A 144,179-nucleotide genomic window follows, 5' to 3' on the forward strand; every position below is an offset into this window, starting at 1 on the left:
GTCCATGATTGTGGAGAAAACACATGCTATGAAAGAAAATTTGTTAGCTTGTTCTTCATGAAAGTGCATTATAAACTGAACTGTAAGGAAGAAATTTTTGGTTTCGGACCTTCTTTTCTCCTTGCTCAAGAAAAAAGAATTTTGTAATCATAGTTACCCATATTGTGATCCTTAGCAAGGCATTTATACCAGTTTCAGGACTTCCTTACAGCTTCTTGAAATACATCCCCAGTGGATCCACATCATCAGGGCATCCAAAGTAACCACAGCCTTTGAAACTATCATGTTAATGTGAAATGCCCAGACGAAAATCGTGCAGCTGTGTCTGCCTTTTTTCTTCATTAATTTTAGAAGGATGGCAAATATTGAGGTGCCTTCCTGGTTCCCCCCATGTCTTTAATTCTTATGCTCTCTTACTTTGTGGATCTAAAGTCCACAGTGTCTTTAAAGTTTCTTTTTGACAGAAAGAGCATATTGCCTGGTGACACTTCCCCTCTCTGATGGAGGCAAACTCCCCTCTGCAGGCTGCATAAGGACAAACTGTTTAGGAAGAGCTAGAATCCCCTGCTCCAATAGTGTAACTCCCTTGACTTCAGTGACAGCAAAGAATTTGGCTACAGATCATTTTGTGTAGTGTAGTGGTTAAAATCCCTGTTGCAGTTATTATCATATGAAGAAATCAGTTAAAAACACTTTTATTCTTTGGCAAAGTCCTAAGCCCTCTGGATCTGATATTTCTAGGGCTTAGTATGTGGGCTGGTTACCATGCAACTGAAATTTTTGTTTGTTTTGGAAATAAAAGATTTCTTTTTTCAGTGCAAGGATTGGATGAAATTGCCAAGTGCAATAAAGAAAATCTGAAACAATAAACAAAAAATTATCCCTGCACATAATTTCCTTTTATGAGCTTGAAATTACTGATCCATTTCTCCATATCTAATTGTTAAAGGATGTGCATGTTTTAAAAAAAGGAAGCTATTCAAACTGAAAAAAAAAAAAACAAACCCAAAATAAAACAACACATCATAATATGAAATAGAAAATGAAAAGAAAGGTGAAATAAAGGTATAAAATGGAAGATAACTGTGGACATTGCTGCACTAGGAGAATCTCCTTACTTTCACCTCCTCTGCAGAAAACATGAATTAATAGAATAAGTTTCCTATTATTCTACCATCTTAATTATCTTTGCTTTCAGAAACTGGTATATTCAGAATAAGTCCAATGTTATTGTTTAACAACACCTTGACAGCGAGCTGTTACTTCTTCACCTAGTATATACTATTAAGGCATTCACGAAAATGTTAACGTTGTATGCATGAAATAAATATGGCAGACAATGCATCTTGGTGATCTCTGTGTAAAACCCCATTCAAAGAAAGACATATGTTGTAACAGGCAGTAATGTGTCACTTAAAATCTAGACTCCTTGGAGCATGGGTGGAAAACACATCAGCTGCTCACCCGTGGGAGAGAAGGGTGCCGATAGTGGCAGGTTTGCTCTTCCAGCTGGAGAGAGAAATGTATCTGAAAAAATGTGCATCTCTCTCTGTGTTGAGCTTTGACATCCAGTGTGTACGTACAGTTGATGTTTGCTCCTCGGTTAAGCCAGAATGCAGACCCTTGCTATCTCTGTTGATTTGTGAGCAGGCACAAAATCAAGTGTTTTACTGCCAATAACTGGAACAGAAGAAAGCCCTTCTTAGCTTAAGGGAGCTAAACTCAGATCTCCTCTACTCTAAGAGGATAACCATCAGCTTATAAGTACATTCACCATTCCTCAGGCAGTTCACATGGTAACCACAGTCCAGCTAACAAGTGTGGGACCAAAAATACAGAAAGTAAGACAAGGTTGAATAACATTTTCTGTTCTGCTACTGTGAATTCGTTCTGCATTTTAATTTAAACAGATAAACACATAAAAAGAAATGAAGTACAGAGCAGAACCATTTCTGCCCTCTCCCAACAGTGCTTAAATCACCGGACTACAAAATTATGATTCGTCTTAACTGTTCTTTCTCTAGTCACATAGCTCTTACTTCCTTTGCTGCAGAGTTGCCCATTTTCAAAAGTAAGGGGTAAAAACAGAGCTGTAGTTTCCAGTATGAAATTTGAAACTATACACATTCTATTCCCTATGGAAAATCTCTAATGAATAAACTGCTCTGGCACCTCTTTTTGTTGTGTTTCACAGCAGAAGTCATTGTGACTTATATTTTATTCTGAACTCCGTGCTCTTAGAAGGGTTAAGTCTGACTTAAAGGGTACAACATACTTAAGAGACTTCCAACATCTAAACAGATTCAGGGCTTTAGATTAGACTGCATTCCTGAATTTAGGGTCTATATTCTATTTCACAAACACAAATTGTATTTTGGAACTTTCCCTAGATACTCATTTTCAAACGGTGACTTATAGGTATGAAACTACACGTTATGGCATAAATATATTATCCTGGTTTTGGCGAAGCTGAGGATCTTCTCCGAGGTGTTATTAGAATATTCTGCCACATTGCACCTCAGAAAAAGACATTATTTTTCATTTAGCTCTTAATTGAAATTTTAGGATTTTAATGAACAGAATATAAAATGGACATTTTGGCCTCCAAGCCCCTCATGCCCAAATGCTTAGCTAGTGTCAGTGATGATTTACACCAGCTGACACTCTGGCTCCAGATAGACAGCTCATTGCTTTGGGAACTTAAAGTGACCATTTAGGCATTTAACCTTAGACATACAACTTTGCAGTTCAGGTCTTAACTGCTTGGTTCTCATCTCCGTAAAAGAAACACCTCCCGTAGGAAGATTTCACATGTTATCAGGTCTGTTTTTCATTTAATCAACAAGTAGCATAGCAACTGCCTTGTCTCTTATTAGCTGTGAGAGCCTAAGTAGATACTTCAAAGCCCCTCTTGAAATTATAATGAAAAACAATTTCTAGCTGAGAACAGTAGAATCATTTGCTTTATGTTCCCACGGCACCAGAGAAGAGAGAAGAGCACAACGAAGCTGAAGAGTAATGTGTTGACAGAGAGAGAGGCTGAAGGCTATAAAGACATGTAAAACAATAAACATTGTCTGTCATGCCATCAAAATATTTCAGAGGGCAAAGCAGTTCAGGAAAACAGTCTGCTTTTGCAGCCTTACAGTTTATTGTTTTCAGATTCTATTTATTACAGTAAAACTATACTGGATGCCCCTTAACTTTCCATTGTAAGGAACGGACAGCAATCAAGCTGTACTGTTACCACAGAGTCTATCAGAAATGGTTATTTAGATATTGAAAAGTATTTTTGCAAAAGAACCTTTGTCACTGCAGGTGTGAGTTCTTTCACTTTGCATGCCCATTCATATTTTATGCACTCTGCAAGAATTGCTTTGTTTCAGGACGTGCTCAAAATTTTCTTATTTCCTTCTCCTTATTCCTGTCTACATTTATTGTGGTACTGCAGAAACCCCGAGGGAAAAGACTGCCTAAAGCTGAGCTTGTGAGTTCCTCTCTCTAAAGCTGAGTCTCCACTCTAAATGCAGGGTGGAGAGGAGAATGAGGTCCCAAACATGTAATCCAACTTCTTGCTCTGCCGCTCCGTATACATGGCTTGGCCTGTTGTGTCATTTCTCACAGTTAAAGTGGGTTTATGCCCATTCCTCTAACTAGGCCTCACTGGGTACCAGGTCAGGCCATGGCAGAGGTGACTGCAGCACTTCAGGCAGCAAATCCGGTCATAACCTAAGGAGAAGCTGGGCTGACAGAAAAGAAGACCCGATGACACTAACGCGCCTCTGAAAAGGCTGAGGAAAGAGTCATCCGGGATCCATTGAGTCATCCAGGATCCATTTACTGAGCACATCAATGCTGCAGGTTACTACTGAATGAAGCCCTGAAGATGTAGCAATGACCAACCTACATTCATGAGACATCTGTGGCAGAACGCTCCACTCACTGGGGAAAATGGTGTTGAGTCCTTCCTGTCCGAACAGAACTGGCATATTCTACATTTCATATATTCCTGGCATATTCTGCCTTTCAGCTTTATTTGTTCATGAGTCTACACTCCACCTTTCTCCTGGGTTCTTCACTTCTCCAAGTAGCAGGGAAACTTTCTGCATTATTGTACCTCTCAAAATTTTATTTTTCTACGACTGAGGAAATGGAGGAAAAAAGAGCTTCTACATATTTTTACATAACTTATAAAGATTTACAAACTGTGTGTAGAAAGAAGCAAGACTATATGACTTTCCTCTCAGCCTTTGAGCACGCAATGCACGGGCTGATCCTCCACCTCTGTTCACCGGCTAATTCCTTCTCCTGTGAAGAACTAAGTTGCTTAAGCACATCACAAACTGATGCAATTGTACAGCTGCAAACTGAGGCAACCCCTCTGCACGGGCTGCACAGTCCCCATGTAGATATGCCACGTTATTGAGATTTAGAACGAGTCTCTGCATTTCCCAAACAAACAGAACCAAACAAGCCATCAATTAATCAGCAAGTATATTTAATACTCACTAACACTCATTTCAGTATCCTTGATGATGTAAATCTGGAAAGGTTATTAATTTTTCACCTCTTGGACCAGGAATTTATGCGGGCCTCATTATTTATTTATTTAATGGCTGCTACTTTCTAAATTCTTAACTTTAGCACATTCCAAACCCAGACAAAAGTTTTTTTCTCCCCTTCCGTGTCCTACCACTTTTGATGCATTATTTCGTTATTTCTATATTCCACTCATAAAAGTCTATAAAAAACCTCATTAGCACATTTCTTTCTTCCTTCTCTATTTCACATACTCAGTTGCTGAAGCATTCATTCCTGGGCTGACAACTGGGCAAGCTGTTCCCAGGTCTGGAGCCAATCTGTAGGTCAGCCAGTTGGAGCAGTGACAGAAATACTGACCTGTGTATCATCCCCCAGAGGCCAGCAGCTCTCCTCTCAAAACGTGTTAATTCTTTTCTCATGTTCAGCTGGCCAATGGACTCCTACTTGATGTCCAATCCTTCATCTTCCAACCTGGCAGTTATCTTTTGGTTTCGCAATGACTATGTCTGAGTACCAAAGCCCTAAGCCTACGCTGAAAACACAAATGTTCTATGACAAGATCTTACTACTGTGCTTAGACTTATGCTTAATAAATACTAAGTGATTCAACAGCATAACTTTTAGTAAAGTTTAAAAATTAAAGGACTGTTGAAGTCTGCAGATGTCAGAAAACTCAGAGTTGAAGCCTCTTCTCTTTTTACTTGAGTATTACACCAAAGGGACCTCATAAGTTCAAAGACTTCTATAAAGCTGTGTGATGCAGACAGTTGGAGAAATAGAGGAAAAGCTGTCATTCTGCAGTTTCAACACCTTTGGCTTTTAATGGTTCAAGTTAAAAATTCAGGGTTAATTCTTGCCTGAGGCAAGACAGCAGCATAACACACAGTGTTGTATTCAGCGCACTATGGCTACAATTCAAGGCAATGAGGAAGTGCTGGTATAGAGGTGTTTAGATGAGGTTTGCTAGCGTAGACACAAGAATATGCCGATATTGTGCACTTGTGTAACTGAATCTGTACGTGAGGTTCTGCCAGAATAACTCCTCAGAAAGTTATAGCAATATAAACTTTTGCTTATAGTAAAACATGAGTCGTGTTCCAACAGATTTGTTAAGGAAGATATTTTAGGTAACCTCTGTGAAGAGCAGCCGAGTGGTAAATTCAATCCACACTGCAGAGGACTGAGAAATACATTTACTGGATGTGTCCTGAGTCAGCTTAAAGGATTCCCTTCGGGGCCTGCCGTTGGTGAGCCAACACCAGTTTCTTAAAGCAAAGAGTAATTTAACCTCTACATAAGTAACACAGTGTAACAAGGGAAAGGGTTAATATAACATAAGTCTAGAAGAATGCTTCTATCTTCTACATGAGGTCTTTTGCGTATTCCTCTCTTTTGATATATTAGGCTCTAGGTTTTGGTTTACTTGAGCAAAAGCAATGCATCTCTCCCTTCAGAGACACTATTTAAATTCCTCTCCTCCACCATTATCAGTTTGATCTCCTCCATCTGTGTTTATTATCCTGGGGAAGACTGTCCGGTGAGCCCACAAAGGAGCAGAAGTAATCCACCACAGTCGCTGGGGTGTGGCTATTTCGGCTGCTGTCCATCCTTCTGATCATCCAGCTGTGGAGTTTGGATAGTAAACGCATAACCTTCTTAACATTTCTCATCAAGCAGTGCCCACAGATTTTTACAAACTGCTTCAAGCCTGTTGACACAGAGTCATTTATTGAGTACCATTAGTGTGGCTGGAACTGCAGAGTAAACGATAGATGTGGATATCGTCCCAAAGGGAGAATGCGTGTGATGTCCGTTAGAGAAAGCACCACGGACACAAGCTGCTGCTGTGCTGCCCTTGGTCTCAGGACAAAACACCAACGCCATCTTTGCGAGCTGAGTTTGAAAACTGATTTGCATGCCGTATGTTAACTGTTAAAGCGAGATTCTCACCTTGTGTATAAATAGCTGCTAATGGAAGGACAAGTGATTCAGCGTTCTCGTGGCAATTCCCACGCATCTCACTGTTTGCACTGCGTCTGTTGCTTTCTGCTACCTCCTGTCTTTCGCTTCAGGTTTGTCTTTTAAGATCCTTAAAACTGGGTCAGGCACAATCTTTTCATTGTGTGTTTGCATCGCATGCAGCTCAAGAGAGACTCCATGAAGCACCGTGGTGTCTGCACCGCACGATGGAGCAGCTCGAGATCAAGCCTGGGCCTGAGCCAAGCATACCTATACCAGGTGTATGGCTACAGCTCCTGCGTAAGCCGGGGCCCCTGCCTAGAGAACTGCTCCGCTTGCTCAGGATGAGCTGGACCACCAAGGAGTTTGGGCTCCAGTGCAGAATAACCCGACAAAAGAGACTTCAGGGGAGGTTTCACAGCCGCTTTGAGCTAATCTACACTTGTGCTGACGGGCTAATCCTGATCTCACCATACTCTGACTTCTTCTTCCCACCTAATCCCTCACGCCAGTGTAAGTGCCTTTATGATATCAAGTACAAAATGTAAAAAAGTCTTTTCAATTTCTTAGTCTTTGCGAATTCAAACCCATGGAGCCAAATACAGTATTCTCGACTGACACCACTATGGTGGATAGCCAGGGGGAGAAGAAAGGGCCTGCAGTATTACTATTTTTCGGTCAAGCCTTTCTTATTTAAATTGATTTAATGTGGTCAAATTCTACATTTCTTTAGGTTGTGCAATTTCAGGGTCTCTGGCTGGGGTTTGTACGATATAATTTAAGTAGACTGTGTAAATCATTGTTTTACACTAGTAACAGTTCAGATATATCCCAAAGCAGCTGTAGCTGAACTCTTAATACTTACATTATTTTATCTAGAAAGATGGAGGATATCTCTTCTAACATTTCTTGTATTCAACTTTGAAAATCATTAATGGGAGAGCATTAGTCTACATCCCAAAATAATTCATAACGGAAAATGAACACTGCCTGAGGTAGGCTCCCCTCGTTAGCCCAGTTTATGGTAATATTCCCTAAATGAATTTGTACCAAAGACATATATAGTGCAAACATACACCAACTAAAAAATACTGAAAAAGGTGGGATTTTTAAGGTCCTTTTACCATGAAAATATTTCAATATCATTCTTTAATTGCAAACTACTGTGGTTTTCCAAATCAATACCCTTTAATTTAAAGATCCTTAAGTATACTCTCCTCAGATAGGATAAGTGATTCTACGGGAACTGGAGTCCTGAAGTTTTATTGTTTCAGCAGGACAGAAGGAGGGTTATAGGCAGGTTAGAGTACTGACTGCAGAATCCTCCCATAAATCTGAATTTTAAAGAGCATATTCCCGAATAAGGAGCCTTGTCTATGCTGAGAAGTTCACTCACTTGTAATTGATCTCATTGTTCTGCTGCGCTTGAAATACAACCTGTTCAGCACTTCCACACTAGCCGGGCTGAATCAGGGTCAGGACGCTCTTTAATCCTTGACCCAAACTAGCTTACAAGCACACAGATTTAGTTGCAGTGCCTTCTGGTTTTGTAGCCTGTAGCCTCTGAGAAAACAGCACATTTGGGGAATTTTGAGGATTCTTCTGGAAGGGTCACACATTCACAGGTTGTACGAGAAGCTGCTATTATTTCTCTGAGGTGCCTGGGTTAGGGGGGCATTCAGTTGGATTAGAGGCCATTGACGTTGCTGCAGCAAGGACATTTTTTATACCTGTGAGCTTAACATTACTGGCATTTCATTTTCCTCTTAATCAGCTTTCAGCGGAGTTGATCTTGACTTAAGATAGGGGATGACCTCTCAAGGTCATACCCTTTCTGTCATCTGAAAAGCATTAACCACGGGCCATTCTAGTACGTTTTTTTTTCCAACTGGAAGGCTTGTTGCCCGAGAGCAGAGTTTCAGATTTGACTTGTTAGTACTTTTTATTATGAATGTTCTGTTGCTTTGCAAATTCTTCTGTACACATGATATTCTTCTGCCTGTGAGTATGGGATTTAAACTTCATCCAGTCTGAAATCAGTGTTAGCCAGCTGATCATTATGAGCAGTAAACAAAAATTACTACCAGGTTACTGCTGTTAAAAGCAATAGGAAGAGAGTTACACAGTGTTTTTCACCTAGGTCTTATGCAAAGCCACCCCCTTTCACAAAATTATATGCTTCCAAAGGCACAGAGCTGACTAAAACTGGAAGTTCCCCTGATAACTTCTTCCAGTGATGTGCATATAGCAACTATAATACATTTTAACTCAAATGTGCATGTCTTCAACTTCCAGCCGTTGGTTCTTGTTACTTCCTTCCTCATAGATTGAAGGGTTATTTAATACCATTATGTTCTCCCTGTGAAAGTACTGTGACTGTGATCAAGGGCAAAGCTACATCATGCTGGCAGAGGCATCCAAGGCATCTGAGCTGTCTCAGTTTATACTAACCAGCAGAAAAGTGTAGAAAAGTGCAGAACAGAGACACCGGAGCTGATTGTACGCTGAAGAGCCTACATCCAGAGAACAGTGTAGTTGCATTTGCAGGCAGGCTACAATTAGAGCTAATTATCAGAACTTTTACCATGCTGAGACCTCCCATTAGGTTGCTCCTTCACTTTGATCCGTAGGTCTTTTTCAGAGCCCTGTTTATGAAAAGATCCAGATCATCCTGCCTCATTGCCTTATCCTTATTTACTATTTTACCAAGGGCTTTTTTTTTTTTTTTTTCCTTTTTAATTGCAAATGTTATCATAAGTGATTTATTATTTACTTTCAAAAATAATCAGTGCAGTCGTTGAATGGTATCAGGTCTGCTACTGATCCCCATGAAACTCCATTATAAGTATGTTCAGCTGTTGATAATTTCCTGGAGACAATCTCTTTTTAAGATCTATCACTTAACCAGTTCTTAATTCATAAAACATTTGCTTTATTAATAGTATATGATGCCGATGTTTAAATCAGATCATCCTGTGCTGCTAAATTCAAATATTTTACAAAAATCAGATTACTCAAACAAGCTTGCAATTTCATCAAAGAATAAAGTGAAATTTCTTTGACATGATCTGCTTTTCATAAAACCATGTTGTCTGGAATTAATTTTATTTCCATCCTTTAATTATTTCTCAGCTGATTCTCTTCCCAGCTTTTCTGTAATATTTTCTGGAACAGATGTCAGACTAATTGACCTACACTTACTCCAGTCATCTTGTCAGACTTTTTGGAATATTGGCACACTGTAAGTTCACTTTTAGTCTTCTGGAATTTTCTTGGTATTCCAGAATTTGTTAAAAATGAGAATTAAAGATTTCCTACGGCAATTTCTGTAGAAACCATCTGTGTTCACTAAATTAAAAGTGTTTAATTATACTTAAAGTTGCTTTATATTTCCCTCAGATCATGACAAGCCAGAAAGAAATTTACTATTCTTGTATGGTAGGAGTACATAATCTGTATTTTGTTTCTAGAAATCCAGCTGTTTTATGAATTTTAACTATTCTATGTCTTCTAATAAGAATTTGATGATTTTCTTCCAACATCAGGACAATTCTATATTAAGACATACTTTCCTTCCAGTATACACTAAAAAAGCACATTTTATCATGCTAAAATTTCCCCTCAATACTTTTAGCTTCTCACATTCTCTTTTCAGTATTTTTTTAACCTCCAAGTTACAGGCATAGGTATTTCTACATATTGTATATCATTGTGGAGTTTCTTCCTAGCTGTCGCCTTACTTCTTAATGTAACCAGGCTTTTTTTTACTAAACAATTTAGAGACTTGGATGTGAATTGCCAGAAGGTTTAGGTATGTAGCAAATATATGTTAAAGCAAAACACATTATCAGCATAAATTTCCTGTCCAATCCCTCTTCTCCATCAGGTTCTCCAAACCGTTTTTGCTTTAGTAAATTGAATCCTCTGAAGACACTCTGAAGTAATTAATAAATACAAATTAAATAATATTTGAGGTTTACTTTCTGTTTTCTCACCCTAAATATAGACAAATTGCAATCGATGGTATTTAGGCAGCATGTTTCCAGTCTAACGCCACTCTTACCTTTATGCATCACTTAACCCATTCTGTTACACTGCTGTGGAAGCTTGAAAGCTTGGAAAGAAGCTCCACTTGTTCCTGAAGAATTTATCGGCAATGCTGACTTTTATGATCACAGAGGTGTCTGCCCTGAAGAATAAAATGAAGTTATTCCCACTTCAGTAGAAATGTCCCTCCTAGTTTCCCTACTAACTGTTCTAGAAATGAAATCTCTTTGCAAACATGTTTGCTATGACTGACTACACAGGAAAAAAAGGGCCAATTTGGAAAAGGTATAGCAACTTCACACATAAAGAACCATTGAACGAGCATCAGCAGAGAAAGAAAAACCTGATTCCTCATCGAAAACACCAGCCTGCATGCAAAGGCAGGCTTCCCACTGAGCATCTTTCAGGTTTCAGCTGAAGCCAATGGGTAGGGTAATTTGCAAAATATTACAGTAGTTCGTAAGACATTTAAATGAACTCGTTACCTCTTATCAGAGCATGTCATGAGCTTTACAACACTCCTGCAAGACAGATTTTTTTCTGTCTTTTACTGTAGTTTTTGGCTAGTGGGAAACTGAGGTTCACGTGAATTGTTTGGGATCATACACAAAATGTGCGGCAGGGCAGGGATTTGAATGCTGTTTTCTAAAAGCCTGGAGACATTAACTCATGGACTGAAGCCCCCTTTCTGTAAAAGCTACAGCTGTTCTGTGACTGAACAAGGAATTTACTTCCTGTGCAGTCAATTCACCTCCCAACAGCTCTCAGATTTACTTTCTTCCAGTTCTGTTATACAGCTTGTTTGCTTCTAAATCTGAACAGCACATAGAGAAATGGGCACCTCTGGAATGAAGCTTGTGACTAAATGAGTTAGAACAATGTTGATAGCCCACTAAACCGTTATCAGTCCACAATGACAATAAGCTTACAATAATCAATATTGCCATCTTCATCTTTCATTGTTCTAGTTAGTTTGTTTGTTTAAGCTTCTTAACCTAATTAGTGAAATTCATTGTTCTCATTAGTGCCATTTGTTACCAAAAAAGAAAAAAAAAAAGGTTTTCCTGCCAGAGTTGGAAAACTCCCAAAGAATGCGGTTGGCTCCAACACTTCCTTCATTCTCGCAAGCTTAGGCCAGCACAGAACATCTTTGTTTTGCAGTTGTCAAGGCTCTAAGCAGTTGTTGGGGTCTCTGCACACTGCACATTTGCCATCACTTACAGACGATATAAAATATATTGACAGCAACATGGGTATAATTCCCAGATGAGATTGCTAAAGGTAATTTTTCAGGAAATGGAAGTGCTGCAAATTGATGCTAGTGTAAGGATTTACAGGAAGAGAACACAAACAAATAGACTTTCTTGTGGCAAATCTCATTCTTGTCTTGTGATAAACTTATACCTAGATGCTGCCAAAGGACTTTGCAGGAATTACAGTTTGCATTCCTGGCCACCTCATTCCAGTTCAATGGCCAGACTCCTTTTCCCACAGTGCATCTCTATTCATGACTGCCTTTTTGTACAAAGTTAAGTTCATCTGAGACGCTCATCCTCTACTTAATTGAAAATATGGGAAAAGTGAGGATCCGTGTTAGCATGTCTTCAGCACCATCCTCCAGCTCCAGTGTTTAACTTTTGAGTAGCAAGCCAACTTTTACTACAGAATGTGGACATGGTCAGATAAAATTTCAGTTGGAAGTGCAATTTTTATTTGCATAACAGGTGCACTGAAAATATGTGGTGTAAACCCTTGGAAATGAGATTGCAGTGCATGTCATTTTTTGTGTGTGACATGACTGAAAAAATGTACACTTGTTCTTGTATACACTTTGAGAACTTCCTTGTAAAAAAATCTGATTTTTCAGGATGATATTAAAGTTTTCTAACCTTGCTGAATTTCAAGAGCTTAAAGACACATGCATTTAGGCATCCAAACTATATGTGAAAACCTGTTTCTAAAATACAGAGTTGCTATGTCCCCCCTATTTGTATACACAAAAGGCCTGGAATCCCCATTTAACAAGTCTATGTTCTTCAAGTTATTTTTCTGAAGCTACGTTTTGTCTTCTTAGCTTTGTCCATATATTTGGTGTGCATTGAAAAGAGCGTGGCCAGCAGGTGGAGGGAAGTCATCCTCCCCCTCTACTCTGCCCTGGTGAGGCCACACCTAGAGTACTGTCTCCAGTTCTGGGCTCCCCAGTTCAAGAAAGACAAGGAACTACTGCAGAGAGTCCAGTGGAGGGCTACAAAGATGATCAAGGGAATGGAGCATCTCTCTTATGAGGAAAGGCTGAGAGACCTGGGTCTGTTTAGCGTGGAAAAGAGAAGACTGAGAGGGGATCTCATCAATGCTTATAAGCATCTAAAGAGCAGGTGTCAAGAGGATGAGGCCAGGCTCTTTTCAGTGGTGCCCAGCAACAGGACAAAGGGCAACAGGCACAAACTGGAACACAGGAAATTCCATCTGAACATGAGGAAAAACTTCTTTCCTTTGAGGGTGCCAGAGCACTGGAACAGGCTGCCCAGAGAGATTGTGGAGTCTCCTTCTCTGGGGATATTAAAGACCTGCCTGGACATGATCCTGTCCAACCTGCTCCAGGTGAACCTGCTTTGGCAGTAGGGTTGGACTTGATGATCTCTGGAGGTCCCTTCCAATCCCTACCATTTTGTGATTCTGTGATTAATAAAAACATTGCATCTTATACACAAGCAGAAATAACCACTCAAAATAAATTATCTACATAAAATTATATAATGGTTGAGTCAAAGCTTATTTTATTAGGTTTAAGGAGTCAGTTTGGATAGGAAGTAATTTTCTAAGTAAAACTTTCAACTTAAGCCAATAAGGAGGCAAGGAAAGGGAAAAAGGAGGGAAAAGAAAGATATAGAAATTTTTTGTAATTTCTGTTTCTTTTTATACTTCTGCTCACTACCACTGAACAAGCAAAGCGTGGGATTAAGAGTCAGAAAACCAGGTTTAATCCCCAGTCTTTCCAATTTGCTGTTGTCTGCCCATAGGCAAGTTACTTCAGCTTCAGCTGTTTCTTCCTCTGTTATTTGTCCATCTAAGTTATGGACACTGCTTTCTTCAGCAGTGTTTGACACAGAATTAGTGCTGAGTCCTGCTCAATAGCATCATGACATCCAGTGGGTCATGTGTATGTTATTTAATGTTCCGTATGAAAAATGACACTGTGATTTTGTCTCAAAAAGGAAAGGTTCCTGTGCCAGTTATTCCACACTAGTAGATTGTACATAAAATGCCATTTCTTATGAGATGTCCAGCATCAAAGCATCTAGAAATGTAAATATGCACTGAAAATATGCAGCAAATTAGCTTTCTACCTCTCCTCCTCTTCCTCCCTTCCCTCCACCTCCACCTTGAGCTTAGTAGTAGAAATAGTCTCTTACTTTCTACTCCTCAAACCTTCTCTTCTTCAGATCACGGGTCATAAACACACATTTCTTAAATGAATATTTTTTTTTCCTTCTACTATAGTGAATGACCTGACCAGTTCTAACAGGGACATTCTTTCCTGACACCGTGATGAATCACAAATCGCTTAGATACAAATGAGATGACTGAGTCAATTTAGGAGGGAGAATCCAGATAATCTAATAGTTTATTTCATTTTCTAAACAAGGTCAGCTCTTTCAGCATTTAAATAAAATATATTTCAAAAATCAATTAGTAACCAGTTTCAATTACGTATGCCAGTAGAATGTTCTTTTATTTCCTTTGTGGGGGAAAAAAAAAGCATTGAGTACATTACCACCAAAGTATGTTGCTGAACTATTATTTCAAAGAGTTAAAGCTGAGAGATATGGAGGTAGATTTCTTCAATATTATGGACTGAACTACTAACTTCAGTGGATCAAGGGGACGGTGGCATTTATTTCAGTGGCACTGAGATTTCACCTTCTGCAGCAAACTCAGCAATTCTCTTTGCTCGCAAAGTGCTTGGATCAGGCCCCTAGGACATTGCAAAGACCAAAGCATTTTCCTCTTCAGAAGCTTTTCAGAAAGCCCTAGAAATAAAAGCTGCCTTTTGATTTGGAAGTGTCTGTAGGGTGGATTCCACCAGGGCAGGAAGGGTCACCTCTGCCTTCCTGGAGCTCAGGGGGTATGTGAAAACGAGGATCCCCTGAGCACATGCAAGTCTCCGTCAGTAATGAACCACATGCTTGTTGCTAAGTGTTATATCCACGTGCAGCTTTTTATATCTGAATTAACTGAATAGTATGAACTTATTGTTTGATTAATTTTGCGGCATGTACGTATGTGTGTATAGATAGCTATACAATTTCAATTCTTTGGGCTAGTCTTCCTGAGTTCCAGTATTTTATGTTGAACAGTTATTTGTTGCAACACAGAAACAGTGTCTGCACTAGTAAAATAATTGTGGCCCATATCGTTCTCTGTCACTGAGGTCAAATGACACAGTAAAACCTGCATCGAGAACGTTGCACTCAATGTGAATGCCCAAATGGCTTTCACCCAAAGTGCCTACTGGAAATGGCATTTGTCCCATGATACCTTCCAAACATTTCTGAGGCATTGGGGATAGGGAGGTTGGCCTCAGCTAAAGACGTGCCAAGGATCTTCCTAACAATTTAACAGCAGAGATAAGGAAGTTCCAGTCCCTGGGGATGTTCAGTGGAGCTATTCAATGTATAGTAATACACGACACAGTTGAATAACTGCAGGATAAGGACTCAGAGCTCACCCCCAGTGAAGACATCCAACAATACTCTTGCCTATGTTCTCTGCAGGATTTGAAGGTGCTAGGACACTTGGAGGAGGGTAATAGAGTACCTATGACAGATGCACCACTAAAGCCAGTAAAATGACTAATTTAAGCGATTCTATGATTGAATAAGGAGTTGACAGCTGATCTCTGTCAAATGGGATGCAGTGTATTTAGCACGGAGCTAATTTCATAGTTGAACCAAGCAGAAGCAAATCCCCTGTCATTCTCTTTTCTGAGCTAATCCCCTGACCCTTGATTAATAAGGCTTGGTGGATATTAAACAAGCTTAGAGCATCAACACAAACTGAAAATGCATTCTAGTCTCAAATCATGTGAATCAGCACCTTATCTACAACATTTCCTGCCTTTTACAAGTACCGCTACTTAGATTACCACAGTGACTTCAGAGTGTCAGTATATTTCACAATTCAATTAGTCATTCCCAAGTGAAGTATTGTAATTGATTCTTTTTTGGTCTCCACTGGTGATAAAGGTAATGGATGTTTTTGTCAAGCAAATGGACTTCCTCTAAATATCTGCTTCTCCTTGTCACTGCCTCCTAAGTAAAAGATGAGGTATATTTCTATAAATAGACAAGTAGCTGGCAAGAGGGGAAAAAAAAGAGAAGGGAAAAAAAGAGTGGAGAACCACATATTTGCTGATATTGCAACTTTCATGATGGTTTAATTACCGCAAACGTACATTGTTGAACCACTCTTATCTTAGGGAGCACTGCAGGAAGCATAGAATAATTTGGATGTTAACAGATACTGCCTAAAATGCAAAAGCAAAATGAATCAAATGCCCCTGTACAGTGTCAGTGGTTTCAGTTTGGGGGAACTGATGTTCTCAGAAAAGGCTGAAGTAGCACCTCAGTACGAAGAGCTGTGGCTTACAGCAAGAATTGACATACCCGCAGCTGGTCTGCACTTTAAAAACCGAGTAAGCAAAGCCTGAGAAAAGCAATCAGCTGCATTTGTCACAACTCTATGAAATCCTCAGTTATGGGTATCGTCAACTGAATACAGTTTCCCTGCATGCAGTGAGGGGCAATGCGTCAAGAGCAGGGGTAGAGTCACCTCAAAAAACACCCCGAATGCCAGGTTTCAGGGCCTTCCTCTTCATAACGCTTCCTTTTGCCACCTAGAAAAGACTCACTGACCTAAGAAACATCCTGGATCCTATTAAAAACCCATCACATCTGAACTCTCTGGGAAGAATTTTTTCCTGGCGGAAACCAAAATTGCTGATTCCTTGGCTTTTTGCCAGTGCTGCGATGTAACAGAAGAGAAACGCCTGGAACTTTGCCAAGGCCGTGCACATGATTTTGAGAGGTACACAAGACACCATCGGAGGTAGAAAAATATTATCCTTTATCTGCCAGTAGTGGTCCTTTCCTTCTTGGCGTTCACATGAAGATGTTAGAAGGAGAAATTCTGGTATTCTGAGATTTTCGGAAAAATAAAAGATAATAGGTATATTCCTGGATAGCTCCTGAAGGATTCCAGGAGGGCTGCCGTGGTAGCTCTTGTTCCACCTTTCCATTTAGCTGATATTATGAAAGAAGAGCATGCATCACAGACAACGGAATATGTTCCACGATATTCACCAATCCTGTCAGATCTATAAATTAAATCAGGACTCCTAGAACTGTATCTAGAGGAGAAATCTTTCAGAAAGAACTGATGATGCTTTCCTAAATTGTGTTAAAGCCCTCCATGCTGTTGCCCTTGGGTGACATAAAAATGTGACCAAGGTCTTTCAATATCCCAAGGGATATTTTCAAAACCAAAAGATATTAATCTGCAGCCAGACTTGTTTGGGGATAGTCTTCTGAAATTCCTCAGCAATCTCAGTACGTTATAGCTTTTCTCCTATAGCCTGCCTCAAAATCTAGAGTGGTGCTGCTGGACACTTGTAATATACTGCAGAACTTTATATTAAAGATGGATAAAGAGGTCCATATTTTTTATAATAATTAGGGAAATAATCTGAATCAAAAAGCCTTATATGTCAATATAAAATAGGATTTATTATAATTAGAGATGTAAAGGATCGATTAGATATAACTTTGAAAAAACATTAACTGTTGTGTTTCCATTTCTTTGTACTTTATATAAAGTGCCGGAGCATTTGGAGGATTTTAAGAACTTACTAGTTCAAGTAGCACATCTGATTCGAACCTAAGGACAACAGATTAAAGGTTTCCCTTCTTCCACAGGTAAAGAGCGTTACAAATTAAATGTGAAGGGCCAGCTAACATCCCTGTGAGCCCATGGTCATCGTGTGGGATTTTATCTTGTTGCCCACTCTTGGCAAAGAAAATGCAGAGTTCCCATCTGGGGTGGAAACGTGCTGACTTCACTGGCATCCCGTCCGTTTGACCTGGGGATAGAACAGCCCTTAACTGACAAAACACAGATTTTAGAAGTTTTTTTCCTCTCTAATATGCTAAGCTTCACAAGACTTTTGTGTGTCAGCACTTCTTTCTCTGCTGGTGAGGGAGATGGGCATAGAGAAAGTGTGGCAACTTGCTTGGCTCTTCCCAAGAGCACAACTGCCTCCTTGGCATTTTCTATTTAGTGAAAATAAAATAATGTTATTTTAAGTCCACATCCTTAGCTCCTGTTTCATTAATGTGATTTTATTGATTTTGATGGCTGCTGATGCCAGTTTATTTCAAATGAGGATTGGGCTGTCATCAAAAAATCACTTAACTTCCAAATCTCCTTTCCCAATTGGGTACTATGTTGTGCTTTATGTTATGTTCAGGATAGGTTATAGTCCATATATTTTGAATGAGATTTTGTAGCACATTTTCAACCATGTTCAAGTTTAGATATCTAATCTGATCTACTTATTTAGACCCCTGTCTGTATCAGTAAAACTTACAGGCACTGCCAAAGAGCGCCTATAAAATGTTCTAAAAAATAGCTGGCGTGAACGTGTCTCTTCAGAGATGCCTGCCTTTCTCTGTAGAGGGTTATCCTCTAGGCAAGTCACAAAGACAGGAAAAATCTGGGCTTTCTAGAGACAGGAAAAACACTTTACTGATAAAAGGAGGTTGTTCAGACGACTGGAGTTAGTTTAGGAATGAAACACGTTTGTTCCAAAACCAACTCACTGGCTCCATTAGCCAACAGTGGGAAACTGGAGGTGGACTGTTTGGAAAAAAGATGACAAATAAAGAAGTTGCAGACATTTTTTCCCCTCATAAATGTAAGAGGTCTCTCTGCGAAACCTTCACTGATCCACAGCTGGATTTTGATAGCCCAAAGTACTCAGAGATTAGAAAGGGAGTGGATGGGGAGGAATGGTGCAGCACAGCACTAGCACTGAAATGAGTTCACCAAGCAGCAGTCAGGGACCTCATACATCTGTTCCTCGGAGCTCAGCAGGCCAGCTGCAACGGGGACAGATTAGCTCAAATGAAATGGGAGATGAAAAGTCTGGTGAAATTGCCACAAATAAGGTAAAGAGTAGTTCCTGGAGAGACAAGCAGCTCCATCTGCAGCAGAGCTAATGAAGCTTGGGTTTTTTTATGGACTTGTGTCTTGTGGTTGGGTTCTCTGGTGTGAGTACCAATTAAAACTTTTCCTGCGGTTGGGGCAGCCATAATAGCTGTCTTCTGTGTGAATTTTCCAGTGGGTGGAGAGCATGCTGCAACCTTGTGATCAGAGGAGGTCTGACTCGATTAGACCACTAATGACATCTCTCTTTTCTGCTCAGCCACCTATTCCTACAAAATTGCGTATTTAATTCCTGCTAACTTCTGTCATACTGGGTTGAAACTAGTTAAGTGATTCCGAAGTTATTGAGGTGTAAATGAAAATGATGTGCAGACCTATGTGCACAGATTCCTGCATATGCACAAACGCAGTGTAATCTCATAGAGCTCACTCCACGGGGAAGATCGTATGCTGCGAATGTACATATATGGACCTCTGATATTATCTCCTGGGTGATGTTGGCTTGTGAGTTAAATAATAAAAGCTGAAACATGCCTTCGGTCATGGTGATGGTATTTACTGAGATGACAGCAAGTACAGAAGTGTTCTTGAAGACACATGCTTTTTGGCTTAAAAAAGGTCAGTACAGGCTAGCAGGTAGATCACTGTGTGGGACAAAGGAAACATAAAACCTAGCTATATGGGGTAATTTTGGAAAACCGACTTCAGCTACAACTACAAGATAGGAAAATAGCAATCCCTTCCATCCACATTCTTATCCTCTTCATTAATTTCATATGACACTTTCATGGAGTGATCCCGCTTCAGCTGGGAAATGCTCACCTTTTACAATGATGATGGCAATGACTGTTGATTGTTGGGGATCTCCCCTGCGTGAGCAGGGAGCAGCTATTTCAGGTGACAGCACTGTCATTTTTGGGAAGCAGAAGTCTCCTTCAAGGGAAAGTCCACCGCTGTAATGTATAGGTCTGCAAAATTTGAATGAATTTTCTTGACGCTCAGTTCTTCTTCACACTGGAACAAGTGGACCAGTTCTCTGAGCTACTTACTTAATTCCTATTTTTAGTAAACTTCAGGAGTGGCAATAAGATAGGAAAGATATTCTTATATTTGGCACTACCCTGGCTTCAGTTCCTGACTTGGGCGCAGCCTTTCTGTGTGACTCGAAATCTTGTACCATTTTCTCACCCTGTAAAATTCTTCACTGTCTAACAAGGTCATTGTAAACTACTACTCCTTTATCTTTTTAGATATAAAGGTATTAAAGCACAAAAGTCTATATGCATCCATATAAATATTAAGTTAACATTAACACAGTTCTGGAGCTACTCAGTAACTTATAGGTTTAGGATAAACAACTGAATTCAGAAAAAAAGGCTAACTTCTTGTAGAGTACAGAAAAGTATTTGCAGAATTCTTAATTTGTTCCATAATTTTAACAAAAGCAAAAAAATAAAAGTTGGTTTGTTTTTTTTTTTCTCCCCAAATATCTTCCCCTAGCTAGAGACTTAAACACTAAACACAACACTTTTATTAGGGCATTTATTCCACATTGTGTCCGATGATTATATTAATTATAATGCATTGCTCCAGAACTGTTAGCCCAGACTCATTGCTATGGATTTTGGTGTAATAAGACCATTCCTATGATCCAGTCAAAATGGTGATCCCATCTGCTTGCTGTCAGAGTTAGAACATAGACTAAACCCAACTTTTCCCAGATGTCAGCAGAGAATTGCCATATATTTGTGGATCTCACTCTTGAGAAATGTTATGCCAAGAACACCCCCACCTGGTCAAGGAAAGAAATGGAGTCAGAACAGATTAACACATCTGAAACATATTGCATAAAAAGCTACTATTCTGTGGGGTTTTTTTGGAAAATTGCTGTCCATTAATGTCAGTGTGAATGAAATTTTACAGGTCATGGAGGGAGAAAAAAATATATAAATGACAATTTTTAACGTTTTGGAATTGTTCATCAAAAATTTGTTACACAATCCATGTGTTTTATTTTGTAGTGTAAATACTCAAGCTAACTTGCCTGGCATCAGCAGTCAGGCCTCTACAACATCAGCCTAAGCAAAACTAATTCCGTTTGTTGATACCAAAGAACAACAGTTTTCTTGAATAATCCCAGCTCTAGATACGCAATTCCTGTGCTTACAGGGACTACACCATACTATACACATTTATCATTGAATTCTTTACATATGGCTGTTTATGTCACCGTTTTTGAATTCACAATGAAATCTTATTTTCCAGTCTAACAAAAAGCACAGTATACCTAAACTGTTTCAATCCTCATTGAAATTCCCTGTGAGTTTTTCAGCGTGACTTTGGTGATGCTTGGACTGTGGCTTGGTCAGATCCCATTGGGAAGTTAAAGCTAACAGCCTGCTATAGAATTCAAAGAACTGAAAAAGCAGTGGAAATGAAACATAAAACCAGACTTGCAATCTCATACAGGATTCATATTGTAATTTTTCTACCACTCCTTTCAGAAGACCTTTTAAGTTACAGCTGGGTAAAGCAATGGTGTTTCTACCCTGACTCCTGAGAAATGAACCCAGGCACATTCACTGACAGAATTTTGTGAATTTTAGCATGCATTTTTTAAAAATTTGTTTCTTTTTTTTTTTTTTAATCAAGAAGATTTGTACAGTGTTGAACACTCACAAAGAGCGGCCACCTACATGCAGCACTGCACAAAACACAACATCAACACAAGCGTTTTTCCTGCAGTCTCTCTCAACTTTCCAAGAAAAGCAGAAAAGAAAATCAAGAAGGCATATTTTATTTACTGTAGACAATCAACTTATAATCATCCCTAATTAGGCTTCCAACAAGATGTTTGGTTCCAGTCCAGAAGTTCTTAATTAGTCTATATAGCCATCGATTTCAAGAGGAGTTTTATCTGAGTCAGGATTTTGGATGAGGTCACGAGGAGTGAGCCTCGAGGAAGAAAACGGAGCCTCACCCTTGCCCAGGTGTGTGGGTGAAGTTGCAAGAAGCTTCTCCAGTCTCTGTAATCTTTTTGGTCCCCTGTAGGGAAAAGGCTGTATTTTTAGTGTGGTACTGCAGGAATTTAGAAGCAATCCAGACAGGGTTAAATGTGCTTTAGAAAAGGAAGAGATCCCAGTAAAACCAAGAAAAAAATATAGAGAAAACGCGTTCAGGAACAGCAAAGCTTCAGAAATATGAAATGAGGGTTTGAACTCAACACTGGGTTTCTGTGGAGTAAAAAAAAAAAAAAAAAAAGCAGCTTGCAGCAGGAGACTGGGAGAAAAATGTGAGCAGGATGTGAAGAACAGTACCAGTCCGGAGCTGAGACTGGATGGAGAATCAGAGATCAAACCAGCTGCCTGGGAGGGTGCTTTGGGAGGTCTCTGGCCAAACCTCCTGCTCAGGCACAAAAAAAAGCAGCTTGGCCTGAGAACTGGTGAGTCTGTAAAAGTGCAGAGAATGAAATGAGAAAAGGGAATGACTTTACAGGGAGAATGGGGTGACATGTGGTGCCGCTGTGGGAAGATGAGGACTGAGATGCTGTAAAAGGCGCAGTCCCTCCCTGACAAATGGAAAGCCCTGTGGCATCTGGGTAATTGGATTGCTTAAAGTAAGTCACCTCTGTAACATGAACAAAATCATATACTTTTCTCAAAAGTGATATATCAGTTTTCTGAAACAGCTGAAGAATCTTGGACAAAATTTTCTGTGCACATGCACAGAATTCCACATGAAGCTGATGCTTGGCTTAAATAGCCCTGAAAATAGGGGAAATTCTAAACCGCTGAAAATGGACTCCTGTACTCAGCAATGCCTTTAACCTTAATAAGATCCAGGTCCCTCTCTAAGATTTTAAAATATGAATTGAAAGATTTAGCAGACTGTGTGTGCATGTAACAGTAGGTAGATGATGAAGTCCAGTAAATGTAATTGTAGAAATCAATAGGTATGTATTGGCTTTGTAATTACTTTCTTATTAAAGCTAAATTAGCTAAGGTATATTTCAGGCATTCGTTATAATTTAAAGGATTGTCAATAATTCTTATCGTATTGAAAAAAAGATTACTCTTTATTGGAAAGGCCATAAAGCAAACCCGAAAATCTTTATCCATGGAGTTTGTCTCACAGCCCACGGTGTCATCAATAAAACAACTCATGGACTGCTCACTGCTGCTGCGCAGAACTGAGGACTATCAAAAGTAGTAGGTATTGATCATTTTTTTGTCCTAACACACCCTAACACATGTTTTAATATTGGCACTGCTCTTGGATCCTGTCTCACTCCTTTAGAACATGTCAGTTCAGCACCCAGCTGACCTATCCGGCATTCCTGGCATGCCTTCAGTCCAGCCCCACCAGCTGATATCCATAAAAAGCCACTTTAGCTGACAGAAAGGGTACAACACCCTGGTTTTAAATGCCTGCTTTTAAAAACTTGCTTTGTAAACCTTATTTTTGCCCGGGCCACCCAGCTCTGTCGTTCTTCTATGCTGCAAGGAGCAACTTGCACCTTTCCCCCCAGTCGTTATCAAACAGGCTGAGGGGGGAGAAGGCAGCGGTTAAATGTCTCACAACCCCCATGTTAACTCTCACAAATCACCTGTGGGGGGAAAAGTCTGTCTTTGCACGTCCCTCGTAAGTATTCTGTGCATGCTACAGCTCCTCTCCTGTGTGGCCCAGGCAGTTGTCTCAGGATTGTGCGCTTTACATTCTGCACAGGTCTATGTGATCCATACCTCTCAGCTGGAGTCATTTTTACAGATTTACTATACCGGCCAGAGGCCAGGGCAGGATTTGAGTTTGTTTCTTACTTAAATGTGATTCACAACAGACACTCAAGGGCAGAACGTCCTTCAGCTGCTACGGGCCTAAACTCCTGGGAAAATCATACCTGTGCAGGGTAGAAAGTCCTTCCCAAGGCATAATCCCTGCCTAAGACTTTTTAAAGGAGCTAAAGAAAACTGAGGGCTCTGACATGCGATCAAGGTATTGAATATTAATGAGTTACCACAAATCAGCTGAACCACAGCAGCTCGCTGCATACTTAATCGCAGCCCATTGCTACTGCCAAGTATAACATAAGAGCATTACCTTCTTCACTGAGGTCTGGTGTGACTCATTTTATCTCCGTTTGCTACGAACGCAGAGCCAGCTCCTGCCACTCAGCTGACGAGTGGTAACTCATGAAACTAGGATCACAGGGGATATAGGGAAATCAGTAGTCGGGTTCATCAAAGTTGCTCATGCACTTCTGAAATGCCATGTCAAATGTCAGTACGGTAGAAAGAGCACTAGCAAATATCTCTTGACTTAGAAAAGACATCCTTCAACTGTCAGGAGAACAGCCATAGTGATATGCTGAGCACTACCTTGACTTTGCCTATGCAGTGGCTCTGTTCCTAAACTCTCCCTCCACCTAGGAACTTCTACCTCTCCCCAAAAGAGCTTCTTTCTCACCAGAACTCCTTTGCATGGCCACCGTGCTCTTGACAAGAGGATGAAGAGATCTTGTGCAGCCCAGTGCAGCCCCATCTCGGTAAGATGTTTCAATCAGGTTCTCTCCTATTCAGTATGCAGCACAGCTTAGCTTTTAAATAATATACTTTTTTTAAGTTTATGCACACACACAAGCCTTGTAGGTTATTGAGAAAAGTGGCCTTTCTGGATTTTGGAGGTGTTTTTTTATTGTTGTTGGTTTGGGGTTTTTTTTTTGCTACTGCAGAAAATGGTGCATGGGATCTATCCACAAGAACTGTTTGCTTTTAGATAATACCAGCCAGATGGGGCAGGGCATAAGAACACCAGTAGGTAATTGGTATTTTTGGTGATCTCAGGAGGCAGAAGCCACTGAACACTCTTAAAATGGTACTGCTAAGGAAATCAGGTAAATACGCTACGCTACAGTGATCATCAAAAGCTTATGAACACAGATTCTAGGACAGAAGTTGCTATGGGCCACCAGGTGTTGCAGTGTAAGACACACTGGATCATTGCTTTCAAAATTCTTTCCCTGAAATAAATGCTTCACGTGCAGCACTTCGACATGACTCAGAGTTGTTTATGTTTGTTCCTATTTTGACATTGTGCCATTCATTTAATGCAATTCAGCCTCAGTATTCTAAGGGAATTGAGTATTCTTACGGGCCTGCACCCAAGAGAGATAAAATCTCATCTTGAGCTGCTTAATTCCAGCCAGCAGCATGCAAATACAACAGTGCAGTGCACGTGTCTCTGTGACATCTGTGCATCTAGACCTCTTCTGCACTAATCCCCAAAATTTCCTTTGGTAGAGTTCGTTTGTGCTGTGATAACTCGTAGTGTAGAAATCTCTTTGCAAGTCCATTCTCCCTACTTCTTGTAAAACTGATTTAAAAAAAAAAAAAAGTCATATTCCCTTCCTATATATGTATTACTAGCATTCTGTCAACCTTATTGGTTGTTTCCTATGCAAATCTGAATTTTCCAATAGTTTCTAAATGGACATGCTAAGGTGGGATTTCAAAAAGCATGTCATTAAGCAAATTTTGCACAAACCAAAGTCACTGGAAAAACTCCAGGAAGAACAGAGTTACTGCAAAGCTAGCAGATTTTCAGAACAAAATAAAATAAAAAAAAACAATCCAAAGAATCAGCAGCCAAGAACTCCTTTGCTGCTGTTACTGCAAAATGACATCACTAAGTGAGACAGGACTACTCTGTTTTGACTTGTGAAGAAATAATATTGAAAAGCTAATGTCAATGTGAAAAATACATTTGCTACTTTTCATACCATTTAAATTCCAGTTGTGTTACCATACCATACTGATTATATGTAGGAGTAATATCTATTGAAAACACGATTTTAGTTTATTTCCAGAACTTTAGCCCTCTGAGAACTTTATCTCTTTCCATTTAAGACAGTTCAAGACCTTATATGAAGGCACAATTTTTGCAAATAGCCTTCACTTTTTGTACTTTACTATGTCAAGGGACTTCTTGCAGCCTCTCTTTCTGTACCCTGCTCATGTCTGTTTCTTGGAGCCGTGAATCCCAGGAGCATGAAGGAGCCCTGTGACGGTCATGCAGTGGTCACGCTTGACAGGCAGTTTTAAGGACATGTCCCTAGTGGCTGCTTCTGGGCAGAAACACCGACCATGCTCACAGCACATGGTGTCATGCCCATCGCCCTTACATCTCATCAGGGATGTCTAACTCCGTCTGTGAACTACATATGGAATAGAAACACACGGGTTTTCTGAGACCAGAGGACCTAAAATCCTGTGCCTTTTTTTTTTTTCTCTTTCGCACTATACTTAGAAATTAAAACACTCCAAAGCCCGCTCACTGGGCTCCCACGTCAACTGGCAGGAGTTGACCATGTTCACAGTACTAAGGTCTTACAATCATAGAATCATAGAACTATTTGGGTTGGAAGGGACACCCAAAGGTCATCTACTCCAACCCCCCTGCAATGAGCAGGGAAATCTTCCACTAGATCAGGTTGCTCAGAGCCCTGTCCAACCTGACCTTGAATGTTTCCAGGGCACGTTTCCAGGGACGGTGCATCTACCACCTCTCTGAGAAACCTGTGCCAGTGTTTTACCACCCTCATCATAAAAAAATTCTTCCTTATATCTAGTCTGAATTTACCCTCTTTTAGTTTAAAGCTGTTACCCCTTGTCCTATCGCAACAGGCTCTGCTAAAATGTTTGTCCCGATCTTTCCTGTAGGCCCCCTTTAAGTACTGAAAGGCCGCAACAAGATCTCCCCAGAGCCGCCTCTTCTCAAGGCTGAACAACCCCAACTCTCTCAGTCTGTCCTCATAGGAGAGGTGCTCCAGCCCTCTGATCACTTTTGTGGCCCTCCTCTGGACCCACTCCAACAGGTCCATGTCCTTCCTGTGCTGAAGGCTCCAGAGCTGTATGCAGTACTCCAGGCGGGGTCTCATGAGAGGAGAGTAGAGGGGCAGAATCACCTCCCTGGACCTGCTCGCCACACTTCTTTTGATGCAGCCCAGGATACGGTTGGTTTTCTGGGCTGTGAGCACACATTGCTGGATCATGCCCAGCTTTCCATCCACCGGTACCCCCAAGTCCTTCTTGGCAGGACTACTCTCAATCCCTTCATCCTCCAGCCTATGTTGATACTGGGGGTTGCCTCAACCCATGTTCAGAACTTTGCACTTGGCCTTGTTGAACCTCATGAAGTGTACACAGGCCCACTTCTTGAGCCTGTCCAGGACCCTCTGGATGGCATCCCATCCCTCAGGCATGTCAACAGCAACACTCAGCTAGGTGTCATCTTCAAACTTGCTGAGGGTGCACTTGATCCCACTGTCTATGTCACTGATGAAGATACTAAAAAGCACTGGGCTGAACACAGACCCCTGAGGGATGCCACTTGTCTCCACTCTTGGTGTTTCCAAAACAGATTGCCTGTGTTCAAACTGCAACTGGGACAAGCTGTTCCTGCAGAATTGTTTGGAAGGTGCCTTCAAGAGACTCAGGCCTAACAGTACAGATGACTGAACTTCAGTGTTCAGATACAGCTCCTGACACTTTACTAGTATATGCCTAATGGATCATTTTGAAGTTTATTATCTGATTGACAGATAACAAAAAAATAGCTCATAGCTAAATTGGTTACCGAGACAGAAGTCAGCATTTCTGCAACTACAACTTCTCCATAACACTGAGCTTTGATTTTCCAAGGTTGAGAGATTATTTCTATTTTTTAATTAAGATTGCCAAGATAAAGATAAACATGAAGTTGCCAAGCTTTTAGTGTTAAACACCAGGTAAGGAAGGAAATTGCATGCCCTAGGAAAAAACTGATGATGTGAGGCAGAGTGGGTTTTTCTTTTTTAAATAAGCATGATAAAAGTGTTGAATAAAAGTAATAAATGTAAAGAGGAGAATAATAAATGTAAAGAGGGAAACTACATGGATCATGTAGCGAGGACATGACACTCGTTGCTCAGCTATGCCTGCTCAGAAAGGGACTGTTTGCTGTAGGTTTAGAGACTTAAAAGACGCCCCCTCCTAACCTTGCAGGAAGTTATGTGTAGCTTTTCACAGTCCGTAACGTCAGTGATCCCGCAGAGGGGTGGAGGGCTGCGGGCTCATGTGAGCGAGTCCTCGGAGCCCCGTCACCGACGGGAAAAAGATTAGCACAGCTTGCAAAGACAGAGCGCAACACGGTAGGGAAGATAACTCCATGGAGCGTCTACCCCAAAATGATTTTTCACTAAATTGCCGGCGTGTTGGCCTGACAGCCCCCCCAGTTCACTGGGATTAACATCAAGGCTCCAGCGCGGGAACGGTTCCAGAGTGACCGGCGAGAGAGACAATAGACAAAGCTAGGCTCTTTCATCTCGGGGCTGCTGGAGCAGAGCCCTGACAGGTGATGGATGAGCAGAAACCGACTCGGCTTCCCCATGTCCTCCCCAACACTGTGCGGTTTATGGCCCGACACACAGTGCCCATTATCCCGGCCATGGCCCCCGCCTCTCTCCCCCGGCCGCCCCGCCGCCCCCTCGCCCGGCTGTGATGGGGCAGGGGAGTGGGGAGGCGGCTGGACCACATGGAGGGGACAGACGGACAGCCACTGAGTGGCACAGGCCAGCGGGGAGTGGGCAGGCAGTGGGTGACCATGAGTGGGTGGCATGGATGGGCGGGTGTTGCGCTGCTGGATGCGTGTTGCATTGCTACTTACCGCACTGCTGTGCGTCTGTGTGGCACTGCTCTGTGTGTATGTGACATTGCCGTCTGGGTACCACATTGCTCTGTGCGTGTGTGGCAAGGGGACCCGAGCCTGCAGACCTTTCAGTGATCCGTGTCCTTTGCTGCCATCACCCCCATCATGCTTTTAGCCACTTAAGGCACTGAACGCCCTATTCAGTCCTGTTGCTTTGTGGTCATAATTGCCGTCAGATGTGACCATTGCACGAACGTTACAGAATATATCCCTCAAGGGTCCCGGAGGGAGACATTTAGAGACGAACAGGAACACAAGAGGTGGATTCCTCCAGCTCCATCCTTCACTGGACAGCTGAATTCAGCCTTTCACAAGGGTCAGCCCAGGAGGATTTTAGCCTGTGCACATGGTGCTTGTCCAAAAAGATCTATCATCTAACCTGCTTGGCAGGTCAAGACTTTTCAGTCTAATTGCTTCTATATGAGGAAATATCCATTAAGCACCTTTACAGCAGCTCTTTTATAAACATTTAACTCTGTGATTCAATCACTTCCCTGAAAATTGTGTAAGGTCTAAGATGCTCTAAAGTATCTGAAGTCCTCTTGGATATGTGCTTCAAATTCATACTTACTAACTAAGAAAAAAATCAAGCTTTAAAATTCCTGGTAGCACAGCAGTAGTGCCACTTTGTAAACTAAAAAGAGATTTCTGATTAGACAGCAGGAAATTCCCTGCAGTTTAACCTGGATTTGTTCACTCACTTTCTATTATATTTCAGATAATGAGACAAGAAGGATCATGAAGGATTAAGTACAAATATTATAAAAGAGATAATAGTGTAATTAATTTGGCTTGGGAGGGGATAAAGACTGAATGAAGAATGAGTGATCTTTAAAAAGAGCTGAATTTAATGGAGGGTTATGTGTACAGTATTTAGAATATTTATATCTGTCATCATTAACACAGGTATAGAAATATCACATCCGTGGCCTTTTTTATGCATCAGCATAAGGGTGTGCGTTCCCTGCAAATGCAATTATTGAGAACAGCTAATTTTGGGGGGTTTTTTTGTGCTTCAGTGATAAATCACAGAGAGGACTAAATGTTTTGTCTTTGATGTGCACATATGGTGGAGTCATTGCACCTGTAGCTGGTGATTCGGAGACATAAAAAGAATCATAGAATCATAGAATTGCTGAGGTTGGAAGGGACCTTTAAGATCATCAAGTCCAACCATTAACCTACCCTGACAAAACCACTTCTAAATCATGTCCTCAAGTACCACATCGACCCTGTTTTTAAACACCTCCAGGGACGGTGAATCCACCACCTCCCTGGGCAGCCTATTCCAATGTTTAATAACCCTTTCAGTGAAAAAATTTTTCCTGATATCTAATCCAAATCTCGTCTGACATTACTTGAACCCATTTCCTCTCGTCCTATCACTTGTCACCAGGGAGAAGAGGTCAGTCCCCACCTCTCTACAACCTCCTTTCAGGTAGTTGTAGAGAGTGATAAGGTCTCCCCTCAGCCTCCTCTTCTCCAGGCTGAACAACCCCAGTTCCCTCGGTCATTCCTCATCAGACTTGTAAGAAGCAACGAGAAACTGTCTGATCTTGTTCCCGGTAGACCTTGATTGATGCGCCATATTCCCTGTGTTACTTGCCAACACACAAAAACTAATACTTCAGCGAAACACAGCAAAACCGATTAATACAGAGGCCTTTGAGTCCACAGTGCTACACAGCTGACAGTTTTACAAATTCAGACTTGAGGTGAGCAATGAAGAGTGCATGCCATTAAGCTGAATAATAATACCATAAGGCTGAACAAGAAAGCATTAATATAAATGATAGCTGGATGGACTGGAAAAGCAACAAGACAGAAAGTTGAGGTGAACTGCTGTGGCTTTTAAAGGTAAAAAGGTAAACCAGATTATCAGCTTTTGGATTGTTTTGCTTCTTAAGACCAGCAATTTCCTGACCTCACAAAACACACAGACCTGTTCTTGCTAATTTCATGAAGGACATCATATTGCTGATGAACAAATTTTATTTAGATTTTGTCAGCACGTAGACAGGTCATTTTAAAAGCAGTGCAGTAAAGCCATTTTAGTCAGTGATGCTATCATTTTAAATCACAAAAAATGAAATTTGATACAACATTAGAGAGACCTTTAAAAATTCAAGCTCTGGTTGGCATTGCATACCAAATGTTACCCTTCTCATTGAATAGTCCAGCTGCAAGCCATATGGATTTATCTAAGATAAAATAAAACAAAACAAAAAAAACCCAAACAATTCCTTTATTTCTATAACTTGGAATATTCAGATTGCCAGTAAGGCTTGTGCCCTTTCTCAAACCATTGCTGGCATTTCCAGATGCATTTTGTTGATGCAAACACTCTCTTCTGCTGTGTTTAAGGCGTGAACTGATGGTATTTAAATTTTTTTTTCTGTGATACTTTGCAGAAAGTGGGAATAGTTCTAATCTAATTAATAAAAGGTTTAAACATTTTGTATTTTATGGTGATTAGCAAATAAAGTACATTTTGAGACCCAGGCGCAGTTCTCTGTTACCTTACAGGTTCCCTCCTGCACCGCCCTTTAACTTGCTCACTTTCTGGTGCTGTGATTTCCGCATTCCTGAGACCAGCTTTAACAAGGCTATATGGGTGGTGGAGCCCAATTGTTTGCAAGCACATAAGTTTTGCTTTGAAATCACGGGGGATCTTGATATTTCTAGCAGGCGGAACTTCCACTTGTGTAAAGCTGCTGGATTCTGTCCAAAGAATTTGGCTTGGATGAGTGAATACAGCTGAACAGAAACCCTGGGAATACGTCTCTTCACTATGACTCAGGGAGGCACTACTGGGCATCGTCAAAATCTTAAATTAAAAACCTGCTTGCTTTGTCATACATGTATTTGTGATGATTTAATGAAACTATTCACACAGGGGAATTGTGCAATGTTTATCCCATTTTCTCAGGAACGCTACAGTATTATATAACATTGTGCCATTAATGTTCGTCTGTCTGCACTGATATGTTACCTGTGTCACAATATTTATTTTAAATTGCCATGATGATATGTTTCCATGCAGTATCTGATCTTTCTATATACAGTCCCTGTCCACGTGTTGAAACTTTAACTCACTGGTTCCCTACTGTTCTTACTAACAAAAAACACTGCTGTGAGCAATTTTCTATACACATATATTAATTTTGGATTACTGAGATTGCCTAATAAGATTATGATTCTCTGTTAAACATTTCTGAAGAGAAGATCCAGAACAGAATTTGGAAAACATCTTTTTTTCATGATGAAACCAACTTCCAGCAGGTTTTGTCAGAAATATTTCCAAGAAAGCCTTCACAGGTCTGCAAGAAATTATTCTGCATAACGCTAATAAAGCAGAATTAGTTCAGATTGCTGCTGACAGCAAAAAACTTCTCAATTGTTTCACCTATCAGGCTCCCACATTTGGAAATTATTACAAGCAACTGTTAGGAACAAGAAAATGAACACGGGAAAAGCGGAGAAAGCATTTTCTTTCCTTCAATTACTCTTGGCAGCTTGGGATGATCATCCTAAACTGGATCCCAACTCAGTCACCTGGGTGAAATTGCCTCCAGTAGCACACCTCTCAACAGTAAATATTCGGTTCAGTTTTCTATGAATTCTAATTTTTACAGGACTTCTGGATGGTGTTTTATTATGCAACACTGGAACAGTAGGGTTTTTAAAGGGAAGATTATTTTTCTCAAATTATTTTTGAAGTAAGATGCTGCACACCAGTGTGCTTTACTAGCTGATGTTCACAGGCAGGAGCTCAGTTGGTTGGAAGGAAGGTGGGCTCTGCTAGTTTTTAGTTTAGTTTTCTGAGAGGCTTTTTTCTTGCTGGTTCCTGTTTGAGATGCTGCAGCTCTGGTCAGCTTGATACAAATGTTTCCTTAAGGTGAATATTGATGCAAGTTACATCTTCCTGTGATTGATGGGAAAACAGGGAAGATGCCGAGCCTTGTACCACCATGTCCTGCTGATTGTGGTAAAGAGCACTGCAATAAAGAAGCGCATACTAAAGTTCTGACTATCATTAAATAACAATGAATTTGACCCTTTCCTAGTCATAATGTCTGTACTAAACAGAACCAGAGTACAAAGTCAAAAAATGTTAACTGCTCATCCTGGGGTTATGTCAAATTTAAGAAGTTGTGCAGCCCAAGAGGAATGGATCTGTAGAGCAAAACTCTTGGTGCTGAGGACATGATGTCCCCTGTATACATATTTTGGAGGTTCTACCTAAGTCTAGATCTATTCTGGTGTCATGGACTGAATGCTCATTAGCACACAGAGCTGTGAAGTGAACTTCTGTAGCACACCTCCTGGTTTAGTATCAGGGTAAAGGAGTTGCTTTGTGTGCTCCAAGACAGCTCCAGCACATGGGCAAGAGAGGTGCTTCAAAAACTCCATTCCCTTGACCTAAATTAAGAAATTAATGCAGACACACCCAAATATATTGCATAATTATTACCACGGGGCCTGCTGTATCTGGATACAAACTCTGCCATGTCACTTGCCCTCATCTTGGATCCAGCCGTGGGCTAGTGTGTTTGCAGAAAAAGCCACAACCATCCCGCCCCCACCACACACATCTCATTTGCAAGAGAAGAGGTGGTAAACGCAACTCACATTTCCTCGACTTAATCTGCGGATTGGATATTAAGGAAATGTGTGTCTGATGACCTCAGGCTATGCCTATGCTGGAAAATAAAACATGCCAAAGATCACAGCTTGGCTCACACCCATACACGTAAGCTCTCTTCCCTCCAGTACCAGGGTCTCCTCAGGTAAAAGCCTTGCTTCCTGGTAGCGCAGTTGCACATATCTCTCATCCACTTCCTGCTTTTGTGTTTGTCTACTCGGGGGTTGGACTAGATGATCTCCAGAGGTCCCTTCCAACCCTGACTATTCTGTGATTCTGTAATGTTTTTCATTTGAGAATTGAATAAAAAAATTCTATCAGAGCCAGACAAATCCTCTCTCTTCAAAAGAGTGGCACTACAGCTCTTTTTCATGGGAATGACAAAAACTTCCAGGATTTGTTTTGCACCCTGGCAAAGACTGGTGGAATAGGACATGATGATGAATCAATATTCCTGTTTGGGAACTTGGTACGATGTACCCATCCCTTATTTTACCATTCTCACGCTGAGGACCAGACCACAGAGAGTGTGAGCACACCTGAAGTCTGCAGCACCTGACATCTGACCTCAGAGACAAATGCGTCTAAAATACTCCATGCTTTGCACAAAACCGGTGCAACTAAAACCCATCCTGCAGATTCTGTACAATTTGCAAATTGCTTTGCTTGCCTGGCACTGATGAAGATGCTGCTGATGCCCTGGGGTCCCCGTCATCGTTGCTTCTAGTGTTGGCAGTGCTGTAGGTGCTGTGGCCTCTCTACTAGGTAAATAAGGACTTTTGGCCTCAGCTCGTACTGAAATCTTCCCTGTCTTTTACTATTTTTCCTTTTTTTTTTTTAGTTTTATAACTGAGCACCAAAAATAAAAGCTTGTATTTCTACACAGAGAATGTAGTTAAACAGGGCTTAAGTGTAAACTGGCAGCATTTTGCCTCAGAATGCAGTGTTTGGTAAGGCCACATTCTCTACTTGGATAAATTAGAGTTGTTCATTAAATAGAACTACTCTGATTTGTGCCAATTCAGGAGATAGTTTGACGGGATGTGAAGAAAAAGCTCCTAGAAATTAGACACAGCATCCTTGAAGACCTGTGAAGGAATATATTCCTCATATTTGGTACAGAAAATTTCTTGATGTAAAAGTTCTCTGCATCTATAAAACTCCTGTCCATGGACACTCTAAAACTGCACAACCTATACTTGTCCATATCAGGAGCATTAATTCCAGATAGGACAGAATGCTTAAAAATTAACCCTCTACTCTAACATCTGGATGTCCAAGGGGAAGTGTTTATTTTAAATCCATTCATCTAGTAGAGACCTTACAGACTACCAACTTAGCATGAACATGGTTGTATAGACAAACCTGTCTATAAAAAAGGAAAAAAAAAAAAAAAAAGCAAACAGGTTAACCCGAAATAATTCACTTAAATGAACCTCATACAAATAAAACAGACTTCAGTAGTTCATTGCCAGAAGGAAGATATGTATCAAAAGGAGATTTGCAAAGGCCTGTTGTAATGTCCAGTGCTCTTCAATATATTTATAAAAGTTACAGACAATTGGCTAGATAATACTTTCACTACATTTGTAGATGATACCAATGTGGGAAGCACAGAGGGTGCAAAAAAAGACTCAGGTACAACTTGCTACTGAACAATGGACACATTTTCCCCCGGCCACTCTTTTCCTCAGACACAATCATTCACATAGCGGTTGGAACTAATCTGGCCAAAACCCCCCAAAAGGATTAGTTTTCAACTGCATCTTGTAGACTGCAAGGTGACATGACACGTTGCTCAGGGCACGGAATAGGGGGGGAATGTGTGAACAGTGCCGGGGGCGGGTGGGGGAGATGCCCTTTTCAGCCACAGCCATTGTACAGGGACCCTGCAATTGAACCCAAATGAGACGCTGAAGGCCAGAAATAGAGTTCAAAATAATCTTGGCAAATGGGAAAATCACTGAAAATAGGATTAAATAAGGCAGGAGCAAAGTAATCTCTTTAAGTAATATAAATGGCCATTGTAGGTGGATTGCAAGATTGCAGTTCCCCCTTTGAAGTTTATTTCATTTCCACGCTGACTTCTGAGTGCACCTTCTTGATCTTGTGCCTCTGTGCTACCTATGAGAATTTTAGGTTGCCTTTCCAGTTTGGTTATGACGAAGTATAAGGGCAAAGCAGAGAGAAGGCTGTTCTACACATCAGCATGCAGATACTCAACCTGCTGCCAGTGCTTACCGCAGATAACATCTGAAGTAATCCTTGTGTCCTACAATTGTTTCACCTGCAGCCTCCGGTTTCTGCCTTTTCAAACAAGGCAGGAGACAAGACAATTAAAAAGTCTGCTCTCACAAACGAAAATCACAACCTAAATAACATGGTCAGTAGGCTTCATGTCTCTCCTGTTGCATACCCACAGTTAAACCCAACACTGAGATCTCTCCTCAGTCTGCAAGTAGTCCTTAGGAGAAAACCTTGTGGAAGGGTTCAGCTCACCAGAGATCTCAGCGGCCTACTCTAGATATCATCCTCTCTTACATTTAGGCTTTATGTTAATTTGCTTTTACAGACAGGCACCCCAAAGATGTACCTGTGCCCTTCTGTACTTCAACAGGGTGCAAGGCTTATGTGGTTTCCTATATTGCCTATATTTTCCTATATTGCCCTTCCCACTATGAATGGAGCAATATTATGTATATCTAACACGTGAGATTTCTTCTCTTAGGCTTTTACCAGAGGGATAATAATTTCTTTTCCTAGCATTTAGACTAAAGGAAAGCCTTTTTTTTTTTTTTCTTTAAATTACTTTCTGATGTCACTTAAACTAATGGAATTACACTAGAATATAAACAATACGTAAAAGAAGAGACTTGGGCTCCTAAGCCATGTTTACACAGGCGTCTGAGTGAGGAAACCCTTCTTCTGAGCTGCACACACATCATTCTCCACGGAGTGTGGTTTGTATAAAGCTGTATTGTTCCCTCTTCCAACTCACTCAGAAGGCTTTTTGTGGTTTTGCTGCTTCCCCCCCCTCCCCCCCCCCCGCAATCTTATACACAGCCGATTTTTCTCTTTTTATTCTTAGTGCTGCTGTGTCCTGCTTCCTTCTTTGGCCTCTTTGCAGGATGTAGCAGAGCTTGGACTCCCACCTCTCCCACAGGCATATTAAAAAGAAGAAAAACAAAACAAAGAAAATACAAAACGTGAAATACTGGAATGAAACATGCTTACAAAACACTGTGCTCAACAGGTTATGTGCAAAGAGAGAAGGGTCTTTTCTTCCCCAGGTAAGATCAAGGAGTGATGGAACTAAGATAAAGAAGGGTTCACAAAATTCAGCGTTTGTCTGGCACCTGTGGTTATTAAATACATCATTATAACTATTAGATTTTATTCTGTTATTTTCTTTCTTACTTTGACTATCTGCTGATAACAATTATATAGCAGGCATAAGACAGCGAGAGTAACATTTTACCCATATTCAATTATGCTACACTTTACCTTTCTCAGATTATATTAATTATAATTCATGGCTTCAGCAAACCACTCGTATAGTTAAAGGGTACTCAAATAAGGAAGAAAAAAAAATGTAATCTCTGACTCCAGTGTACTCGTGCAAGCCCTGTTAACCCACTGATTAAATGATCTAGCCTTGCACAATTATCCCTGTTACATGAACTGGTAAACAAAGGCAAAACGGTGGCTTTCCTAGTGAGAGCCGGCACAGGGATCTCTTATCCATTAATTTCCACTGAAGCTTTAAAACCATTACAATGTTAGTATTTTGCCTTAATGTTCACAAACTTCAATCAGGATAAATTCTTGAAGTTGAAATCAATTACGGTGTTTCAGCAGGGGATGAGAGATGACACGTAAGGCCCTCATATTTCAGACTGCATGGCAGAGTTTGTATTTCATCAGCTGGCTACAGTTTTATATAATCATAGAGTCACAGAATCATAGAACGGTTTAGGTTGGAAAGGACCTTAAAGATCATTGAGTTCCAACCCCCCTGCCATGGGCAGGGACACCTCCCACCAGCCCAGGTTGCCCAAGGCCACGTCCAGCCTGGCCTTGAACGCCTCCAGGGATGGGGCCTCAACAGCCTCTCTGGGCAACCTGTTCCAGTGCTTCACCACCCTCAAAGGGAAAAACTTCTTCCTAATGTTCAATCTGAACCTGCCCTCTTCCAGTTTAAAGCCATTACCCCTCGTCCTATCACTAGATGCCCTAGTAAAAAGTCCTTCCCCGGCTCTCCTGTAGGCCCCCTTTAAAAATAATACCACTTAATAAAATTAAACATTTTCCTTAATACAAATGAACATATTTTGATGTTTGTTTAAAGGAATAACCTCACAAAAGGTACAATGTAATACCAAACAAATGCCTGATGAACCATTTTTTTTCTCACCCAACGTGTCTCTGTCTTCTTGAACCACAGTTACCCGGGGTAAGAGTCAAGATTCACCCTTATTCTTTCTCTGCCACCAAACCAGCATTGTCACTCCTGATGGAGCAAAGTCTCCAGCTGTGGGTGGACCTGGGGTGGGCATGGGGTGGGACTGAAGCATGCCAGGCACCGAGAGGCTCATGGTGCTCACACCCGTGCCCTGGCCCCATACAGCTGTATGGCCGGAGTGTCTGCGTTCAAGAATGGGCTTTTATTCACCCTGTAACAGAGTTATCTAGACCACATTTGTTTAGCTACTTACAGGCAATCAGTGTGGAGCAGAATCAAAAACCTCATGAAAGCAAATGACTTGATATTGCTGCTCCTCCTCTGCTACTTCTTCTTCTCTATTAAGGAAACTATAGTGCTTTGATGTGGTCTCACATGCCCGTTATCTGACTCGACCCTTATTTTCACACCCCTTCCTGATTTTTCAGGGCAGGCACTCGCCTCCCCTCCCCTCTAGAAGTAATCACATACAACTACAGTCTGTGCTAAGCCAGTTCATCAAACACCTTATGATGCAGTTCATCAGGCCCAACCTACTCCAAAATACTGAATTTAGCTAAGGCTGGAGCACTGAAGCATGAACTCAGTATTTAAGGCTATTAATTGCAGCATATCTACTACTTGCTATGGGATAATGGTGAAAAACCACTAGCTACAGACTGATCAGCAACTAACACCGCAGAGCTCTTCTACTACTAGGGCTCTGTTTCCCCCTATCAGCATTGTCAGTGCTATATGTGCCACTGGAAGCATCATAGCATCATAGAATCATAGGGTTGGAAGGGACCTCTGGAGATCATCTAGTCCAACCCCCCTGCCAGAGCAGGGCCACCTTAGAGCAGGTTGCACAGGAACGCGTCCAGGCGGGTTTTGAATGTCTCCAGAGATGGAGACTCCACCGCCTCCCTGGGCAGCCTGTTCCAGGGCTCTGCCACCCTCAAGGTAAAGAAGTTCCTCCTCATGTTTAGGTGGAACTTCCTATACTCAAGTTTGTGCCCGTTACCTCTTGTCCTGTCACTGGGCACCACCGAAAAGAGCCTGGCCCCATCCTCCTGGCACCCACCCTTTAAGTATTTATAAGCATTGATCAGGTCCCCCCTCAACTGTCTTTTTTCCAGACTAAAGAGACCCAATTCCCTCAGTCTTTCTTCATAAGAGAGGTGTTCCAGTCCCCTAATCATCTTGGTAGCCCTATGCTGCACCCTCTCCAGAAGTTCCCTGTCTTTCTTGAACTGGGGAGCCCAGAACTGGACACAGTACTCCAGGTGCGGCCTCACCAGGGCAGAGTAGAGGGGGAGGATGACCTCCCTTGACCTGCTGGCCACACTCTTCTTGATGCACCCCAGGATGCCATTGGCCTTCATTGGCCTTCTTGACCTCCTTTCTTTTCTCCGTCCGTTTTAATGCTCCCACCTCTTTAATATTTTATGTTGAGAAAGACTTTTTCTCTAAAACTATGTCCACTAGTATCAGCCTAGAGTAGAGTAACTCCACTCAGTCAGTGCAGTGGTACCTGTAGGAGACAATTTCTATTTTTAAGTATTGCAAAGAGTGGAATTGTTTTGCAATACCTCTTGATTTCATTCCCTAGTTCTAGAGGCTTTTTGCGGATCCTAAATGTTTCCAGGTCCCCCTGTCCCTAGTTGTTTGTATTCGCCTCTCACGTTCTGATTTCACTGTTTAAAGGGCAAGGAAAGTTTACTGAATGGAAAGACCTTGGAGTCTACAATATCAAACAGCAGAGTGACCTCAAAGGAAAACATATTTCATTAAAAAGAAAAAAGAGTTTCCTTGCAAATCCAGCTTGTTTTACCCACCCAGATCTGTCTTTTTGCTGCCTCTGTGGTAACAGATGTTTTATATGAATCTATATTAAGATGAATTTTAACCTACAAATAACTAGATACAGCTATGCAGTAGGAGGGAATTCCTACAAGATGATGTGAAGTTTCTTAAGCAGTAAAATTAAAAATAGCACATAAAACCTGACCAGTAGATTTGGATCTGAACCAAGGCAACACATTTGGGAAACATTATCAAGTTTATCAGGGGTAACATATCACAGAAAATCTGCTTCTGTTTATACGCCATTTATTATTCATTTTTGACATTTCCCTTTTTTCTTCAACCTTTTTTACCCTTAAGCAAATATATGTTAGACTTAACCGAAATGTGAGATAACAGACTGGCCTTTTTATTTTCTTTCCCTGTAAGACAAAAGCAGATCTGACTAGAAGTAAAAAAAATTCTATGAAATATAAGTACAGGGAAAAAAAGTTGCCAGAGGAGCTCTGGTAATAAAGGAGAAATCTGCCTTGCAATGAAAACCAAGAAAAAGTCAAATGCCTAACAAGATTAAATTAAGGGCCAAATTCTATCCTTTCCTATGTTGTCTTGCATTTGATGATAAATATTGAGGTATAAATAGCACATTAAAGACTTCTGCCTCCCGCGACATACCCTATCAGTGCTAAAAACCTATTTTTTATGTCTAGGACACTTATACTAATAGGGTTGTACCAGCAGAGACTTTTTTGCCCATAGTTCTCGGAATGTTTGTAGGTCAAAACAATTTATAGTAACCAAGTCTAATTCAGGGAATACCACAAAAAATGAAAGCAAATTCAGTCTTGGTAAATGACCCAATCCCTCAACTTTACTCAGACAAATTCTCACTCACATCATCGCAATAAGCTTCAAATGAGAAAGAGCTGTAACTTTACTTGCTTTTGATCTCTCTTCGAAATAAATGTAATCACTGAAAGTGAGTTTAAACACGATCCCAAGATTCATGCATTCTTTCTACTGAATGCAGTTCAAGTTGGAGCTCAACTTCAATTTGAATTCTTTTCTGTTAGTTGTTTGCCCATCAGTAGTTCTGTAATTTTCTTCAACGGATTCAAATGCCAAATATCAACATGTCTTTGAAAGCTGTTATTGAACAGCCGTTTGTTCTGATGCTGGGACCTCCAGCTGAGGTGAATGTTGATTATTCTTTGCTTGGATGAGCAAAACTTTTGAAGTGGTGTGTGCTCTAGAATACACACACCCTTACCAGCAAACACCCTTGTACTTCAAGGAAAGCAAAAACACTAATGGGCATAAAATGGTGGAGATATTTATTTTAAAATGCAAGCAACCCCCCAGAACATGATAATATAAATATATACTATTTAGGGTTTATTTATTCTTAGGTTTTATTTTAGTAAATGCTGCAGTTTTGAAAGCAGAGACTTTTTTTAGAACGTATGTGATAAAACAGCTCTGTGATTATATTAATTGTTGCATATTGTTGCTGATGTAAATGCTTTCTTTGAGTATCTATTGAATATTTCCAATTGAAAAATTATTTATGGTAATAAAACTGTGAAGATTCTTGTAATTACAATGTACGAGTTTGCAGATTCACACCCAGACGTTACTAAGGAAATTTTGGTAACTCCACTACTGTGGCAGAGCACGAAACTCAGGTTTTGGCAAATGTAAGGTAATGTGTCTTAAAACATAGTATTTAGAGGACATTTATTCAAAGTGGATACAGATGGAAGAGACCAGAATAAGTCAAAAGCAGTTTCTAGTTACCCAGTAAGGTTGAACTGCTGAACCCTGTTGTGGAAATTACCATCACCGGTGATGCTGTCAGGTAGCTGAGTGCTACCAGACAGAAAAGATGATTTATTATCGCATGTGAAGAAAGAGTCACAACTTCTAAGAATTAAGAGATTTTGTTCGGCGGTTTTTTTTGTTGTTTGTTTTCCACTTGGCAATTTTCAGGTTAATGACTTGAACTGACTTTGATTCAGATCCTCAAAAATCAACTAAATCAGAATGAAACCTAAGTAATTTATTTTATATTGCTGCTTGTGTTGTGCTCTTTTGCAGTTGCAGAAATCCCAGCACAGGACAGCACTAGACACCGCTCAAAGCAAAAACTTCCAGATACTGGGAACGCTTAAGATTCCCAGTTGACTCTCCTGAGGATCAGTGTAAGAGTTGGCATTTCATCCAAGGTAATAATACAGGATCTCCGTAGTCCACAGAGAAGAGACAGAGGCATTTCTGGGAGTGACTCAGTCCACCCTAACATGGCGGTTCAAGAAAGAATGAGGGTCTTTAGCGGTTTGTCTCTCCATAGTCTTTGGAGGACTCCACATGGGAGGACATAATTTGCTACCTCAGGCAAAGCCCATGGCTGTGCAAGTGGTGTCCCTTGAAATGCCACATGAAAATTAAGGCTGTAACACCTGCCACCTGTACTTTCAAGACGCCTGTGACAGGCAGGACTCAAAAGTCTGCGCCTCTGTCCTGGTTTGAGGTAAAACAGGACCAATTTTGTTCAGTAACTTCGCTTCTGAGCTGGGCCTCTTCTAACTACTGACATTAACTGCATATTGTGCAGACAGTGTTCACTCTCTCAGAGCGATCAGACCAATGTTTATAGCTGATGCCCAGGCATGGTGTGCAGAGAGGCTCTCGCTTATACTCATTGCTATAACCCCCACGGCCAACCGACTTTGTTAGTTGCCCCGTTGGAGGGTCGGAAGCGGAAAAGCATAGTGGGGTCCCACCTGCAGGGAGGAGCGGACAGGACAGGTGACCCAAAACTGACCAATGGGTATTCCATCCCATCTGCCTCATGCTCAGTATAAAAGCTGAGGGATCAAAGGGTCAGCTCTCTTCCTTCAATGGCCGACGTCTGGGGAGGACTCTGTTCGTCTGCCTGTGATCCCGATCCTGAATGCAGATCCGGAATCCAGTTCCCGTCCATCACTGAGTCCAGTCTGGGACTGCCCCAGTGCCAGCCGGTGACGCGACTGTCATCTTGGGAGCTTGATATGGTTTTGTATATATTTTTCATTATTTCTTTTTATTTTATTATTAATATTTCATTAGTTTAGTTCCTTCTAAACTCATAAGTCTCTTTTTCCTCCTCTGCCTCTCTCTTTGAAGAGGGGTAGAGGGGAGCATCTGTCAGTCCCATCTGGGGTCCCCCAGGTCCCCAGTAGCCCATTTGGCCTAAACCACGACAGCCTCAAACGCTGTATCAGGTCAAGATGAACAAAGGTGTGAAATAATTCATCTGCTTCAAATGGGGGCAAAAATATATTTTCTAATTTTGAAAGAGATGATGAAAAAATTACAAAAAAATAATGCCACTAAAAAGAAGGTGAGAGGATGTCCTTTCCGCCGCTCCGATGCCAGTACTCTGACCATGAATTATTTCCATTCTGCTTCCGAGATCAGGGAGGTAAATGACCTGTCACTGCAGAGTCTAGAATGCTATCTTTCATTTTTATGCTTCTTGACCCATGAAGTCAATAAAAGATGCCCCAGAGGAATTCTTTCAGCAGAAGTTTCTAATACAATTGTGACACAATTGAATGGACACCCCAGGAGAAATGAATGTTCCAAATACACACCAAATCCCAGACCGACTTCCCACATGAGGCCAAACCCCTGCTATCTCACGGGCCTTTGTTTTACACGGAAATGGCCCCACTACTACCTGGCATGAAAATAATCTGAATTAAATTGCAGCCTGTACCTCTCAGCGCTAAAAACCACGAATGTTTGCTTGTTAGTTTTTATTGGCTAATTTTTATTAAATATGGCATTTTAAATTGCTCTTCGGGTCAGAGTTAAAGGAAGAGAGGATAGATATTTTTTTAATTTTATTTCACGAGTATGAAAGGACTGAGGGATCTCAAACTTTCCAACATGAATGATGACCAGTGGCTTGGGCACCTGTGTCAAACTCTACCAAAATTGTTCTGCTTTTTCTCAGCTCTTTTACACCGTGCCTCTTGATTCAAACTACTTGCATACTCAGGTAATATCTGCATCGGTAAAACTCTAGTTTCTATTGGAAAATACATATAATAAGGAGGACTACTGATACTTCTTTGAAAAAGAATCTTGTCTCAGAAGTAATATTTTTCAATAAAATAATTTAAACTAATTTTCAGAGGGTGTGCATTTGAGTACTTTTGCTGATTTCATTTAACCTACACTGGATTGTATTATTTAAAGATCTAGCAAATTATATCATGAATGACAAAAATTGATCTTATTTGCATATCTCAATTAAAGTAATTACAGTTGTACAACATATAATCAGAGTAGTGGGTCTCAATGTGAATGTGAAACCACTGAACAAAAGGAATCTTCATTAGCTTTTCAAGCTTCCAAATTTAATAAAGCAAATGACACTTTGACAGCCACAAATGTGGCATCTACCCTGTAGTTTTAAAACACAGCTGCAAAGAATTGGCTATGTCGCCAGTTACAAATAATCTTTTGTTGTATAAATACCATAATTATTATTATGAATGTATACCTGAGTATGTGTAATCCAAAATTGATCAGAAGAACAAATATGTACATTCAGTCTGATACACATAATGGAAATCTCCACAAAATCCTTTAATTAAGCTGGCTAGATAACATAACTTTTCTTTCTCCAAATTAAAAATTTTCATAGAGATGTAATACCTGGTTCAGTCTTATATTGATATATTCAGTATCTCAGTAAACAGGATCCTGTACACCTGTTCAGTGAAGTTCATCTAAGAGTCCCTGTAAGGAATCTTGTTTGGGAATGTTTCTATTAAAGAGCCTTTGAGGTATGATGCTGCATGATATTTAAGCCTAAGTTTAATAGTTAAAGTGCCTATAATTAATCACAGCCTTGTGTTCAATAGAAAGAAAAAAAAAAAGACAAAAAAAAAAAAAAGACATGAAATGGATTTTGCTTTTTTTTCCCAACCACTCCAAACCAAATCAAATACAAAAGATTATGGAACTGCTGTATTCCACTGTCAGACATTTCTTTATTATGAGTTTATAAAGACACAAATAGGAACTGCATAGAAAATTCTAGCAGAAAAAAAATCATAAAAACCCCATGGAATTTGATTTAGAAATATATCCAACATTGTCAAACATTAATCTCTGTTGCAAAATCAGTATAAGATCACTTTTTTCAACAACCTTCTCAGAAATGTTACCAAAATGCGGTTCAGTTCCTGTCTCTCTGAATTCACTGGGAAGACTTCATTTAGAAGAGCAAAAGGCAGATGGAGGCTACATCCAGGAAGCTAAAGTGGGCCACCTTGCATTCCCTCACACGCTCTTTATAGGATAAAGCCAAGCATCCAAGAGTAGAGGTTACAGCCTGAGGTGGGCCCTCAGGCAGCAACTGGAGTGGAAACCGGGGCTCTGCACCGTGCTGTGCTGCTGCCACAGAATGGGAGGTAAGATTAGTAAGAGCCCTTAAGATTCCTCCTACCATGGCATCCTAAAATGATGTCTGTAAAGAGACAAGTTTCTTCATTTTGGGTAGGATCCTTTCCTGGTCAAAGCCCTTCAGAAGTTCCCTGTCCATCTAACATGATCTGACCTTCAGACATTGCCGTGTCACACAACCCACAGGACAGGGTAATTTCTGAACTGCACAGTGATTGCATCCATGTCAAGTCTCATGCTTCATCCTCTTTTCATTATGGAAGATCTAAACCAGTTGAGGTTGATCACCTTCCACTGTCCTCGTCCGACTTCTTTTGTGTGTCTAGAGAAGACAGACAAACTCTTCCAGTTTTTAAGGCAGTAAGAGAGTAGCTGTTTGCTACCTCATTAAAATCCATGGAAAATTCATTTAAATCCTAGGATTTCATTAGACTGAATGCAGAATCAGAATGAGAACAATCACGAGCTGTAACAGCAATTTTTATCTGAGCCACATACAAATTTTCTAAGCTTTAAGTTCAGACAGCAATTTTAAAATGTCAAGAGGTATGTCAAGTTCTTAATAGGCAAGTCTACGTATTTAATTGTCACAGCCCAAAAATCCAAGAGAAGAGACTTATATTAATTCCAGCTGGACCCCAAATTAAGATCTGTTGAAAAGCATTATCTATCTTCCTCTTAAACTCAGGATTAGCACTTGGTTGGTCTACTTTTTAACTATATACGTATTGATTTTCTAGAAGACCTACTGCACTGTTCATTTTAGTTTTAATTTCAAAGCAGTCAAGCGCCAGAGATCTCTGCAAGATTATCATGTTACGTCATTGATCTGCACTAGCAGAAGACTCAATTTGCTCAGTAATAAGCAACTTAGGTCAAAGGCCACGACTGAGAAAAGACAAAGGGTATCATTTACACCCGTGTCAATCAGAAACAGCTCTACTGAAATCAACTGAGTTATATTTGTGTCAAATCGGTGTGAAAGATAATTCTGTGTTTGCAGAACGTGGCAGTCAGGAATTCACCTTTATTAGTTTGCAGCAGGGAGCACTACAGACTACTAAGTTAAAATATGAGATCTGCTATATCAGCTTTTTAATCAAAATGGGTTTTATTCTCTTATTGGCGAATCAAATTCATGTCACTGTTTCAGCTCACTGGCTTCCACTGCATTATCTGATCTGCTTCACTGTGTGAATTCACAGAGTCTGGAATTTTGCATTACAGAATTCATCTGAGGCAAAAGAACGGTAATTTGTGTCCTACTTTTTAAAGAAAAAACCCTACCTCTTCCAACTCTCTGCAACTATTAACAAACTTTTGGATATGCAAGATTTTATATTTCCTGACTTTGGATGTCCATAGAACCACGCACTTCCACTAGTACTAGAACACGTGCAATTTTACAAGCATACTTCTGACTATACAGCCACAAGATGACTTACAGGAAAGATTTAATTTGGGAATTTTAATTTGGCTCTTCAGGGATCTGGTTGAAAGGATAGCATGGGATAGAGTCCTGGAGAGAAGAGGAGCCCAGGAGAGCTGGCTTATTTTCAAGGATTGCCTCCTCCAAGCTCAAAAATGATCCCTCCTGATAAGCACAAAACCAAGCAAAGATGGCAGGAGGCCTGCATGGATGAACACGGAGCTCCCAACTAAACTCAAATATAAAGCAGCAGCATACAGGCAGTGGGAGCAGAGACAAGAGACCTAGGAAGAATATAAAGACAGTGTCTGTGCATGCATGGTCAGGGTTAGGAAAGCCAAAGCCCTTCTGAAGTTAAATCTGGTGAAGGACACGAAGGCCAACAAAACGGGCTTCTACAGGTATATCAACAGCAACAGGAAAGCTATGGAAAATGCGTGCTTGCTGCTAAATGGGGTATGGGACCTGGTGACAAAGAATGCAGAAGAGGTCAAGGAACTCACTGACACCTTTGCCTCAGTCTTTAATGGTAAGATTTGCCTTCAGGAACCCCAGGCCCCCTGAGACCAGGGAGAAAGTCAAGGAGGACTTGCTCTTGGCAGAGAAGGATCAGGTTAGGGAACATTTAAACAAACTGGGCATACCCAAGTCTACTGGACCTGATGGCATGCACCATAAATGCTGAGAGAGCTGGCCAACGTCAACGAAGGCTTGTTTATCATGACTTTAGCAAGGCTTTTGACACTGCCTCTCATAACATCCTGATAGACAAACTGATGAAATATGGATGAGAGAAAGATAGTGAAGTATGTTGAGAACTGGCTGAACTGCCAGACTCAAAGGGGTTGTGATTAGCAGCACAAAATCCATCTAGAGGCCAGTCACTAGTGGTGTACCCCAGTGGTTGATACTGGGACCAATGCTGTTTAACACCTTCATTAACGATCCAGAGGGTGGGACAGGACCCACAGGAATTTTGCAAATGACACAAAACTGGGAGGAGTTGTTGATACACCAGATGGTTGTGCTGCCATTCAGAGGGACCTTGACAAAATGGAGAACTGGATAGACTAGATTCTGTACTGGTTTTGGCTGGGAGAGAGTTCATTTTCTTCACAGTAGCTCCCATGATGCTGTTTTGGATTTGTGACCAAAACAGTGTTGGTAATACACCGATGTTTTAGTTACTGCTGAGCAGTGCTTACACAGACTCAAGGCCTTTTCTGCTTCTCACCCCACCCCACCAGTGAGTAGGCTGGGGGTGCACAAGAAGCTGGGAGGGGACACAGCCAGGACAGTTGATCCCTACTGATCAAAGGAATATTCCACACCATACAACATCATGCTCAGCAATCAAAGCTGGGTGGAAGAAGGAGGAAGGGAGGGGAAACATTTGGAGTCATGGCATTTGTCCGCCCAACTAACCGTTATGCGTGATGGAGCCCTGCTTTCCTGGAAATGGCCGAACAGCTACCTGCTGATGGGAAGTACTGGATGAATTCCTTATTTTGCTTTGCTTGGGTGCACAGCATTTGTTTTACCCATTAAACTGTTTGTCTCTCAACCCACGCACTTTCTCACTTTTACCCTTCCAATCCTCTTCCCCATCCCACTGGGGGAGGGTGAGCGAGCAGTTGTGTGGGGCTGAGCTGCTACCGGAGTTAAAAAGACAACAGAATCTTGTGACGTTCAACAATGGGACTTGCCAATTCCTGCACCTGGGGAGGAATAAGCCCTTCCACAAGTACAGGCTGGATGTCAAGTGACTGCAAAGCAGCTTGGCAAAAAAACCCAAAACTGGGGCTCCTGGTGGACAGCAAGATGATCATGAGTCAGCAATGTGTCCTTGCTGCAAAAAAGGCCCAGTGTCCTGGGCTGCATGAGAACAGTATCAGAAGCAGGTTGAGGGACGTGATCATTCCCCTCTACTCAGCACTGGTGAGACACTTCTGGAGTGCCGGTACCATGTCTGGGCTCCCTGGTACAAGGAAGTCATGGACTTACTGGAGATTGTCCATCAAAGGACCGTGAAAAAGCTTGTTCTGTTGTAACAGTAGATTGTTCTTTTATATTTCTCATTGTTCTTTTAAGCCCTGTTTTGCAAACATGGAAGCTGACACCAAGGATATTTGCCTACATTCAAATGGGCTTTCTACAATGGTTGCAGAGATATTTAAACATGAATACAAAGCCCTATATAGCCCAAACCAGATGTGGGATAAAAAAAGATGCAGTATTTCCCAAAAGTTTCACATCCACCTAGTGGCACTATATTCTTTTAGGAATGTATCGATTCCATTAAACTTCTCAAGAAGGAAATGGGGAGAGGGAAGGGCAATCATTTGATACGAAGAATTATGCCCTACTTTGTTTAATTCAGAGTAAATGTAAGAATGCAAGTCATCTTACATACTACTTTCATCATATTTCCCATTTAAATTTAGCTGAAATACAACACAGAAAGTGGCACAGAGAAGACATTTTTTTTTTGCTTTGTAAATTTTAGTAGACGTGGAAAACATTAGATAGTTTATCTGAGTGATGTGGTCTGTCACATGCCAGTAAATATAACCTCAGTAACTATCCTTCGTGACATCAACTTAGTAGCAGCAGAAAGCTGCGAAGTCATAAATTACATTTCAAACCCGTTCATTTGTTTGCAGCAACAAATTCTAGTTTTTCAAATTCATACCACCCTAAAATAGTATTTTCTTCCGCCACAAAACAAGCAAATTTTCTAGGGCTGTTCTGACCCAAACTTGTCACCTCATTTATCTGCACTCTGAAATGCTGCCATTACGAAGCTTAAATATTTACCATACTACAAACATGTATTCTTACATAATGATGAGCCAAAATAACAAGAAGCACTGACAAAATGGAAATCAATAACTTTGACCATTAGTCTATGTAGCTCTTCTTCCACGAGCAACTCATTTGCACTTACCTTAAGATTAAATGAATCATCCTCTGGTGACTTTATTCATTATAAATGCAACCTGAGATGGCCACCATAGCCTAGGATGACTAATGTGAAGATATAAAAGTCATAGTCACTCTGTCAATAGTCATTCTGTAAAGCAGTATCAACAATTTCCCCTGGTCAAGATGACAGACAAGTGCAAAGAATCATCAGAAAACCCCAGGGATCGTTTAAGCGACGCGAGGTTAGACCATTGTGGCAAACAAGTGAAATATTTTAAATGCTTTTAAAATAAACTATAAACTAGATACATATAGGTGAGTCTACTATACTTCAGGTCCAAAACTTTAAATTATAGACTTCTCAACCTGTTTATGTTGTCTCTAAATACAGACAGTCCCAATGCTTACTGTACCAAACTTTTTATTATTTCAAACAAACTTCTGTACAAAAACAGCATAGCAGGCAAAGAAATTCAGTGACTTCAGCAAACAGCACATGACAACTCACAGAATGCTTTCAGGTTTACATTTTTATTATACAAGTGACAAATAGCTTTCTTCTGGGCTACTTAAGATAAGACTTCATTGTTTGACAAATAATCGCAGGTAAGCATGTATTATTCAGTTATCAAAGCTCAACAGAATGACGTGTCATCCACCTAACTGGAAGTGACTACGAACAAAGCAGGATTTCCCCCAATATACATTTGTAAATGTCGCCCCATTAAAAATGGAGTTTGTAAACAGTGGATTTACTACTGTGAAAAAGCAGTGCCATCGCTGCTTCCAGAAAAAGAAAAAAACTAATGTGATTTCCGATTCTGTTCCTGACAACACCACAGCGGTCTGCTGCTACAACTGCTGATGAGTGACACAAACACGGGAGTTGCGGTGCTGCCCAGTATCACCACACGTGTAATACTGGCGCCTCTGGATTCTGATCAGGCTTGAGAAACCTCATAGTGGTGGTTCTGCTCAGAAATAAACTCTAAGGCAATTCCTACTCCAAAGAATTTATGATATTAATACTGTTTAAGGACTGAGTTCAATGACTGAATTTGTCACAGCGCAGCCGAGTTTCAGCAGACCAAACACATCTTCAAAGTCTTAAGGTAATGTTTTTAGAAGTGATATGCGTGAAAATTCCAGTGAGAGCACACAAACCCTGATTTATGTACACAGGAATAAGCAAATACAAATCTGAATCTGTGCACAAGCACTGGTGTTTTCACACATACGTGCAAGCAAAGTACACAAAGTCGAACACTTTTTCAGAACGTGACCTCTGCAAGAATATGTACAGCAACTGCAGACCACCCAGAAGACACACTTAACAGAGCTTGAGCTTTGCTGCTTTTGGCGAAGTATTTCTATTCCATTTACTGGAAAAATTACTAGAAAGTAAGAACAAACAACTCAGCAAGGAACTCCTTGAAGCATCAATCACATCTCAAAAACCAATGAAGAGCAGTCAGCTGATATATATTTCTGTCTTGGCTCTGAATCATCTAATGCATAATACTATCAAGGAACTTGATGGAGTACCTAAGAACAGCTCAGCTCTTAAAACTTATTTATATAATCCCTAGTCTGACGAGGCCAATTTGACACTAGGGAAGTTTGCTGCTACAGAAGAGTGTTCTGCTTTATACTGGTTTTTATCAGCAAAAAAAAATTACTTACCAGGTAGAGCTGTCTGAGAGATAATGTTCATCACGGTATATTTACACTGACAAACCCTTTCTAGTTAAGTCAAGGCATTAGCATTTTCCCTTTCCTTTCTAAATCTCATAAAATTATACAGAATTTTCAAAACCTAGAAATGGTCTTAAAGCAAATTTTCTGTTCTGAAACAGGACACTGATTTTCTCAGTGGTTGAGAGGTACAGTTTATACTTTATAAGAGAGGTGAAATGACCTCTTTGCAATAGATTTTTGGATGTCAGCCAGCATATAATACTTAAACTTAGGTGTATCTCCACTTGTTATAGGAAAGACAACGCATTTTATGAAAGTGATGAACAGTTATTCTATTCATACAAGTTTGCAGAAATCCTAAAACTAACTAAAAAACTGTGCACATATGTTCTTAAAACATATCCAATTAATTATACTTTCCTTTATATTAATTTTCTCCTTCTTTAAAGTTCATTTTCTGGGGTATCTTTGACATTTCAGTTTGATTTCAATTTTGTCTTCACTACTACTTACTTCTCTGATAGAGAAGGTGTTTAAGGATTAAAATGCACAGATAAACTGTGGTAGCTGAAGTATCTAAGTAAAAAAGTATTTTAAAAGTCAAAAGATAAAAGCTAGCATAAAAACTTAGGCTGTACTATATAAAGTCAGTCAGGTTACGAACAGATTCATGTATTTTAGCAATGTGGAGAAAATGGTTATGTAAATACACACAAGTATTAACATCAAACTGTATTAAATTATGTAAACATACACATCTTCTGTGATCAATACAAACATCTACTTGTCTCAGGATACTACTGCAGCATAGCTCGAATTTGTTTTGAAGTAGATTCATCATTCAGGTGTTTTGTAGTGAACCTAGAAATTACAAGTTAAAACAGTATTTTATAAAATGAACAGGGAATAGAAAAATCTGAAAACTTCAGTGCCTGTTCTTGAAATCAGTGCAGATCAATTACACAAAGGAGGAACTTACATGTTCCTCTAGTCACTGATCACTGGAATGTAACTGCTAATAGTCTGGTGCTCTTTATCTTCTAAATACCTCTTGCAAGAAACTATTCCCTGTTAAAAGGTGGGAAATTGTGGCTAAATCCTGGTTAAATACTGTTTGCCATCTGTCCATGACATTGTCATAATTTTGGGTCAAAATTACCTCTTTTTTTTTTTTTTTTTTCCCGTTAAAAGTCTCAAAAGAAGTAAAACATATGCAAAGACATAAGAAACAGGTTGAAAAAATAAAAGGATTTAGGAATCTAGATTGAATTTTGGCATAATCTATAAACCTAATTTTAAGCAGCTTTTTTAAATGTCCTGTACCTTTACACCTTACAATGTACCATCACATACAGGGTTTTCTATTTTTTTGGATTTTGTAACCAGCAGTTTGTTTGGTCCCAATTACACTTCTGGGAATATCTTGGGAGGACTGAAGAGCTTTAATGTGGTTTTTTTTTCCATTTAAACCCAAACATTCTTCACTGCTTATATTTGTAGGGAGATCAATCATAAGCTCAAAATACACCTGATAACTGTAGGATTTAACTCCACATCAATTTTAATTCAAAAGACACGATAAGCAAATATAGAGGTGGTTATGGCTGCAGTTCTCACTCTGTCCAAGCATTCACCAGCTAGAGAATTGAATTCAGCTCTGAAAAACTTGGTACTAAGACTCCCTTCTCAGCATCAGACCCTTTTGTCTTGCTTCCCAAGACAGCACCATAAACTCTTAGCTACAGGACTGTGATTTAGGTTGCTGTTTTCTTTAAGTTGTATTTAGCAAAAATAAAAAAAAATAAATAAAGTTTTATTAAATCACAGGGAAAGAGAGAAAGGAAGTATCAAGGGTTTGAGAAACAGGAATTCGACTCTGCTTCTAAAATGTCCTAGTGGCTGGGGTATTTTATATAACAAATCTTAGCTTAGATATATTGTTTACCTTTGATGTATTGTTTACCTTTTAGTTGGCTAAGTTTTAGGTGATAAAACGAACCTTAGGTATGCCTGAAGAAGGACATTATGGCTTCCAATAGTAATAGTCATTGCTTATGAAAATGAAATGGAATTGAAAGAAATGAGTATTACTTAAGAAAACCCTAAGTGATGAAGGCAAACCTGAAAGGACAATTTTCTTAATAAATCTAGCTTCTAAGGTGAAAAGTCCTAAATATAAAGAGATTGTGAGAAAAAAAGGAGGTAATTTGCTAAGGCTGAATCAAACAATTATTCCACACGTACCTGAGAGCATTCAGAAGTCCTTCCACAGTGTCAGGTGGTTGTTCCTTTAAAACTTTTATGCATCCCTTCATCTGGGAACAGAAGCATGCCACTATTGAACAACAATATATGAATCGCACTAGCTGAAAACACGGAAAAAGTTCACCAAAGACACACAGGGTTTTTTTCCTAGTGAGTGCTAATGCTGCTTTATGTGACACAATAAAAGCATTATAACTTATTAAAAATTATCTTAAATTAAAAACCTAACTTTTGAGAAAACAACACCTACTTTAGTAAGTGTTTGTAGATAGCAAATTATATATCAAGTGTATATATTTTAACTTGCACATGATTTCTCCAATTCAAACTTAAAAAAATTATCAAGAACAGCTGATATGAGCTAAAAAAAGATTTTGGAAGAGAGCTCCACGTCATTGCTGTTAGCAACTATCAGAAGAGATGTTTTAACTTTGTTACTTTTATGCTAGAGCACAAGGAAGTAATTTTCATTATTCAGCTTTCAGTTGTAAACTTAACTGGTGCTAACTTATGATTTGTTTTATAACTAGTGGTTACAAACTTAATCTGAGATAAGAAGTCCATGATGTTGATTCTAAACACCACACTGAATGAACATCTTCGTGCAGACTCTAAAAAACAGGCTGAAACTCTACCCAAATTTACAAAAGAGGAAATGAGCAGGGAAAGCAAGGGTAGAACTCATTTGACCCTCTATACAGACTCCCTATCTAGTAAATAGAGAGAAATAAGAAATTCCTCTAACCAATTCAGAATATACTTTCAGATGTAGGAAATTGTGCTCCAGAAGTACCTACTTCTTCCCATTTCTATGAAGACATCTAATACCTACCCAGAAATTAGCCTAGATGAATTCCATTTTAGTTGAAATAATAGATAAACGGCAGAGGCAAGATTTGAACCTTCTCAAGTCACATTACAGTGCTAAATCTACGTGTCAGTATTTTCTTTGTAGCTAAGGAGCAACTCTGCCTTATTATGGAAGGGGATGATTAAACACTTAACTGAAGTCAGGGTCTGTGTATTTGCCATTAAAAGTTATTTGGAAAATGTGACTCAGCCTTCTGCGCAATGACCGGCCTAATAATCACTGATCACTGCTCAGTTGGCTCCCTTCTACTTGGAAGATAAAACTAGCTAAGCAAATAGTTGATCGGATGAAATTCTCAGGGTAGCAGCACATATTTTTAAGTGACAGAGTTACTTTTCCTGAACTACAGAAACTTGAGACTATATTCGTATCACTCAGTACGGGTTTACACCCTTATCAGATCAGACAAACTCAAAGGAGATAAAAATTCAAACCATTCTTTTCCTTTTTTGTTAGAATCAGAATCCCTAAAAACGTCAAAGAAAAGCAGCTGTTAGGATGTCTAAAGTAGGAGACTATAATTAACAGCTTGAAGTAAAGTCTTCAGTTTTGAAAGAGTAAGGAAAGGGTAATTTGTTCCACTGTCCCTGAAATTCTTTTGAAATGGCTCCCAAGAAGTGACTAGCTTGGAGAAAATAATTGTTTTTCACAGTAAAACAAACTCATCTGAAATATTGTAAGATTTTTTTATTAGGGAAGAATCACTAAACTAATTAAGCAAATTAAAATTTGGAACCACATACTCATTTTTAAAAACTGAGTCGTACATCTCCTGTCTCCCATTCACATCCAGCTAACTACCCTGTAAGATTACAGGGCGTTACGATAAATGTGAGAAACACTCTACAAGCACTGTATAATTGGCCCTATCAAAATTTTACTTGTGTAGTCTCTGTAGGCAAGAGACCGAATTAGAAGTCAGGAAGTCTGCATTCAATTCCCAGGCTCTATCTGCTGCACGACCTTGAGCAAATCAATTCACCTCTTTGTGACATATCTTTCCCTCTGTAAAACAGAGTCAAAGAGGAGCCGTGGTAAAATACTGATATCTGCAGATGAAAAATACTAATGAAGACTTAGTGTCATGGAGCACAATATTTTTTATTTTTTTTTTGCCTCTTTTGAAGTAGGTTCTCTTGTAAAGGGAAAGACTTAGCATCTTTTTTCCATGAATTACAGTTTATTTCTACCGAAAGATGCGGTGCATGAGTTTTAAGTTTGTAAAAACGTGTAGCCCAAATAATAGTACTTTTTTGTTTGCAATATCTCAGATGTAAAAATAATGTTGACTTCCCTGTGACTGGTGAGGCCAAAGCTAAAACTGAAGGCTTATTATCAACATTACAACAATAACATTTCAGTTCTGCTACTTTAGCCCTCAGACAAAGCAGAGACAATGTGGCATATCTGCTTATTTACAACAGAACTACTACCAAAGAGAAGCTTTTCAGCATAAATAAATTACATGGCTAATAGAAAATTATGACCACAGAACTTATTCCAGGGTATGTGTAACACAAAATTATTTTAGTGTAACCATAAAGTTGGCAGGAGAGCAGAGCTAACAAAGATGAGTATCTGCGGCTAGAAGAAAATACAAAGAAAAAAAGACTGATCCTTATTTTAATTTCAAACAAGCTGATGTATTAAAGTATGCAGGTGAAGATAAATTCTAAATTCTGCCATTGAAAAGTAATTAAAATGATTTATACAAAGTCGTAAGCTTGGGCTGCAAATACCTGCAGACTAGTATTCTCAAACCTACAGAGTATTGAAGAAAAGTCACTCTTACATCAATCTTTGATGTCTTTGAGAAAGCTCCCACAGGATGAACGTGGTCGTACAGAATAATAACCCCCACCATTACTCGCATGCAGAACATAAGGGTCTCTTCACTGGTGAATCGACTCCTGTACTCTCTGGAAAATAGAACAAAAGAAACAAAGAGTCTTGACTTTTTACTGGACAATTTTGCAAGCTAGACTACGAGCGCGTGAAATCTGAACATTGTATTTTAAGGTTGAAGATGAATCTTAGTAAGATTTTAAAGATCTTTGAATTGCCTAAGTGCTTGTCAATTTAGCAGGAAGCTTAGAAAGCAAATAGAGATACGTAAACTCCTTCTAACACCCCTTCACAGCTCAGATCCCCACTTCAGCAAAAAATCTAAGATGACAGCTTCACAGATTTCCACAGTTCACCATATACGATGGAGGCTGACTGCACTTTTCTGTTTAATCTTAGAAATTGGAACCTCAGAATATTGGGACCTCAAAGGGAAGTTACTCTTTTCGCTTAAATTCCTGCTTTGAAACAGTTAACATTGAGGTGGGAACTAATTTCAGCAGCTCGTAAATGCAGGGCTTCACCTAGGTGGGTCACAGTCATTGCTCGCTCTCTCTCTCTCCCCACTAAGCACATAGGCAACTTCAACAACCCAGGTCCACTGAGCGTCTAAAATGCGGAGGCCCACTACATAGGACTGGACTGAACTCGTTCCAAAGAGTTTCTCTCTGACTTTGCAATTGCAAAATAATAATGTGGATGGCATAGTTAAGACAGTCCCTATCAGCTCTAACCCCTGAAACCATAATCAGGAAATGAAAACAAACTATAGTAGGGAAAAACAGAAATCCTGAAAAACAGAAATTATCGCTATTTTTCTAACAAATTTTGAGTAGATAATGCATAGATTTGTCTACTATCATTCACTGGTTTTCAATATAAAACTTGATTTTTTCACTTAAACATATAAATAAAACACTCGAATCTGTACCATACTACCTCTCATTTTACAGTAACTTCAACTTTTATTCTTTTATTCTTCTGTTTAAATAACACAGAATCATAACATGAACAGATTTAAAGGCTACAGAACATTTTGATGCGAAAATGGTCGATTATCCCACAATAAGAACTAAATATCAGATAATCTTCTGGTAAATGACAAACAACTTTCTGTTTCTCTACTTTTGCCAAAAAATGAGCTGATACGTAAGGTTAGTTTTCAATGACTACTTCTAAGATGTCCCTGGATTGTGAGATGAGTCCCACCACCTACATATACGTTTCCAGAATTTTCATAAACAAGCACAACAAGAGGGAATGGCTTCAAGCTCCAACAGGGCAGATTTAGACTGAAAATGAGGAAAGAATTTTTCACAGAAAGAGTGGTCGGGCATTGGAATAGACTGCCCAGGGAGGTGGTTGAGTCACCATCCCTGGATGTGTTTAAAAGACGTTTAGATGTGGTGTTGGGGGATATGGTGTAGGGGAGAACTTTGTAGAGTAGGGTAGATGGTTGGACTCGATGATCCCAAGGGTCTCTTCCAACCTAGACAATTCTGTGATTCTATGATTCTACAATAACCTCAGGAATTCTACCCTTTCCATGGCACCATGAACAAACAATTCAAAGACAGGAAGACAACCTTGGCTCTATCTTGTATGTGTTTTCCACTCAAAGAGACATCTAACCTAAAAACTACTTGACTAAGTAGCACAGCTAAACAACAGTAACCTCACTGGCTATACCTATGCTAGCAGCTACGGAAACAACTGTACCATTTCCACACAGCTGAAATTTCTCACATGCAGAGTAAGAAGGCTACATCCAAAAAGATCTACCCAAATAATCCTCAAAATAGTCCCTGTTGTATCATTTGTGAAAACGCTACTTGGAAAAGCCAAAATCTTGCCCCTAAGTGGGCTAATAACAGCAGCATGGGCAACCAAGAGCCAGCAGTCAGCCTACGGCCCTGGTTAGACAAGACACAGACACTGAAGCCTACGAGTGCACGACTGCACTTTTATTTTAATCTTTTGTTTAAAAAACAGGCTGTCCATGTAAGCTCTCCCTAACAAAACCCAATGCTGATTCATGAAGAATATCATAAGGTCGTTAAAATAGGAAGCAAGGCTTTCTAATACCAGGTCACGCTTTGTATACAAATGTGAGAACAACTTAAGTCAAACATACAGGAATTCGTTTGGAAAAATCTGTGTTTATCTCAGGCGGGTACTTAAAATATAATACAAATTCGCTTACACAAGAAAACCAAGATTTAAGGTAAAACTTACGGTGTTTCCAACATGACTTTACATACACTAGCCATAGTACTTAGACAGTCCGTTGTATTTTCAATCGGTAACGTTTTGTTCTAGAAGGGTTAAAACCAGACAATGTTCAGTCAATCATCTTGTAAAATTAAAATCAAGAACGTCTGTGTTAGACCTTTCCTCCCCCGTTACCTACTTCTGATACAAAATGTGTAGTTGCATTACTGAGTGTTTTCAGCATTGGTGTGGCTTCTGCATAAAACAGGGACATCCTATTGGCCATTTCATTGTTTACTTCATTCTCAATGTCTAGCTGATGAAAACATGAGAAAAAAATAGTCAGTAAAACTCTTTAATATCTTGCCAGCAGCAAGATAAAGATACAGTACACGCTCATGTCAGCAAGCAGATTGTCGCATGAATAGTTCCACTCTAATCACTTCATCCGGACTGCAATTAACTCTTGGTGTGAAGGAGAGAACATGACAGCTAGCGAATCAAAAGAAAACACATTACCACTAATGGTATAAATGCACAGCGATAAATACCTCTGTGTGAACAGCAGATCAGGTTTTATTTACTTACGTGCATGTTGTTTATTCTGTTGCGACTTATTGTCCGCCTATAATAACTAAAGTCATTCTGAATTGCTGGGTTTCTCATCTGAGAGGAAGACAAATAAGAAACAATCACTTTCAGTTCAAAATACATGGAAAAAAATCAGGATGTATTGAAAAATTTTATTAACCTTAAGTTCATCAAAACGAAGAGTAAAATGTAAGATTTCTGCAAACTCTTTCGCTAGAGCCTGTTCCCGTTCCAGGTGCTGAGTTGGAGTATAAGGTGGGCACGTCAAGGACTCCAGTAAGCTCTGCAGGGCTTTCTCTGAATAAAAATCAGAAGCACAAATTCTATTTGGCCCACATTATGACAAAGTTTTAATTAAGTATCTAAATATACTTTGCTTGAAAGGAAGGAACCCCCTGAACATGCGCAGCCCTAACAGAAATGCTTTTATAAGGCTATTATAAGGCGAGAAACATTAGTCAAGAGACACCTGCCTCTCTGGGCTCTCTGCTGTTTTCTCTCCATTTTGTATCACTGAGCTCTTTTCCCTTTTTAATCACCCTTTATCTTGGTTCCCTATCGAAAATTCTAGAGAAAGCATTTTTCTTGCATTCAGATATTCAACTCTTTCTCTTTCATCCTCCCCAATTAGCCACCAGCTCAGTACAGAGATTATTCTGGCATCTCTGTAACTAAAAATGTCCTCTTAGGCACCGGCAGCAATGTAATTCAGCTCCCGCAGCTATAATTACGAGCATAACTCAACAAGCGAAAGACTTGGTAAGCAGGATGGTGTAGAAGAATTCCCTTGCATGGGGAGCTCTCCCACTTTATACATAAATTTCTGCCCACTAGTTCTCTTCTGGAGTCATAATTCAAGGAGTAATTACATAATTTGGGGGGTTTGTAGGGATGACAAAGTCAGTGTAAAGCATGCCCAACTTTGGATTCTCACCCTGTGAGAGAGTTTATTGATACTCTTCTCCCCCTGTTATCCCTGTTTTTAAAAAGTCTCAAAATATTATTGGTTTACATTCCTTTTAAAACTCTGGAGGACCCAAATTACAAAAAATAAATGACATTAGTACCATACGGACCACTGAAGTGCAGAAGAGTGGCAGGCACCAGAGAAAAACTGTATACAGTTATATCGCATTCTTTGCTTGTACTCCATTTAGATAATGCAGATTTATTTTAAGTGATAAACTAACAAACTATGATAAGTTTGAAATTAAATTAAGATTATAAATACGCCTTGAAAACATAACTGCAGTTAAATGTCTGTTGACATCAAGCAGAAAGAATAATAACCCTTTAAAAGTCTGTGGAAAAAGAAACTTCCTATTTCTTTATATTTAAAGTAGCCTAATAAGCAGACATACTAAAACGGGGCTCACCTAATCTGAGTGAAAACTCATAAAAGCGCTTCAGCCTTACAACCAGAGGACATACTGAATTCCATGCTTTTTCTTGCAACTGGATATCATTGGGGTTTTGTATTGCCTGAAATGAAAATACTACTGTAAAGAACTGTGATCCATGAATAACAAGCAAAAGATGGCTTGGAAGTTTTCTAGTTCACCATTTTAGAAAGTTTTGTTAAACATAAAACAATTACAAGAAATTGCATTGCACAGGAATAGGAAATTAGTGAGTCCAAAAAATACCATTTTTCCACCTTCCCTTTCTCCCTGTACCGTAGTTATTTAAAATTATTCATTCAAATGCACCACTGACACATAAGAATATGTTTTAACACATTATTTGGGGAAAAAATATGGCAGAAGCATCAAGGAAGACCTTCTGTATGATTACAGGTTACAGAAATAGTCCTTTTTTAAAGATTCTGATGCTTTTGACATCTTGGGCATACTCAGGTTCTTAAATAACCAACAGTTCACGCTAACAGTAACTGCAAAGCTGATGCAGGGAAAGGTTTGGTCAGTTGAGCCAAATTCTAAGTTACAGTTCAGAACTGTACTTCAGGACCAATTTCATAGAATAAGATGCCTGCAAAGGTTATAATTTATTTTGTTTCATTATTTTACTTACACAGATGAACAACTATTTTCAACTGTGTTTATAGCGTATTTCTAACAACTGAGTATTATTTCTTCCATATCCTCAACTTTGACCTCTACCGTAAGATATATGAAATGAGGTATACAAAATGGTGTTTCTCAAAGTGAAAAATAATTACAAATTACTAACAGTAAACCTAAAAGATGTTCCAACAGCCTCCATTTAATGACTTGACATTAAGGCTCTATATTTAACATTACACCTGATCTGTAACATATTTTCTAAATACAATTTTAATGAAGATTTTCACGTCGTTTCATAGAACGTGCTTGGATACAGAACAGAAGCAAGGAACGCATTGAGTTTTGCTTGGTTTTGCTTCCAAAGAACTGCCATTAACTTTAGCAAACATACATCTCTAATTTCTTGTCCAGCTCCTTTGTAAGCCTGAAGGTCTGCAAGCATGCTTTCCGAGTCCTGTAAAACTGCACTGATCTGATTCCATACTTCCCTTTCTCCATCTGTGGGCTGTGCATCTAAGAAACAGAAAAGCAAAACGCACAAAGTCAAGAGGAAGCTGCAATACAAACGGCAAGATTACTCAGTTCTACTTAACACGTTATATCCAGATTGACTATGTGTAACTCCATTCTGATGTGTTTTTTTCAAAATACACAATTATACTACACTGCCATGCTGCTTACATCCAAGTTTTTGCTTTCTATAGCAAGGAAGGTAAAGCAGTACAGTTTTTGTACGCTCTGGCTCAAAATGCCTCTTCTAAAATGACAGGATTTTGAAGTGGAGCGGTATCATAATAGCAGCATTATTGGAAAATAGGATAACGCATCAGTCCTTCGGGAAAAATGTCCTTCTCTTTCATGAGCTCCACAGCTCGATTACAAAGAATTGTTCACTTTTCTTGCAGCTTGGGGCTAAAATCAGGCCTTGCAGTGGATGGAGCAGTGGGATATTACACCACTTTGACTCCTCCGGGCTTCCCTAACTGGGGTAATTTATTTCTCCTTTTGTAAAACACTGAAACAGTACCGTTAAAAATAAACATTTTTCTTATGTATGTCAGAGATCGTTCCTGCGACTAAAATAAATCCAGCTCTGTCAATGATCACTTTTCAGGGTGGGAGTGACCTGTAGATCTTTATTGTTCAGAGAAATGGCATTTGGAAGTAGATCAATTTTCCCATTCAAATGATGGGATTTGCACAGCAGTACCAACAGGGAGTGATGTTATCCCTAGAACATCACCACATTAGCCAAGGTAGAGAACTTTTGCCTTCTTTTGCTTTAAAACATAAACGGCTGGCACTGACTAAAGACTGGATGACTTATAGATAGAACTGTAGTCAGTATTAGTAGAAACAATCACATTTGCCCTGGTTTCGGCTGGGGTAGAGTTAATTTTCGCGACAGTAGTATGGGGCTATGTTTTGGATTTGTGACCAAAACAGTGTTGATAATACAGGGATGTTTGAGTTACTGCTGAGCAGGGTTTACACAGAGTCAAGGTCTTTTCTGCACCTCACACCATCCCACCAGTGAGTAGGTGGGGGGAGGGAGGCACAGGGATTTGGGAGGGGACACGGCTGGGACAGCTGACCTCAACTGACCAAAGGGATATTCCATACCATATGATGTCATGCTCAGTATATAAAGCTGGGGGAAGAAAGAGGAAGGAGAGAAGTTTGGAGTTACGGTGTTTGTCTTCCCAAGTAACCATTACGCGTGATGGAGCCCTGCTTTCCCGGGGATGGCTGAGCACCCGCCTGCCCATGGGAAGCAGTGAATGAATTCCTTACTTTGCTTTGCTTGCTTGCGTGTGTGGCTTTTGCTCTACCTGTTAAACTGTCTTTATCTCAACCCACGAGTTTTCTCACTTTTACCCTTCTGATTCTCTCCCCGTCCCACTGTGGGGGGAGTGAGTGAGTGGCTGCGTGGTGCTTAGTTGCCAGCTGGGGTTAAACCACAACACATTGTCCCAGCACATTTCTACAGAGACACTTTTTTTTTTTTCCCCTTAAATTTCTGTTAGCTTGTAAAGATAGAATTTTAATTTTTATGGAAGAAAAAAAAAAAATCTTTGAAGGTGAATCTTAGGACTTAAGGACTACTTGTTTGAATTAAAAGCAATGAGATACCTTCAATTCAAAACTCACCAATTAGGAAGAACTACTGCATACATCTCTTCACTAATAGACAAGAAATATTAAAAATACTTTTTCTATTTAGTCTTCTCACTCTCCTTAAGAAACGAGACACAGTTTTCCACCCATATATCAGTACAGGATTCATTTACCCACTCCGCATTAGAAACAAATGAACTGGTTCAACTTGGAGAGTATGGAAACAGCAGGTGCTCTCGAAGCTTCTCCATGATGCTTCAGGTTAGGATGACTTGTTTAAATGTGTCATGTACGGACCTTGCACCAGCCAGACACAAATGGCTGAGATTTATGTGTCCGTAGCTCTGAAGCAACTGATACTTAACATCTTTTCTATATTCACAAGTCATCATGAGTCCCACGAAACTGGGCACATGAAATGACACTGATTTGACAATCCTTCTGTTCTGTTAAGTTTTCTCTAATCTTGTTTAAAAGATAGAATGAGTAAAAGTAAAAATGAGCTGAGCTTACTCAGCTGGGTCTTATATGCAAAATACTTCATGTCACTAAAAAATTCCACCATCCTCCAAAAAGCGAAGGAAAGTAGCACCGAAGGGAAAAACTACCCCCCAACAGGAAAGTCCCAGCCGGGACATGGCTGTCGAATGGAACTACTAGTCACATTAATTTTACAGTGTCGATGACTGGTTCTTTCCCCAAGCTGCAAGAAATCTCGGGTACACACCGTAACAGGTCTGTCACCTTGTGATAAAGAGGGGAACAAAACAGGAAACGCTTCTGAGTTTAATGAAGAAAGTGGTAATCTTGCTAAAGAGTTACATACCATCGAACAACAGAGTAAGAAGGTAGGAGTCACCTATAAATCAATATCTATATTTTAATAGCTAAATAAAAGTTAATTAAAATAACATTTTCAGTGAATATTAAGACACAAAAGAGAATAAGTAATTTATCAGCACAGTTCATGAGTGTAAAATTTGCACATTCAGGTCACCCGAAGCACGGGGCAGTTAATCAGGTACTTCTATGTTACTTTTTGCAATTTATTTGCTTTAAAAAACATTAGCCCCTAACAGAAATGTGAACACTATAGACTGCTCAGCATTTTGGGACATAAAAATGGCCTGTAGTAACACCCTTTATTGTTAAAAGTCTTTTTCAAATTTTCCCAATTCATCTTTTGGAAGTTGGGGGAAGGTTAAATATTTGAAACCAATTGAGATTTCTGCAGCATCCCAGCACCTGGGGAAGGAGGAGTAGGAGGAAGGTAGGTGGGTAGAAGAGGGCAAGAAAGGGAAAGGAGAGGAAAAGGACTGCAAAGGCTACAGAGCAACAGGCTTAGCTTGCATTTGCAGAAGCGGTTTGTATTTATGCCGAAAGTGTTTAGCTTAAAAATAAAAGTAGGGAGAATGATTCAGGCTCTTTAAAAAAAACAAAACACATGCATCTTACTTATGAAATATATGTTATGCAAACAGGTGTTCTGATAAGACCATGGCCATGTTTCAAAAGGGATTTTACATGAAGAGCTTGCCAAAAATGGTCAGCTAAAATACCTGTAATCCTTCACTTTGAAAAAGATTTCATCTTGCTGTCATCAACAACAACAGCAACAACAACAATTAAAGGGAATATAGACTTGTTCGTGACAGTTTTTGGCTTTTTAAATTGGTTTTCTGTTCCAACAATACCAAAGCTTGTTTCTCTGTTCTGAGTAAAAAAATGCCATTCCTGAATCACAGTGTGGAGTCACTGCTTGGCAGTGGTCACCTCTTACCCCACACCGCCAGAGAACCAGAATGCGCTTAAGTAATTTGAGCCCATTTCCGAATAAAACTGTAGCCACTGACTAATGCGCATTGAATGAATGCAAGCCCTCTCAATAATAAGTTACCATAATCACCAGACTTACTGCATTTCAAGTCTGAGTTTTTACAGTACCCCTGCCTTCAGAATACACTGGATTTACTAAGACAAAATAGGAATCCCTTTCATCTCCCTTTGCCCAAGTGTTTCCAGTGTGAACCTTAAACCTGACAACTAAATGAATCCTCTATCAAATTAATTTAAGAGTCAGACCAGGCTTGACTCTCCCATATATGGATTCTACAAACAAATTTTCATTTAGAAACGAAAATTTTAGCTCTGGAGAGAAATGTAATTCCATTGGCTCCATCAGAAATAACCAGGATATGATAATTCATCCATTCCATGAACAAATGCTCTCTTTCAACTTTACACGTGGTCTATTCCATGTTTTGCATGGGGCTTCAGATTTCATTACAAAAAAGAGGAAAGCCAGACCAACTACAATCCATTTGTGGATGCAATAAATATTTCAGATGCATGGTGGGGTGGGAGGGTGGACTCATCTTTTTTTTTTTTTTCCTTAGGGAAATACCTGTCATTTGTTTCAAAAAAAACCCTACCAGCACAATGTATCTGCCTTATTCTTCACCGAGTACACATTAGAAAGAGCATAGGAATTGCTATGTAGGTAAGACATTAGTACTCATAGGATGAGATTAAATATAAAAAGAATGGATATGAAGCCTTTACCAATATAAAATCAGGTATTACAGTATCTCAGTAATTAATTTTTATGAGGCATAACAATATCTCAATAATTACTTTTAACAAAGAGATAAGAGACAGTACTAAAAGAAGTACTTCCAACCCACACAGCCTTTCTGTATCTGAAATGCAGACCAAAAGCAGAGAACTTTATTCCACCCTCAGTCAAACTGATTGTAGGTTAACAGGATTCCCACTGAAGCTGGTTAGTGGCTGCATTTCAGTGAACGTGGAGTCATATTTCTAAAAAACATCGTAGCCACTGGTCCTCGACAGCCCAGCAAAAAAATAGCGAGTAAAGTGAGATGTCTTACAAGCTCTGCTTTCAGCTTTTCTTGCCCTGTCCACTGCTGAACGTGGCCAATAATTCCACCGGCCACTGACAGCAAGTTAAGAGAGCAGTACGTATATTTTTACTGTATTGTGCTAAAGTCCTATTTCAGGTTTCTCACCATGACAATGATTTTTCCCATTCCAAAATAGGACAAAATCAGACGGAAAGCTAGTTTATGTCCTTAGAAAAGACAAAAGGCATTACAACTACAGTGAATAATGCATTTCAGAGGGTGTCAGAACATGCTATACTCCATACATTAAAATGAACAGCATTAGGAAGAAACAGTACCCTAACCCAGCCTGCGCTGGATTTTTGAATTTCATCCTTTCTAAACGAGCTAGAACAAACTGAAGCTCCCTAAATGGTAAATACTCGCTAGAGGCACGGCGCTGTGCCAGGGATATCGGTGCCAGGCTTCAGCTCGGGGATGGACGCGGAGTGGAGGCTCCTCGCTTAGGGCACTCTCTGCAGCACGGGACGTGAGTTTAATCTCCCACAGGCTGGATACAGACTACACCTCCAGCCTTGTGCCTGTGCAGAGAGGGTATTAATTAATATCCCACTATGCAAAAAGCGGGCAGATGCTCTGCTGCCAGACATGTTCTAATAATAGACACTTTTAATCATGCTTGAACAACAATTGAAAATTTCATGAATCTTTCTGGGAATTGGGGGGGGAACACATCCTAGAAAATAAGTGTCCTTGATTCTTGGGGGGTGGGAGTAAATTAGGATCAGGTAATGAGCCCACCCAGCTAACATTTAGGAAAAAGTGCCACCTGCTCAGGTTAAGGTTCGAGAGTTTGGTTTTATAAAAAGTATTTGTATCTGAGGAGACAATGGGAGTAAAGGTGTCACTTAAGGACATCTCCTCCCAATAACCTATAAGCTTTACTCTTTTAGGTTCAAACCAAATTGTTGTCACCTGAACCTTCAAATTATTTCCAAGAATTCACGTGGAATTACTTGTTTACTTTGCCTGAAAAACGCCATCTATGGGTGGCAGTAATTTGACATTAGATTTTCTGCATAAAAGAGCACTTGTAAGCTGCTATGGAAAGAGCTTCAAACACCCAGAATTCATTTATCTGTGACTAATTTAAACAAGGCCAACATCTAAAGAACAAAACAGTTCTTGAACTGACAAAATCCGCTTCAAGAGAATTCACCTTATGGGCTCATGAAATCCTGAAACCCACAGACTCTCAAGCCTTGCCACGCACTCACTCTTCCAAGCATTATTTTTGAGTTGAGTGCTAAGAAGGAATTAAAGTAAAGTAAGTGATATATAATCAAATCCAATATGCTGCAGTTTGATTAAGAATACCTACACCGAGATATCAGTGTAAAACAGCAATATGCTTCACTTTCCAGGAATGAAGACGTTACCTTTCAGTAGACTAAAAAAAAAAAAAAAAAAAAAAAAAGAGTAATTTGGCTGAATCCATAGAGTTTGCATTTCACCTCAAAGGCTTTCTCACCTGCACAGGAGAACACTATTCTCCATATCACTTGCTGAAGTTACCACAGTTCCCATTCCTCCCTGTTTGCATTCAAGGCTGGACTCAATGGATCTTCAACTGCGTCTCTTTGCACAGATACAGCGTCACTGCATAACTCCAAAATGATTACTGGAGAGCATACAGAACTGCTTTTGTCATACAACATTAACTGAAATTAATGCTGGATTTAAGCTTTTTTCAAGTATGACCATGGAGTTATGAAACCTGGTTCCCAGTCTGGAATCAAGAATAATGCCAGCAAAAAGGTACTGTAAGAATTGCACCTGATGATATAGACAGCTACAGAAAAGGGGGGGGGGGGGAAGAGATGATTTTAAAACAATTGTTTTGTAGCCTAAAATATTCAGGAAAAAAATTAAAATAGTTATTTAAAGAAAAAAATGGAAGGTGAAATTTTGAAGCATCCTGTTTTCTTTTTCTTTCACGATTCCCATTTTCAAATACAGCACAAGGCAGAATTTGAAAAAAAAACAACCTTGAATTAGATGAGAAAATGTAATTTTTTTAAAGTGTTCCTGTTTTCAATCTGTCCATTTTTCAAGACCTCAAGAATTGCATAGAAGAGCTGTACTGGAGGGACTAAGGCTAAACATGAAAAGAACAAGTTGGTGAAAAACACGTAAGGGAAAAGTGAGAATACAAGTGATGAAAAGCAACTTAAAAATTAAGTATATTTTAAAACAAGAAAAAAAAACACCCTCATAACGGCATTTTTCAAAAGATGCAATACAAGATGTCCTCAAAATTTTCATTGAAACATAGAATTCTGCCTTGGAGACCAACAACTCAAAAGAAAATAAATTAATTTCTGTTGCACAGAACAACTCAACGTTACAACACATTACCTATGAAATGCGTATTAATTAAGGATAATAAAGGGAAAACAATAAAATAAAAACCTACTATGCTGACCTTACTGCGTAGCTTCAAGACTGACCTAAGATATGTAAGCCTGTACAACTGCTTGCCATCTTCTCCTGCATTTCTGTTCCCATGCATGTGCCACTCTTCCAACCATGCTGTCATTCACATCACCCTGATCAGAGTGGAAGAGTATTTAGTAGGTGGGGGAGAGAGATAAAGTGGTAGTTTGGTGGGGTTTTTTTGAACAGCGAGTTCTCGGCAAGTTCATTTTCCCACATAGCTATCTGTATTGGGTTTGCAGGGCAAGGTTTTTGCAGCAGGGGGCTGCAGGGGTGGCTTCTGTGAGAAGATACCAGAAGCTTCCCAGATGTCCACCAGAGCCAATGCCAGCTGGCTCCAACCTGCTGTTGGCCAAGGCTGAGCCCATCACTGATGGTGGTAGTGCCTCTGGGATAACATACTTAAGAAGGGGAAAAATCTTGGGGGGCAGCAGCAATTGCAGCTGGAGAGAGGAGGTGCTCAAGGAGCCAGAGCAGAGATTCCCCTGCAGCCCATGGTGAAGACCATGGTGAGGCAGGCTATCCCCCTGCAGCCAATGGAGGTTAACGATGGAGCAGATATTCACCTGCAGCCCATGGAGGACCCCACAACAGAGCAGGTGGGTGCTCAAAGGAGGCTGTGATCCTGTGGGAAACCCACGCTGGAGCAGGCTCCTGGCAGGACCTCTGGACTCACGGAGAGAGGAGCCCACACTGGAGCAGTCTGTTCCTGAAGGACTGCACCCCATGGAAAGGACACAGAGTAGAGCAGTTCCTGAAGAACTGCGACCCGTGGGAAGGACCCACGTTACAGAAGTTCATGGAGGACTATCTCCTGTGGGAGAGAGCCCACGCTGGAGCAGGGGAAGAGTGTGAGGAGTCCTCCCCCGGAGGAGGAAGGAACAGCAGAGAAAACTTATGATGGACTGACCACAACCCCCATTCCATGCCCCCCTGTGCTGCTTGGGGGGAGAAGGGAGAAAAAATCAGGAGTGAAGTTGAGCCCAGGAAGAAGGGAGGGGTGGGGGGAAGGTGTTTTAAGATTTGGTCTTATTTCTTATTACCCTACTCTAATTTTCCCCAAGACGAGTCTGTTTTGCCCATGATGGTAATTGCTGAATGATTTCCCTGTCCCTGTCTCGACCCACGAGCCTTTCGTTACATTTTCTCTCCCCTGTTCAGCTGAGGAGGGGAGTGATGGAGCGGCTTGGTGGGCACCTGGTGTCCAGCCAGGGTCAACCCGCCACAGTACCATTCACGATGGGTGCCATCCTGTGTTTGCACATTTCAATTCTAGCGAGAGGCTATGAGACTATGTCGCAAAGCATCACTCATGGGATGACCCCTTTGAAGCACCACAGATTAAATCGACTGTCAAATGGATTTAACAACTTAATGGTCTTTTCCCACTTCTTTGTATAAACACTTACATTAATTTTGACCAACATCAGCTCATAAAACCTCTGATTTTTGAGAGACAGACTGTGTCTTTTCTACTCCTGTGTACAAAGAAAAAGGCTGTTTCTGTTTTGTTTTTTTTTTAAGCAGTATTTGTGTGGCCCATTGCATGCACAGCAGGAAGAAGTATGTCACACACCCTCCTTTCAGGTACAACACATACTAAACAAAGAGCAGCAAAAAAAAAAATACCAGGGCAGGAGTATCCAAAAAATCTGTAAACATTTCAGAAGTAGTGCTGACACATTTACTTCAAGACTTCAGCTTTCGGCTATGAAAAGTGCACAAAAATACCAGAAAGCAATATCCTGATGTAAATAATGACATACAGTAAACACATCAACTCAACATACCCCTCACCCTCTGAATGGCCGACTGTAGTGGCCATTCATGCATGAACTTGAACCAAAACTAAGCCCACAGAAAGCCTCAAGTCCAACGAGCGCACAGGCAGGCTCTTACCTACCTCCACTAACTTAGAGTGTCCTTTTACACCATACGATGGCTAATTAAAGGAGACCAAAGCACACAATTACAGGCATCTTCAGTCACGCCCCCTTGATACAGATTTTGTGCCATAAAAAACTCCAGGACTTTATTGCACAAGTAAAACATTTCAACCTGTCGCTCAGGAGTGTCGAACTCACTGATATTTGGAGATGACAGTTGTGTTCCTCTTTAGGCAGATGTGCCTGACCAGTGCGTGCATGTGCTTGCACTAACCTCTGGTCACCTCCCGCGGGAGAGGGCACTTCACCCCATTCACTTCTTGGCAATGCACTTTTGGGAAAAAAAAAAAAAAAAAAAAAAAAACCAAAACACAACCAACCTTCGCTGCCAAGGCTTTAATAAAACAGATGTTTTCCACTCTCACTATCCCCTCCGCTCTGCCAAGGGTTCCCAATGCCGGACTACCTGTTCCCAGCCAAGTCTGCAGCCTGGGTCAGGAGCACCCTCTTACCACCCAGGACATGATGGGGCTGATCAAACCAGGGAGCTCAGAGCAGCTGAAAACCTTTGTAAGAGGATGTAAGCCTTTGTATGGTTTTGCAAAGCCATAGAGTGCTACCGAAGCCCTCGAAAGGTTGCCAGAAAAACAATTACATGGTGGTTTGGGTAAAGGTTTGACATTACGGGTTTACGAGGAAATTCTCAAATGACATAGAAGAGAAAAAGGGATACGCAGCTCACAGTACCTTCTCCTAACCCCAAATTAACCAATTAACTTCTTTTCATCATTTAAAACTGATTCTTCATAATGAGGTAAATAAGATCTAGATAAGAAGATTAAGATATGTGCAAAGTTATAGTCATACACTCTACCTCTCATCCAAGAAAGCATGTTTGAACAATTTCATGAGAATTAAGTACGTGTTTAAATGACTTTTTGAACCAGTGCTTCAGAGTGTGTACACAAATACAGTCTCATATCACGTCAGTATTTTTTTTTTTTTTCCAGAAAAATAACTCAGGAATAAATGATTCAAGAAAACTATTTCAAGGTGATAAAATGTGTGTCTAATCACCTGGAATTCTCTCTTAAACCAGGGTTCCAAACAAAGTTATTTTAAAAACACTAGCTTCTCTCAAAACTTGTTGTTGTTTGTTTGTTTGTTTTTTATAATAAAGGTATTAAGGGACAAAACATCACACGCTGTTAGCATTTTAAATAAAAAGCATTTCACATAAGTAGTTGAGTAAGATCAAACCCATATTTAAGAATCTGATGACGAGTTTTCAAGACAATGTCTAGAGGTACATGCAGGGAAACTGTACCCACCAAAAGTGAAATAGCTTTGAATCAGATATAGCTGTGACAAGGAAATTAGAATGCGAAACACTGTTTTGCAAACCGATAACCATGCAATTAAGAGAGATGCAATCAAGCACATACACTTTGACCACTTCACTACTTTTTAGAAACTATAATATCCCAGTTAAATGGTCACCGAAACAGGCAAAAATAGTGCCACATCCACCGCTTATCGTTTTATTTTTATTTCCAATATATATTTCCATTCAAGGAAGCAACATGAAGAGTTGGGTTTTTTTTAACCCTGATTTGTTAAAGAAAGCTGAGGTCAAGTTCACCCATATGTAAATTTAACACTGGCTCATAAATGTTTTGAAACTAATTCAAGGTAAGGTTTGACTTGCATATCTATCGTTCATCCCCCTTCTCTGCTCAGAATGAATTTAAGTAATTTTATGTGGTTTTATAAATATCAAAAAAGCAATATTCAACTGAAGTGTAATTTGATTTGTTTGCAAATCCCTTTTGAATTGCTTTATGATGCGTAAGCGCATGCAGCTTATTAGGAAATCAGCAAAGAAGGCAAGCCAGGCAAGAAGCTTTGCTCACTTTCAAAGTCAAGGAAAAAATTTGGCCCCTGATCAAGCTCTGTGCAAGTGAGAACTTTTAAAAGATTTCCCATTTGGTTCCTGAAAAATAGAAAAGGAAGAGAAAAGGAGTCCTGAGTGAACAAATGATTTCAGAGACAAGGACTTGGACAGATTGGTCGTGCTGGAAAATACACACTGCAAGCAATCAGATTTTAAGTTTTTCCTCAGTTCACTGTTAAGTCAGGGAAAAGAGATTCTCTCATTGTCTTGTAATTGTTTGAACTTACTTTCAAAATCCAGGAAAAAATGTGGATAGTTTTCAATTTCCCTGGTAAGGACCTTAAGAAGATTACCCATCCCAGCAAACCTAGTAAATGCAACAAAATCGTAAACAGTTATATACGTAAACTTAGAATACTACAACTAAGGGCATGATACAGTCTGCATCATATATTAAACATTATGGCAAGTTCTGGACCATGAGATACATTTTGGTGGCAAATTCTGTGATATTTATGCATGGGGACAGAGAGAGTAAGACCTTGGGTGAATACAGAAATAATTCTATTCAACAAATTCAAATTTAAACATCAGTATAACATCACAAAGTAGAGAGAGATATTTATGAGTTTATTACTTAGGCAGAGAAACAACCTCAGAACAATATCTGTATTTCTAAATCCTCTAAATTGCTGGACTTAAGATTACTGAACACCATTCCAGAGTGAAAAATGAGGTCTTAATCCTTGACTTGGATTCTTTACCATAAATCCATGTTATTTCATGAAAATAATTCAATTTAAGAAAAAAAAAATAAATCCAATTGTTTCTAATCAGTAAGGTTTTATAAAATATTACTATAAAAATCCATCTGAAAGAAAAGCTAAAAAGCTTGCTCCTTTTAACTTTTAAAAATGTATGTATGCATTTTTGAAAAAAGAAAAAAGAAAAGAAAAAAGGAACAAAAAAAGAAAAAAAAGAAGAGGTACAAACTCTATATTTTTATCTGTTATTCCTATCTTTTATTATCTTGGAAAACTTTGCATTTGAAGTGATGAAAAACTCTCAAAAGGAAAAGTGACCAATGCTCAAAAAAGCAAATCTCTGTAGAAGACAAGAACGAAGGAGATTTGAAGAAAAGTTTTTTTATCAGTACACTCCTTAGCAAGATACATTATTCTAAAGCTATGTCAAAGTATAGATTTCTTGGGCACACTTAAACTTTTTCTCAGAAGACAGAAAAATTAAACCATAAAAAGCACATATAAGGATAAAGAGGTCTGCCTGGAGGGAGGTAGAAAAGCGTAATTTTAGATTTAAACTCAGATTTAAAACTGATTTTTGCCTCAAAGATAAATATTCTCAGTACTCAAACCACGGCTCTTGGGGCTCACATCTGACGCTCATCTATTTTTTCAGTTTAACTCTTTTCCCACTTAAGAAATCAGACCACAAAAAAAATCATTCTAAGCACGTACATGGCTGATACTCCATATGAGGAGACAAAGTTGTTTTCAAATTTTCCCCTAAGCATTACAGAAGAAAAAGTATCACCAATCCTAATTTCTATATGCATATAAGAAATATATTCTACAGCAGGAAAACCTAGGAAGGTAATATAAGACTTGGAGATTTCAAAGCAGTCCTAGTCATTCCATAAAATGATATAAATTTAATCAATAATCCATTCAGAGCACGCAGCTTCATGTAAGCCAGGTTTCTGTTAGACAAATGGCTTTGTTTTGCAATTAAATACTGCTTCAAAATTTTCTCTCCAGAACAAATTCAGTGAGCAGACTGTCGAGCCCTTTACAATTAGCAACATCTTGCATATACAATATTGAAACATGAAGAAACATTCTCCATTATTCATAAAGTTACATACATTTATATGCAGGAAAAAATTTACAATTTTACTTTCAGTACAAGATCTGCGCTGTATGAACCGAGTCTGACTTTCTGATTAGCCTACAAAGGGGAAAAACATCCAAACAACGCAAAATACATTTTACACAGCATTAAAACTTGTATCGTCAATAATTTAACATTTTCATCACACTGGCATAATACATTTTATCAGTATCATGTAAGAGGGACAAGATAACGTGCATACATTTATTTTCCTTTTCATAACCTTGAGAGAAACAATTTATATCATTACGAAATATTATCACAACCTAATTTATTGACTCAGTTTGGATTCTTCACTTTCAACTCGTTTTAAGCCGTATCTTACCTCATTGCCTTCGATCTTCAGAGAGCATCCAACCATTTCTTCTCCTGCCAAAGTTAGCACTGCGGCCAGAGCCTGGTTTAGTTGATAGCATGCTTCGAACAGCGAGAAAGCTGCTCCCTTTGCCAAAAACCTGAGGATACGCTCCCGCATTTGCATTGAGTAGCTTGAGGTCATGTGCCCAAGCTCTGGTTTCTGATCCTTCTTCCACAAGTACAACACATCACGGCTCTGGAGATTTCTGAGTATTTTTCCTGAACTTTTACTACATTTCGTAGCTTGTTTTTCATTTCATTCCCCTCTCCTTCAATCCCCGTATAGGGAATATTCAGCTATTTAGGTCACAAGTACGAAACAAGAAAGCCACAAACTTTATACCCATTTTCAGGGTCAGCCTGCATTTTTCCAGTGACCTTGAAAGCACTGGTTTGACACTATCTATTTCCAATGTACATCAACCCAAAAAATAGTGATATTCACCATCAAAATCTAGAAGATATGGTTCAGGCAGCTGTTAAACACGCTTTACTAGTTTATGATTTGAAATAACTTCTTTATGGTTTCCTAAAAAAAAAAAACCCAAAACTAAAAGCCAGATCTATTCTAAGAAACTTTCACTTTAAACTATAACTCATTATTTAACACTAAGTTTTTAACTCCATATTAAAACGCCAACCTTCACCTTAATGGAAGTGCTAATAAACATAGTTCCTTGCCCCAAATTGAATTCTTTTATTCTGTAATACTGCTTCCCAGTCCTTGGATCTTCCAAACTGTGTTTCCCTGAAGACGCTAATAATGTATTCCAAACCTCAGGAACTGCAAGTCACTTCCAGGATAGTTTTTAATGAGATTTCAAACTAGCTAATAATATAAAGTCTGAGCAGGTCAGCATATATACTGTGGTTGCAACAGAATGTAAATAAACAGCTGATGCACAGAAGCAAATCAGAAAGGTTTAACTTAAAGAGCATAAAATTCCATTTTGTTAAACCAGAAAGCATTTTATTTTACTTACTGTTAAATCAGGTTAAATGTTTAAATGAGACTCAATGCATATATAAAAATATTGCCAGTGCAGCACTCCTAAATGATAGCTTTAGCATCTAAATGCCTTAAAATTCCAACTTTTAACAGTATGCTTTAAAAATGATGACATGTTGACATGACAATGATGTTTGCATTTTCATGTTTTCTACTGTTTTCTAAACCATTAAAGCTTACCCTAAGATATTACATAAGCGTATAGAAAATACTTTCTAAGCTACTGTTGACAGTTAAAAGCTCAATACTCGATTTTTGATGCTGAAATTAAATTAGTGGCACACAGACATAAATAAACCATAAAACCAGTAATAAAGTACATTTAGTATTTTATGTTTTATATACCATTATCCAGTAGCACCTTTAAAAATGTTGAGCCTTGAACAAAATAACACAGGCTGGTTTTCTAAAACATCACTATGATCTAAAAATTAGTTAATTTAGTTTCAACATTTCTAGAAGCATTATCTAGGATGGGAAAAGAAATTCCTTGTCCCCCATTAAACGAATCAGCTGATTTTTGAATTGTGATAAACAAAATATTACCCCCCAAAACAAATCGAAATGCAACCCTTCAAATCTGCCATGGATTTTATATACGTATACTGAAAATATACTGAAATATGTTTATTGTATACTGAAATCCAGTTTCCAAAATTTAGTAAATGTTCACAAACTGGGTATTATCAACTAAATATTGTGTGTCTGAAGCTAAGTATCATGTTATTTAACTCTTCTTTAAAATCTTTGTTTACACACTGTTTTAAGCAATTACATAAATCTGAAGTGGGGAGTTCTGTATTATTTTTAAATGATAGCTATAGTACTACATAAATTGCTAGAGAAGTACTAATTTATTTCTTTTTCCTTTACAGGATTAATTCCATCAGTACCAACTCAAAACCATCAGCATCATTGTAGCTACACTGAAGGTTTAACAGACAGACAAAGCATTTAAACCTCATGTTAGTGAAAAAGGAGCCATTCACCAGCTCAACCCTTTGCTGCTCATCGGTGCTCCTTTGCCAGATACTATTTCCCAAATCTGCCTGCTTACATAAACATAGGCTAAAACAGCTTTTGTCAAAATGAGCCGGATCAGCAAACACCTACTGCTTAAACTCATTTAGATCATCCTAAAGGAGGGACTCTTTATCAGGGAGTGTAGCGATAGGATGACGGGTAACGGTTTTAAGCTGAAAGAGGACACATTTAGATTAGATATTAGGAAGAAAGTATTTGCTGTCAGGGTGGTGAGACACTGGAACGGGTCGCCCAGGGAAGGTGTGGATGCCCCATCCCTGGAGGTGTTCAAGGCCAGGCTGGATGTGACTTTGAGCAACCTGGTCTGGTGGGAGGTGTCCCTGTCCATGGCAGGGAGTTGGAACTGGATGATCTTTAAGGTCCCTTCCATCTCTAACCATTCTGTGATTCTATGAGCCTAATGAAGTACGGCTGAGAGTGTTCTCATAAGCAGCTCGATTGGGAGTTTCAGGAGAAACAGAGACTCCCAAGTTCAGAAGTGGCAATGAATGATGAGGAATGGTAACTTCCAATGGCACATCTATATGGGTAGAGACTGGCATGCAGTCTGAGCGAACTGTACTAAGCAACTTAGCATCACTAAAGCAGTGGAACTGACCTTACTTCATGAATAATTAACTGTGGTTTCAAAAAAACCCACCAGTATCTGAACCCAAGATGATCTCTCGGATCAAAAGCACGATTCCAAATTGTTGTGAAATTCACCTATGAAGTCTGTTGAGGTGCTTGTAAGGAAATAGTAGAAGTGCAAGACTTAGAAAACAGTTCTGTTTTATTAAGGAACAAAATTAAAATGAACAAAGATTATAAAATGCAGAAGTTTCTTAACAATGACAATCTACTTTGTTTTCTGAAGGAAACCCTCTATCACTCACCGTTTTTTGTTTGGGAGAGGAAGGAAGATATAAAAGATCATTTTTAATTGCATTTGCCCACTCTAACATTCCTGCTTTTTTTTTTTTCTTTTCTTTCTTCTATGCAATAAACATTAAAACTGCCTGATCTCTTAAAGTATTTGTGCAAGACTAGCTCCAAGAAAACTGGAATGCTGCAGTGGTTGGAGTCATCCACAGAGTGAAGGTACAGGCAGAAACCGCAGCACACGCACAGGGGTGCCCCCCCCTTATCCCTCTCACCATCAGCATGTGAATGGGGTTCTGCAAAGGTCAGGCAACAGAATGGACATTACCATAGGTAAGAAACTGGGAATACTATTGCTGTGAAAAGTGCAGTGCTGGAGTCAGGAACAGCCAAGTGTTTTGCTTTCATGTTCACAGCAATGCCATCACTGGAGTTAGGGGTGGGACCATCTAGACCCCCACACAGGAACAGCAGCTCTGTCATTCTGCACAGACGTTTATCTAACCTATTCTTAAAGCTCTTCAAAAAGCCCTTTAAACTCAATCACGATAGTTCATGTTTTATTATAACCAACCAGTCTCACCGCCCTTCTCTGCCATCTTTCCAAGGGGTCCAAATTTCAACAGGTCACTCAACTCTACGTACAGTTCTCCAAATGCATCCAAGTATGCTGCCAAATACAATGAAGGAATTGTGTCTTGCAGAAAACTGTGCTTTACACATCCCTCAAATATTATTTGCATAGTTTTATTTTACGGATTACTTTCCTGTCTCCATTTTAGCAATTTATTAGTCCTGCTTTTATACAATACCTTATATTTATCCCCAAACTCCACAGTAGGCTTTTTTTTTTAATCATCTCTCCAATTTTCTTATAGTTAAGAATATTTTCATGGATATGGTAGTATCATTATCTTCAGTTATTTTACTGGCAAACATTTAAATTTTATAAGCTGTAGTTGCATTGATGAAGAAAAATATAACGACTGATGCTTAATAGTCTCAGTTGTGCAAATAGATGTTAGTTTTGAAAAGTGGTATTATTCCTCTATGGACTTTATTTTAGAAATAAACATAAGACTGTCTCGTTATATTAAGAAAAAAAAAGTAAAAATAGTCATACATGTGTGTTTGAGATGCTAATTGCAAGAAACCACCAAAGATATTTCACAGTGAAGTGCTTATAGTATTCTCTACAAGGCACAGATAAGGGAAAAACACACCCAAGTTCTTTTCAGAGAGCAAGCTACATTTATTTTCCAGAAAAAAAACCCAAACAATTATCCCCAATATGGCCTCTAACTATCGTATTTATAAGATTTTCGTAATGTACTCGCATAACGAGATGCACCAAGAAGCAACTTATACACACAAGCGAAGAAAAAACACTACCACACATCCCTTATGCGGGTGAAGCATAAACAGACAAAAACCACCCCAACAAAACTCAAACCGAAAAACCAGATGTAACGAAGCAGAAAGTGGAATAAAAGAAGAAAGTTGCTCAAGATAAAAGAATCCCTTTTGATTTTAACAATTATTTTATTACAATTCCTAGATAAGCAACACTTCAAGCGAAGAGCCTTTGCTGTTAACTGATATGCAGACTGAAGGACGCACTTAAAACCTACAAAAAAAGGTGAGGCAAGTCAAAGGGAGTTAATAAACGGTTTGTAATGGCAAATGCATTTTTAACTAATCATAAAGCATTAAAAGAAGAGCTGGCTAACAATATTAGTACTTGTAGCCCCAAGGACTGAAGAGCTTGGCTCCTGGTTTCACTAAAATCAAGAAGTATATAAAAAAAGAAAAAAAAAAAAAAAAAAAAAAAAAGGATTAACTCAGATGAACTTATAACTTACTCGAGGCAGGGATTTTTCTACATGCCAGCCCTCACACCTGAACATACTTTGAACAGAACGCCTACATATTTTCAAAGTGCATAATGTCAGAAGAGCCATCACAAAAGGATGAAAACCAGGCAACCGAAATATCTGGATTCTGATTCATAGGTCATAATAAAAAAAACAAACCAACAAACAACAACAACAACAAAAAAAAAACAGAAAAAAAACCAATCCCAACAACAACAAAAAAGCAAATTAAGTAATTAGAATAAAATTATATTTGAAATTAAGAAAACACTGTTGTACTTTGATTCTTTCACCTTAGCGTACAGTGACTTAGTTTGAACGGGGCATTGCACGCACAGACGCTTATACACAAAACAGGGACACGATTTCCTTGTACACAATAAATGATGGAGACTCTATCAGTTGATCCTGTTAGGTAAGCAAAGCAGCATACTCATGTTTACCAAACTGATAAACAGGAGAGAGATACCTTTAACAGAAACAGAACAGGTTTGGCTAGTTTAAGTGTTTTTTCCTTCAAAAGAAAACTTTGTGTTTTTTTTTGCTTTTTTTTTAACTTAGTTCTTCCTAACTATTGTAAGTGAAGAGCAGCCACATCGTCCTCTTCTGCTTAAAATTTCCTTGCCTTCTGTCACCCGTAATTGGAGTGAAAAAGGATATATACCACCTTAGAACACACTCAAATTTGGAAATCTAAGGATCTGGGCATTTGAAAAGGTACCTGGTTACAACGTTTGTGAATATGATGAGTGAAAAAATCTGTTCAAGATCACATACATTCTTAGCTACAGAACCAGAAACAGGACTCTCACATGAAAAGTCAGGAACAACAACAAAAATGTTGGTTGTCCTTTCTGCCTGTTAATGGCTGTCAATTATTCAGCCTTCTGACTGCCACACAGAGTATTCTGTACTGTGCTCACAGAAAATCCAGAGCAAGTGTCTGAGAAAAAAGATGAAAACCATCATATTCTAGTTCTTCACGCAACTATGGTGAAGACCTTCCTCAGAGTGATTTTATTTTCAAGTTATTTTTTGTGCCGCTTGATAATGGAAATAAGCCTTTGCATGTTAACTTTGTTCTTTACCTATTTTACTTCTCTTTTTAATACACAAATGCCAAACAGTACATGTAATCTCAGTCAAGCCAGACATAAATTCTCCAGTGCCTGGATTTCTTACTGCATATTTGCTAGGGATCTGCTCTGAATGTGTCAGTATGTAGGACATAATGCATTTTGCCAGCTAAATTTGTATTTCTGGTCTGGACGGTAATAATCTATAAGAAGCGGATCTGAAGCAGTCTTTACAAATATTCTTTTCCGGAAAAGGGGAGAGAAATCAAACAATATCTTAAAAAAGCAAGCAGACAATTATTTCTGATCAGAGAAACATATTGACATTACTGGAATTAAGACAGCTGTGGCTGACTACGTGTGCCAGTAGCTCAAGATTTGAGGAATTAAAGATGAAATGCAGATCTTTGTAGGGATAAGGTCTTGAGAATAAGTCTTATGAGGAGCGGCTGAGGGACTTGGGGTTGTTTAGCCTGGAGAAAAGGAGGCTGAGGGGAGACCTTATTGCTCTCTACAGTTACCTGAAAGGAGGTTGTAGAGAGGTGGGGGTTCTTCTCACAAGTAACAAGTCATAAGACAAGAGGAAATGGCATCAAGTAGCGCCAGGGGAGGTTTAGGTTAGACATAAGGAAAAAAACTTCTACACTGAAAGGTTTATCAAAGCCCAGAACGGGCTGCCCAGGGAGAGGTTGAATCGCCATCCTTGGATGTATTTAAAAGCCATCTAGATATGGTGCTCAGGGACACGGTTTAGAAGTGGGCCTGGCAGAGTTAGATAATGGTTGGACTTGATGATCTTAAAGGTCTTTTCCAGCCATAACAATTCTATGATTCTATGACTAGCTGCTATTAGTTTAAAATACTTCCATTTGTGTAAAAGTGATCTTATTAAATGTCTTATTACACAAAATAAGAAAACTTGCTGACCAATTTGCATTACGATGCCATTGATGGAAATAGCACGAGTTCTGCTAGGAAAAAAAAATATTCAAAGAACCACTGTAAATAGATTAGAGGATAATATACACTTTTTTGTTTTTAATTTAAAATTTCAGAAAAAGGTAAAAGAAAAATTTCCTATGTGTCTCTGGGTGAGGGTAAAGAAGGAAAGAACAGGTATCATCCCAAGACAGCAATTTGAGAGACCACTTTATCCTAAGAAAGTGGTAAAGAAGGTTTTGCTGGACTATGGAGGCATCTGAGTAACAGAATTGAGCAAGAAGCTTCAGAGTTTCAGGAGGGTTAACCAACCATGTATCTGTACAAGCTCCTGGAGTGATAAATGTTTTTTCTAGAATGCGGAGGAGTTTGCCAGAGGAATAGATATTTTAGACTTGGTTGATACTTATGGGGAGAATTAACTGAATGTAAGGATGGAAATACAGGAGAAATTAATTAAAAACAGTAGCAGTTACTAAACAAAGAGAGAACAGCAAACTGAAGATCATGATTTCAAAAAAGCAGTTTCAGTAATCTCATATATCTGGAAAAATTGGTCTCTTGGAAAGTTGATTTAAGGGATAAGGGAGTGCAAGAAACTCAACAGTTATGAAAATACACAACAGGTTATTACAATGGACAAAGTAGATAAAAAGGAGACTTAGAAATCAATATGTCTCTATAAGCATATGGAAGAATTGAAGGAAGTATAGAAATATGCAAAGGAGGGAGACCTGACAAATGACTGCAGATGAGAAAAGAGAAAATGGTGCAACACTAAAAATTTGAAAAAGTAGATGTCAGTGGTTTACTGGCAAGAGATGATGGTATTTTTAACAGTATCTGTTATATGTTGTATAGATCTGGTTTTGTTCGATACTTTAATCAGTGACAGAGAAGAAGAAAATACCCTTTTAAAATATACACTAAGCTAGAAGGGAATTAAAATATTCTGGAAAACAGGATCATAATTCAAAATCACTTTAATAAACTGGAGATACTAACCAGAAAAAGTTCAGTAAATACAAATGTAAAATACTCCACTCAAGGAAAAAAAGTAAATCAATCCCACAAATGCAGATAGACGGGTAAGCAGAAAGACTGAGAAAAAAAAATCATTATACTTGCCTATAAATTAAACATAAAGCGGGTAAGAAAGTCGCTAAACTCTGGAATTTTTCGAAGACTGCTCTCACATTCAAGTTAAGGGAGGAGGGGACTGAATATTGAACAAGAACAGTTTTTCTCCAAAACACTAGTCTAATCTGTAATTACGCAGGAGTTACAGAAATGTATGAATTCCAATAAAACTCCTTTTTTCTTAAATAGCTTTGTGTCATTTTTTAATCCTTTCTGATGTTATTTTATTAACTCCTATTGTTTCACATTAGACACTTGATTCATTAAATTGTATGGGGCAGATAGGGACCATGGCATTTTTCTGCAAAATAGCCTGCCTTGAAGATTGCATTTAGTTAACAGGCAATTATTTCTTAATGATGTAAACATAAAGAGATTCTTAATTCTGCATTGTGCCTAATACTTTAAGAAGTCCATCCCCTACTAAATCTATTTTCAAATAACGTGTTTTATTTACACAGAACGCCAAACAAGCTTTTGTGCCCCAACATGAGCCACTGCAACTTTTTGGGGTATGTTAACAAGACTACTATTCGCATAAGATGACAAGCAAGGAAGGAGCGCTGTGGATGGTACTGAATTAAAACCGTCCTTTTAACTAAAAATTAGATTTCTTGTAAGTGTAAATGAAAATTAAAATAACATACTGACCCTGACAGGCTCCGCAGTAATTAATTCAAATCACTACTGGAAGCCATTCCTAATTTCGCAATGAAAATTGCACAATAACTTTTTATTAAGACAGTAAAATTGATGCACAGTAGCAACTTTATACCCCACTCCTCCTTTGCTATAAAATCTATTTTTAGCTAATCGACGGATTTGGGTGGCGATGAATCACAGGCCCATTTATGACACCGTTTGCTCCCTTCCCCTTTACAAGACGCAGGAGCCTATGGAGGGCCTTTATACAAAGAAAACCAGGGCACCGCCTCTGGTTTTGACACAAAGCCTGGGAAAATTCATGCTTAAATAAAACGTGGTTACTTGGTTGGCCCTCCTTCCCGCCTGCAGGCCTCAGTGAAGGCAGGAAGGCCACGACAGGGCCAAACCCCGAATTTACATTTGCACTCAACCGTCAGAGCTGCCTTACTTCTGCAGGGGACGCGCACATCAAACTGAATTTTTCCAGGGATTACAACTCCTGAACCAGCGGAGGAGCTTCTCCTCTACCCTCGCTTTTCTAAATAAAGCCAAACTAATCTAGATAAAAATTTAATAATCACATTTCAGAGTGAGAAACAATATTAAAAAACTTACATCGCTTTCCTTTCCCTCCCGCTTAAACTCAGATTTTAAGTTTAAAAGTAACTGTGACTGTAAATTTGCATCCAAAAATTATAAAAAAACATCATTTCTACAGGAACGTTAACCAGCGTAGGGGTGACCGGGCTCGGTGAAGTCCCAAGGGGTGAGCGTTCCTTGCAGGACATCCCAGCCCTGCATCTGACAAGTGCTGCGGCAGCCCGGGCAGCAGTCCCGTTTCCTCCATGGAAACAGAAATACAGTCTTTATTTGCCCTTATGCAAGAAGTTTCAATTAGCATTATTTCTTTTGAAGTTAAGAAGCAGACTAAATGTTGAGAAAGAAGAAATCTGGTTTTCCTTTGGTAGTCTCAGACTAAAACCCAGACACAGGGGATGAGATACACTAGCTTTAAAATGCCAATTATCTGCAATCAAAAACGGAGCAAGGTAGTTACATTCAACATTTTCTTAATGGCTCTGTTGAATACCCCTGTTTGAAAAGGCAAATCAAGCCTTTTAGAACTAGAAACTATAGAAAATACACTATTTTAAGGTTTAGAGCAGAATTTAAGTTTTATTTTTACAGAAAAATGATCTAACAGCCATAGTTTCATTTTCAGTTGAAACTATTTCCTCATTCACACCGATAGAGGCAACGTAAGTCAAATGTGTAAGAAATACACCCTCATAAAAGCATCATTCATTATTTTCTAACAAAAATTCCCATTATAAACAACTACTTACATAGTTCATTTAAAAATATTTTTTGAAAAAGACATGTAACCTATTAAAAAACTTAAACCATGTAAAAATTACACAGGCACACGCAAATGTACATAATGTGTGTGCATATACACATGTACACAGAGAGCCGCAAAGCAGCATGTTTAACCAAGAACTGCAAAATCGCTGCTTGTTACAGGCAGAAAAAAAAAGATAAATCAAGATTAAAACTGTAACACGGTAATAGAAATCGAGATGAAAAATCATCAACTTAACTAAACTTTCTGTTTGCTGACTCAAAGCCATCTGCTCTAGGTGTCCGGAGACAGAAGCAGTTCTATACCAGCACAGTGCACAGAGTTAGGGGAGGAAGAACACCTCTGTGATTTCAGCACTAATGGGGTCTTACAACTTGGGTTCCTCTGAGCTCATGACTTAGATGATGTGAATTCTCTGTAGGATGGGATGGGGGAGAAATAAAACTCAATTATTCCTAATTTCACAACGAACAAATGGAAGGCAGAAATTTTCTGAAAAAAATGAATTAATATTCATCTTTAATAAAACCATTGTAATACAGCACTGAAACATGGCTAGGAATTTAATGACGTTTCCTTCCTTCTCCTCTCAGCCAATCATTATTTTAGTTGCAATTTATTCAACTGACTTACTGATAAAAACAGCGTAACCAAAAACTTCAGAAAAGCCTGAGAGATTACGTAAAAAAATCATAGAACGGTTTAGGTTGGAAGGAACCTTAAAGATCATCCAGTTCCACCCCCCCTGCCCTGGGCAGGGACACCTCCCACTAGACCAGGTTGCTCAAAGCCCCATCCAGCCTGGCCTTGAACACCTCCAGGGATGGAGCTTCCACAACAAAATGCTCAATGACTGAAGATTATGGGGGTTGATGGGAAGTAGTGGAAATTTACTTAGGGAAAAAAAAGTTCACAGAACACAGTTTAAAGATGGAAAATTGAATGGAAAGACAAAACCTTTTCCATAAGAAATCCATTAAATTGCAGAGGATAGTATTCTTTTTTTTTTTTATAAAATTGATTTCTTTGATACACTGATAGTAGAAAAAAAAATATACATATATACACAATATAAACTATAGATATGCATATATACAATGGTCTCAGGTAAAAAGTTTGAATTTTTGTATATTTAAATTTTATATCAAACACACCAAGTTATTAATACTACCATCCAAACTACTTAGCAAAGAAAAGGCTTTATGAAAAGAATATATTCAACAAGTAATAATTGCCAAATGTCTGTTCCACCAAGGACATTTACATCTCTCTCACCTTTCTGATATTCCAAAGCAGAATTATTTCAAGTCTACAAAATTCCAACTTAAACAGGGCCCAGCACAGTCCTATACTCCCCTTTTGTGTATGCCCTTCACAATGTCACCCACGAAAATGCACTAACTACTTTCAATCAGGTCCTCCTCAATTCATTTCTTGTAGAACCAGCTTATTTTGGTTCAGAGTTTGCCCAGCCACCCATCTTCCAACCCTAAGTGCTAAAACCAAGCATGAAACACCGAAATTATCACCATACTGCCAATTACATTTCATTAGCCTAAAGAACCAGTGCAAGAAGATCAAGGTGGTTGTTTAATCTCTCCAATCAAATTAAATACACAAATAAGAAGATCCTTATTTTCCTATAAGAAGTTTAAAATTCTGCAATAAATGATTCCTACATTTTAACATCATCCACAGACTGAAATGGTTATCACAAACTTCCTAAAACGGAGTTGATAATAAAAGGTTATTTGAAAACATGCTACAATCAGCATATTCTAGCCAAGAGGAAAACTCCGACAGAAATCAAAATAGCCATCTGCTACCTGACTTGGATTGGAAAAAAGGCTGCAGTTAAGGCTGTTATCCACTAAGTGGCATTATCACCTCAAACACCTAAATTTGACAAAAAATAATGGTAGTACAGTGCCTTTTTTCCTCCTACAAACAAATTGATAGAAAACATTTTCTTCGGATGATTCATTTTATTCAAGCTTGTCAGAAATTTAGGCATCATTCCAGTCAAATGTACTAGTAAACCAATTTACTTGTCACATTCAGACATTTGTAAATATTTAGCAGAATGGTCAGGTTAGAAATAAAACTATCATGCCAGACATCTTAAACAAAGCAAACAAAATATCAGAGTAATACAAGCTCAAATTATGCAACATAAAGGTATAATAAAGTATTTTAAAAGTAGCTAGTGTTTCAGAAGTGCTGTACATCAACAATTGTAGTATTTCCTGTTACGAAGTGTGACTACCAAAAGCCACACCAGACATTTACTTTAGATAAAACACTTTAAAAAAAGTAAATGTAATAGATTAGATAAACTGATGCTAGCTGATGCTAGAGGGTATTTAAAAAATTACAATAATTGGAACGTAAGAAAAGTATTACACTTCACTAACTGGTAAAGGATTAGTTTTCAAAATGTCAATTAAGAATTAATGACTGTAAACACAGTTTTTTGATAAACGTTTACTGGAAAAAAGCATTCAGGAACAGTACAAATACAAGAAAAAAAGTATTAGAACAGAATTCTCATTGTAAAACAGTTCCCTCCCCATTCCTGTTCTTTGTGCCTGGTCTTTTATCACTGTTAATTTGTACATACATAAACAGCTACTGAAAATAAAGGGGAAAAAAACATCAGTACCACTCTATCAAAGAGTATAGGAAAGTGAAATGAGCAACTACTTCTGTCTATCTGTCTCTTCAAAGTATATATTTTAAGCTTGTGAAATGTCCTACACATACACTCAAAATTCTGAGCAAACTCCAACGCTAGAAGGATCAAGACATTCCTTTCTTTTTTGTGTGTGTGTGATTTTTTTTTTTCCTTGCTGGCCACAGAGGAATTGCATTAGGACATAGTCCTTTTTCCCTACATCCGCCTACGACAAACATTTGGTGCAAGTCAGCGACTCCAAAACCAAATTGTTTACAATTAACTCAAAAAGCCATTAAAAAAAAAAATTGTTTCTTTGTTCCAGTTGGAAAGAGAGACAGCCAGATGTGTGGCTTGTTGATCTTGCTCTTTTCTGACCTCTGAGTGGAGGAAGAACTGCAGCTGAGGAAGGAAGTCAGCAAGTTGTGCTAATGAAGGTGAATGTAGCAAAAAAAGATGTTTGCAATCTTATTTCATGAAAGAAAAACCTCTTTGAAAGAGGTTTTATTAAAAAAATAGATACTACAGAGACTTACTTTTCGCTACTGGTGAAAAATTAGAGCCTTTGTTTCGGGAGAGGTCAATAGTTTGCAGGTTTTGTTACTTCTGAAAAATTCTCCCCTTTATTTCAAGAACTTCATGAAGTTTCACTGCTGTAAATTAGCAAACACCTTATCACTAACACCTGCTGGGAGGCCATCTTCTTTTGAGGATGCAAAATGTAGGAAAGGCATTTTAATTTTAGTCTCTGACTGAGTGATGGTCTATCACTGCACACCAAAAATCAGGCCTAAAGCTCAATTCCAGATTGAGAGTGTGCCCATTTCTTCGGAAAACACATCTGGCCAACAATGCAAGGCAACAAACTATAGTTACCACTGTATCTTTCTTCACATCTCCCTGAAACAAGTTTATACATAAAACACCTGGTAATGACTTAATTAGTAATCTGTTTTGAAAACTTCATTACGTGGTACTCCTCACGATGGTACAGAACACACCTGTACAAGATATTCTGCGAGCATCAAAAAGAACGTTGTCTCAAAGACTGCGGAGTAACATGAAACATCATCACCTTGTTTCTGAACTTTGAATTATTTTCTAAACAATGCATTCTGATGTTCTACAACCACACTGCTCTTCATTTTATCATGGTAACTGACAAGTTAGTAAAAGTTACGATACTTGAGGTGATACCTAAGGACACATTTGCGTGTGAAGCACAGATTGACTCCAGAGATACAGCTTTAGACATTAATGGTGGCACCTGAGCATGAATCCCAACTCCTTATGCCCTTAGTGAAGCTTCCCAAATGTACTCTAGGCATCCAACTTAATTGTCAGAATTAGGTTAAATGTTTGATGTTGCTCTCCCTGCACTGCTGTCTTCATCTCAACAGCTCACGCTAGTTTTGGTAGAAAATGATGCCTAATTCTTATCAACTGGTTACTATTTTTAAAATATACTTACCATCCAAAGACCTGAGTAATATCATCATAGTTCATCTTTCAACTTATGTTTATTATATTAGTTAATTAAGAGACTTTCATATGTATTCTTCGAAAACAGGACATTAAAAATAAAAACTAGTTTACCTTCTTCCCACCCGATATACTCCTGCCCCATAAGGTCATTTAAAAACCAATATTAATAGATCACCATACGCATTCATATGTATACACAAAACCATTTCTGCACATGGTTACACAAATATTTAAACTGTTAAGAAAATTCAAATTCTTCAACTTGTCCTATCTCTAAGATCTCCCTTCAGCTCATCTTAGCTCATCATCCATGCCCCTAAGGTGGATAAGCCCGTCCAGAGCACTACCTTTGAGATCCTCTCCAGCTCAGAAAGACCTTTCTTCACTTAAAAAGTAGAATGGGCCTTAAGTTTTAATAAATTTTCTAAAAACAGCATTTCAATTAAATTAAATGCCATATACATAATTCCTATTTTAAATTCCATACAACTGTAACAAAATAGAAGGTAGGAAGGCCTTTTAAGGGAGAAAATAAAGTGTAAAAATAAAATAGACAAAGCAGCTTCACTGGTTAAGTATACAGTCCTTACAAACACCACATCATTAGTTTATAAGATAGAGAAGAATAATTTCCTACACTGCAGGAATTGTCAAAGCTATGATTATAGACTTTAATGTTAATAAGTCTTGCCTTCCACCCCTCCCACCCACCTCCTCCCTCGGACCTGCGTTTGTTTGCCCATTTAGTAAAATGAAACAGGAATATTGCTGGCTTTCAACTATGCCCGTTTCACATTCACCAGAACCCTCTGTGCCCTTAAATTCATGAATCTCTACACCTTCCAAACTCCTCTGCAGGTATTCCTTTTGAACAAACATCCACATAATTAGCAAACACCTTTACTTGGACAGAGTGCCACTGAGATCCCTGGGTTCACTCGGGTAGTGAGAGCCTGCCGCGATAGAAAGCCAGTCAGGCTGCTGCCATGTTGGGATTGTTTTTACCTGCAAAAAATTGAAGTTTCTGTGGTCATTTGCCCACAGCATCACTTGTTGGATGCCTCTCGCGGCAGCCGAATTAACGACAGCATTCACTGTTACTAATGTAGGGTCAGCCTCTCCGTACTCAATGGCTTTCATCTCTCTGAGAAACCACCGGATGAAAGCTACCATCTTGCACAGCCTTACTCCCCACAATAAAGAAAGAAAGATATTTTTCCCTTTCAGATTTTAAGTGTTACATGCTGCAATCACCCAGCTCAAATGTCACATCCGTTTCACGTTTCCCAGCAGTGCAGAAAGGGCTGGCAAACAGCAGGGTGCTTGGATCAGAACCACCAGAATCATCATCATCTGTGACTTCCAGCCTTGGAGCTCCAGCACAATGCTGACCACAACTCGGCCGCATGTGAAGTGTGACACCGAGATCTCCCTTTTGTTCCCTCTAATCTACGTGCTAAACATGAGCCAAACTGGCATGACCTCCGGTACTTCACTATGTTCCTCATAGAAGGTATTCTTCAATGACAAAGACTCTTATAATTACATCAACAGATCAAAACCTTCTTGCTCTTCTCTATCATCCTCTGCCTTCCTCCTCAGATATTGAAGTCTGCAGCTGTTCAGAACTGCTCCGTAGTCTTCCTCGTGTATCAAACCTTTCCTTGGAGCAGAGAAAAGTGAGAAGTTTAAAGCCAGTACAATTTGTTACTGCAGGTACCGGCACTGATTTCCTTGTGTTGACGCCAGTACTTGTTTGAGTCCACAGCGAGCTGATGCAGAGGTCAAAACTGACAGAAAATTAATCCTCCAAGTCTTTGCAATCCCGTAGATTTTCAGCAGCAAATTCCCTAAACCAGCACATCCCGGATGAATACAGGTGTTGATGTGAGAGAAGGGGCAGACAGAACTGAACTACCACTTTGACTGGCAATAAACTAATCAAACAACTAGGTACTCCATCATAAAATTAAAGCCCGTAGACAGACCATGGTGTGGTTTCTCTCAAGAAATATATAAATTTAGGATAACTGACCTGTAATTATTTAAAATCTCAAATAACATTCAACAAAGACATAAACACTCTGTACAAAGTGAAGTCCAGCATATTGCACTCTTTAGCTTTCTCACAAATCATGTATAAAAGAAAGAGGGTACTTTATACAAACACTTGGTTATGTCTTACCTTGAAATACAGTGGTTCCAATTCACATTCAAAAATCCAAAGAGGAGATGCTAAACATTCAACGTCCGTCTGTCATGAAAAACATTAAAGATTATACTTGGGAACCCTGTGCTTTTCCCTCTCTCAATTTTCAGATGAAACTTTCTGTCTTAAAAAGGAAATATCCAGATTATATCCATGGAAAACTGAAATTATTCTTCTAAAAGTGAAATTTGGAACTTCCAAAAACTTTTAAAGTAATACCACTCAAAAATGTTGCCAGGTTGAAATGATCAGGTACTTAAATGGAATTTTTATCCCATATAATTCTGCAGAACAGATTCAATTTAATTTGGATTTTATAATGAGCTGTTACCAAGACTGGTACAGCCAAAGGAAAATAATGTTCACTGGTACTGGTATTCATTATATTAAGAATTAAAAAAAAAACAATAATGAAATAATGAAAATGCAAACCCATTTCCAAAACATTTAGTAATTTATTATAATGGCTACATTTATTTTAAACAATATTTACACTGAAAGACATCTAGTTAAAGCAGTTCTAAGTTCAGAAATGAAATTTCCGATCTTTTGAAACTACCAAAATAAAGAATGTAATTTAAATGGCTAACAGTGATCATTTCATTCTGCAAGTGTTGGGGGGGGAAGCTGAAAGAAAAACAGGGGGACCAAATCCTTCATAAGGATTCTTAGAGACAGCTATTCTTAAGGTTTCGCTCATATATCACTTTTTCAACTCTATAAATAAAAGAACTTATAGCAATGCAAGTTTGCTCCCACAACAAAGGTGAAGTCAACTTAAGAAAAAGAAGTCCACTGCAGAAAAGCTTAGAAGTGAACTTCCTTTCCAACCATAACCTCAACAATGCTAACAGAACTCCACAAACACTCTTCTTCCCAAATATTTTGGTTCACTATCCTCACCACTACGGGAAACCAAAGGTCAAGTCACCAGATCATAAATCAGCTGCCTTAAGTTTTGGCTTTGAAAAACTCATGGTTGTATTTCTACAGCTATATTTATAAATATATGACTAAAAACTGGTTCTTATCTAATGATGGATTTTTATTAATTTCATTTCAAAACAGTAAGAGTGCTTGATCACTGCCTAAAGAGGAATTATCTTTTGAAACTCGGGGGTAGCGAGGAGCAGATTTTTTCTTCTAAAAACACGTTCCTTACTGCAAATTATAACAATTCATTATAAAAGCAGATTAAATTAAATCAGAATGTAACACTAATTTCTCAAGTAGAGCACCCACACAGGGAACTAATTAGGAATCGCTCCTCTGTGTAAACAAACCTTTGTACCAATTAGTAGCTGGTCAAGTCAGGGAACTCCCTTTCTCTAGGGGAAAAAAGTCTATTTTCAGCATTGCTTTATTTTGCTGCTGGCTGCAAATTCACTCCAGTTCTGTAGCAACGGAGGGTGTTTAGAACTTATATTTCAGAGACTTTGATGGGAACCTGGTCAAGATTTGTGAAAAAAAAAAAATTAATGGCAGTAGAAGGCCTAAAAAAAAATTACAGAATTAGGACTTCAAAAGGGATGAGAACAAATCCCATTCACTGCCTAGGCCAATTCTATCCCAAGGGTTTACATAGGCCAGAACAATAACAGTGAAATGATTCAAAATAAACAGTGGAGTAAATGAAAAAAGTATATGGGAAAAAGAATTCTCAGTTGTTGTTCTATTATAAGAAAAGCAAACAAATAAAAACCTCAAGGCGAGAATATCACGCCCAGAGAGCATTTTGAAAGCGTCAGTTAGGTGCAACAGTAAAACTACATAACAGGATGCCACTCAAGGGAGGCTGAGTATTCATTTATCATTTATGACGTTTGAATCTGCTAGACAGCTGTTCTGTGCAAGACAAAGCACTGGAGTCGACTCTTACCTTGTTGAAGATGATCCAGAGCCTTCCCGATCCTTAGACAGAGGCTGCAATCTGTGGATTTTAAAATTTGTTTTAAAAGAATTGTTATTAAACTGCTTTAATTACCAAGTAAAAAAATCAGAAAAGTTACTTAAATGCCTTCAAAACATAGTTATTTCCCTTTTTTTTTTTTTTAAAGCAAGGAGTACTGCTGCAAGGTATCTTCTACCATGCATTGCGCCCAGAGCAAAAGGTCAGTTAATGCCATAGTACAACGCATCAGGATAGAGAACTACCGTTACCCTGTTTAGGATGCTCTGGAGAGTGATGCAGTTTACATGGGAAAGCAGCTGGGAAGAAGGCATTAGAGAATATTCAAAGCAGGACCACCTCTGGACACGGAAAGGACTGGAAGCACCTCACCAAACCCAGAAAACCACCATTTCCTACAGAGTGATGACATAGTAACAGACAACTTCTGACCCTCCAGCCCTACTGAGTTGTAAAAACCAGCTCTAAATACCATTGTTTTCTACAGCATTTACTGGCTGAAGATATGTGAAAACATGATCCTTTCCCTCTTGACCCAACAACAACAAAAATGACAAGTCTGAAGGACTCAGGAACGCCAGCACTAATTAAATGAGCATCCATGAGAAAGCTTCGAAGAGGGTACCCCGCTTACCGGACCACATTAACTCCCAAGTTACTAAGTGTTTAGGTATTTTCCAAGCTTCACGAAATTAAGGTTAACTGGAAAGAGTGGTTAAGCAACAATGCAGCAAGATTCATGTGAAACAGAAACAAAAGCAGATGTACTACCAGGAATAAGAGAAAGTGAAAGTGGTAGAACAGAGTGGATGAAAACAATGAGAAAGGATTACAGGTAGGAAGAGGAGACTGGAAAGAACAGAAACAGAAACAATGCAGTTAAAGAAAGAGGACAGTGAAATTTAGATGAGTAGGGAAGTGATCATCCCCCTGTACTCGGCACTGGTTAGGCCTCACCTCAAGTACGGTGTTCAGTTTTGGGCCCTTCACTACAAGAAGGACATTGAGGTGTTGGAGCGTGTCCAGAGAAGGGCTACAAAGCTGGTGAGGGGTCTGGAGGACAAATCTCATGCGGAACGACTGAGGGAACTGGGGTTGTTTAGCCTGGAGAAGAGGAGGCTGAGGGGAGACCTTATCACTCTCTACCACTACCTGAAAGGAGGTTGTGGAGAGGTGGGGGCTGACCTCTTCTCCCTGGTGACAAGTGATAGGACGAGAGGAAATGGGTTCAAGTTATGTCAGGGCAGGTTTAGATTGAATATTAGGAAACACTTTTTCACTGAAAGGTTTATCAAGCATTGGAATAGGCTGCCCAGGGAGGTGGTGGACTTGCCATCCCTGGAGGTGTTTAAAAAAAGGGTCAATGTGGTACTTAGGGACATGGTTCAGAAGTGTTTTTTGTCAGGGTAGGTTAATGGTTGGACTTGATGATCTTAAGTCCCTTCCAACCTCAGCAATTCTATGATTCTATCAGAAATAAAAAAGGTGGAATTTAGCTTTGAAAGGGAAAGCCTAGCACAGACTATGCTGACTAACATCATCTGGTTTTGGAGGAATGTCATGGCATGAAAAAATACCCTAAGTCATTTTGAGAAAGGGGAGGAAAGTATTTGCCAGCTAAACACCTTAAATAAATTAATTAATCAATTAAAAATCTCATACCAAAGCAGGTACCTGCAGAACCGTATTTATATGAGCCATGATTTGATCCATTTATTTGATCCACTCCAGAAGGAGTTCATCAGTGTGGAAAGATCAGAAGGTTCTTTTGTCACTTAAGCCACAGGCAACAGTTTAATTGAATTCACAACCCACTATCATAAGAAAGAAAACAGAAGTAAAAAGATCTTAGTAAGGGAAAAGAGGTACTAAATTTCCACATCTTTCTGGAAATATTAAATGGAAATATGACTACAAAGATCATAATCTGAGGGTCAACAACCGCTACATTTTCTTCAAATGCACAGGATGTACGTCACCAAATTCTACAGAAGTATTTGAACCAAAAGGTTTTTCAAGAAAATTAATTCATTATAGAACACAACCTACAAGTTTAATTATGGTAAATGATTGCTGGAAACCTTTAAACCTATTGCAAGTGGGACAGAAAAAAAATCCAGGCTAAAACTCTACGGAATAAAAATAAAAGACTGCTATAAGAAATGAAATAGAAAAAAAAAAGTTGTGAAATAGATGCAAGAACAGAAGTTAAAATATATTTGATAGAAACTTTAGAAGTTGTATAACAACTGGATTGTTTTAAAAAAAAATGTATGTTCATCAGAGCATATAAACTTATTGAGGCTAATTAAAAATCTTGAGATCTAACATAGGCCAAAAGAAAAGTAAATGAGAATTTTCTTGAATTATATCCATAATTTCCACAATGTTATGTTAGATCAGTTTGTTCTGTTACATAATTTGGCTTATTTGGAGAAAATTAACGTTACTGGCAACAATAAGCTCTCACATAACAAGTGCAAAATATACTCACAAAAAGCTTACAGACTGTGTCTGGGAAGTAGACTATATAACACAGTTACTTTGGAAGCCCAAACACATTTTTTATACAGAAAAACTAAATTTTGGAAACAAAAAATCAGTAACTATAAAGGAGTATCTCCTGTTCAGCTGAATAATGAAATTATACAAAAACTTGCCATATAGGAATAGCTATCCTAAGCACAGATTAAGTAGTAGCTAGCACTGAATTACATTTTTAACAACACACACGTGACATTCTGGAAATTTGCTTTTTAACCTTTTTTTTAAAATTTATCTCAGATATCCAAATTTCTTTCAGTCTAAACCAGAATCAAATTAAAACAACCTCAAATGGGATGTAAAAACTACGTCAGTCCAATTTGTAGAGATAATATGACAAAGGAGTATGAAATGGGCATTAAAAAAGGATGACAAAGAAATGCCAGGAAGCACTTCTTGTTCAGCAGGCAGTAACTGCGTGGAAGGGGCTGCAAGGAAAGTTCATTGAGGGACGACATTTGGACTGAGAGAGATGTTGAACGGGAAAGCAAGTGCCACGGGAGAGAAAGAGGATGAACTGTTCTGACTGGAAGAGCTTCACATTTCCAGTTTTGGGTCTTTAAAACAGAATACTTCTTTAAAAGTTGAGAACAGTCCAAGATTGATATCAGAGTCTTCCATAGGAAAGCCAGGGGGAATCAAGAGGGCCAACACTTTAACGTGTTTATAAAACAACTAAATACCAAGATACTCCTTACAACACTGTGACCTAAACACAGGGTGAAGAAACATGTTTATAAGCAACCGCTCTTCTCCTCAGGAGAATTCGTGATTTGGGAAGAAAGGAAAGCAATCACTTCCTAACCACCAGCATGATAAAACTGGACAGAAACAAATAAGACACTGTGGAAACCCTAGCAAAAATCCTTAATGCTGCTTTAAGGGAAGGACATCAACAAGGAGGCAAACCATCACATATTAACGCATAAAATTATCTTTCACTGTTTTCACAATACCCAGTAAGTCCATTTATCCCTAGTTAAAATGCATTTATACAATGAAACACAGAAGTCAGTTCAGTACCCTCAGCGCAGCAGTCTGAGGGACCTGCTGAGAGTAAAGCTTATTATCCACTCAGGGATTTGAGCAGTCTTAGTCCACAACCAATTTGACTTAAGGCAAAACACAGCTGCTACTTTGAAAGTTTCCTGCTGTGTAAGAAATAATTAAGGCTGTATGATCAGTGTTCAACAAAGCACTAAAAGCAAAGATGCTAAATTAATTCTGCTTGCAAATAAAGAGTTAAGTGTGATTGCATGACAGAATGAACTACATAATGTTGTATTTCAAAGGCTAAACAGAAGAGTTAAGTAAGACGAACGGTGTGTCAGAATCCAGGCTGAATCCTAACTATGCAACTGCAGTATTATTTCATGTTTTAGAAGTCCTTTACTCAAAGAGTACATGTTCCAAAATTAAGTTACAGATCCGTATTTTGATTTAAGATAGGGGGGGAAAAAAAAAAAGCAGCAGCAGCAGAACTCACTTGTGAATGTATGTACTGAAAAAGCACGGGCTCATTAAAGCTTTCACTACCAATCTGGTACTATCTAAGTACTACACAGAAAGATGCGAGATGTCGATGGTAATATAGGTAATTCAGGGCAGTTCATCCTTAGAGCATCCTGTCCCGAGCTTTGATTCTCTCTGCACACAACCCTCAAACAACAAATCGTGCCAGGGATTCCCAGCCCAGGAATGGCACTTGGTCCCTCACTGTCCGCGTGTGGACTGGGAGCTCAGTTTCTGATCGCTAGACCACTTCTGGGTGGAGGAATATGGGGCCACTTCACCAGGCAGCCTACATTCATCCCCACAGCCATTCCTCAGCAATATCAAAGAGGCTGTGAGACAGATGGAAGAGCTCCATGGACTAGAGTCAACCTGTAAGTTGTCTGTTGGACCAGACTCCATTAAGTCATTACGATGCTAATAGCTTTAACACTACTTAAAAAAAAAAAAAAAAAAAAAAAGAAGAAAAAAAACAACCACCCCCCCCCACTCTACATTTTTTTTTTTGCTAAATATAAAGTTAGACTTGCATCTCCTTCACAGGAGGCAATCAGACAATTAGAAGAGGGCCGAAACATCTGCTTGAGACAGGGATTCCCCAGGGAAAACTTAAACATCATGCCAGCTCAGGTTTGCACCAGCAGGTTGCTACTGCTCCTTTAGTTAACAGAAGGCAAAGCTTAGGACAGGAATAAATTTTACACTGTTGCTAGGACATACATCCTCTGGTTGAGGACACTGTAGATGCCATCTGCTTACATTTAATTTATTCATTTTGATTTAAGCTGCCAGGCCATCATTTTTCACATTTTTTTTTTTTTTTTTTTTTTTTTAAACTAGCACTTTCAAAATGGCTAATTAGACCTGTGTAATCCCCGGGGCTTTTCTTATAAAAGCAATATGAAACTCAGCTATTCTATGATTTTAAGTTCCTCTGGATTATTTTTCCAGCTTTCCAGACACAGCTTCTCACTTTGAGGTTTGATTTTTTTTCCCCTATCCTTCTAAGCATGCAAAGACAGTCCTACCATTGCTTTTCCAAAGAAGCTGCTGAATCTCAGCTTCTGGGATTTTCAGCTTCCTGGAAAGCAGAATCTGTGGCCACGTATATGTCAGAAAATAAAACAGACCAGGGCACGTAGCCATGCTCTGGGCTTGGAACCAACGAGCACGGTACAGCTTGTGGCTGTACAACTAAAATCCTATCCCTCCAAAACAGCCTGGCCAGATCAAACAGCCTTTTGGAAATGGTCCACCATCTCTTCTAACCCCAGAACTATGCTTGGGTATTATCTGGGAGAGTGTTAGTTGGCACAGGACAAAACTGTGTCACGAACAGTACTAAAAATGTAACAGTACAGTCGCATGCCATATCCATTCCTTATTTAGCTCCTACTATGAACACGCATCATGATTATAGTACCCAGTTGCTTCTGGAGAACATCATTTTTAGAAGTTAATTCCATAAGTGGCCAATGCATTTCAGAATTAACAGGTCACCTTTTCCAGACATTATAGCTTCTGGTTTTAATACCACATCGTCACTTAGGTGGTTGTTGCTTTCAAATCAAGCGAACAGAACAAAATAACCATGTAACAGTTAAGCATTTGTGTTTCCACAGGTATTATATGCAGCACATGTGAAAATCCGCACTCTCTAGATTCTGGAGTTTTAAAATTTGTTCAGACTGAAGACAAGCATCTGACTTCTTAATTTCAGCAAGCCTGGACTGCTGCCAGTAGAGCACTGGTCCTGTCAGCTGGTATAAAGCGGGCATAGCTCTACTGATGGTATTGCTATGCATAGCAGCTGAGACTCTGCTTCTCCAAACTTTATCCGCATCAGGGTGGTTAGCAAGGAACACATTCACTTGACAAGATTAGGATTTCAGGAACAAATCTGTGTTTTCTTTCAATCATTCACAAACTCATATATGTCTTTATAAATTGGTTTCTTTCTTCTAAGTCAGAAATCCCAACTTACTCACTTTGAAAAATTTCATGCAAATCTGAATCAAAAACATTTACCCTTATTTTGCACAAAAAGAAACATAAGACAACAAGTCTTTGTAAACACAATAGAGGCACATAACTTTTTTTCCAAAGGAAAACACGACTACCCTGGTGCAAATTTGCAGGTAAATATTATACTTAGCAAGAATCACTGTGTTTAAAAGTTTGGTTAGATAGAATTGACTATGCAGTGCCACAGAGTACTGAAAAATTACACTGACAGTACAAAAACATATATCCCTTTCACAGCTGCTTACCTACAGATCATCTCACTACATGCTTCTCCATTCCCAACTCTGCTTACCTTGAAGTAGCCTTAAAAATGTAATGGTATTGTGTATTGGGTTTGCATGGCAAGATTTTGATAGCCAGGGGGGCTATAGGAGTGTTTTCTGCGAGAAGCTGCCAGCAGCTTCCCCCATGTCTGACAGAGCCAATGCCAACCAGCTCCAAGACAGACCTGTCGCTGGCCAAGGCCGAGCCCATCAGCAGCGGTAGTAGCACCTCTAGAGTAACATAGTTAAGAAGCAGAAAAAAACCCAAACACCTGTGCAACTGGAGCTGGAGAAAGGAGTGAGAATATGCGAGAGCAACAGCCCTGCAGAGATCAAGGTCAGTGAAGGAGGAGGAGGAGGTGCTCCAGGCGCTGGAGCAGAGATTCCCCTGCAGCCCGTGGTGAAGACCATGGTGAGGCAGGCTGTCCCCCTGCAGCCCATGGGGGTTAACGGTGGAGCAGATATCTACCTGCAGGCCATGGAGGAGCCCACACCAGAGCAGGTGGGTGTGCCCAAAGAGGCTGTGACCCTGTGGGAATCCCACACTGAAGCAGGCTCCTGGCAGGACCTCTGGACCCACGGAGAGAGAAGCCCATGCTGGAGGAGGTTTGCTGGCAGTCCAGAAGGATCGTGAGGCCCTGCTTTCACGGTCTGTATTCGTACTGAAAATCAAGATCAAGCGAGCTTTTGCCCTTCTGCTCCGCGGGAGGTTTCCGTCCTCCCTGAGCTCGCCTTAGGACTCCTGTGTCATGGGACCCAGGCTGGAGCAGTCTGTTCCTGAAGGACAGCACCCCGTGGTAAGGACCCACGCTGGAGCAGTTCGTGAAGAACTGCAGCCCACGGGAAGGACCCACATTGGAGAAGTTCATGGAGACTGTCTCCCATGGTAGGAACCCCATGCCAGAGCAGGGAAAAAGTATGAGGAGTCCTCCACCTGACAAGGAATGAGCAACAGAGACGTGTGATTAACTGACCACAACCTCCATCCCCTGTCCCACTGCGCGGCTTGTGGGGAGGAGGAAGAGAAATTGGGAGTGAAGTTGAGCCCAGGAAGAAGGGAGGGGTGGGGGGAAGGTGTTTTAAGTTTTTTTTCTGTTTCTCATTATCCTACTCTGATTCGATGGGCAATAAATTAAATTAACTTCTCCACGTCAAGCCTGTTTTGCCTGTTATGGTAATCGCTGAATGATCTCCCTGCCCTTATCTTGACCCACGAGCCTTTTGTTATATTTTCTCTCCCCTGACCAGCTGAGGAGGGGAGTGACAGAGCAGTTTTGATGGGCACCTGGTGTCCAGCCAGCGTCAATCCACCACAGTATTGACAAAACTCTGTATTATTCCGTAAAACCTTGACAAACCATTTATAACTGCTGAAGTATTAGCTGCCAATCTGGCCCAGTGAGTCTACCTAATAGTTCACCTAATAACCATCTGCTCCAACCTAATAGTTCCAGATGATGAACTCCCACACCCCAATTTATCAGGGAGTACTTTCATCATAGTGCCTTGAACTATAGGTTTAATTTCTGTCTTTCAAAAAGATGAAAAGATGACACATCTCCCCGAACAGTAACATCAACACTTGACTAAAGACCATCACTCCAATTAACCAGAAAACTCACTATCAGAGCTTCCAAGAAAAACAACCAAAAAATCTACAACACAACAAAAACCCTCCCACACAAGTGAAGTAACAAATTTATTAAATCCCAGTGATGATAACGCTGATGGTATGAGACAGACATCTGCTTCTCACAGATCTTGGCCTACATCCTAGTTCTGACTTGGAAAAAAAATTAATAAACCAGCTTGAAAGAAAAAGTGAGTTTAGAGCCAGAATTAGTATGGTCCTTTTGCTCTGTTCCCAGGATACCTATGGTGACACTAGAGAAGGATGATGCTAGGAAACAACTGCTCATTACAAAGATCTTAATTTTCTCCAGTTCCCTTTGGAGTCCTTGACAAAATGCTTTATTGCATAAGAAAGTGAACGTTTGGGTCAAAGATCTCCACTTTTCACAACTGTGAAAAAAGTCTAGTTCCCACAGGTAGATCTATTCTGCTGTGATTTCTAAAAGATCTTGTGCTGGACTGAGCAAGAAGAGAAACAGCTGATTTACATGTCCTCATGCCAAATCGTTTCAGAGCATCAATAAGTAATGGGAATGTACAAGGCTGACTAAAGCCAAGCTGATCAATACTATCAATCACTGCCTCAGAGATCGTTTTCAATGCACATGGAGGACATCAGCAGGCAGCACGGCTGAAGCTGGCTGTTCAAGATCATCCTGCGCATTCTGATGCCTAATCAGGAGCCCATCGAACACCACCTAGTAATCCACGGCAGAAGCTGTGTGGAACTTATTTAGAGCTGTTAATTGCCTTCGCTCTATGGAGAAAATGTGACCTTCATCAGTGGGAGCGCTATGCTTTTTGTCAGAATGCGTCAAAGGAAGTCAGGCGACTCCTCTTTACCGTACACTGAAAGTCACTGTAAGATCACGGAGCAAGTGGGCTCAAGGACTTCTCCAGACGTGGAAAGGCACTGAGATGTCCACATTTGATTTCTGGGCAAGCCTTCAGAGAATCACCTGTTTTCTGGAAAACCAGAGATGAAACTTTTTAACAGAGCAAATTTAAGCAATAAACTTAGGCGTGCCTACCTACAGTCGCTGGCATAGGACGGGAGAATACCACACACACACAGTCATACTTTAACCACCGGCAGGAAAGAGTCTGCAGGTTTGGAGGACAGCCTAATCCCCAAGAACTGGGATTTTTATCTTATTTCCAAACTCATTTATATCCAACTTCCCCTCAGAATCTCTCATCCATACAAATAATAATAATAATAATAATAATAAAAAGTTATTAGAAGAAAGAAGTGTTTTATTTCAATGTCAGTTGAAGGAAATACTACCACATACTCTGCTAGCAGTATTGCATCAAACACAGAAAGCAGAATGTCTCGTACCGCGTACAAGAGACAAAGCTACCTGAATAACCTTCCCTTCTTGTGATCCTCTCTAAAGAGTCACATGGCAGCACTTTTCTCCTTTTATGGGCAAAAAAAAAAGGAGAAAGGAAGTCAGCACGCCGAGCAGGACTGCGCGGCCACATGAATCAAACAGCTCAGCGCTGTACTGCTGCTCACTCATCCCTACCTCAGTGCATTAAGAATACATACCCTGAGAGAGGGATACCACGAATCAACTGCCATTTACTTAATGCATATATAATTACATGTCACCAAGTGTTTCACGCTGAACTCATCACTACGGAATGTATTAAAAACTAAAGGACAGAGGGCCTGCAACATATTTGCATTTGCTTATCTACCATCTCCTTTCTTAGTGTCAATGTCCTGTCAATAGCATGCAAACCTCTTCTTTGGGAAACAGCTGTAGTGATAGTATGACTCAGAGCAGCAATTAAAATTATAGTACTTTCTGCCAGACGTATTTCCATACGTGCCCCGCACAGCCCTGGTGCCCACCACCCACACCCAGCTCGGTCCACCTTCCTTCCTTCAGCAGCTCTACACGACAGAGTCAGCGAAAGTTACTAACGATCTGACTTACTAAATTTGGCTTTTTTTGGAGAGGACTGTGGAAATTTCATTAGCTCAACAACTAGGGAAAGGTAAATGACATCCAGAATTCCCTATGTATCAGGCAAAAAAAAAAAGGAATAAAAGCCTCATTGTTGTTTTACCAATAGAAAGAAAGAAATCATTGTTTCTGCCTCAATAACCAATATCAGAGTTAAATGCCTAAATCATGAGGACTCCTACCCATAAACAGCTAAAGAATCGAGAAATTCTAAGGAAGCCCACCTCCTCTCCATGTACAGGTGATGGGATTAAGAATTTGTAAGAACTCCCATCTCCCACCCAAGCCCGGGCGCATCAGCCAGACTAGCCCAGGGTACACACGGGCACCCGCGGGGTACCTGCACACATCTTCCATGCAGTCAGGGAACGTATTTGTCAGCCTTACAGGTACCCATCCTTGATTCAGAACCACCTTGCTTTCCCCCAGCTGTTTAAGTGCAGTCATTCCAAGTTTTATTTCGATAACGCAACTTGATATTTGACTGCTTTGTTTGGGAGTGATCCTGAAAACAACTGAATTCAATGACATGAGTTATGCTTGCAGGGTCACAGCCCACACATCAAAGATAAAACACAGATAAGCATTGCTAGGGGCAGAGTCTCTGTCCTTAAAACTTTCTTGCAGGGGTTTTTTGGTTTGGTTTTTGTTTTTTGTTTTGGTTTTTTTTTTTTTGTTTCTTAAGGAAGGAAACAGTCTCCCTGGTTATCAGATCATTACCAGGTCAGTTCAGATGGCCAAAACAGCAGAGTTCAGTAAGGAGCTTAAAATAATCCCATCATTTTCTGAAGTCTAATATTGCTCTTACACAAAAAATGGAATGCATTAAAAGATATGTATATATGTATTTGTTATTGTTAAAGATTACCATTTGCTCCTTAGAAGCTTTAAGGTGTTACCAGTGTGTATTTAATTCTCTTTCGACAAAATGTTATTTCAGTATAAACATGGAATATTTCTTTAAAAAGTAGTATTTTAACCTGTAGGTGTCCCTTTGCCTTATGAATAAATCAGAAGACACTGAATAACAGCAACCGCAAAAGTACAAACACTTTATTACGATTGTGGTGACTCAGACTGCCAGGATTTGGCAGCCCACAGTGTTCCTCAGCAGCAGAACAAAAGGGGATTTTTTTTTGGCGGATTTACTTCTAGTTCAGTAAAGGACAACATGATACTGTCTGTGCTATAATGAATCAAAACCTCAGTAAAACAAAGGCGTAAGTAGTCAGACCCCGATCATTTTTGTCTCAGCATGAAAATGGACAAGCAGTTTATCTATACTTCTAAGGTCTCTAATATGTGTGCTTTCTCCCTGCCGTTGGGGGAAAAAATAAAGTAGTAAGATTATCCAGTTGCAGAAGCACGTATCAGTTCTACAGGCAACATATTCCCAGAATACTTCAAGATCAGGAAATATTTTCTGTTTTCCTCTTGAATACAAGAGATATTGATACAAAATAGTAAGTGGATTTTTTAACACCTTCTCTAATTAAAGACATAAACCCTTTAGGCCTAAGTATCGCACTCTAACAAAATCTCTCAAGTATTCAGAGCATGAAACACATTTTGAGAGCGTCTCGGTTTCCAGCATCCCCATCATGATCTCATTTGGAACGGCAAAACGTCCCCGCAGTAATTGGAATTACAGAGCTCTGCTGCAGCACAGCCTTGTGAGAGGGTGAGGGAAGTGTTCCAGTCCTACAGCGCATTTATGCTTTAATAATAAAAACATAGGAAAAACGGTTACAGAATATCAGCTCCCATTTCCTCTGCTGCCACCACTTATTATGGAGATGATTACAGACTTATTTCCAGAAGCTTCTAAAGATGCCAGTGCCCATCATGAAATCTTTATCTGAAGGAGTCACCAACAGTCTACAGATGATCCTTGGAGCAAAACACCGTGCAATTACAAAGCAATACAGTACAAGGAGTCAGACTGTGCATATGTGGATAGGAAAAAGCATAACTGAGACAAAATTAGACTGTTCCTGGAAATAAAACATAAAAAAATCTAACAATCTAGCTTTCTAAAATATAAACAGGTTTGAACAACTCTGAGGACTATTATTATAAATCTTTCCCCTCACCATTGCCTCCCTCTCCCAATTTCCACAGCATTAAACAAACCCCCTCCGAAAAATTAGGGCCAGCCAATCATCTATACCAGATAAATACCACTGCGCATCTCTCATGGAGGCTATTTAAACACAATTCTGGAATCAATTTACTGGAGATAGAATCATATGGATCAGTTACTAGAGAGAATTTTCCTTTTTCTCCAAAACCAATTCAGCTCCGTAAGTGGCACCATCACTCAGTATTTCCATACCAGCTAACAACCAACAGTAATGAATTTTTGCCCCACACTGCTATTAATATGCACAAAAAAAAACCAGAAGTCGAACTTTCTCCCCTTCTTTCCCAGAAATCCATTAACACAAGCTAACCTCCCAGACTTAATCTGGGGCGGCTGCAAAATGAAAATTATAATGATCAGGCTAGGTACCAAATACACTCGCAATAAAGAGAACAGAAAGCAGGGTTTCTTTGAAACGTCTTTGTAAAGCAAGAAAACAACCCCTTCCTCCCACTTCTCAGTCTAACCACATTCAGCCTAGAAAACAATACTCTTGGGACACTACTGGGCTCAGTTCACTTGCAGAGGCAAATAGCATTGAGCTGTCTTAAAATATTCTGCCTTCCCAGTAGGTGCTACCCCAAGCAGGACATGGGTCTTCTGGCCATCCTGCATCTGCTAGCCAAGCGAAGACGCAGTGGGTGTCATAAAGCATCTCAGAAGGATGAGACGCCTATGGTGGACAACTGAATCCAACCAGGCTCAAGTTGTTTTCTAACCCAAAATAAAGACTTTCTTCTGAAAGAAACCTCAGTCTTGCCAAATCTTGCCTTCAACCCCCCCAAAATCTACACTTTTCTTAGATGTACTAGTCTATATGAGACTAGAGGCACAAAATGGGCTCACAGGAGAGTTTTGAACATGGCTACAATGAATTTGGGTATATAATGGAAATTAAAATACCTGGGATAGTAAGCAGGAAGCCATCTAACTTAATAGGAAACAAAGTTGTGAGAACTGTACCTTAAACGTCACCTACTGTGGAAGCTCAGGAGGTGCCTATGTTATTAAAAAGGGTTGTAAAACCTTCAGGCCTCCCCAGGAGCAAGATACAAAGTCATCCCTTTCACAAGCTGATGAGGAAAGGAGTCACGCAATACTGAAGGTTTGGATGAGAAGGCAGGAGCATGCCCCCAAGCACCATCGAGCAATTTAAGAGCATGAGGAAAGCAACCACAGAGGAAGCAAAAGTGGGCGGTAGGCTCTCTCCAGGCGAAGAGGCTGGCTCACACCCACGTCTTCGCATGCCAGGGTAGTGCCCTAACCCACAGACTATCCTAGACTACTACTTCTGAAACTGTGAAATGGAAAAGTATTTACTGGATGAAAGAATGAAACACCCATGCAAACCAGATTTCCCTCATCTCAGCTGAATGCCTCAATCCCAGGGCAGGACTCACTCTCCCTCTGGCCTAATTAACTTCCCCCCCCCCCCCCCCCCAAGAGTAGCACAGTTGCAGGTGAAATGAAGAACAGTTTATGACATGCTGTTTGTCGCACTCCCCCAGGAAGAGGGAGATGTTAGCTCAAGTTACTTCAAACTGAAAAGAGGACAGAAAATCAAACTTCACACTTTATAGGTAAGAGATGGAACTAATGCACCGTTGAATACGAGTAGAAGAGGGAGAGATAAACATCATTGCAAATGCTTCTTCATTGAGTTGGAGTAAATAGCTTATGCTTACTTATTTCTTAGCAAAACAAGCTTTTCAAATCCTGAGGGAACATTCCCACTTCAGGATGCTAAAGGCATTTAGGCAGGAGAGAAATGCCACTCTCCAGAACAGTCACAGTGGTAACAGCTCTGGATGGATGCAGAAATGAAGCTCTGTGCATCTGATTTTCTTCACAGTAGAAATTACAGACAACAGTGTGCTTTCAGACATGGGTTTTAGGAACACCAACCTTAGCTTTGAGGCATCTAATTGTAAAATAGGCCACTGAAATAATTCATGAATTCAGGCTGTACTACAACAGGGAGAAAGATTTCTCCTCCAAAATCCCATAAATTATATATTAAAAAAGCTTCTACCAACTAGTTCAAGTGAAACCTGTGAGTATCACAGAGCCATAGGAGAGTACAGAATGGCTGTTACCTAAAACATCAGTGTAAGCCTACACATCCCCTTAAAAACACCAAAGCACCTCCAACAGTGTTATTAAATTGTGCAAACTCCAATGCCCAGATGCGTCTCCGTCATCCAGAGTTCACCACAGACAAACAGGGGACCAAACGCAAGATCCCAGTATGCTCCATGCCATGACAACTCTCACGACATACTGATGCTCTTCAACAGGTATGAGGGACATAGGTTCACAGATCACATTTATTAACTTCAGACTTTAACCAAACCAGACTAGCACTTGTGATGGGCACACGTAACACCACAAGTTGCACTGCTACTGGAACCTTCAAAATGAACTTTTCACATTTTACAAACCTCACAAATTCCTTACACAGATTTACTGAAAAATAAGCCTCAGGCTTACGTATTAGCTTCACCTTTTGTCCTGCCATTCATCCAAACAGTGATGTTAAAAGTCAACCTGGACGTTGGCACTATGAACAGCCCTACACAAGTATTATCACAGACAGGGAGGAAAGGATAAAATGCACAAAGAACTCCCATAGAGCACTGGTTATGCAGTCTATTGACCAGTTCATAAATTAGACAAGAATATTACAGCCATTAACACGCAAAAGTAACCATTCCTGCATTAAGGTAAAACTGGCTGACATTTAACTTAATGTAAACATGAAGATACCAACCATGAGATTATTTCTAAACGTTTTAAATCCACAATAAAAAATAAAAATCTTTCAAGCATCTGTGTGTCAGTGCTGCGCCAGGTCATATCTGTCCTAAAAGGTATTTGTCCTGTACCCATTACTGTTATTTTTCTGTAGAAGCAACAACTGCTACCAGTTTAAATCAAGAACTTGTACCAAGCAGTATATAAAAACACAAAATAAGACATGCTTTTCATTTTATTTGGAAGTATGAATTGGAATTCTGTGAATGTACAAGAATGGTAAATTCAGTACTTCACAAGAATTAGGACCTGTACATCTCACATCATTCACATCGCTGTCATCGTCATTCACACATGAGTGCATAGCAGCTTATATTACAATTTTAATTTAAACAACAAAATTCAAATTTATGACTGTTTTTTGCAACTCTCAAGCTGCCCCATGTACTAAATATTTTAATTCATGCCTCTCAAACGGTTTTCTCTGATTTAATGTTACTGTTTTGCATTCCTAGATAACATGAGTAGAAAGCACTGCTAAAAGAATGATAGATAATACTGAAACAGATCCAAATACATACTGAATTCAGTATGTAGGAAGAGCTGAGAGGGTTTGGCTCCTTCAAATCGACATACATTATTAGTATGCATACTCTCCTGTCCACTGATGATATAGGTCACATTGACATGCTCAGTTTGTCTCCAGGGATTTAATAGGAGACCTAATGATGTCTGGATTGCATACAGGTTTTGGATATAGAATAATATTTTGCTGTTTTGTATAACATGTGAACTGAATGATCAAGTTCATGTGCTACTGCATGCATTATGCACCTACTGCTAAAGAATGCCAGTGATTCTATAAAACTCTTACAGTTTCTCTAAACACTCTAATTAAAAGGGTATTTGGAAATACATATAAATATGATTGATTAAAGTGGTCTTGCTTACTTATAGTATGCGTACACCTATAAAATATGATTTCTGTTAAAGTATGGGAATTGTTATTCATCTAAAAAGCATCTAGTATTTTTGACACACATTTTAAGCTCTCATTTTGTATAACACAGAACATGTAGAAATCTGCAACATACTGCACATGCAAATCCTCAATGTCTTTGTGAGACTACCATACTGCTGAGGACAAGATATTTCAGCCTGACAAAACAGTGTCAGAAAATGATGTCATGAAGACAAGCTAAGCACGCTAACAATGAATTATCTTCCCAGCACTGTAAAATTCACTAATAGACTACTATGGCAAAATGACATCTGCTGACAGTAACTATGCAGTAGTATCTAAGATGATCACCATTTTTCCTTTGTGAATTAATCAAGTATTTTTTATTCTAATTACTGGCATACATTGTCTTTTTAATCACTTGTGGTTTGCTTATTTTCTGTTTTTAATAAAGAACAGAAGTTCACAGAAAAAACAGCACAGGAGGGTAGTGAAAAGTACAGAGCAGGATACAATAAAATATTGGGCAGTCATTAAGAAACCATATAAATAACCCAGAGAGCCTCACTTATACGTGCCATAGTTTACATTTAAGTGAAATTTTAAAGACCAGATAGACTATGCTATAGTGGTTCAAATTGAAGCTGAAGAATTTTATTCTTAGTTGCAACTTTATGCTTTTTGTGAATTTAAGTCAAACCCTTCATGCTATTCCCATAACTGTAACTCTGTAATTTCACTTCATTAAAACATTTTTTTTTTTAAAGTCTACCCTAGGAAAGCTAAACTCACAACTAATGGGGCTTTATCACAAGTTTTTAATTCCGGCCTGGTGAGATGGGGGGTAGGGGTATTACAAGAGAGTAGAAAGGAGAATCAAATGTGAGAAATTACAAAGTTTATTCCTTAAAAAAAATAAAGAAGTACATTGCTGATGTCTAAGTCTTCCTTACATGTTGTAAAAAACTATAAAAGTTAGCATAACAGAGAAAAGGGAAGTATCAGCTTGGCTCTTCCCTGTGTAATATGAGTTCGGGTATTTTTGCAGAGCAGTGCTGAGCATGTGAAATTCTTTGCCCACAAGGCAACCTCATGTCACGACAGCATTTCATTCCAGATCTCCCCACCTAAGAGTTCACAGCCAAAGTAATTTTCAGGTTTTTTTCTGACCTTGGAGATGGTGAGAACAGCAGAAGCAGAGCAAAAACATCTCTGTCCCCCTTAACTTACCCCTTCCCCACACACATACAAACTACCTCTAAGAGCTGGTAAACAAAAGCAGAGTGCAAAAATCGACTGTATGGCAATCAAAGATTACCAGGAACAGGCTGGAAACCAACCCACACCACCACCCTCGGCAAGTTACTAGCGACACCACTGAAAAGCATGTGGAGTTAAGTCTTGCTGTGTTGCCAGTGAATTATGGAGCATTCGATTTTACACAGTGGCGTCATGCATTACCAAGACATTGGCATAACAAAACCCAGATAAATAAAATTAAAGCTAAACCGTCTTGAAATTAAATTAGGGGAAAAATGAAAATAGGAAGAACAGATGCAAGCGTGGTATCTGTTCGCTCTAACGCATCCCAACGCGGACGGAGACTCAAACGACGGGGCGAATGCGGTATTACAGACGGTGTTTTTCATCTCACGCCGAGGTACATCCCTCTGGAAACACCCTGCACCCAACCACCACCAGCAGCTGGCACGGAAAGTTTTGGGTACAATCAAAGTTGTGAGCTTAATCCCCCCCTTTTCCCCCCCACCACAGCAGAGGCGTACTCACTCCAGTACGGCACCGGGACCTGTGGTTTCACTGACACCCAGCGCTAAGCCAGACTCCCCCGGGCCCGGGGGCGGGCGGAGACAGGTCCCCGCACCGCCGCTGCCCTCCCCCACAGCCGCGGCGGCTCCGGCACCCACCGGAGGGCACCGCGACCCCGGAGATCTGCCCACCCTGCGGGGCCCGTGCCCGGGGGGAGCCGTCTCCGCGGCTGCCGCAAGGCCCACGGGGGGGTTCTCGGCGGGGGCTCGCACCGCAACCGTCGCCTTCCCGAGCCCGGCCGGTAGCCGAGGCGAAGCGAACCCTACCGGCGCTCACCGCCCCGGTGCCACAGCAGCTGGAAACGCTCTGGGGACGGCGCTTTCCCAGGCAACAGTTGGCTGCGTCCCCCGTCTTCCCCCCCCCGCCGGTTCGAGGGACAGGGGCAGCCGCGCCGCCTGCGGCCCGGGCCGGCCTGACCCCGCACCGAGAGGCGGCCACAAAGGCGGCAGCGAGGGCTCGGCGGAGATGGCAGCGGGGCGAGGGGAGCCCTGCGGGAGGAGAAAGCCCCGTCCCCGCCCGGCTGCCGGCGCGGTGGGCGCTGCGGGAAGGAGCGGCTCAGCCCGCTCCCCCCCGGCCCCGCCGTGCGCGTCCTCCTCCCTCCCGCTTACCTGAGCCGCCCGTCGCCGCTCGCCGCTGCAGGGACCCTCGTCCATTCCCCGCGCCTCGGAGACAGCCGGCGGCGCGGCCCAGCCCGGCCCGGCCCAGCGCGACGCTCGCAGGCCCGCCCCGCGGTGGCTGCGTGCGGCTCCCACCGGCGGCCGGCCCCGGGCGGGCGCGGCTCCCTCCGACCCGCCTCCCGCCGCCGCGGGCTGAGGCGGGGGGGCCGGAGGGAGGTGAGGGGTCGGCGGGACAGGGGAGGAGAGGCGGAGGGGGGTCCTCCACCTCCGCACCCACCGTGCGGGGGGACCCTCAGGCTCTCCAGCCCGGCGCGGGAGAGCGGTGGGGGGGTCTGCTTAGAAATAAGGGCAGGGAAAGGTGCCGCTGTCACCCCCGCCCGGGGACATCGGCCCGGATGATGGCAGAGATCCAATCCCCTCTCCTCTCGCCTGGTGGGCTCTTTCTTATTTTCTTTTTTTTTTCTTTTTTTTTCTTTTTTTTTTTTTTCTGGGGGTGGGACACACAGGGGACCGTGTGTGTTAATGCCTGAGTTCAGCGGGACTGCGAATAGGGTTGGGGTTTTTCTGGTTTGGGGTTTTTTTTGTTCTTTTTTTTTTTTTTTTTTTGCATTTCTGGCTTTGCAGAAGGCAGCACTTCCTCCAGACGTCAAACCCAGATCTGAGCCCATTCACAGCTCGTGAAAATGCTTTGTACTTCCTCCGGCTGCTGTGAGGGTTAAATAAGGTTAAAGTTGCACGAGTGGCTACGCCGGCGCTTGGTTTCCCCCTTCCCCAAAAGGCAGTCTGCGAGTCATTTACAGGAAGAAAGAAAAAAAAAAAAAAAGAAAGAAAAAAGCCTACAAGTAGCAATATTGGAAGTACAGCATAGAAGTATCTGGTTGTTTGTTCGTACCAGGGTTTTGCTCGCCGAGCTCGTTAAATGCGAGAGGCCGTGATGCTGACCACAAAGCCACGGCAGCGCTGTGCCAGTGAACCTGGGAGTTCACAGCTGCGTCCTGCCCGGGGCAGACACCTCGAAGAAAGGGCCTGTGCTCAGGGAGAGGTGTGATTCTCATGAATAAGGCAAGTTTTGAAGCGCTGGGAAGCCAAGTGGTTTGGCAGAGCTGTGAGCACCTCAGGTCTGCTGCTGGCTGGACCCTCTGGGCTGTCACTCCCCCTGAGCACACATCCCACAACAGCATCACTTACGCGCTTTGACTTCTTGCCTTTACCCAGGCTGTATCCAGATGTCCTTGAATTGTTCTTCTTTGGTCTGAAAATTCCAAATTTTCTAGTTAGGAAATAATTTGAGTGACATACTGAGTCTATTAAAAGGCTTGGTGTCTGTTACTGTGGCACATATTTAATATAGCTACCCTTGCGGCACCCAGCTTAGTAGAACGCTAAGCTGCTGCCTTGCATTTTTTATCCACAAGTGTCAAAGTACCTTTTAAAAGAAGTAAATAGCATTGCTCCACTTTCAGGCAGGAAGAACAGTCACATGGAAAACTTGAACCAGGAGAGAGAACTGAACCTCAGATTCCTGGCTATGGCAGCTTAATGTCTCCTTTTATTTATTTTTTGGGGGCATGCCTTCAGACCGCTGTGTAATGGGCATGTCTTTAACTGCATGCTTTTACAAAAGAAGAGGCAGCTGTCACCCATCATTTGGAAATATTCTGACTCTGACACATTAGTGCATGTTATGTATGCTCTCAGATTGTCTGCACTGAATGCATCAGGAATGTATCCAGAAGAATATTTTGATTCTGGATATGAACAGTATTTAAGAGTTAGAAAAGTCCAACTTTTAAATCCTGCCAAAACAAAGGGACCATTATATAGTGATGAAATGAACCGTAGAACATCTACATAGCTTTAGCGTCACATACGGCCATAAGACTGAAGTTGAACAGCCTGTAGGGGGAATGGCAGGCGAGTGATAGATTTCAGATTCTCAGCTTTGGACAATGACGTTAGAGACCAGGAAATAATTGTTTAACCAGCTACATGCGTATTAGCCGAGCGACAGTAACTGTCTGTGCGAAACTGTTATCCCAGTGCTGGTGTGAGACGCATTCAGTTTGAGGCACATGGGGTAGGGTTCAGATTCCTCAATAAAGTCATCTCTCATCGTTTGGACACTGTAAGGGATCTCATACAGCTCCCGGTTTTTGCTTTGAAGAGGTGCAGGATTCCCATAAAGTTCTGTCTTATCTCTACCAGCCCCACTCCAGTACCTCAAACACCCTAAACTTTCTCAGGCGAAAGCATGGCTTGCATATGCGCAGCTGAATTGAGCCTCTAAATTTAGGTATACAGACACCTGCATGTTCTTAGGCATTAATTAGGTGTGTAATCTCCCATTACACTCAGTGGTAGGGTCCAGGTCTGGTGCTTTCCTGTGAGTGTCTCACGCGTCACAAGAAGCAGGTAGGTGCCTACAATCAGTTGCCTGGTGGGCAACGCAATGGACCAGCTGCTGAGAGACTGTGTTATCACAGCTCAAAGCTACCCAGGCTCCATTGACCTCCATTGGGGTAAGCAGAAACATTTGGGGCTTTTAAAGATGCCCTTGGGTATCTTGCCTTGTTTTTTACTGCTCTTCCAGAAGTATCAGATCTCCTGTAGGTCCTGTGACCTGTACAGTAGCTCGGGTAGCTCAGAGTGCCCATCGCTACACAAGTGAATCTGTCTTCACTACAGTGGAAACTTAGACACCCAGCTGAAGACACCTGCATACAGACATCTGAAATTTAGGAGTCTGAATCTCACAGTGAATCTCATCCAAATTGATCTTCGATCTCCAGTCTCAGGGAAACTTAACACATTTTATTTCGGAGTTATGACAATGTATACACAACCACTTGCCATGGCTCAACTGGGATGCAGCAGCACAGCAGCAATCTCCCAATTCTTTTAGATGCTGGCCTTATACCAGCTGCTGTAATTTGAATGCTGACATAGAGATTTTTTTTTTTTTTTTAAACAGGAACGATTCATAAAGTCATCTACAGTGTTGGCAAATATTTGAATTTTTGTCTACCTGGAACAGTGTTGTCTAGTCTTCTGTAGAGAGTATGGTGCCTTGCAAGTCTCGAAACTCATGGCTTTATGCAGAATTGCTCTAACAATCATCTGGATGCAACCAGCGGCCTCAGAACAGAGGGGAACATGAGTTTTCAGCCTTTGATGTTTAACTTGCTAAGCAGAACTAATGCATTTATCTAGCAGTTTTCTCAAGTATTACATGTAGGAGTTGATTTGGGGAATAAAATGACATCTTTCTTAATGCTCATTTTAGCTCTGTGCAGACTGAAATTAAAACGGTTAGTACAAAGAGCATTCTCAGAATAGAAAGGTTTAGAGCCTAGTTCAGAGATTACCAAATTCAAATGAAAGCGTCTTCAATTTCACTGGCCATTGAATCAGCCCCTAAATCATCTCCTCAGTCTGGTAGTACTTTTTTTTTGTGTGGTTAACACAGAAAAAAAGGATAATACTAATGTATTCTATGAAGTAAATTACATGAATATTCAGTATGATCCTGTCATCACTTGCATAATTCACGGTACCACTGATATTGTTTGGAATTGTAACTGCTCATCACTTGTGAAGATGAACCTCAGTCCTGTTTTGGAATTTAGGGACATAATTTTCTTCTTAGTTATACCACTGAAAAATGGGAGTAAAGCCAGTAACTTTTGAGACTTAATAAACCAAAAGAGGAGAGGAGGGAGTTAATCTGTCATTTTACAAATCTGAACTGTGCCTCAAATTGTTTCCTATGAGGGAATTGGTGCTGCTGTGGTTTTGTCACTATTTTTCTCTTCTCTAAAAGAAGCAACCATTATTAAGGGGGGAGAAAAAACTTCTGCATCTCAACCGTTGTAGATATCTTCAGCTTGAAGAGCTTTGTTTCTCAGTATACATCGAGCCTTTATTGCAGTAAAACCCCAGTTTATTCCTTGTATCAACTGATGCATGACGTTGGAAGAAGCGCGGGCAGCCAGCCCTTTGCTGGCAAGGGACCAACCGTGGCAGATTTGGGCGGCTACACCGCCCACCAAAAATACAGCATTCTCGACTGAATACAGCTGGAAATCTGACCTGTGTTTATCTACCTGTTTGGAAGTAAATATATAGGAAATCTAATCCCCTTTAAAATAAATTACACGCCTTGAATGGCACACAACAAAAATGTATTTCTTTTATACATTAATTACCGTCATTGGGCTTTCAATGCAGACTCATTTTCATTGTCAATCTTACACAAATTAAACAACTTTACTCAGGAAAGTGGAACGGTTAGGCTTCTGGTGTAGGCTGTTAAAGGTATTGCTATGCATGCATACAACTTTAAAATAGTTGAGATTTATAAAATATATTGTTTAAAATAAAAATAAATTATATTTTTGTCCTTCTTTTAGCAAGTCAGAATAAAATACATTAAATAGTGGGACTTTGGCTATGTAATTGTATAGGGAAGTGGTTAGACCCTAAGACATTTTTTGAGTATAGTTCTCAACTGTAACTATCTTATTCACATATACCTGGGCAAAGCATAATAATAGCGTGCCTATACACTGACAGGTGTTCGTTGTTAATGCCGTAGCACTGAAAATCATAAAAACAATTAACAGGAAACTTACTTTTTTGAATTCAAAAGTTTGTCAAGAAGCAAACATGGAATATCTATTCATTCTGTATGCTGCTTCTACAATGAAACTGCAGGGTATTTTAGTGGAATTACATTGTACAAAAATTAGTTCAGATTTGCTTGAAATAGTATTCCTATTGCAAAACAAATAGTAATAATTTTAGTGGATCACTGGATATGTAATGTTTCATTTATCACTATTAATGTTAATAAGAAAATGTCTAAGTACTAAGCTATTTTAAGCTGGTCGGCACAAACCCATTTTCATTTGCATCTAGCAAGATGTATCCTGGCAACCGTATATTTTTGGATTCGTAACAATTTATTCTATTCATTTTATGCAAATGAAGTAACCAATACTGCGAGAATCATGAGAATTCAAGATGGATAATTTCCATCGTTCAGAGCTATAGATAGATGACTAGGAATCTATGTGAGTTTTTTTTTTTTTTTTTAATATTCTATTAAGCTTTTCCTTTAATGTATCTACCCAGCTAAAATGTTTATCTGACAGGATTTACATACTTTTACTCCAAAATGCAAAGCAGTAACAACCCAAGCTGTGTCCTGTGAAGTAATGATTACCCCACACCACAGACCCCCTTCTGCTTTGTTATTTTCTGAGTTGAAAGTACCACATTTTTCCCCAAACTTACATAGAACTTATGGACGGAAGAGGAAGAGCAGAGGCTCCAAATATCAACCACATCTATGCGTGCTGATTTGATAACTTGATAAGCTAATGCAGTATCTACAGCAAACACTAAGTTTAAGTGATATATATGGGGTTTCTATCATATTTCGTGCGAACGTCATTGAAGGACATTTTTCAGAAAGCTGTCTTCTGGTTTTGGTGGGAATGTGTGAATGATTTGTTTGCATTTGCTGTAGAGGAAGGTTTACAGAAACCTGTGTATTTTCAGTATATTCTATTATTGTCAAAACCTTTTTTGTTTGTTTTGAGAAGGTCTAAGGAGTTCAGCTGGGACAAAGCTCTGTTTATAGAAACGTGCTGCATATAATACCCTCATAAGTGCAGAACGTTTATAAAAAAAATTCATTCCTTTTTTTTTTTTTTTAACTTATGTTCTTCAAGAGCTTTCAGCCTGGATCAAAATCACTGAACCTGAATACTGCCTATGCAGTTGCTTCTAAAGCAACTGTAATAAATTGAACTTTCTGTAGCAGCGTAGCTGGTAGACTGAACCAGGACCCTACCAGCTAGTCCTCAGTGAATGTGGCAGCTATTGTTCCACTCTGAAACACTAATCTCCCGCTGCTGACCAGTAGGACTCAGTCATACCCAGCATAAATTCAAATTGGACAACCGAAATGGTCCTCAGTCACTGCTCCTGTCCTTGTATCAGAGTTAAGTGTACATATAGCAAGAGTGGTTGAACAGTTTCTGAAGCAACTCCTGAGCCTCTGACGTTTTCAGCCGGCATAGGGCCCTTTTTTCAATTTACCTTCATACACCATCCTGTCCAACACTATTTTCAGAACATGCTTTATGAGCTAGCCAGCAGAGCCCTCCCTGGGTACAACAGGCTCTATCAAAGGAGAGGCAGATGTAGCTGGTGAAAATGGAAATTTCAGCCATCTAATTTTGCCGCATTGGTACATGGCATTCAGTGAACTTCAGTTTGACTGAAATCTTTGTTAGAGAGTTAAAAGGTCAGGACTCCAATTTGGTGATGAGAAGTTGTTACAGGAAATTACACAAGCGTGTTAAAGTAATGGTTGGGTTGCTAAATTAGATTCTTAGCTTTTGTAATAGGAAAAGCCAGGGCTTGAATTGCCCATACAATCTCAGTATGGATCCCAATACATATACATTGTGATACTTTTGCAAACTCCATATACATGAATGCCTGATGTTAACAAACCAACACACACAGCCTCTGACTCAGCCAGAAAGCGGGGTAGGTGTCCGACTGGACTACAGGAAACGTGTATTAAAATCTTGATTCTGATATTTCCTACTTCTTGAAATCTTGACTTTGCAGCTTTAAATACTGTATTTAAAACATGTTTTATGTATGAGCACAATTGTTTAAGGAATACATAAAAAAAATTAAATAAATATCTGTCTAAAAAACCTGTCTAAACCCTGTCTTGCATAGACTATTTGGAAAGGATTTGCAGGACCCAGGAACTCCTTTGTAGGAACATTAAGTTGTGAAGGGATGTTATCTTCTCAGTTCCACTGTGTCAGTAAAGGACATTACCACTCCCAGTTGTTTGTCAACTTCTTGTCTGTGTTTATCGTCCCCAAAGATTTGCTGGGGTGATTTGCTAATATAGTCAAAATCAGACAGGTTAAATTAAAGAGGTTAAGTAGTAGGTCTGTCCCAGGTCACTTCATTTTGACTGAACCATATTATGATATGCTCACCCTGTCAACTCTGCAGGAAGACATGAATAAATGTGACAAGTTCCAGCACAACGTGGAGCGAGACGGGCAGGTTGTCCTGGAGCGCGTGTCTGCTTAGTGCTCAGCAGACTTAAGGAATTCAAAAGTGGGATCTCTCTTCTACAATTATTTGGCACTTCTGATCTAGCAAAAACCTTGAAGCACGTGCTATAAGTTTTATTAAAGTCACTTGGATTTATCTCTTATTTGCTCTGTCAAAACAAATCTCAGGGTGGATATAAATCACTAGGTGTGAATCTAATGATTTTTCCTGCAGGGTTCTTTTTTTCTCTTCACTCATGTTTCACAAGTTGTAAAGGATCTATACTACATGCAAGCCAGTAGAAGACTGGCTCCTCTCTATTTTCTTTTCCATTTTTACTTTGAGAACAAGAAGGACAAATAAGTTTAAAATTGTCTTACATTTTTTAGTCATCTGACAAAAAAACCCCACCACATTCCAGTAATTTTTTTTTCCACCTAAAATCTGAAAAAATCAGGAATGGTATCTCTTTAAAAAGGAGTCCTTCTCTCTTTTAGTCAAAACATCAAAGAAAATTTAAGTGTAACAGCACTGTGAAAGGCTCCACTTGAGATAGTGCCAACATGAAAACAATTTAAGTCCTCTGCAATCTAGGCATTCCAGGCTTAGACTATCATTTGTCCGGTTTGTAATACAAACAGCACAGCAATAGAAGTGTAAGGAACACTGAGATAATGCTTTCTTCACTTCCCAAAAGTGCATTATTCTTTTACTGTCTTATTAGGGTTGGAATAATCGTAGCTCATATACCATCCTCCTGCTAGTTGATGTTAAAATAACTTAAAAAAGCGTAACTGTCCTTATTAGTTATAAGCTAGCTCGTCATTTTATGGCATCTAAACGAGGAAAGCTAAACACATTCTCCTGAGCTCTCTAAATAATCATTACATCTCTTCTTGCAAGCATTGGGTCGAAATGTAAGTGAAATAAAAATATTACTAATCTGAAAGATAAATACAGCGCTAATTATGAAAAGTCAAGTCAGCAGTCGAGTAGATGTTTATAATGAACAGTAATTAATGCCAAGTCAATTATAAGGATCAATGGAAAGTTCATTTATACGGTTGGAAAAGGACCTGTTTCCGCAATAAACTGAACAATCATGGGATCACAAGATCATAAAATAATTCATGTTGGAAGGGACCTCAGGCAGTTCCTAGTCCTACCTCCTGCTCAAAGCATGGTCAGCTGTGACATCAGACCAAGTTACTCCAATGTTTGTCCGGTCAGGTCTTGAAAACCCCCAAGAATGGAAAGTGCACGACCTCTCTGGGCAAGCTGTTCCACCGCTGACTGCCCTTGCATTTAAAAAGCTTGTCCTTACATCCAGCCTGAACCTCCTTTTTTTTCAATGTACATGCACTGCATCTCCTCCTCTTGCCATACTTCACTCTGAAAACCCTGGCCCTGTCTTCTTGATAGCCTTCTCCTGGGCATCAGAAAGCTGCTGTTAGTTCCCCCCTAATAGCAGTATACAATAGACTGCATCATTTTTGCCATCAACTACTATGAATAGGAAATAAATATCTTATTCCGTCTCACTTTCTTCTGTTTAACCAATAACGCCGCCTCTCTTAATCCCCTGTCACCCTCCCTGTTATGTCTTTTGGGATTCATTCACCCCAAAGCCCTCAAAGCCATCTGACGTCATGAGGTTGCCTTGAGCTTTTATTCTAGGGAGGGGAGCTCCTCACTTACCAGTAGTGACAAGACGTTTCTAGGAATCAGAAAGAGTGTCTCGTTGCATTGGCATTGCTTCTTGCAACAGTCCTAGTTGGATGTCCTGCAGTTCTACCTTGAACAGTTATTTCAGCTTTGTCACTGTGGTGCCAAACAAAGTATTTCTCTGACAACACGCTATGCAAGCAGTCTGTTCTAGCTCCTTAATAGGCGGCAACAGAAAACTATTTATCCTATGTCAAAAATTATGTTCATTCAGTTCTTAGAAGGAACAACTGAGCATTGAATTGTAGAACAATTAATTTTGCCTAAGACGAATGAAACTCATAAAAAGTTTTTTGTCGTCTTCTTACAGATCTCATAACAGGAGTGAAGCGTATTCTCAATGTCTTGCAGTGCATTTTCTACATTTCTTAGCTTATGAGAGATGGCTCACTGCTGCAGGTGTCACTTTTAAATGGAACTGTAGGACTGAACTAAGAGCTGTGTCTCAGTACAGCTTTAACAAGAAAATGTCTAACTGCGCCACAGCTTCTGTCAGGATGAACGCAGAAGCAAGCCATGGATGAAGACTGAAAAAGCGTTATAAAAAAATATCTCCATTTCCTGGAGAAGACAGCCTCTATGTCGCAAAGATGGCAGGGGAGAAAACAAATAAGATACCTTTTCTTGCCATCTTTACTAGATCAAATCATTAGCAGATCTATCCTCATCACAGAGTTTGAAATTCAGTTAAAATCTGAAAAAGAATATGTGACTTAGGTGGATGCTGGTCTTCCGAGCACGGCATGCAGAGCAGAAAGGAGCTCTGCCTTTTGCTGAGGTTCAAGATGAGGGAATGAATTTCCTTTCCGTGTGTTTTATTTGTGCGACTAATGATTGCAGGTTATATTTTCTTCATCCTGAAAGTTCAGCAGTATTAGGGAAAGCCACGCAATGAACACCACATCATGTGCCATTGGAGTTTTTCCTTCCCAGGCGGTAGTTTGTGTCACATTTTGTACTGAACTGTGCTGACGCCTTCCCACCAAGTAAAGCAGGGTATAAAGAGGAGGCTTAATGCAAAAGAGTCAGTGAGGTAATTAGTGTTTTATTCAAACAAGCAGGTTCAATTCATGCATTCCCAAATAAGCATTTCCAGCTCTGCTTCCCTGGCAATCTTTACCATTAATTGAGCACATCTAGCTTGCAGTTTGCTGAATAGCACAAAGATGACGCCACGGGCTGTGCTGCCGCACATGGCTTGCACTCCATTGATTACCCTACAGCAAACGGAGAAAAAAGGCAGAAGGTTAAAAGTTGTATTTTAACCTCTTAAAGGCTATGAAACCTACTGACTTCAGGGTCTGGTTCAGGGCTTCAGTGTCTGGCAGTCAGCAACTTTCAGATCTCCAAGGGGTTCCTCTCGCTCCGAGGGGAAGTGCTGTGTGGAGCTGGGCGAGAAGCAGCACAGATATGCATATTCAGTTCTGGGTACAATAGCTCCATTCTCCCTGTCAGGTCAGCAGTCAAGTTCAGTGTAACTCCTCCTTCTCTTTCTGAATCGGGACTTTATGGAAATGCTGAGGATTTTTAATAAAGCAACTCTGCTGTGAAACCGATCTGCCCTTCGTGACAGCCCTTTGCTAAGCAGCACCAGCGCAGAGCTTATTAAGTTAAAATTTTAAAGTTCAAAGGCAGCATCAGGTTTCAGTAGGCGTCTCTCCTCATCTGCTCTTCACAGCGGTATAATTTGTTACCACGCATATTTTTATTGCACAAGTAACGTCTATATGCTCTTGCTGTTGTAACACTTGGTCTATTTTAGTAGCTAGCGAACCATTCACACATTTGTTTCTCAAAAGCTAAAACTTCAGATCTTTAAGCCGATTCTCAGCCTTTTTGTACCTAAATTCGGTTGCGCTATATGCTTTCTAATCAGCGGCAAGCTCTTCCATAACCCTGGAAATGATCATTTTTCAGTGATCCATATCACTGTGCATAATTAAATTCATGCATCACAGAGCAGAGAAGTATATTATGCCATGACTCTCAATTCGGTCATTCCTATGATCTTATTTATGGCCAAATCTTGCTTCACGGAATATAATTTCTCATGTGGGTAAATTCTATCCTTTTCAATTTGTGTGTTAGAGCCTTTGCAAAAGAATTGTTGCAGGTAATCATAATCGTGAGTGAAATCAGCGTCCAAAATATTTCATTTTTAAAACAGAAATGCAAAGCGAGCCAAACAATCAGGTTGGTTTTTTTTCCCCATTATTGTTATAGAAACCCTAAAAAAAAAATTAAAAAAAATAATCTTTGCACCAATTCACGGGAATTCCCCCTGGTTTTATACTAATTTCAGTGCTTTGAGTTGCAATCACGTGGAGCTCAGTTTTTAAGTGCAGAGGGCGTGTGGTAGTGTTAAGTGCATGGAAAATGATTTCCTTTAAATGACTTGCTCTTGCGGTGCCCGCCTGTGGGCAGGGTATCAGTCAGCGCTGCAGTTAGAGATCATTGCGGATCCAGCCCCTGGCTTGAACGTGGTATTTCTAACTTGGTGACCGGGTTTCTGGGTCCATTTTTTGGAGGATTTATGAATGCAAACTTACTCCTTTCCTTCTTCATCCCACAGTAATCCTATAGATAGCCACTGAGGATCATTGGATTGAGGATCCAATCTCCCTGGATGTTTTTCTGCTGACTGGGAATCCTTCCGCAGCCACTGCCAGAAGAATTAAGCTTCACTCATAATGAAAAGGTTTTGGAAAACAGTTTTGAAGGCAGCTGGGCCTCTCAGTGAGTGGGATGCAGTGGGTAAAAAATAGAAAAGTTTCTTTTTCAACAATGTTTTATTAAACCAAATAATTCATTATCATCTTTTGGGATCAATTTCTTACATGACCAGTGGACTCAATGGGAGCTGGATGGGTGTATCTGAGGAAAGGATCTAACTGATATTTTTTTTTTTTCCAGGGTAAACTCAGCCATATCTTTTTTGTTATTGTTGTTTTTTGTCAAAGTTTCCATTTTCTGTGCAGGAAGTTTTCACTGAAAGAACTTTGGTGTCTGAAATGGTATGCGGCATATCATGCGAGGTGACAGTAGAGTAAATAGGACGCCTGGTAACGAAAGTGAATTTCCTTCTACACAGTCATTACTTTTGTCATGCTAACTTTCCATATCCTGTAAATATGAACCTCACCTCGAGCAGGAAACACATGTGCGCACATTCTTGTCATTGAAAAAATGATAGAAGGCAAAGTTAGCTGAATTTCAGACTGCAATGTTTGTGGAAAGTCACAAACATACCAAAAGGAGATTTATATAGAAAACATGAAGCATGAAGTTGTAAAGTAAGAGCTGAAAATGAACAGTGATATTTATTAGATTTTCTTAAATAAGCCTGAGCATTCTGGTTTGCTTTCCTACAGGCTGAAGCCTTTTCTCATGCATATAATAAAACCTAAAAAAACCTCTAGTAATGAGAATTCATCTTTGAAGTCTTACAAAGTTTATAATACTGTATCTACATAGTCCTATAGCTGTCAAGAGCCAGTTTATGTTAGCATAAACTGATGTAGCTCAAACAAAATTAAAGGAACTGCTTGTGAAGCATTTGCATGTGTGAAGTAACGTGTGTTTGTGTATATACAGAAATATTAGGACTATTTTACAAAGCAACAAAACTCCATCACTTCACAAACAATTGTTCTCACGGGAGACTTTATATACCTTGCACAGAAAAACTGCACAGATTGAGTTTTAATGAAGTTTGGGAGTGGAACTTCAGGGAGCCACGAGAGAATCTGATGAAGAAAATCTCTGCTTTAATTACAGAGAGACTGCCTACATGCAGTAAGGCAAAATGTGACTCTTCATCCCTGTTTTTCCATTCACAGCTGGACGCGTTAGGATTGTGCTGCGCTATGTGCACTTCAGTAAGGCATAATGGCTGTGGTGGCCTGGATAAGTCGCTGAGGACAGCAGTAATGGGCTGGGAATATTGACATAGCTATCGGAATGATACCTGTTGTGAAGGAAAGAGAAAGAAGAAATCTTAGAATGTATTTGACAAAAATGGAACGCGATTATAGAAATTTACCTTCCGGTAACTCCTATCATCTTAAAACATATAGGTGATGGCTGTAGTGATGATTGCAAGTTGTGGTAGTTGGGGCTAAGGCTGAAATTTGATGGTTTAATCTGGAAAGCAGGCATCAAAATCTCCACTTTATTTCACGGATACCTCAACATTTCATTGGTAGTGTTTCCTGCAGTTTTGATTTGAGCCTTTGCTTAAAATTGCTGCCACTTAGAGCGAGCATCAACACCCTTATTTCACAAATTAAGGTCATTCTCGGAGGTCCCATGCAAGTGCGTGGAGCGTAGAACTTCTCCCATTCATTTTCTGCAGAAGGCATCTTGGGAAAGGCTGGGAATGTCTGCGTTTCAAGTGACGTGTCAGGGAGCAGCAGGGTGCTGGGCAGGGGCAGGAGTGCGGCGAGCCGAGGGTGCCCTCACTCCCCCAGCACAGCTCCCCAGTGCCAGAGCCCAGGGGGGACACCGGGGTCGGTCACCGCCCCTGCCATGATGCAGCAGGGCCAAGGCCTGCAAAATTCAGTCCTGTTATAATTATTTTACAACTCTACCTCTGTAAGAAATATGAATTTTAGTGGAAACTGGGATATCCTAGGCCCGAGCAAAAAGTTTTCTAAGAAAAGCAAAGCTCCTAAATTCAGTCTCCTCACTGCTTATGTCAGAAAATAGAAATAATTTTTCTTAATAGTTATTTAAAAATCCAATGACCCTTTTTAGTACAAGTCTGTTCTGGATCTTCCTCAGAGGCCGACGTTTCTGGCAGCCCTGCAATGTCTGTTCGGGCATTTCATCGCATTGCCTCAGAGATCCATGTTACATTCATATGTAACACAGGATCTATCACAAGTCAAGCATTTGTAGACATTTGTAAACATACAGATTGGTTCTTGATAAGCCTTGTATGGCTTTTCTTCTTTATAGGTATACACTTTCAGTTAGCTTTTGCTTGTAAGCATGCTAAAAGGGAATTAAGAGTGTAGGGCTGGTGTCCCAACTGCGACCAGAGATGTCACTTGAGAGAAGGGTTAACTGTTCAAAGAACTGGCAGATATGGGTCTTGGCAGCTCCTATGTAACCACTTCTAAAGAGCCCGTACAAAAGATGTAGTGAAATAGGATCTTCTTTAAAAAAAACCCAACAAATTACTGCCCATACTAAAGTGCTGACTGTAGGAAGTGACACTAGGAACGTTAGATGTTTGTGTCATAGTCAATGAGTACAGCCTTTAAGAGTCATCACACGTCTTTAAAATGTTGCTACTTTTTTTTTTTTTTTTTTTTTCCCCTGTTGGGATGCCTTGTAACAAAGTCAGGCCAGTTATGGTAGCAGGCTTGGGCTGCAGAAGGTACTCATTCCAACTGCGACGATATTTGTAAAAGAACATTCCTGGGAGGTCTACTGGCTTATTTCAAGAGGATTTTTTTAATAGAGACCATCTTTCATTTGAATGGTTGTTTAATTTTTGTTTTTTTTTTCTTTGTTCCCTTGTTTTTTCATGGAAAATCTAGGGTGCAAAATTCAAGACAGTAAAAGAATTGCAATATTCATAACTTTCCCAGAGATACAATAGTTATAGAAGATACAGAATGCCTGGCGGTACAACAAAAAAAAACATGTTACAATAATCACAAATGTACTTTAAAAGTAGAGCAAAAAAAGAGTCCTAAGCCATGTAAAATCACTTTTAATAACAATTCACACCTCCCTGACTACTGCAAAACACAGGTTATTTTCTCTATCTCACTTTCTTTCCTTTCTATGAAACTTAATTTTCTGAGTCTCTCTGTTTTCCATTCATGTGAAATAGCAAGGTTTTCAACATAACTAAACTTTGATCCATTACTATGATGTCCAACTGTTACAAGTTCCAGGCTTAGGGGATGGGGAACAGAACCAGGTCGCCCAACTGGGAGCTGCCAAAGAGAGCGGTCTTCTCATTATGGAGGTATATGAGCAAAGGTAAACAATACTGCCGTAAAGGCTTATAAACCAGTTTTAATGTAAATATAGGAACACACATATTTAGATTCTAAACATTTCTCTCATCTTTCATCTGACTAACATGGATGCTTCACAGTGCTCTGGCTGAGGATATATATGTACCTCCTTCACTATTAAATCTTCAGGCTGCACAAGAGCTGGGACTTTTCTGATCTCTCGTACAGTTCTTCAGAACTGCCTTTGAAGGATTCAGTCCTCCATATCTTTTCGGAATTCTTGGTCCTCAATTCCGTCAGGAAGGTGTTTTGACTTTCTTGTCGCTACATGGTTGTTCAGCCCCTTGAGGTTTAGAAACATGATCTGCTTTTGTCATGGCCACGTGCAGTTGTTAGCCGCCTAGTAGTAAATGCTGCATTTTCTTGAAAATGAAGCCAATTTAACAGTGAATCATATTAGTTGTCTTCAGTCCTGCTTTCTACTCCTTCTTCTCCTGTTTGCTGGACTTTCAGATTATGCCAGTTATTTTTAACTTGCTGTGCTGCTTTTGTCTGGGTTATAGTTAATTTTGTTCATAGTAGCTAGTATGAGGCTATGTTTTGGATTTGTCTTGAAAACAGTGTTGCTGGGACAGCTGACCCAGATGGACCAAAGGGTCCCTCCATACCATATGACGTCATGCTCAGTAGATAAAGCTGGGGTAAGAAAGAGGAAGAAGGAAGGACGTTTGGAGTTGTGGCATTTTGTTTTCCCAAGTAACTGTTATGTGTGATGCAGCCCTGCTTCCCCGGGGATGGCTGAGCACCCGCCTGCCCATGGGAAGCAGTGAATGAATTCCTTGCTTTGCTTTGCCTGCGTGCGCGGCTTTTGCTCTACCTGTCAAACTGTCTTTATCTCAACTCATAAGTTTTCTCACTTTTACTCTTCTGATTCTCTCCTCATCCCAGTGTGGGGAGAGAGAGCGAGCGGCTGCATGGTGCTTAGTTACCAGCTGGGGTTAAACCACAACATTCCCATAATTTGACTGATCTTCTTACAATCCAGCTTCACAAGGAATTGTATTTTCGCAACTGAAGATCTGATGAATTGGGGCAAAAATGAAGGGGATTCTTCTATGCTGAACCAATCGTTTAGTAAAATATTCACCCCACAAGGCCTTGTTCAACTCTCAGTCTTTGTTTAGAGGATATAGTAAATTTAGGTTTAGGACTACTAGCACTAGATCAAAACATCGTGACACATGATAATAATAATTATTCTAGTATAAACCAGCTGTGTAAGTTCAAGTCTCTTTTAATTAGTTTATGTGAAGCATGAACCTTGCAGTGGTAGGTTTTATGCATAGTAAGTCATTGTCTATCTGATCCACCTTATACTCCATCAAATGCTTGCCGTTCTCCCATGTTCCGCATAAAAATGGCAGAAAGACATAAAGCCAACATAAATTTTGTATCATATGTTGAAGACTAACTCCATGAAAGCAAGGGCATGTAGTGATAGGACAAGGGGGAATGGCTTCAAACTAAAGGAGGGTAGACTTAGATTAGATATCAGGAAGAAATTTTTCACTCTGAGTGTGGTGAGGCACTGGAACAGGTTGCCCAGAGAAGGTGTGGAGGCCCCATCCCCGGAAGTGTTCAAGGCCAGGCTGGATGGGGCTTTGAACAACCTGGTCTAGTGAGAGGTGTCCCTGCCCATGGCAGGGGGTTGGAACATGGTGATATTTAAGGTCCCTTCTGACCTAAACCATTCTACGATTCTATGGTTTTATGATTATATGCCTGTTTTTAATCCAAACCAGTTTAAAATTCTTGGGTGATCAAAAAATGCTCAGTTAAGTATTGATAATCATATACCTATTTTTTCAGTGTGAAACTCTTCATATGTTGAGACTTATAAATAATAAAAACATGTGAAATGACAACCATACCTTATAAAAATATGTAAGTAAAATTAATTGTTCCAACTTCTGACAACCACAGACAACATGGTAACAAGTCACTTCAGAAGGAATGTAACTCCTCCCTCCGACTGTGTCCTTGAGGGATACCATATTACATGATTCATCTGACCTAACTTTAGTTGTCTACCTCTGAACTAACCGTACTTTATAGACAATGAAGAGAAATGGGCATATGATTCATCTGACCTATTTTAGCCACATACTTTACAATGAGTTTAATTGCAGTCTAGAAATGTGTCGTAGTCTCCTTGAGTATAAAATTAGTCTGAGGAGACCTGATCAGATGAAGATGTCTAAAATAGGTCAGATGAATACCATTTAAACTATCTGAAAGCAGAGACCAGACTATGTAAAACATTCCACAAAGGGAAAAAAAAAAAAAAAGATTGGATCTTAACTCTACTCAGTGCCAGGAAAAATTATAGGTGTTGGGTGCTTCCTGAGCCATTTTTTGTGATGTAAAGGGATTCATAATCACAAAATAGCCTCTATTCACTTGCTCACACGTAAGCATCCACTGCTTTTTGTGATGCCTTTGGTGTTCGAAAGAATTAAAAGAGGTTTGTTAAATGCCACGTGGGTGATCCAGGCCATTTTGGAGTGACAGGTAGGGACCAGATCAAACACTCTAAGACGTATCAAACAATCCTAGATGCCAATGTGTGGGCAACAACATCAGCTCTCTACTGTCCTTGTGAAAAGATATTTAGGTTGGGATTCAGCTCCAGATGGAGACATCTATGCTTAGGTTTCTACCTGTAGGAATCTGCATGTGTGCTTAGTGTCTAAAGATCTGCTTATAGTTGACAAAACTTAAAGCTTGATTTGGCTCCTGTGTATAGGTAGGTAATGGTGTGTGAGGTGCCCCAGAGCATCATACCTTACCCCCAACAACCACTACAAAACCAAAAGTCTTCCACAAGTCCAATGTCATTTCTTAAATAGCAACAGATGGTAATTTTTGCAATGATGGAATTAAGCTGAGGATGTCCAAATTTGGATTTGAAACCCATTCCTATATCATGCCACTCAGTAAAAGTATAGGAGAGAGAATATTTTATGAAGTCAAAGCAGTTATTTTATTTATTTAAGAAGACTATCCAGTTCAGAGAAAACTGTCAATGAAAGAGACTTGGTCAAGTAAGGTAAATGCACTGAACCTTCTCCAGGTATATAAGACTATGTAACAATTTTTATCAATTACACGTTGGCCTCAAATGTTACCAGGTCAGCATGTCGTTGCTATGCATTTACTTTGGCATGAAACTCCCATGACCAATATTCTTTCTTCAATAGCACCAACTTTATTATGATGGCCAAATTCACACCTTTTTAATGTGGCATTCGGCTCATTGCTATCCTCTCTTTATTGTTTGTGTTATAGCATGTTGTTTCTGTGCTGTAAAATTTGATCATTTATAGTAGATTTATGCATTCATTTTGAAATGCTTTTAGGGACCTTAAAGCAGAGTATAAAAATGCAAAAAAAAAGTCAAATTTTCAAGTCCCATAAATACACTCTTTTGTTTCTAATCTCCAAAACATTAATTTCCCATTTTAAGATATTGTCTCATGTTGCCTGTACATTTTATGAGGAATGTCATGAATTACCAGAAAGATTTAAATCTAATTTGTGCCGTGTTTTATAACACCTGGAATACAGGTAGCATACTTCATGTTTGCATGTGGAAATTTAGAAGTCTGCTTCCAATGGAATGACAAAAGATTTTTTTTTTTTTTGCATAATTCAATCCATGTTATTTCTAGATGTAGTTTATTTTATTTATAACCTTTAGTGTCATACAGATCACAAGCACTGGAAAAAAATGCATCTTTTACATAAAACCATAACACAACTGAATACCCCATAACCCAGAGATTTCTACATTCTGCCATCACTGACCTCTGAGGAATATCAAGAGGTGAATATTACAGGAGAAGACCTTGCCCACACAGTAATTTTGAGCATTAGTCAGAACTCTGAGTATAAATAATTCCTAGATATTATTCTCATATGAATACTGAAAAATAATAAGCTTTATGAGGGTCTTAAAACCATGACAATATTTATTGCCCCACTTGCTGTGATACTAAAGCAATCACTAAATAAAGATGCAGATCTGGCTTAAAATTTATTCACATTTGAGGCAATTTACTCCGTGTTAGTGCAAGTGCATATTATAGATCTTGTTGCTTAGAGACATGACAAGACTGGACTATCTGCAGAATAGGAACTCACTACAAACACATATTTCAGGGTCCTGAGCCAATCTTCCAAACTCTGTGTCTGTTTTTTACCCCCTGCTGTGTCTTCTCCTTTCCCAGCAAACACATAAAGATCCACGCTGAGAAACCCTTTGCCAAGGTTCTGCCTTCTCATTCATTTCCTGACTTGACTAGATTGAAATACCTCAAATCCCTCATCCTACTCCCCTTTTTTCTGCTTTCCTCTTCCATGAAGCCTGCTAAAATAATGGCTGCAAAGCTTTTTTCCTATAGTAGAGGTGAGTGGACCTTTGCTCAGTGCGGTCATTGTTTTTTAAGACTGACTATCCCAGTGCACTTCAGCGTGGTGGGTAGTGCTGTGGGTGTCAATCTATTTTCCCATGTAACAAGTGATTGGATGAGAGGAAATGGCCTCAAGTTGCACCAGGGGAGGTTTATATTGGATATCAGGAAAAAATTCCTCACCAAAAGGGTTGTCAAGCACTGGAACAGGCTGCCCAGGGAAGTGGTGGAGTCACCATCCCTGAGGGTATTTAAAAGATGGGTAAACGTGGTGCTGAGGGACACCGTTTAGGGGTAACTTAGCAATGCTATGTTGGTGGTTGGGCTCGATGATCTTAAAGGTCTTTTCCAATCTAAATGATTCTATGATTCTATTAAGAAGAGGATGGAAAATGTTTTAAATGAACAAAGAAATACTTTTTAGAAAGGCTTCTTGCAGTGCTTATAAAATTTGATGGGTTTTTGTTGAGGAAATATTGCTGTACGTGCAATGTTATTTTGTGTTTAAGCATTTTCTTTTCTTGCATGTCCCAAATATAGGAATAGAAAAAATAATGGTAATATTTAAATAATCCCCAAAGGGACAAATTTCAGAGATTTCTTGAAATTCATCAGGGACTTTACTATTGTCTTTGGCTTTATATGAAGACACAGATCTACTTCTGATGAAAAATTCAGAGACAAACGTTCCTGAGCCTGTCTTTCAAAGATATGCCTGTAAAAAATATTGTAGTTAGACATTTTCCCACAAGTAAGAAAGTTTCCCTTCACCTGTATTGATATAAAGACAGCTGTGTATTAATTGTGTGACATGATCCCCAGCAGGACTTGTATGTTGAACTTAGGCCTGCCAATCAGACAAAGATTTATTGGCCTACATTTTCCCACTGAAGTCAGTGGAAATGAAGGCCTTCTTCCACATGGCTTCGGGAACAACCTGTTCCCTGAGGAATGCAGAGAAGGTGTAGGACATGTCCTCCCAGGTAAAATTGATCTTGACAAAGCTACCTGAGCTTTATGGAGCAACCGAGCCACAATGTTTTAGGTCTGAATAAACATCACTGTCTTAAGTTTCAACCAGCAATACCAAACTGAGTGGATTGGGTGTGCCTGAGAAGCTCTTTTGATCCTCCTTTCTCCCAACATGAAACAAATTCCTGTTCCCCAGGATCCAAATATGGTACTTTGTGTCACACTGTTGTCCTGAGAAGCTCGGGTAAAATTATTTTTAGGGCTGCAAATGATATTAATATACACATTCTGCACAAGTGGCCATGCTCCTTTCTCTTGTAAAATATCTTTTTTTTCTGACCAGAATAATCAGCGTGGATAAATTTCATCTTTTGAAGAAAAAGCTTGAGAAAAGCTGGGGGGACAGTTAAGCATTATTTCCTGAACCTGAAGGTTTACAATGAAAGTTTAAATTCTAGGTAATCGTGTTGATGTGTTCTTGCTTAATCTGAAGCAGACCAGCCGTCTTTACTTCCAGCCTCTGTCCTCCTCCTGGTAACACTGGGCCAGATGTGTCATTTCCAAATGAGTTCTACCTTATTTCTACTGAATCTGCTATTTAGCTATTTTTTTAATATTTCCTGTTCGTTTATTACTATTCATGTTATTTTAATAATCCTATATATGCATCCTTTACTGGTTTTATAATCTCTGTTAATCTATTTATTGTTTTAGGACACTTTTAGAATGAATCCAGTGGCATAAAACAGTGCCATCTTGTGGCACTCATCAGTTGTACAGCCATTTCCTGATTTTTCAGTTATATTACTTCATAAAGTTAATATTTTCAAGTCTTAACTTTTGTTACAAGTAAGCACCCCTAATTTTAATATCGTCAAGATTATTCTTGAAATGTTTCCAAAGAAAACAAAATTTCCCAGTTCATCCAGGAACATTTTTGAGATCTTTTATTTAACTTTTGACAAAAATTTTCATACTGTTAAATAAAAAGAAAAGGCCTTACCTCTTCAAAAAGACATTTGAGAATTTGAAAGTAAGCAAAATGCCTAATCGTGCTATGAAAATATGTTGTTAAAAAGGTGGCTTGACAGGTTGCCCTGATAAAAATGGGGTTCATGGAAAATAGTCCTTTTGAAATGGGTGAAGAGTGTCCTGTACACCGATGTACTGTAGACAAAGCACTGAATATCTGAATTACTGAAATGGTTTCAACAATATAACTACTATTGCACCTATCTGTCTAGCTGACTACCCCCCCCCCCCACCTCCCCTGAACTGTGGAACTAACCAATTTTCTCCTTTTTCAGTATAAGTTGCTCCTGATGGGAAGGTTAGCACCTGGGAAGGAGGAATGCGATTCACTGCGTATGAGTATGATATGCACTTAAAATAAATTAAAGGACTAGAAGGAGGGCCTTCTCTTGACTTCGGTTCTCTGCTTGACCTTGAGCTGGAAAAGGTAGCGTGAGATTTTCAAAACCACTTGGCCTTGACCCAGTTCTCCTCTAATTAAATCATTCCTAAAACTCCCACTCAGTAAGAGGTCATTTAGGCCATCACTGCAGACTTTAAAATTAGTTCTGTTGCTTATTTATGCTTCAATTCCTCCCCTCTGCATAATGGATGTAATAATTACCTGCTCTGTAGGAGTTCTATAAAGCTTCATTAGCGTTGGATAAAACTAAGCACAGAGGTGCAAAGTGGTGTGTGCTTCTACTGCAGTTCCATTTGCTGTGCATCTGCCCACGTGATATTTTGCTGTACAGAACATAGAGGGGATTCTCCAGCTTAGAGAATTGCATTAAGATATTATCTTAAGAATAAATAATATGGCTTACATGATATAATTATTAATTAAATAATACTGCAGTTAACTACAGTTTTTCTCTGTAAATTCACTTACAACACAATACAACTGCATTACAATTATATTACAGCAACAAAATACCCACCAGCGTTCAGTTTATATGCATCTGATATGTATGCAGAGAATTATAGAAGCACAGAATCCTGGAATGGTTGGGTTGGAAGGGATCTTAAAGATCATCTAGTTCCAAGCCCCCTGCCATGGGCAGGGATACCTCCCACTAGACCAGGTTGTTCAAAGCCCCATCTGGCCTGGCCTTGAGCACTTCCGGGGATGGGGCATCCACAGCTTCTCTGGGCAACCTGTTCCAGTGCCTCACCACCCTCACAGTGAAATATTTCTTCCTGATATCTGTTTTAAATCTCCCCTCTTCCAGTTTGAAGCCATTCTCCCTTGTCCTATCACTACATGCCCTTATAAAATGTCCCTCCCTACCTTTCTGGTATGCCCCCTTCAGATACTGGAAGGCCGTTATAAGGTCTCTCTGGAGCCTTCTCTACTCCAGGCTGAACAACCCCAACTCGCTCAGCCTGTCCTCATAGGAGAGGTGCCCCAGCCCTCTGATCATCTTTGTGGCTCTCCTCTGGACCCATTCCAACAGGTCCATGTCCTTCTTATGCTGAGGGCTCCACAGCTGGATGCAGTACTCCAGGTGGGGTCTCACCAGAGCAGAGTAGAGGGGCAGAATCACCTCCCTCGCCCTGCTGGCGATGCTTCTTTTGATGCAGCCCAGGATGCAGCTGACCTTCTGGGCTGCAAGTGTGCATTGCTGGCTCATGTTGAATTACTCATCAACCAACATCCGCAAGTCCTCCTCAGGGCTGCTCTCAATTCATTCCCCACCCAGCCTGTATTTGTGCATGGGATTGTCCCGACACACGTGCAGGACCTTGCACTTGGCCTTTGTGAACTTCATAAGGTTCATGAGGTTTGCACAGGCCCCCCTCTCAAGCCTGTCCCGGTCCTTCTGGATAGCATCCCTTCCCTCCAGGGTGTCAACTGTTCCATGCAGCTTGTTGTCATTGGCAAACTTGCTGAGAGTACCAAATCCCACTGTCACCAACAAAGATGTTAAACAGCACTGGTCCCAGTACCAGCCCCTAAGGAATACCACTTGTCACTGCCACTTGGATATTAACCCACAGACCACACCTCTTTGAGTGCAGCCGTCAAGCCAATTCCTTATCCGCTGAATGGCACATCCATCAAATCCGTGTCTCCCCAATTTAGAGAGAAGGGTGTCATGCGGGACAGTGTCAAATGCTTTGCACAAGTCCAGGTAGATGATATCTGCTCAAAGATATTTGGTACAGTTCTCTTCATCACTGAACCCAGCTCCACACAGATAACAATTGTGCATTAGTGACTCAGAACCAATAATAAAAATATATTGCCATTTTCCCCTACTGATTTGCATGAAAAGCCTGTCATAAAACTAACCTTTACAAAATTAATGTAAAAAAATAGTTTAAGAAGCAGCTAATAAAGGCCAGAGGTAACACTTCTTTAACGTCACAGTTGTCATGCATGTAGTTGGTAAGACATCATAAGTAGGGGCCTTGGGGATTACAAAATGAGATGAAATTGTGTTTTCCTGACACAAGACTAACAGTCCCTAATGGGGAAGTATTGGAGTCAGTAAAACCAGACCTTTTGGAGAAATTTGTTTGGGATTTCCTAAGGAGCAAATACGCCAGAGTATGGCTGCCATATTGCAAAGCAGGGTAATAAGCCTAAAACAAATGTGGAAGATTAAAAACTTATTTTTTACATCTGTATCTTCTAGCACCAAGTAAACACGAGGCTGATAATTAGGATTAGAGCTTGTCCTTCCACAGGCGTATTCTGGACAGTGCTTGCCCGGTGGTAAGAGCAGATTAGTGCCTGATACACAAGTGCGCAGCCGTGCCACTGACCACTAATTTATTTTAGCACTTCAACCACAGTGTGCAATCTGTTGACGCACTGCACGTCTCCCATGCCTTTAGAAATAAATGACAAAACATACGTCAGTTGCCTATGTTTTATGAGGATTGGAAGGGTATTTATATAGAAGCACGTTGCCTATGTATGTGGGGGCAAGACCCACCTCACTCAGTTTGTGTGTGAGTGAATAATCTGTTCTTCACCCGCGGGATGGAGATTAGTGCAAGCTGGCACCATCCAGCAGATGGTGCTCAGTACTAACAAAAAGAAATCAAAAAAAAAGAAAAAAAAAATCAGGGAAAGCTTTTTTTTTGTTGTTTATATTTTTCTGTGACTAACAGCTATTTTGGTGACATTTTTTTGTGTGTGTGTTTTATCACCCTGCAGCTAATATTACAATGTCGTTCACAAGTGATCATAATGAGTTTGAGGTGGTGGATAGGTGAGGTGGTGTTGATTAGCTGTTGACAGGTCTTTTGCAAGCTCCTTAATGGCATCCTGTGGGATTCAGACTGCTTTAAGATTTCTATAAACCAGACTCCATCACAACGCGAGTAGAAATGATAGTTAATTGCTGCGGAAAACCACCAGATTTTTAAAGAGAAATTATGCACATCCTTTAGAGAGCTAGTCCTAGTACAGGCTACTCACTATACGGCATTAAATAATATTTGGCATAAGAGCCACATCGTTTAAATGCTTGAAGTCAGTATTAACAAAAATCCTTAGAATATGCCTTGGGATATTGATTAGAAAAAAATAGTAAAAATAACTAAAATATTGTCTATATTTACAAATTACTTACTTCCTAGTCAAATTAGATATTATAAAGCAAAGCCAGATAAATCTCAGATATTTGCTTTGTCTTTGTACAAGAAAAAAGAGCCTTGAGGTCTGTTGTCAATGGGATCTGACAATGACTTGGAAACTGCCTAGAAGATTTTTAGGAGGCTGGACCTGTCGCGTCTCCATGCCTAAGGGACACGGCAGTGCCACTGGCATTCGGGCGGTGCTGCGGAGTCCGTGTAGAGGACACAGGCCGGCTTTTCGTTGTCTCTGAAGACATCCTGTTGGAAGCCGTGACCTCGCTGGCCAACAAAGTAAAAACTACTCGCTGTCGCCCTGCTGCAGAAACACCAGGACACCTCCTCAGGGATGATCATTCATTCCCTTTCTAGTGCACTGTTCTCCTCTCCTGTGGAAGATCTAACTTCATGTTTCATCTTGACCTTTTAAAGACATCACTGTGTTAACATTTGGTCCTCTTTTTGTTTTCCTCCTCCGTCAACGCAGAAAATCACTGTTATAATCGCAGGCCCACGGAGAGATTAGAGGCAGATGCCTGAAGTTACTGATAATAAACCAACAAATACTGAATCGTCTCCCTTCAGAAATTAGGTTAATCTTAGATCTCACTATATTTAAAATATAAGAAATCTTTATTCTGGTCTGTATCCTAACTCAAACTTTGATGTGTAAATAGCAGAAAGAGAAAAAAAAAAAAAGGTGTAGAATAAAAAAGCGATTTCTTTTTCTTTCTTTGGCTAAATAAAATTCTTCTGATGTTAGAGACCTTGCTCCTCCTGCCTTATATAGGACTAAGAGTGAGCGCAGAATCCTTATGACAGGTCCTTGCCTTAAATAATGTTGCTAGTGCCTAGGGCCTAAGCACTGAGTATAGTAGATATATTGCTATGTTCCAAAGCAATCATACAATGGCATAAGGTAAATTAACCTGTGTAAACCTACAATTGCACTGGTGGCATATAAAACCTGGTAGAAAAATGTACCATCGTAAGAGCCTGTAGAAAATTGGGATTTTGACAAGTTTGTCATTGACAATATGCTTTTATTTGCTAAGCAGTAGCTTTTCGCAGTTGTAATATACGTATACATATACATATGTTCTTTTCAAACAAAAAGATATGTTAAGAATTTCAGGAATAACAGCAACAATTTATATAATATCGCACTGAGGTAATTTGCTGTCTCTTAACGGCCAGTTCTAAGCAATGTTTCACTGGTAGGAGTAGATAATAATAACAACAACAACTTTTTTTTTTTTTTTTTTAGGGATGTGATGGTGAAGGAATAAGAATAAAGACCAAATTAAACTCATTTATTTAACAAAACCCCACAGTCCTGACCCGGCTCCCTCTATGACAGACTGCACATGACCGTATAGCATCTCGGTAGGCCACGTGTCGACATTTGATGTCTCCGTGGCCCAGAGACAACATTTTTACAGAGTTTTTCTCCTGGTTCAGAGCGCCGGCAGCACGGCCAGGAACGGCAGAGCCGGGGCAGGCTGCCCCCTGCCCCAGCACGAGCGAGGGTGGGGGGTGCTTGCGGATGGGGAGATGGGTGGGACAGAGGGAACCAAACTTGGGGTAGATTTAATGATATTGCCTCCTAGGGGATAAACTGCCCCCAGGCTCATCCTAGGATTTGTCTTGGAGAGATGTTGTTGGAGATTTCTGGGAAAAAGCAGGGAAATGGTCAGTGCTGCAGTGTGGGAAAACAGTCCCAGTGCTCAGCGTCCCTCCCGGGACATGCCTCATTCTGCAGGGCAGACATATAAAGACACCGAGGAGGAGGAGAAGGAAGATGCAACTGTGGATTGAGTATCCCAATAACGAGGGCAATCCGCCAGAGCTGAGAAGGTGTATGGATGCAGTAGCCTGCATGATAAAAAAGGGCAGAGCCTGAGAGACAATTTCGCCAGACTTCATCCTCTCCAGACTTCATCCATAGTCCATGGAATGATGTGGGGACCCTCATGTTAGTGGCTCAAAGTGACCAGAAGTGCAATGAATAGGTGAAACAAAATTAATTATATAGATATATTATTATTATAATATTTATAATGTATATAAAATCATATTAATAAAAATGCAGTATTCACTGTAGAAGTTCTTTGGACACTTCAGTATTGCAATATTCATTCCATCCATGCAAAAACTAGGAAATCGATCAGATGAGAAGTCTTCTGTTCCCAGGATCATTCATAGCTTCTGGGAATTATATCAAATGTGATTAAAGTAGAATTAAAAAAGATCACTATGGTAGGTCTATGTTAGCACTTACATATTTATTATCTTGTCTTATCTTACATCATATCATATTAATTATATTATATTATTCATTTAATTATAATTTCAGCATCAAGCATAGTCTCATTTCACTGGGATGAATATTAATAGCAATAGACTTTAAGAGTAGTTAAAAGTTACTTTGGATTAAGGTAAAGAATGAGTCTAATCTGCAGTAGTTATTCCTGAATACCAATGTATTTAGAAATCTTCATTAGAGTATTTTATCACTTATTCAGATTAGTCCAAAAATCAAATCGACCTAGATGTGAATAAGATGCTTTTATTTCAAAATAGGAATATTCAGAAGGAGCTGCTGAATTAATTTCATGTGCAGACCAGCTCCCAAGAAGCCAGTAAAAAAGCAAAGAATATCAAACAATGTGCTGAAAAGAGGGGAAAAAACATTAAATAGAAATACAAATGGAATCTGACAGGAGGTTGAGTCTGAGTATTTATAGGTGACAGGGTGTTAATGTATTATGCAAAAGGAAACACAAAGCTGGTCTCTTTTTCTAGATATTGCAGAAAAACTAGTTTATTAGAAGCATATTCTATCTACAGTGCCATGTTCCTTCTCCAGCTAAAATGGAGTAGCCTTAAGAAATGAAGTCCACATCATCTTTATTATCCTGCATAATTCCTCGGGGGGCTGGAGGAAGGCCGGGGAGCGTAATTCCAGAGAAGAAGGTGTCTGCAACAGCATGTTCATTATGCTTTGTGCCCTCCTAGTGCTGACTTTTGCCAGCCTATCTTCAAAAATCACTGGACCTCTTTATTAACAAAGATGAGTCTGTCAGGTAATGCCTGAAGGGTTAATGCTTTATGACCCACAGGTGCAGGTAGAACTCTACAGCTGCCGGGCAGTAGAAAAGTAGGATGTTATGTCTGAAATTGTGTGGCCAGTTACTAATGGATCAAATAAACCATCCCTATAAGCAAATCTTCTTTGTGTCCTTGCAACATAAAACTAAGCTTTGCATGTTGTGATATAACACTTAGAAATTAAAAGCCCCCAGTGCGAGTCCACCTGGTCTATTACGTTCTTTATGTCATACGAAACATGCTGTAGTCTCACACTCAGCTCTTGCTCTGATTCCCACAATGGTTTTAGATGGGGTGAAGAAAGTCAACCTATCTTTTCTTCAGTCTTCCTTCTCCCTGGTGGTAATTAATGGCAACCACTAGCGCAGCTCTCAGATCTGAGTTGCTCAAGAAAGGATTGCCACAGTTCTTGATGTGAATTCACAATCCAGATAATCTGAAATCAATTTGACCCTGAACTATACTTTGGAAAAACTATCAGATTTGTCCTGCTAATACTGTACAGCTATTTTTTCAAGTTATCACGTAGAGATTTTCACTATCTTTAACTGTAAGTTGAGCATCCTTTTAATGGGAAATTAAAATTAAAATTGCAGCATTAAATTAAAATTAAAATTGCAGCATTTCAGCACTTTTACATCCCATATGATTAACTACATGAAAGCATATGTAGCATTTATAAATGACAAACTCATTTAAACCGGGACAGTTTATCCAGCTTGCAGCTTAGACACTGGAGCTTGCTCTGCTTGGACTATTAATTATGGGTCCAAGCGTAGTAGCATGTAAATGCATTTCTATCACTTCCAAGGCTAGCAGCATTACCATTTTGGAAAGCCCAAAACAACTGCCTGTGGGTAACAGACCTGTTATCACGGCAGTAAGCTGTGTGCCTGGAAGCTGCAGTTCTCGAGGTTGCAGTGAAAAGGCGCCTGGCTCTGTTCTATGTCAGCTCTTAACCAGAAAGATTTATTTATTTTGCTTGAACACAAGCTCTGCAGGAGGTGTGCTAACTCCTGCAGATCCACTTGTGGGCGTTATTTCTAGAAAAAAAATATTACAGAGAATTCATGGTACAATGCTATACCGCACGTGAAGTTGGAAGTACAGAAGCAAAGAAGCACAGTTTGTAATTTCTAGACTGAGCAAATCCTTGTTGCCTTAGCAAGTGCTTAGCCTTAGAATGAAAATCCTTCCAATGAACAGGATTTCATGTCTCACACAGTCACTTTTATATGCTGTAGTCCTGTTTGACATCATCATTCTCAAAACCACTTTGTCCTCCAGAAGGGGATATTATTTGCCATCTTCTCCTCATATCTCTTATTAAGTTGTATTTTTGTTAAAGTTCCAGCGTTATCATGTAGATAAATTACAGTTTTCCAAAAAAAAATGGCATGCAAGTTCCTTAGAATCTAACCATAGCCAATATATCCATAACCAAAGTATACTGACTATTGTATATCAAATATGTGTAGTTACTTCCCTCCAAACATGAGAGCTTTAAGAAATCATGTGATTACAGGAAATATTCAGCTTTTATAAACAATGTAAGCTATTATTGGAGAAGAGGCCTAAAAGTATGCTGAGATGCACCTAAAGGATGCAAAACCAAGACTGTAAATAAAATGAGGGATACTCACACCTCATGCTATAGGTACAACCACCATATACAAATTCTGTCATTTTAAGCTGCTTTTTGTGCTGGGGTCATTAGATTTGTATGCAAGGTTGTATGTTTGAGAACATGCTCCACACAGGGAGCATTTCAGGGCCAAGGACAAAAGGACTTAAGTCCTTGAAAAACTTCTTTGTGGTCAGAGCTTGCAGCCAACCTCACACAGCAAAGTGTGAAGCCTGGAGCTGCAGGAAGCTACAGCCTCTGCACCCTTTAAGTCTTTGAGGTTTATTAGAGTGAATTTCATAGAATTAGTCTTCTGAAATTGCTGTCTCCTTTAGCTGATCTCCTTTTCCGGCTTATTCTTCTGTTCTCTCACTTTGATAATTCTGTTCACAGAGCAGTCTCATGAAGCATGCAAGAAACGTAAAATAAAGCTGTCTTGAGCAGTTGCTTGGTAACTCTATGTATTAAAAAGCCTCTAATATTCAAGAGATACATGGATTGCAATAATAAAAATGCAGGAATACAACAGGGAATCACTAACAGCTGTTAGGGATTTAACACCCACATCCAGATGCCTGAAAAAAACATGTTGTACTAATAAGCAATGGAATATTAGCTGTTTGAGTAATTGCTTTGGATTCAGCAAAAAGAACCTCTCTGATATGACGAATTTTCAAAAATCTGTTGTGTTTTTTTTATGAATACTCCTTATTATAAATGTGTAACAACACATTATAAAATTTAAGGTAATGATTTTTAAAATTATTCTCCAATACCAAGGTTGGAGAATCTACATATAAGAAAGAAACAACGGGTGTTTCTACAGAAAACACATGTCTTATTCAGGACCTATGGCTTTGCGCTTGATTTTCCATACAAAGATCATAGCAAATGTCTGTGCAAGGAAGGTTAAGGGGGAAAGTGTCTTGAAAAGATGCAGTACTTCTAAGAGTGTGTGCACTTTTTAAAAAAACGTGTTTTGTACTGAAACAAACTTTCTTTAGTAGTGTAAACCAAAATCTGTAGGATTTGATATTCACAAAGAGAATCTTCCTTCCAAACCCAGCAAAAAGAGTGTGTGGGTTCCCCTCAAACTACCTAAAAAATGTGTTATTATAGCATTTACCTGCAATGGCTGTACTGGAGCTTTGCCTTATTCTGGAGCTGCTGTGGAAGCCAGCCACAGTCTGAGCTGGGGCAGCAGCCTGATTCTGGAGGCTGGAGGTTAGGACAGTCCCCTGAGCAGGCAAACACCGGCTTTCTAATCCATGCTCCAAAGACTATTAAAGCATGTTTATACAAACCTGAACAGATAGTCAGGAAAGACTAAGAGGATGTTGTACCCTAGTGGCCAACACATTATTGCAAATTGAAAAAAACAAAAAAACAAAAAAACAACAAACCCTAAACCAGAGGTAGAAATTAAATTCTGGTTAATTTTCTAACTTTTGAGTTGCTATAGTAAGAAAAGGGAAGGGAAAGTGTCACTACATTTATTGCGTGAACACTGTAAGTGAAATTCAGTTATCTGGTCCCATTTCAGATGGCTAGGGCCATTCTGTAAGGTCTGTAGCTGCGACTCTAAAAGGAAAGACGTGTCTTCTACAGGTCCTGTGTCATATCTATTAGCCCCTGTCCCATAAGTGATGAGACCTCATGGTTCCTAATTTTTCTCCAGTGCCTTTTTCCTAGATGAAGATCCAGGTTTTACAATGGGAAGATAATCTTAACCTCTGCTCTGGTTTGGGTTCAGTTTTCAAAGCCCATATTATGAAATATTACTGTCTGAATTAATTTTTGCATTTTTGTCTGTAGTGAGGAACAAATATTTAGTGGCAAGCATAGCTACAGAAACAAACTGAATGAAGTCCCTAGACTGCCTCTGCTAAATGCAGAGAAAGGGTACCTCCTATTATGTTTCATCATTGTGAGTTATATGACCCAAACAAATTAGATGATTTATGTTCTGAAAATATGTATATGTGTGGTCTCAATTCAGGTGCCTAAGCACGGGATGTCTAGCATCATTTGGGATGTCCTACTCTGTCCAAATATCTGCATGGGGTTGACAAATACAATACATGACTTGGCAGAGACTTGCATCCTTCTGTAGCAACAGCTGGAAGCTTGTCTAGGCTATCTCAAGTAGATATGAATACGTATGTTCAGACAACTGAATTAAGTCTGTTGACTCTCTCTTTTGGATAGAGAGCAAGAGATTCAAGTCAGGGAAAATAAATGCAATCAAAAGTATGCAGAATCAAATGAAACTGATGTGATGGATGACAATAGCTCAGATGTGGTAAAAGTTTTATAACATAGACAAGAACTCTCCATTCCGTCCTATATTCTTTTTCCAGAATTAATTGTCTGATTACTTTGGGGTGATAACTTGTCCTTTATTATAAAAGAAATTGTGATAGCACTGCAACCAGTGGATATTGTGAAGTATACTATTCTGAGTTTCCTTCAGAGAAATAAAATATTGGTAATATTGGAAATATAGAATGCTTTCTAAATTTCACCTGTCTCCTTTTCTGACATTTATTAATAATCCTTTCCCTTTTCGCTATTATTCTCTGTTGATAAATGGTACAATTGCAACACCATCGGCATTAGGCATTCCATAATGCTGAATAGGATGTAACGTAGTAGACAACAAGAAATAGGGACCAAGACTACCACGTCTCCCTTTTAGAGGAGAGGTGCTATGCAAATACAGAATACTACTGAAAAAAGAAGTCACCTTAGCTATCTGAACCGTCATAAAGATTAAAACAGAATTACTCAAGCAAGTAAGAAAATGAAGATTTAGTGTGCATTTAGAGAGGCACAAAAATCTAACTTTTTATAATATTCCTCTGTTTAAAAATTCTACTGCTCCGTTTTCCTGCCTCTTGTGTTGGAATTTAATGATATTGTATGTACGAGAAGTTATGGAACAGTTGATGTGACTATGTAGAAGAAAATATAGAATTTATTGTAACAGTACTGAATTTCTGTCTGGAGCTGCTAGAGCTCAAAGCACAAAGATTACAACACATGGTGAAAGCTGTTTTCTTTTATGGATCAAGTGATAAGAAATGCATCCTTGCGTGACTCATTTTACAAAATAGATTGCTTAGATTACAATATATAGAATTGAGTGTCACAGATATGGCTTTTATTTGCTGGGCAAAACTAATTCCCATATTTTGCACATCATAGCCATAAGATCAATCATAGTACGCTAACAAAAATTAGGTATTTTATACTTTAAAAATTATTAATAAATAACAAAATTATCTTTGGTCACTTTAGCAGCCTATTAGAATCAAGGAATTCATATTATTCTAGCAATTACCATAGGAGTTTCTACCTTAATAAAATATTTTGAATATGTATATAAAAGTATTTTCATCACATGATTACAGAAAATGCAAGGACTATTTATCGATGTATGCTCAATTTTATTTAGGAATAGCTGACAAGTGGGAATTTATTCTGCTTGTAATTGTCTTTTATTGTCATATTTACAGTGTTTAGTTATTTGAGTCTAGTTTTTCATCAGTATGCCATGTACAGTCATCATATAAGCTATGGTTTAGCTATCTGCTATCAATGTAGATAGATATCTATACACATATATTTAATCTGATACAGAGAAGGCAGATTTAATTAACAGTTCATAAATCATATCATATTGCCAATCTAGTATAGCTATGCCAGAAGACTGATCTAATCTGAATTTCTGTGTGCACCAAGTCTAGCTTCCTCCTTTTTCTACTAACCACCAATTGCTTTGGTACTTCCCCATCCCTGGAGGCGTTCAAGACCAGGCTGGATGGGGATTTGAGCAACCTGGTCTAGTGGGAGGTGTCCCTGCCCATGGG

At 39.7% G+C, this 144,179-nt stretch overlaps 1 protein-coding gene and 1 long non-coding RNA gene across 3 annotated transcripts; both read right to left on the minus strand.

The window, feature by feature from the left end:
* Positions 1-51,553: 51,553 nt before the first annotated feature.
* CYRIA (CYFIP related Rac1 interactor A) lies at positions 51,554-72,338 on the minus strand (the record flags this gene model as incomplete). Of its 2 annotated transcripts, none has more annotated exons than XM_082481717.1 (10): positions 51,554-51,777; positions 53,161-53,231; positions 55,845-55,971; positions 58,133-58,212; positions 58,308-58,424; positions 58,697-58,774; positions 58,860-58,996; positions 60,076-60,181; positions 61,115-61,236; positions 72,269-72,338. In XM_082481717.1, the coding sequence occupies 10 exons, from the start codon at positions 72,336-72,338 to the stop codon at positions 51,714-51,716; spliced, it is 972 nt and encodes a 323-aa protein (XP_082337843.1). In that variant the 3' UTR covers positions 51,554-51,713. The 2 variants fall into 2 exon arrangements, with proteins under 2 accessions (XP_082337843.1, XP_082337844.1); XM_082481718.1 differs by lacking the exon at positions 72,269-72,338 and adding an exon at positions 72,001-72,073.
* Positions 72,339-90,595: 18,257 nt separating this feature from the next.
* On the minus strand, positions 90,596-110,840 carry LOC309670663. The gene is made up of 3 exons (XR_014269028.1): positions 110,726-110,840; positions 92,448-92,498; positions 90,596-90,613 (listed from the first exon to the last, which is right to left on the minus strand). It is a non-coding gene; the product is annotated as an uncharacterized lncRNA (long non-coding RNA).
* Positions 110,841-144,179: the final 33,339 nt, after the last annotated feature.

Source organism: Vanellus vanellus (assembly GCF_965231255.1).
Source record: "Vanellus vanellus genome assembly, chromosome: 3".
NCBI classification, from domain to species: Eukaryota; Metazoa; Chordata; class Aves; order Charadriiformes; family Charadriidae; genus Vanellus; species Vanellus vanellus.